Source organism: Gorilla gorilla, chromosome 12 (genome assembly GCF_029281585.2).
Source record: "Gorilla gorilla gorilla isolate KB3781 chromosome 12, NHGRI_mGorGor1-v2.1_pri, whole genome shotgun sequence".
In the NCBI taxonomy this organism is placed as follows: domain Eukaryota; kingdom Metazoa; phylum Chordata; class Mammalia; order Primates; family Hominidae; genus Gorilla; species Gorilla gorilla.
The window spans coordinates 26,910,915-27,055,093 of NC_073236.2; positions in this window are offsets into that span (position 1 = coordinate 26,910,915).

Here is a 144,179-nt window from a genome sequence, read left to right on the forward strand (position 1 = left end):
CAAAAGAAAGATTGAACTCTATTCGTTGAGAACACACATCACAAAGAAGTTTCTGAGAATGCTTCTGTCAAGATTTTATATGGACATATTCCCGTTTCCAACGAAATTATTAGAGATTTCCAAATATCCACTTACAGATTCTACAAAAGGAGTGTTTCCAAACTGCTCTATCAAAAGAGAAGTTGAACTCTGTTATTTGAGGACACACGTCAAAAAGTAGTTTCTGGGAATGTTTCTGTATAGATTTTATATGAAGATATTCCCGTTTCCAACGAAATCTTCACAGTTATCCAAATATCCACTTGCAGATTCTACAAAAAGAGGGTTTCCAAACTGCTCTATCAAAAGAAAGTTGAACTCTGTTAGTTGAGAACACACATCCCAAATAAGTTTCTGAGCATCCTTCTGTCTCGTTTTTATGGGAATATATTTCCGTTTTCACCGTAGGCCTGAATGCCCTCAAAATGTCCACTTCCAGTTACTACAAAAAGAGTGTCTCAAACCTGGTCTATGAAAGGGAATGTTCAGCTCTGTGACTTGAATGCAGATATCACAAAGTAGTTTCTGAGAGAGCTTCTGTCTAGATTTTAGAGGGGGATATTCCCGTTTCCAATGAAATCGTTAGAGCTATCCCATTATCCACTTACAGATCCTCCAAAAAGAGTGTTTCCAAACTGCTCTATGAAAAGAAAGCTTCAACTCTGTTAGTTGAGGACACACATCACAAAGAAGTTTCTGAGAATGCTTCTGTCTAGATTTTATATGAAGACATTCCCGTTTCCAAAGAAATCATTAGAGGATTCCAAATATCCACTTACAGATTCTACAAAAAGAGTGTTTCCAAACTGCGCTTTCAGAAGAACGGTTTAACTCTATTAGTTGAGGACACACATCACAAAGAAGTTTCCGAGAATGCTTCTGTCCAGATTTTATATGATGATATTCCCGTTTCCAACGAAATCTTCACAGTTATCCGAACATCCACTTGCAGATTCTACAAAAAGAGTGTTTCCAAACTGCTGTATCAAAAGAAAGGCTGAACTCCGATAGTTGATGACACTCGTCAGAAAGAAGTTTCTGAGAATACTTCTGTCTAGATTTTATATGATGGCATTTCGGTTTCCAACGAAATCGTTAGAGTTTTCCAAATATCCACTTACATATTCTACAAAAACAGTGTTTCCAAACTGCGCTTTCAAAAGAAAGGTTGAACTCTGTTAGGTGAGGACACACATCACAAAGGAGTTTCTGAGAATGCTTCTGTCTAGATTTTATATGAAGATATTCCCGTTTCCAAAGAAATCATTTGAGGTTTCCAAATATCCACCTGCAGATTCTACAAAAAGAGGGTTTCCAAACTGCGCTTTCAAAAGAAAGATTGAACTCTATTCGTTGAGAACACACATCACAAAGGAGTTTCTGAGAATGCTTCTGTCAAGATTTTATATGGACATATTCCCGTTTCCAACGAAATTATTAGAGATTTCCAAATATCCACTTACAGATTCTACAAAAGGAGTGTTTCCAAACTGCTCTATCAAAAGAGAAGTGGAACTCTGTTATTTGAGGACACACGTCAAAAAGTAGTTTCTGGGAATGTTTCTGTATAGATTTTATATGAAGATATTCCCGTTTCCAACGAAATCTTCACAGTTATCCAAATATCCACTTGCAGATTCTACAAAAAGAGGGTTTCCAAACTGCTCTATCAAAAGAAAGTTGAACTCTGTTAGTTGAGAACACACATCCCAAATAAGTTTCTGAGCATCCTTCTGTCTCGTTTTTATGGGAATATATTTCCGTTTTCACCGTAGGCCTGAATGCCCTCAAAATGTCCACTTCCAGTTACTACAAAAAGAGTGTCTCAAACCTGGTCTATGAAAGGGAATGTTCAGCTCTGTGACTTGAATGCAGATATCACAAAGTAGTTTCTGAGAGAGCTTCTGTCTAGATTTTAGAGGGGGATATTCCCGTTTCCAATGAAATCGTTAGAGCTATCCCATTATCCACTTACAGATCCTCCAAAAAGAGTGTTTCCAAACTGCTCTATGAAAAGAAAGCTTCAACTCTGTTAGTTGAGGACACACATCACAAAGAAGTTTCTGAGAATGCTTCTGTCTAGATTTTATATGAAGACATTCCCGTTTCCAAAGAAATCATTAGAGGATTCCAAATATCCACTTACAGATTCTACAAAAAGAGTGTTTCCAAACTGCGCTTTCAGAAGAACGGTTTAACTCTATTAGTTGAGGACACACATCACAAAGAAGTTTCCGAGAATGCTTCTGTCCAGATTTTATATGATGATATTCCCGTTTCCAACGAAATCTTCACAGTTATCCGAACATCCACTTGCAGATTCTACAAAAAGAGTGTTTCCAAACTGCTGTATCAAAAGAAAGGCTGAACTCCGATAGTTGATGACACTCGTCAGAAAGAAGTTTCTGAGAATACTTCTGTCTAGATTTTATATGATGGCATTTCGGTTTCCAACGAAATCGTTAGAGTTTTCCAAATATCCACTTACATATTCTACAAAAACAGTGTTTCCAAACTGCGCTTTCAAAAGAAAGGTTGAACTCTGTTAGGTGAGGACACACATCACAAAGAAGTTTCTGAGAATGCTTCTGTCTAGATTTTATATGAAGATATTCCCGTTTCCAAAGAAATCATTTGAGGTTTCCAAATATCCACCTGCAGATTCTACAAAAAGAGGGTTTCCAAACTGCGCTTTCAAAAGAAAGATTGAACTCTATTCGTTGAGAACACACATCACAAAGAAGTTTCTGAGAATGCTTCTGTCAAGATTTTATATGGACATATTCCCGTTTCCAACGAAATTATTAGAGATTTCCAAATATCCACTTACAGATTCTACAAAAGGAGTGTTTCCAAACTGCTCTATCAAAAGAGAAGTTGAACTCTGTTATTTGAGGACACACGTCAAAAAGTAGTTTCTGGGAATGTTTCTGTATAGATTTTATATGAAGATATTCCCGTTTCCAACGAAATCTTCACAGTTATACAAATATCCACTTGCAGATTCTACAAAAAGAGGGTTTCCAAACTGCTCTATCAAAAGAAAGTTGAACTCTGTTAGTTGAGAACACACATCCCAAATAAGTTTCTGAGAATCCTTCTGTCTCGTTTTTATGGGAATATATTTCCGTTTTCACCGTAGGCCTGAATGCCCTCAAAATGTCCACTTCCAGTTACTACAAAAAGAGTGTCTCAAACCTGGTCTATGAAAGGGAATGTTCAGCTCTGTGACTTGAATGCAGATATCACAAAGTAGTTTCTGAGAGAGCTTCTGTCTAGATTTTAGAGGGGGATATTCCCGTTTCCAATGAAATCGTTAGAGCTATCCCATTATCCACTTACAGATCCTCCAAAAAGAGTGTTTCCAAACTGCTCTATGAAAAGAAAGCTTCAACTCTGTTAGTTGAGGACACACATCACAAAGAAGTTTCTGAGAATGCTTCTGTCTAGATTTTATATGAAGACATTCCCGTTTCCAAAGAAATCATTAGAGGATTCCAAATATCCACTTACAGATTCTACAAAAAGAGTGTTTCCAAACTGCGCTTTCAGAAGAACGGTTTAACTCTATTAGTTGAGGACACACATCACAAAGAAGTTTCCGAGAATGCTTCTGTCCAGATTTTATATGATGATATTCCCGTTTCCAACGAAATCTTCACAGTTATCCGAACATCCACTTGCAGATTCTACAAAAAGAGTGTTTCCAAACTGCTGTATCAAAAGAAAGGCTGAACTCCGATAGTTGATGACACTCGTCAGAAAGAAGTTTCTGAGAATACTTCTGTCTAGATTTTATATGATGGCATTTCGGTTTCCAACGAAATCGTTAGAGTTTTCCAAATATCCACTTACATATTCTACAAAAACAGTGTTTCCAAACTGCGCTTTCAAAAGAAAGGTTGAACTCTGTTAGGTGAGGACACACATCACAAAGGAGTTTCTGAGAATGCTTCTGTCTAGATTTTATATGAAGATATTCCCGTTTCCAAAGAAATCATTTGAGGTTTCCAAATATCCACCTGCAGATTCTACAAAAAGAGGGTTTCCAAACTGCGCTTTCAAAAGAAAGATTGAACTCTATTCGTTGAGAACACACATCACAAAGAAGTTTCTGAGAATGCTTCTGTCAAGATTTTATATGGACATATTCCCGTTTCCAACGAAATTATTAGAGATTTCCAAATATCCACTTACAGATTCTACAAAAGGAGTGTTTCCAAACTGCTCTATCAAAAGAGAAGTTGAACTCTGTTATTTGAGGACACACGTCAAAAAGTAGTTTCTGGGAATGTTTCTGTATAGATTTTATATGAAGATATTCCCGTTTCCAACGAAATCTTCACAGTTATCCAAATATCCACTTGCAGATTCTACAAAAAGAGGGTTTCCAAACTGCTCTATCAAAAGAAAGTTGAACTCTGTTAGTTGAGAACACACATCCCAAATAAGTTTCTGAGAATCCTTCTGTCTCGTTTTTATGGGAATATATTTCCGTTTTCACCGTAGGCCTGAATGCCCTCAAAATGTCCACTTCCAGTTACTACAAAAAGAGTGTCTCAAACCTGGTCTATGAAAGGGAATGTTCAGCTCTGTGACTTGAATGCAGATATCACAAAGTAGTTTCTGAGAGAGCTTCTGTCTAGATTTTAGAGGGGGATATTCCCGTTTCCAATGAAATCGTTAGAGCTATCCCATTATCCACTTACAGATCCTCCAAAAAGAGTGTTTCCAAACTGCTCTATGAAAAGAAAGCTTCAACTCTGTTAGTTGAGGACACACATCACAAAGAAGTTTCTGAGAATGCTTCTGTCTAGATTTTATATGAAGACATTCCCGTTTCCAAAGAAATCATTAGAGGATTCCAAATATCCACTTACAGATTCTACAAAAAGAGTGTTTCCAAACTGCGCTTTCAGAAGAACGGTTTAACTCTATTAGTTGAGGACACACATCACAAAGAAGTTTCCGAGAATGCTTCTGTCCAGATTTTATATGATGATATTCCCGTTTCCAACGAAATCTTCACAGTTATCCGAACATCCACTTGCAGATTCTACAAAAAGAGTGTTTCCAAACCGCTGTATCAAAAGAAAGGCTGAACTCCGATAGTTGATGACACTCGTCAGAAAGAAGTTTCTGAGAATACTTCTGTCTAGATTTTATATGATGGCATTTCGGTTTCCAACGAAATCGTTAGAGTTTTCCAAATATCCACTTACATATTCTACAAAAACAGTGTTTCCAAACTGCGCTTTCAAAAGAAAGGTTGAACTCTGTTAGGTGAGGACACACATCACAAAGGAGTTTCTGAGAATGCTTCTGTCTAGATTTTATATGAAGATATTCCCGTTTCCAAAGAAATCATTTGAGGTTTCCAAATATCCACCTGCAGATTCTACAAAAAGAGGGTTTCCAAACTGCGCTTTCAAAAGAAAGATTGAACTCTATTCGTTGAGAACACACATCACAAAGAAGTTTCTGAGAATGCTTCTGTCAAGATTTTATATGGACATATTCCCGTTTCCAACGAAATTATTAGAGATTTCCAAATATCCACTTACAGATTCTACAAAAGGAGTGTTTCCAAACTGCTCTATCAAAAGAGAAGTTGAACTCTGTTATTTGAGGACACACGTCAAAAAGTAGTTTCTGGGAATGTTTCTGTATAGATTTTATATGAAGATATTCCCGTTTCCAACAAAATCTTCACAGTTATCCAAATATCCACTTGCAGATTCTACAAAAAGAGGGTTTCCAAACTGCTCTATCAAAAGAAAGTTGAACTCTGTTAGTTGAGAACACACATCCCAAATAAGTTTCTGAGAATCCTTCTGTCTCGTTTTTATGGGAATATATTTCCGTTTTCACCGTAGGCCTGAATGCCCTCAAAATGTCCACTTCCAGTTACTACAAAAAGAGTGTCTCAAACCTGGTCTATGAAAGGGAATGTTCAGCTCTGTGACTTGAATGCAGATATCACAAAGTAGTTTCTGAGAGAGCTTCTGTCTAGATTTTAGAGGGGGATATTCCCGTTTCCAATGAAATCGTTAGAGCTATCCCATTATCCACTTACAGATCCTCCAAAAAGAGTGTTTCCAAACTGCTCTATGAAAAGAAAGCTTCAACTCTGTTAGTTGAGGACACACATCACAAAGAAGTTTCTGAGAATGCTTCTGTCTAGATTTTATATGAAGACATTCCCGTTTCCAAAGAAATCATTAGAGGATTCCAAATATCCACTTACAGATTCTACAAAAAGAGTGTTTCCAAACTGCGCTTTCAGAAGAACGGTTTAACTCTATTAGTTGAGGACACACATCACAAAGAAGTTTCCGAGAATGCTTCTGTCCAGATTTTATATGATGATATTCCCGTTTCCAACGAAATCTTCACAGTTATCCGAACATCCACTTGCAGATTCTACAAAAAGAGTGTTTCCAAACTGCTGTATCAAAAGAAAGGCTGAACTCCCATAGTTGATGACACTCGTCAGAAAGAAGTTTCTGAGAATACTTCTGTCTAGATTTTATATGATGGCATTTCGGTTTCCAACGAAATCGTTAGAGTTTTCCAAATATCCACTTACATATTCTACAAAAACAGTGTTTCCAAACTGCGCTTTCAAAAGAAAGGTTGAACTCTGTTAGGTGAGGACACACATCACAAAGGAGTTTCTGAGAATGCTTCTGTCTAGATTTTATATGAAGATATTCCCGTTTCCAAAGAAATCATTTGAGGTTTCCAAATATCCACCTGCAGATTCTACAAAAAGAGGGTTTGCAAACTGCGCTTTCAAAAGAAAGATTGAACTCTATTCGTTGAGAACACACATCACAAAGAAGTTTCTGAGAATGCTTCTGTCAAGATTTTATATGGACATATTCCCGTTTCCAACGAAATTATTAGAGATTTCCAAATATCCACTTACAGATTCTACAAAAGGAGTGTTTCCAAACTGCTCTATCAAAAGAGAAGTTGAACTCTGTTATTTGAGGACACACGTCAAAAAGTAGTTTCTGGGAATGTTTCTGTATAGATTTTATATGAAGATATTCCCGTTTCCAACGAAATCTTCACAGTTATCCAAATATCCACTTGCAGATTCTACAAAAAGAGGGTTTCCAAACTGCTCTATCAAAAGAAAGTTGAACTCTGTTAGTTGAGAACACACATCCCAAATAAGTTTCTGAGAATCCTTCTGTCTCGTTTTTATGGGAATATATTTCCGTTTTCACCATAGGCCTGAATGCCCTCAAAATGTCCACTTCCAGTTACTACAAAAAGAGTGTCTCAAACCTGGTCTATGAAAGGGAATGTTCAGCTCTGTGACTTGAATGCAGATATCACAAAGTAGTTTCTGAGAGAGCTTCTGTCTAGATTTTAGAGGGGGATATTCCCGTTTCCAATGAAATCGTTAGAGCTATCCCATTATCCACTTACAGATCCTCCAAAAAGAGTGTTTCCAAACTGCTCTATGAAAAGAAAGCTTCAACTCTGTTAGTTGAGGACACACATCACAAAGAAGTTTCTGAGAATGCTTCTGTCTAGATTTTATATGAAGACATTCCCGTTTCCAAAGAAATCATTAGAGGATTCCAAATATCCACTTACAGATTCTACAAAAAGAGTGTTTCCAAACTGCGCTTTCAGAAGAACGGTTTAACTCTATTAGTTGAGGACACACATCACAAAGAAGTTTCCGAGAATGCTTCTGTCCAGATTTTATATGATGATATTCCCGTTTCCAACGAAATCTTCACAGTTATCCGAACATCCACTTGCAGATTCTACAAAAAGAGTGTTTCCAAACTGCTGTATCAAAAGAAAGGCTGAACTCCGATAGTTGATGACACTCGTCAGAAAGAAGTTTCTGAGAATACTTCTGTCTAGATTTTATATGATGGCATTTCGGTTTCCAACGAAATCGTTAGAGTTTTCCAAATATCCACTTACATATTCTACAAAAACAGTGTTTCCAAACTGCGCTTTCAAAAGAAAGGTTGAACTCTGTTAGGTGAGGACACACATCACAAAGGAGTTTCTGAGAATGCTTCTGTCTAGATTTTATATGAAGATATTCCCGTTTCCAAAGAAATCATTTGAGGTTTCCAAATATCCACCTGCAGATTCTACAAAAAGAGGGTTTCCAAACTTCGCTTTCAAAAGAAAGATTGAACTCTATTCGTTGAGAACACACATCACAAAGAAGTTTCTGAGAATGCTTCTGTCAAGATTTTATATGGACATATTCCCGTTTCCAACGAAATTATTAGAGATTTCCAAATATCCACTTACAGATTCTACAAAAGGAGTGTTTCCAAACTGCTCTATCAAAAGAGAAGTGGAACTCTGTTATTTGAGGACACACGTCAAAAAGTAGTTTCTGGGAATGTTTCTGTATAGATTTTATATGAAGATATTCCCGTTTCCAACGAAATCTTCACAGTTATCCAAATATCCACTTGCAGATTCTACAAAAAGAGGGTTTCCAAACTGCTCTATCAAAAGAAAGTTGAACTCTGTTAGTTGAGAACACACATCCCAAATAAGTTTCTGAGAATCCTTCTGTCTCGTTTTTATGGGAATATATTTCCGTTTTCACCGTAGGCCTGAATGCCCTCAAAATGTCCACTTCCAGTTACTACAAAAAGAGTGTCTCAAACCTGGTTTATGAAAGGGAATGTTCAGCTCTGTGACTTGAATGCAGATATCACAAAGTAGTTTCTGAGAGAGCTTCTGTCTAGATTTTAGAGGGGGATATTCCCGTTTCCAATGAAATCGTTAGAGCTATCCCATTATCCACTTACAGATCCTCCAAAAAGAGTGTTTCCAAACTGCTCTATGAAAAGAAAGCTTCAACTCTGTTAGTTGAGGACACACATCACAAAGAAGTTTCTGAGAATGCTTCTGTCTAGATTTTATATGAAGACATTCCCGTTTCCAAAGAAATCATTAGAGGATTCCAAATATCCACTTACAGATTCTACAAAAAGAGTGTTTCCAAACTGCGCTTTCAGAAGAACGGTTTAACTCTATTAGTTGAGGACACACATCACAAAGAAGTTTCCGAGAATGCTTCTGTCCTGATTTTATATGATGATATTCCCGTTTCCAACGAAATCTTCACAGTTATCCGAACATCCACTTGCAGATTCTACAAAAAGAGTGTTTCCAAACTGCTGTATCAAAAGAAAGGCTGAACTCCGATAGTTGATGACACTCGTCAGAAAGAAGTTTCTGAGAATACTTCTGTCTAGATTTTATATGATGGCATTTCGGTTTCCAACGAAATCGTTAGAGTTTTCCAAATATCCACTTACATATTCTACAAAAACAGTGTTTCCAAACTGCGCTTTCAAAAGAAAGGTTGAACTCTGTTAGGTGAGGACACACATCACAAAGGAGTTTCTGAGAATGCTTCTGTCTAGATTTTATATGAAGATATTCCCGTTTCCAAAGAAATCATTTGAGGTTTCCAAATATCCACCTGCAGATTCTACAAAAAGAGGGTTTCCAAACTGCGCTTTCAAAAGAAAGATTGAACTCTATTCGTTGAGAACACACATCACAAAGAAGTTTCTGAGAATGCTTCTGTCAAGATTTTATATGGACATATTCCCGTTTCCAACGAAATTATTAGAGATTTCCAAATATCCACTTACAGATTCTACAAAAGGAGTGTTTCCAAACTGCTCTATCAAAAGAGAAGTTGAACTCTGTTATTTGAGGACACACGTCAAAAAGTAGTTTCTGGGAATGTTTCTGTATAGATTTTATATGAAGATATTCCCGTTTCCAACGAAATCTTCACAGTTATACAAATATCCACTTGCAGATTCTACAAAAAGAGGGTTTCCAAACTGCTCTATCAAAAGAAAGTTGAACTCTGTTAGTTGAGAACACACATCCCAAATAAGTTTCTGAGAATCCTTCTGTCTCGTTTTTATGGGAATATATTTCCGTTTTCACCGTAGGCCTGAATGCCCTCAAAATGTCCACTTCCAGTTACTACAAAAAGAGTGTCTCAAACCTGGTCTATGAAAGGGAATGTTCAGCTCTGTGACTTGAATGCAGATATCACAAAGTAGTTTCTGAGAGAGCTTCTGTCTAGATTTTAGAGGGGGATATTCCCGTTTCCAATGAAATCGTTAGAGCTATCCCATTATCCACTTACAGATCCTCCAAAAAGAGTGTTTCCAAACTGCTCTATGAAAAGAAAGCTTCAACTCTGTTAGTTGAGGACACACATCACAAAGAAGTTTCTGAGAATGCTTCTGTCTAGATTTTATATGAAGACATTCCCGTTTCCAAAGAAATCATTAGAGGATTCCAAATATCCACTTACAGATTCTACAAAAAGAGTGTTTCCAAACTGCGCTTTCAGAAGAACGGTTTAACTCTATTAGTTGAGGACACACATCACAAAGAAGTTTCCGAGAATGCTTCTGTCCAGATTTTATATGATGATATTCCCGTTTCCAACGAAATCTTCACAGTTATCCGAACATCCACTTGCAGATTCTACAAAAAGAGTGTTTCCAAACTGCTGTATCAAAAGAAAGGCTGAACTCCGATAGTTGATGACACTCGTCAGAAAGAAGTTTCTGAGAATACTTCTGTCTAGATTTTATATGATGGCATTTCGGTTTCCAACGAAATCGTTAGAGTTTTCCAAATATCCACTTACATATTCTACAAAAACAGTGTTTCCAAACTGCGCTTTCAAAAGAAAGGTTGAACTCTGTTAGGTGAGGACACACATCACAAAGGAGTTTCTGAGAATGCTTCTGTCTAGATTTTATATGAAGATATTCCCGTTTCCAAAGAAATCATTTGAGGTTTCCAAATATCCACCTGCAGATTCTACAAAAAGAGGGTTTCCAAACTGCGCTTTCAAAAGAAAGATTGAACTCTATTCGTTGAGAACACACATCACAAAGAAGTTTCTGAGAATGCTTCTGTCAAGATTTTATATGGACATATTCCCGTTTCCAACGAAATTATTAGAGATTTCCAAATATCCACTTACAGATTCTACAAAAGGAGTGTTTCCAAACTGCTCTATCAAAAGAGAAGTTGAACTCTGTTATTTGAGGACACACGTCAAAAAGTAGTTTCTGGGAATGTTTCTGTATAGATTTTATATGAAGATATTCCCGTTTCCAACGAAATCTTCACAGTTATCCAAATATCCACTTGCAGATTCTACAAAAAGAGGGTTTCCAAACTGCTCTATCAAAAGAAAGTTGAACTCTGTTAGTTGAGAACACACATCCCAAATAAGTTTCTGAGAATCCTTCTGTCTCGTTTTTATGGGAATATATTTCCGTTTTCACCGTAGGCCTGAATGCCCTCAAAATGTCCACTTCCAGTTACTACAAAAAGAGTGTCTCAAACCTGGTCTATGAAAGGGAATGTTCAGCTCTGTGACTTGAATGCAGATATCACAAAGTAGTTTCTGAGAGAGCTTCTGTCTAGATTTTAGAGGGGGATATTCCCGTTTCCAATGAAATCGTTAGAGCTATCCCATTATCCACTTACAGATCCTCCAAAAAGAGTGTTTCCAAACTGCTCTATGAAAAGAAAGCTTCAACTCTGTTAGTTGAGGACACACATCACCAAGAAGTTTCTGAGAATGCTTCTGTCTAGATTTTATATGAAGACATTCCCGTTTCCAAAGAAATCATTAGAGGATTCCAAATATCCACTTACAGATTCTACAAAAAGAGTGTTTCCAAACTGCGCTTTCAGAAGAACGGTTTAACTCTATTAGTTGAGGACACACATCACAAAGAAGTTTCCGAGAATGCTTCTGTCCTGATTTTATATGATGATATTCCCGTTTCCAACGAAATCTTCACAGTTATCCGAACATCCACTTGCAGATTCTACAAAAAGAGTGTTTCCAAACTGCTGTATCAAAAGAAAGGCTGAACTCCGATAGTTGATGACACTCGTCAGAAAGAAGTTTCTGAGAATACTTCTGTCTAGATTTTATATGATGGCATTTCGGTTTCCAACGAAATCGTTAGAGTTTTCCAAATATCCACTTACATATTCTACAAAAACAGTGTTTCCAAACTGCGCTTTCAAAAGAAAGGTTGAACTCTGTTAGGTGAGGACACACATCACAAAGGAGTTTCTGAGAATGCTTCTGTCTAGATTTTATATGAAGATATTCCCGTTTCCAAAGAAATCATTTGAGGTTTCCAAATATCCACCTGCAGATTCTACAAAAAGAGGGTTTCCAAACTTCGCTTTCAAAAGAAAGATTGAACTCTATTCGTTGAGAACACACATCACAAAGAAGTTTCTGAGAATGCTTCTGTCAAGATTTTATATGGACATATTCCCGTTTCCAACGAAATTATTAGAGATTTCCAAATATCCACTTACAGATTCTACAAAAGGAGTGTTTCCAAACTGCTCTATCAAAAGAGAAGTTGAACTCTGTTATTTGAGGACACACGTCAAAAAGTAGTTTCTGGGAATGTTTCTGTATAGATTTTATATGAAGATATTCCCGTTTCCAACGAAATCTTCACAGTTATCCAAATATCCACTTGCAGATTCTACAAAAAGAGGGTTTCCAAACTGCTCTATCAAAAGAAAGTTGAACTCTGTTAGTTGAGAACACACATCCCAAATAAGTTTCTGAGAATCCTTCTGTCTCGTTTTTATGGGAATATATTTCCGTTTTCACCATAGGCCTGAATGCCCTCAAAATGTCCACTTCCAGTTACTACAAAAAGAGTGTCTCAAACCTGGTCTATGAAAGGGAATGTTCAGCTCTGTGACTTGAATGCAGATATCACAAAGTAGTTTCTGAGAGAGCTTCTGTCTAGATTTTAGAGGGGGATATTCCCGTTTCCAATGAAATCGTTAGAGCTATCCCATTATCCACTTACAGATCCTCCAAAAAGAGTGTTTCCAAACTGCTCTATGAAAAGAAAGCTTCAACTCTGTTAGTTGAGGACACACATCACAAAGAAGTTTCTGAGAATGCTTCTGTCTAGATTTTATATGAAGACATTCCCGTTTCCAAAGAAATCATTAGAGGATTCCAAATATCCACTTACAGATTCTACAAAAAGAGTGTTTCCAAACTGCGCTTTCAGAAGAACGGTTTAACACTATTAGTTGAGGACACACATCACAAAGAAGTTTCCGAGAATGCTTCTGTCCTGATTTTATATGATGATATTCCCGTTTCCAACGAAATCTTCACAGTTATCCGAACATCCACTTGCAGATTCTACAAAAAGAGTGTTTCCAAACTGCTGTATCAAAAGAAAGGCTGAACTCTGATAGTTGATGACACTCGTCAGAAAGAAGTTTCTGAGAATACTTCTGTCTAGATTTTATATGATGGCATTTCGGTTTCCAACGAAATCGTTAGAGTTTTCCAAATATCCACTTACATATTCTACAAAAACAGTGTTTCCAAACTGCGCTTTCAAAAGAAAGGTTGAACTCTGTTAGGTGAGGACACACATCACAAAGGAGTTTCTGAGAATGCTTCTGTCTAGATTTTATATGAAGATATTCCCGTTTCCAAAGAAATCATTTGAGGTTTCCAAATATCCACCTGCAGATTCTACAAAAAGAGGGTTTCCAAACTGCGCTTTCAAAAGAAAGATTGAACTCTATTCGTTGAGAACACACATCACAAAGAAGTTTCTGAGAATGCTTCTGTCAAGATTTTATATGGACATATTCCCGTTTCCAACGAAATTATTAGAGATTTCCAAATATCCACTTACAGATTCTACAAAAGGAGTGTTTCCAAACTGCTCTATCAAAAGAGAAGTTGAACTCTGTTATTTGAGGACACACGTCAAAAAGTAGTTTCTGGGAATGTTTCTGTATAGATTTTATATGAAGATATTCCCGTTTCCAACGAAATCTTCACAGTTATCCAAATATCCACTTGCAGATTCTACAAAAAGAGGGTTTCCAAACTGCTCTATCAAAAGAAAGTTGAACTCTGTTAGTTGAGAACACACATCCCAAATAAGTTTCTGAGAATCCTTCTGTCTCGTTTTCATGGGAATATATTTCCGTTTTCACCATAGGCCTGAATGCCCTCAAAATGTCCACTTCCTGTTACTACAAAAAGAGTGTCTCAAACCTGGTCTATGAAAGGGAATGTTCAGCTCTGTGACTTGAATGCAGATATCACAAAGTAGTTTCTGAGAGAGCTTCTGTCTAGATTTTAGAGGGGGATATTCCCGTTTCCAATGAAATCGTTAGAGCTATCCCATTATCCACTTACAGATCCTCCAAAAAGAGTGTTTCCAAACTGCTCTATGAAAAGGAAGCTTCAACTCTGTTAGTTGAGGACACACATCACAAAGAAGTTTCTGAGAATGCTTCTGTCTAGATTTTATATGAAGACATTCCCGTTTCCAAAGAAATCATTAGAGGATTCCAAATATCCACTTACAGATTCTACAAAAAGAGTGTTTCCAAACTGCGCTTTCAGAAGAACGGTTTAACTCTATTAGTTGAGGACACACATCACAAAGAAGTTTCCGAGAATGCTTCTGTCTAGATTTTATATGAAGATATTCCCGTTTCCAACGAAATCTTCACAGTTATCCGAACATCCACTTGCAGATTCTACAAAAAGAGTGTTTCCAAACTGCTGTATCGAAAGAAAGGCTGAACTCCGATAGTTGATGACACTCGTCAGAAAGAAGTTTCTGAGAATACTTCTGTCTGGATTTTATATGATGGCATTTCGGTTTCCAACGAAATCGTTAGAGTTTTCCAAATATCCACTTACATATTCTACAAAAACAGTGTTTCCAAACTGCGCTTTCAAAAGAAAGGTTGAACTCTGTTAGGTGAGGACACACATCACAAAGAAGTTTCTGAGAATGCTTCTGTCTAGATTTTATATGAGGATATTCCCGTTTCCAAAGAAATCATTTGAGGTTTCCAAATATCCACCTGCAGATTCTACAAAAAGGGGGTTTCCAAACTGCGCTTTCAAAAGAAAGATTGAACTCTATTCGTTGAGAACACACATCACAAAGAAGTTTCTGAGAATGCTTCTGTCAAGATTTTATATGGACATATTCCCGTTTCCAACGAAATTATTAGAGATTTCCAAATATCCACTTACAGATTCTACAAAAGGAGTGTTTCCAAACTGCTCTATCAAAAGAGAAGTGGAACTCTGTTATTTGAGGACACACGTCAAAAAGTAGTTTCTGGGAATGTTTCTGTATATATTTTATATGAAGATATTCCCGTTTCCAACGAAATCTTCACAGTTATCCAAATATCCACTTGCAGATTCTACAAAAAGAGGGTTTCCAAACTGCTCTATCAAAAGAAAGTTGAACTCTGTTAGTTGAGAACACACATCCCAAATAAGTTTCTGAGAATCCTTCTGTCTCGTTTCTATGGGAATATATTTCCGTTTTCACCATAGGCCTGAATGCCCTCAAAATGTCCACTTCCAGTTACTACAAAAAGAGTGTCTCAAACCTGGTCTATGAAAGGGAATGTTCAGCTCTGTGACTTGAATGCAGATATCACAAAGTAGTTTCTGAGAGAGCTTCTGTCTAGATTTTAGAGGGGGATATTCCCGTTTCCAATGAAATCGTTAGAGCTATCCCATTATCCACTTACAGATCCTCCAAAAAGAGTGTTTCCAAACTGCTCTATGAAAAGAAAGCTTCAACTCTGTTAGTTGAGGACACACATCACAAAGAAGTTTCTGAGAATGCTTCTGTCTAGATTTTATATGAAGACATTCCCGTTTCCAAAGAAATCATTAGAGGATTCCAAATATCCACTTACAGATTCTACAAAAAGAGTGTTTCCAAACTGCGCTTTCAGAAGAACGGTTTAACTCTATTAGTTTAGGACACACATCACAAAGAAGTTTCTGAGAATGCTTCTGTCTAGATTTTATATGATGATATTCCCGTTTCCAACGAAATCTTCACAGTTATCCGAACATCCACTTGCAGATTCTACAAAAAGAGTGTTTCCAAACTGCTGTATCAAAAGAAAGGCTGAACTCCGATAGTTGATGACACTCCTCAGAAAGAAGTTTCTGAGAATACTTCTGTCTGGATTTTATATGATGGCATTTCGGTTTCCAACGAAATCGTTAGAGTTTTCCAAATATCCACTTACATATTCTACAAAAACAGTGTTTCCAAACTGCGCTTTCAAAAGAAAGGTTGAACTCTGTTAGGTGAGGACACACATCACAAAGAAGTTTCTGAGAATGCTTCTGTCTAGATTTTATATGAAGATATTCCCGTTTCCAAAGAAATCATTTGAGGTTTCCAAATATCCACCTGCAGATTCTACAAAAAGAGGGTTTCCAAACTGCGCTTTCAAAAGAAAGATTGAACTCCATTCGTTGAGAACACACATCACAAAGAAGTTTCTGAGAATGCTTCTGTCAAGATTTTATATGGACATATTCCCGTTTCCAACGAAATTATTAGAGATTTCCAAATATCCACTTACAGATTCTACAAAAGGAGTGTTTCCAAACTGCTCTATCAAAAGAGAAGTGGAACTCTGTTATTTGAGGACACACGTCAAAAAGTAGTTTCTGGGAATGTTTCTGTATAGATTTTATATGAAGATATTCCCGTTTCCAACAAAATCTTCACAGTTATCCAAATATCCACTTGCAGATTCTACAAAAAGAGGGTTTCCAAACTGCTCTATCAAAAGAAAGTTGAACTCTGTTAGTTGAGAACACACATCCCAAATAAGTTTCTGAGAATCCTTCTGTCTCGTTTCTATGGGAATATATTTCCGTTTTCACCGTAGGCCTGAATGCCCTCAAAATGTCCACTTCCAGTTACTACAAAAAGAGTGTCTCAAACCTGGTCTATGAAAGGGAATGTTCAGCTCTGTGACTTGAATGCAGATATCACAAAGTAGTTTCTGAGAGAGCTTCTGTCTAGATTTTAGAGGGGGATATTCCCGTTTCCAATGAAATCGTTAGAGCTATCCCATTATCCACTTACAGATCCTCCAAAAAGAGTGTTTCCAAACTGCTCTATGAAAAGAAAGCTTCAACTCTGTTAGTTGAGGACACACATCACCAAGAAGTTTCTGAGAATGCTTCTGTCTAGATTTTATATGAAGACATTCCCGTTTCCAAAGAAATCATTAGAGGATTCCAAATATCCACTTACAGATTCTACAAAAAGAGTGTTTCCAAACTGCGCTTTCAGAAGAACGGTTTAACTCTATTAGTTGAGGACACACATCACAAAGAAGTTTCTGAGAATGCTTCTGTCCAGATTTTATATGATGATATTCCCGTTTCCAACGAAATCTTCACAGTTATCCGAACATCCACTTGCAGATTCTACAAAAAGAGTGTTTCCAAACTGCTGTATCAAAAGAAAGGCTGAACTCCAATAGTTGATGACACTCATCAGAAAGAAGTTTCTGAGAATACTTCTGTCTGGATTTTATATGATGGCATTTCGGTTTCCAACGAAATCGTTAGAGTTTTCCAAATATCCACTTACATATTCTACAAAAACAGTGTTTCCAAACTGCGCTTTCAAAAGAAAGGTTGAACTCTGTTAGGTGAGGACACACATCACAAAGAAGTTTCTGAGAATGCTTCTGTCTAGATTTTATATGAAGATATTCCCGTTTCCAAAGAAATCATTTGAGGTTTCCAAATATCCACCTGCAGATTCTACAAAAAGAGGGTTTCCAAACTGCGCTTTCAACAGAAAGATTGAACTCCATTCGTTGAGAACACACATCACAAAGAAGTTTCTGAGAATGCTTCTGTCAAGATTTTATATGGACATATTCCCGTTTCCAACGAAATTATTAGAGATTTCCAAATATCCACTTACAGATTCTACAAAAGGAGTGTTTCCAAACTGCTCTATCAAAAGAGAAGTGGAACTCTGTTATTTGAGGACACACGTCAAAAAGTAGTTTCTGGGAATGTTTCTGTATAGATTTTATATGAAGATATTCCCGTTTCCAACGAAATCTTCACAGTTATCCAAATATGCACTTGCAGATTCTACAAAAAGAGGGTTTCCAAACTGCTCTATCAAAAGAAAGTTGAACTCTGTTAGTTGAGAACACACATCCCAAATAAGTTTCTGAGAATCCTTCTGTCTCGTTTTTATGGGAATATATTTCCGTTTTCACCGTAGGCCTGAATGCCCTCAAAATGTCCACTTCCAGTTACTACAAAAAGAGTGTCTCAAACCTGGTCTATGAAAGGGAATGTTCAGCTCTGTGACTTGAATGCAGATATCACAAAGTAGTTTCTGAGAGAGCTTCTGTCTAGATTTTAGAGGGGGATATTCCCGTTTCCAATGAAATCGTTAGAGCTATCCCATTATCCACTTACAGATCCTCCAAAAAGAGTGTTTCCAAACTGCTCTATGAAAAGAAAGCTTCAACTCTGTTAGTTGAGGACACACATCACCAAGAAGTTTCTGAGAATGCTTCTGTCTAGATTTTATATGAAGACATTCCCGTTTCCAAAGAAATCATTAGAGGATTCCAAATATCCACTTACAGATTCTACAAAAAGAGTGTTTCCAAACTGCGCTTTCAGAAGAACGGTTTAACTCTATTAGTTGAGGACACACATCACAAAGAAGTTTCTGAGAATGCTTCTGTCTAGATTTTATATGATGATATTCCCGTTTCCAACGAAATCTTCACAGTTATCCGAACATCCACTTGCAGATTCTACAAAAAGAGTGTTTCCAAACTGCTGTATCAAAAGAAAGGCTGAACTCCGATAGTTGATGACACTCATCAGAAAGTAGTTTCTGAGAATACTTCTGTCTAGATTTTATATGATGGCATTTCGGTTTCCAACGAAATCGTTAGAGTTTTCCAAATATCCACTTACATATTCTGCAAAAACAGTGTTTCCAAACTGCGCTTTCAAAAGAAAGGTTGAACTCTGTTAGGTGAGGACACACATCACAAAGAAGTTTCTGAGAATGCTTCTGTCTAGATTTTATATGAAGATATTCCCGTTTCCAAAGAAATCATTTGAGGTTTCCAAATATCCACCTGCAGATTCTACAAAAAGAGGGTTTCCAAACTGCGCTTTCAAAAGAAAGATTGAACTCTATTCTTTGAGAACACACATCACAAAGAAGTTTCTGAGAATGCTTCTGTCAAGATTTTATATGGACATATTCCCGTTTCCAACGAAATTATTAGAGATTTCCAAATATCCACTTACAGATTCTACAAAAGGAGTGTTTCCAAACTGCTCTATCAAAAGAGAAGTGGAACTCTGTTATTTGAGGACACACGTCAAAAAGTAGTTTCTGGGAATGTTTCTGTATAGATTTTATATGAAGATATTCCCGTTTCCAACGAAATCTTCACAGTTATCCAAATATCCACTTGCAGATTCTACAAAAAGAGGGTTTCCAAACTGCTCTATCAAAAGAAAGTTGAACTCTGTTAGTTGAGAACACACATCCCAAATAAGTTTCTGAGAATCCTTCTGTCTCGTTTTTATGGGAATATATTTCCGTTTTCACCATAGGCCTGAATGCCCTCAAAATGTCCACTTCCAGTTACTACAAAAAGAGTGTCTCAAACCTGGTCTATGAAAGGGAATGTTCAGCTCTGTGACTTGAATGCAGATATCACAAAGTAGTTTCTGAGAGAGCTTCTGTCTAGATTTTAGAGGGGGATATTCCCGTTTCCAATGAAATCGTTAGAGCTATCCCATTATCCACTTACAGATCCTCCAAAAAGAGTGTTTCCAAACTGCTCTATGAAAAGAAAGCTTCAACTCTGTTAGTTGAGGACACACATCACCAAGAAGTTTCTGAGAATGCTTCTGTCTAGATTTTATATGAAGACATTCCCGTTTCCAAAGAAATCATTAGAGGATTCCAAATATCCACTTACAGATTCTACAAAAAGAGTGTTTCCAAACTGCGCTTTCAGAAGAACGGTTTAACTCTATTAGTTGAGGACACACATCACAAAGAAGTTTCCGAGAATGCTTCTGTCCAGATTTTATATGATGATATTCCCGTTTCCAACGAAATCTTCACAGTTATCCGAACATCCACTTGCAGATTCTACAAAAAGAGTGTTTCCAAACTGCTGTATCAAAAGAAAGGCTGAACTCCGATAGTTGATGACACTCGTCAGAAAGAAGTTTCTGAGAATACTTCTGTCTAGATTTTATATGATGGCATTTCGGTTTCCAACGAAATCGTTAGAGTTTTCCAAATATCCACTTACATATTCTACAAGAACAGTGTTTCCAAACTGCGCTTTCAAAAGAAAGGTTGAACTCTGTTAGGTGAGGACACACATCACAAAGAAGTTTCTGAGAATGCTTCTGTCTAGATTTTATATGAAGATATTCCCGTTTCCAAAGAAATCATTTGAGGTTTCCAAATATCCACCTGCAGATTCTACAAAAAGAGGGTTTCCAAACTGCGCTTTCAAAAGAAAGATTGAACTCTATTCGTTGAGAACACACATCACAAAGAAGTTTCTGAGAATGCTTCTGTCAAGATTTTATATGGACATATTCCCGTTTCCAACGAAATTATTAGAGATTTCCAAATATCCACTTACAGATTCTACAAAAGGAGTGTTTCCAAACTGCTCTATCAAAAGAGAAGTTGAACTCTGTTATTTGAGGACACACGTCAAAAAGTAGTTTCTGGGAATGTTTCTGTATAGATTTTATATGAAGATATTCCCGTTTCCAACGAAATCTTCACAGTTATCCAAATATCCACTTGCAGATTCTACAAAAAGAGGGTTTCCAAACTGCTCTATCAAAAGAAAGTTGAACTCTGTTAGTTGAGAACACACATCCCAAATAAGTTTCTGAGAATCCTTCTGTCTCGTTTTTATGGGAATATATTTCCGTTTTCACCGTAGGCCTGAATGCCCTCAAAATGTCCACTTCCAGTTACTACAAAAAGAGTGTCTCAAACCTGGTCTATGAAAGGGAATGTTCAGCTCTGTGACTTGAATGCAGATATCACAAAGTAGTTTCTGAGAGAGCTTCTGTCTAGATTTTAGAGGGGGATATTCCCGTTTCCAATGAAATCGTTAGATCTATCCCATTATCCACTTACAGATCCTCCAAAAAGAGTGTTTCCAAACTGCTCTATGAAAAGAAAGCTTCAACTCTGTTAGTTGAGGACACACATCACCAAGAAGTTTCTGAGAATGCTTCTGTCTAGATTTTATATGAAGACATTCCCGTTTCCAAAGAAATCATTAGAGGATTCCAAATATCCACTTACAGATTCTACAAAAAGAGTGTTTCCAAACTGCGCTTTCAGAAGAACGGTTTAACTCTATTAGTTGAGGACACACATCACAAAGAAGTTTCCGAGAATGCTTCTGTCCAGATTTCATATGATGATATTCCCGTTTTCAACGAAATCTTCACAGTTATCCGAACATCCACTTGCAGATTCTACAAAAAGAGTGTTTCCAAACTGCTGTATCAAAAGAAAGGCTGAACTCCGATAGTTGATGACACTCGTCAGAAAGAAGTTTCTGAGAATACTTCTGTCTAGATTTTATATGATGGCATTTCGGTTTCCAACGAAATCGTTAGAGTTTTCCAAATATCCACTTACATATTCTACAAGAACAGTGTTTCCAAACTGCGCTTTCAAAAGAAAGGTTGAACTCTGTTAGGTGAGGACACACATCACAAAGAAGTTTCTGAGAATGCTTCTGTCTAGATTTTATATGAAGATATTCCCGTTTCCAAAGAAATCATTTGAGGTTTCCAAATATCCACCTGCAGATTCTACAAAAAGAGGGTTTCCAAACTGCGCTTTCAAAAGAAAGATTGAACTCTATTCGTTGAGAACACACATCACAAAGAAGTTTCTGAGAATGCTTCTGTCAAGATTTTATATGGACATATTCCCGTTTCCAACGAAATTATTAGAGATTTCCAAATATCCACTTACAGATTCTACAAAAGGAGTGTTTCCAAACTGCTCTATCAAAAGAGAAGTTGAACTCTGTTATTTGAGGACACACGTCAAAAAGTAGTTTCTGGGAATGTTTCTGTATAGATTTTATATGAAGATATTCCCGTTTCCAACGAAATCTTCACAGTTATCCAAATATCCACTTGCAGATTCTACAAAAAGAGGGTTTCCAAACTGCTCTATCAAAAGAAAGTTGAACTCTGTTAGTTGAGAACACACATCCCAAATAAGTTTCTGAGAATCCTTCTGTCTCGTTTTTATGGGAATATATTTCCGTTTTCACCGTAGGCCTGAATGCCCTCAAAATGTCCACTTCCAGTTACTACAAAAAGAGTGTCTCAAACCTGGTCTATGAAAGGGAATGTTCAGCTCTGTGACTTGAATGCAGATATCACAAAGTAGTTTCTGAGAGAGCTTCTGTCTAGATTTTAGAGGGGGATATTCCCGTTTCCAATGAAATCGTTAGAGCTATCCCATTATCCACTTACAGATCCTCCAAAAAGAGTGTTTCCAAACTGCTCTATGAAAAGAAAACTTCAACTCTGTTAGCTGAGGACACACATCACAAAGAAGTTTCTGAGAATGCTTCTGTCTAGATTTTATATGATGATATTCCCGTTTCCAACGAAATCTTCACAGTTATCCGAACATCCACTTGCAGATTCTACAAAAAGAGTGTTTCCAAACTGCGCTTTCAGAAGAACGGTTTAACTCCATTAGTTGAGGACACACATCACAAAGAAGTTTCTGAGAATGCTTCTGTCTAGATTTTATATGATGATATTCCCGTTTCCAACGAAATCTTCACAGTTATCCGAACATCCACTTGCAGATCCTACAAAAAGAGTGTTTCCAAACTGCTGTATCAAAAGAAAGGCTGAACTCCGATAGTTGATGACACTCACCAGAAAGAAGTTTCTGAGAATACTTCTGTCTAGATTTTATATGATGGCATTTCGGTTTCCAACGAAATCGTTAGAGTTTTCCAAATATCCACTTACATATTCTACAAAAACAGTGTTTCCAAACTGCGCTTTCAAAAGAAAGGTTGAACTCTGTTAGGTGAGGACACACATCACAAAGAAGTTTCTGAGAATGCTTCTGTCTAGATTTTATATGAAGATATTCCCGTTTCCAAAGAAATCTTTTGAGGTTTCCAAATATCCACCTGCAGATTCTACAAAAAGAGGGTTTCCAAACTGCGCTTTCAAAAGAAAGATTGAACTCTATTCGTTGAGAACACACATCACAAAGAAGTTTCTGAGAATGCTTCTGTCAAGATTTTATATGGACATATTCCCGTTTCCAACGAAATTGTTAGAGATTTCCAAATATCCACTTACAGATTCTACAAAAGGAGTGTTTCCAAACTGCTCTATCAAAAGAGAAGTTGAACTCTGTTATTTGAGGACACACGTCAAAAAGTAGTTTCTGGGAATGTTTCTGTATAGATTTTATATGAAGATATTCCCGTTTCCAACGAAATCTTCACAGTTATCCAAATATCCACTTGCAGATTCTACAAAAAGAGGGTTTCCAAACTGCTCTATCACAAGAAAGTTGAACTCTGTTAGTTGAGAACACACATCCCAAATAAGTTTCTGAGAATCCTTCTGTCTCGTTTTTATGGGAATATATTTCCGTTTTCACCGTAGGCCTGAATGCCCTCAAAATGTCCACTTCCAGTTACTACAAAAAGAGTGTCTCAAACCTGGTCTATGAAAGGGAATGTTCAGCTCTGTGACTTGAATGCAGATATCACAAAGTAGTTTCTGAGAGAGCTTCTGTCTAGATTTTAGAGGGGGATATTCCCGTTTCCAATGAAATCGTTAGATCTATCCCATTATCCACTTACAGATCCTCCAAAAAGAGTGTTTCCAAACTGCTCTATGAAAAGAAAGCTTCAACTCTGTTAGTTGAGGACACACATCACCAAGAAGTTTCTGAGAATGCTTCTGTCTAGATTTTATATGAAGACATTCCCGTTTCCAAAGAAATCATTAGAGGATTCCAAATATCCACTTACAGATTCTACAAAAAGAGTGTTTCCAAACTGCGCTTTCAGAAGAACGGTTTAACTCTATTAGTTGAGGACACACATCACAAAGAAGTTTGCGAGAATGCTTCTGTCCAGATTTCATATGATGATATTCCCGTTTTCAACGAAATCTTCACAGTTATCCGAACATCCACTTGCAGATTCTACAAAAAGAGTGTTTCCAAACTGCTGTATCAAAAGAAAGGCTGAACTCCGATAGTTGATGACACTCGTCAGAAAGAAGTTTCTGAGAATACTTCTGTCTAGATTTTATATGATGGCATTTCGGTTTCCAACGAAATCGTTAGAGTTTTCCAAATATCCACTTACATATTCTACAAGAACAGTGTTTCCAAACTGCGCTTTCAAAAGAAAGGTTGAACTCTGTTAGGTGAGGACACACATCACAAAGAAGTTTCTGAGAATGCTTCTGTCTAGATTTTATATGAAGATATTCCCGTTTCCAAAGAAATCATTTGAGGTTTCCAAATATCCACCTGCAGATTCTACAAAAAGAGGGTTTCCAAACTGCGCTTTCAAAAGAAAGATTGAACTCTATTCGTTGAGAACACACATCACAAAGAAGTTTCTGAGAATGCTTCTGTCAAGATTTTATATGGACATATTCCCGTTTCCAACGAAATTATTAGAGATTTCCAAATATCCACTTACAGATTCTACAAAAGGAGTGTTTCCAAACTGCTCTATCAAAAGAGAAGTGGAACTCTGTTATTTGAGGACACACGTCAAAAAGTAGTTTCTGAGAATGTTTCTGTATAGATTTTATATGAAGATATTCCCGTTTCCAACGAAATCTTCACAGTTATCCAAATATCCACTTGCAGATTCTACAAAAAGAGGGTTTCCAAACTGCTGTATCAAAAGAAAGTTGAACTCTGTTAGTTGAGAACACACATCCCAAATAAGTTTCTGAGAATCCTTCTGTCTCGTTTTTATGGGAATATATTTCCGTTTTCACTGTAGGCCTGAATGCCCTGAAAATGTCCACTTCCAGTTACTACAAAAAGAGTGTCTCAAACCTGGTCTATGAAAGGGAATGTTCAGCTCTGTGACTTGAATGCAGATATCACAAAGTAGTTTCTGAGAGAGCTTCTGTCTAGATTTTAGAGGGGGATATTCCCGTTTCCAATGAAATCGTTAGAGCTATCCCATTATCCACTTACAGATCCTCCAAAAAGAGTGTTTCCAAACTGCTCTATGAAAAGAAAACTTCAACTCTGTTAGCTGAGGACACACATCACAAAGAAGTTTCTGAGAATGCTTCTGTCTAGATTTTATATGATGATATTCCCGTTTCCAACGAAATCTTCACAGTTATCCGAACATCCACTTGCAGATCCTACAAAAAGAGTGTTTCCAAACTGCTGTATCAAAAGAAAGGCTGAACTCCGATAGTAGATGACACTCACCAGAAAGAAGTTTCTGAGAATACTTCTGTCTAGATTTTATATGATGGCATTTCGGTTTCCAACGAAATCGTTAGAGTTTTCCAAATATCCACTTACATATTCTACAAAAACAGTGTTTCCAAACTGCGCTTTCAAAAGAAAGGTTGAACTCTGTTAGGTGAGGACACACATCACAAAGAAGTTTCTGAGAATGCTTCTGTCTAGATTTTATATGAAGATATTCCCGTTTCCGAAGAAATCTTTTGAGGTTTCCAAATATCCACCTGCAGATTCTACAAAAAGAGGGTTTCCAAACCGCGCTTTCAAAAGAAAGATTGAACTCTATTCGTTGAGGACACACATCACAAAGAAGTTTCTGAGAATGCTTCTGTCTAGATTTTATATGAAGACATTCCCGTTTCCAAAGAAATCATTAGAGGATTCCAAATATCCACTTACAGATTCTACAAAAAGAGTGTTTCCAAACTGCGCTTTCAGAAGAACGGTTTAACTCTATTAGTTGAGGACACACATCACAAAGAAGTTTCTGAAAATGCTTCTGTCTAGATTTTATATGATGATATTCCCGTTTCCAACGAAATCTTCACAGTTATCCGAACATCCACTTGCAGATTCTACAAAAAGAGTGTTTCCAAACTGCTGTATCAAAAGAAAGGCTGAACTCCGATAGTTGATGACACTCATCAGAAAGAAGTTTCTGAGAATACTTCTGTCTAGATTTTATATGATGGCATTTCGGTTTCCAACGAAATCGTTAGAGTTTTCCAAATATCCACTTACATATTCTACAAAAACAGTGTTTCCAAACTGCGCATTCAAAAGAAAGGTTGAACTCTGTTAGGTGAGGACACACATCACAAAGAAGTTTCTGAGAATGCTTCTGTCTAGATTTTATATGAAGATATTCCCGTTTCCAAAGAAATCATTTGAGGTTTCCAAATATCCACCTGCAGATTCTACAAAAAGAGGGTTTCCAAACTGCGCTTTCAAAAGAAAGATTGAACTCTATTCGTTGAGAACACACATCACAAAGAAGTTTCTGAGAATGCTTCTGTCAAGATTTTATATGGACATATTCCCGTTTCCAACGAAATTATTAGAGATTTCCAAATATCCACTTACAGATTCTACAAAAGGAGTGTTTCCAAACTGCTCTATCAAAAGAGAAGTTGAACTCTGTTATTTGAGGACACACGTCAAAAAGTAGTTTCTGGGAATGTTTCTGTATAGATTTTATATGAAGATATTCCCGTTTCCAACGAAATCTTCACAGTTATCCAAATATCCACTTGCAGATTCTACAAAAAGAGGGTTTCCAAACTGCTCTATCAAAAGAAAGTTGAACTCTGTTATTTGAGGACACACGTCAAAAAGTAGTTTCTGGGAATGTTTCTGTATAGATTTTATATGAAGATATTCCCGATTCCAACGAAATCTTCACAGTTATCCAAATATCCACTTGCAGATTCTACAAAAAGAGGGTTTCCAAACTGCTCTATCAAAAGAAAGTTGAACTCTGTTAGTTGAGAACACACATCCCAAATAAGTTTCTGAGAATCCTTCTGTCTCGTTTTTATGGGAATATATTTCCGTTTTCACCATAGGCCTGAATGCCCTCAAAATGTCCACTTCCAGTTACTACAAAAAGAGTGTCTCAAACCTGGTCTATGAAAGGGAATGTTCAGCTCTGTGACTTGAATGCAGATATCACAAAGTAGTTTCTGAGAGAGCTTCTGTCTAGATTTTAGAGGGGGATATTCCCGTTTCCAATGAAATCGTTTGAGCTATCCCATTATCCACTTACAGATCCTCCAAAAAGAGTGTTTCCAAACTGCTCTATGAAAAGAAAGCTTCAACTCCGTTAGTTGAGGACACACATCACAAAGAAGTTTCTGAGAATGCTTCTGTCTAGATTTTATATGAAGACATTCCCGTTTCCAAAGAAATCATTAGAGGATTCCAAATATCCACTTACAGATTCTACAAAAAGAGTGTTTCCAAACTGCGCTTTCAGAAGAACGGTTTAACTCTATTAGTTGAGGACACACATCACAAAGAAGTTTCTGAGAATGCTTCTGTCTAGATTTTATATGATGATATTCCCGTTTCCAACGAAATCTTCACAGTTATCCGAACATCCACTTGCAGATTCTACAAAAAGAGTGTTTCCAAACTGCTGTATCAAAAGAAAGGCTGAACTCCGATAGTTGATGACACTCATCAGAAAGAAGTTTCTGAGAATACGTCTGTCTAGATTTTATATGATGGCATTTCGGTTTCCAACGAAATCGTTAGAGTTTTCCAAATATCCACTTACATATTCTACAAAAACAGTGTTTCCAAACTGCGCTTTCAAAAGAAAGGTTGAACTCTTTTAGGTGAGGACACACATCACAAAGAAGTTTCTGAGAATGCTTCTGTCTAGATTTTATATGAAGATATTCCCGTTTCCAAAGAAATCATTTGAGGTTTTCAAATATCCTCCTGCAGATTCTACAAAAAGAGGGTTTCCAAACTGCTGTATCAAAAGAAAGGTTGAATTCTGTTAGCTGAGGACACTCATCACAAAGAAGTTTCTGATAATGCTTCTGTCTATATTTTATATGAAGATATTCCCGTTTCCAACGAAATCATTAGAGATTCCAAATATCCACTTGCAGATTCTACAAAAGGAGGGTTTGCAAACTGCTCTATCAAAAGAGAAGCTGAGCTCTGTTTGTTGAGGACACACATCGCAAAGAAGTTTCTGAGAATGCTTCTGTCTAGATTTTATATGAAGATATTCCCGTTTCCAATGAAATCATTAGAGATTTCCAAATATCCACTTACAGATTCCACAAAAGGAGTGTTTCCAAACTGCTCTATCAAAAGAGAAGTTGAACTCTGTTAGTTGAGGACACACATCACAAAGAAGTTTCTGAGAATGCTTCTGTCTAGATTTTATATGAAGACATTCCCGTTTCCAAAGAAATCATTAGAGGATTCCAAATATCCACTTACAGGTTCCACAAAAAGAGTGTTTCCAAACTGCGCTTTCAAAAGAACGGTTTAACTCTATTAGTTGAGGACACACATCACAAAGAAGTTTCTGAGAATGCTTCTGTCTACATTGTATATGAAGATATTACCGTTTCCAATGAAATCTTCACAGGTATCCAAACATCCACTTGCAGATTCTACAAAAAGGTTGTTTCCAAACTGCTGTAACAAAAGAAAGGTTGAACTCTGATAGTTGATGACACTCATCAGAAAGAAGTTTCTGAGAATACATCTGTCTAGAATTTATGTGAAGGTATTCCTGTTTCCAACGAAATCTTTAGTGGTTTCCAAATATCCACTTACAGATTCTACCAAAACAGTGTTTCCAAACTGCGCTTTCAAAAGAAAGGTTGAACTCTGTTAGTTGAGGACACACATCGCAAAGAAGTTTCTGAGAATGCTTCTGTCTAGATTTTATATGAAGATATTCCCGTTTCCAACGAAGTCTTCACAGTTATCCAAACATCCACTTGCAGATTCTACAAAAAGGTTGTTTCCAAACTGCTGTAACAAAAGAAATGTTGAACTCTGATAGTTGATGACACTCATCAGAAAGAAGTTTCTGAGAAAACTTCTGTCTAGATTTTATATGAAGGTATTCCGGTTTCCAACGAAATCTTTAGAAGTTTCCAAATATCCACTTACAGATTCTACCAAAACAGTGTTTCCAAACTGCGCTTTCAAAAGAAAGGTTGAACTCTGATAGTTGAGGACACACATCGCAAAGAAGTTTCTGAGAATGCTTCTGTCTAGATTTTATATGAAGATATTTCCGTTTCCAACGAAATCATTAGAGATTTCCAAATATCCACTTACAGGTTTACAAAAGGAGTGTTTCCAAACTGCTCTATGAAAAGAGAAGTTGAACTCTGTTAGTTGAGGACACACATCACAAAGAAGTTTCTGAGAATGCTTCTGTCTGGATTTTATATGACGATATTCCCCTTTCCAATGAAATCTTCACAGTTATCCAAATACCCACTTGCAGATTCTACCAAAACAGGGTTTCCAAACTGCTTTATCAAAAGAAATATTGTACTCAGTTAGTTGAAGACACACATCCCAAATAACTTTCTGAGAATCCTTCTGTCTCGCTTTTATGGGAATATATTTCCGTTTTCACCATAGGCCTGAATGCCCTCGAAATGTCCACTTCCAGATACTACAGAAAGAATGTTTCAAACCTGGTCTATGAAAGGGAATGTTCAGCTCTGTGACTTGAATGCAGATATCACAAAGTAGTTTCTGAGAGAGCTTCTGTCTAGATTTTAGAGGACGATATTCCCGTTTCCAATGAAATCGTTAGAGCTATCCCATTAACCACTTACAGATTCTCCAAAAAGAGTTTTTCCAAACTGCTCTATCAAAAGAAATCTTCAACTCTGTTAGTTGAGGACACACATCACAAAGTAGTTTCTGAGAATGCTTCTGTCTAGATTTTATATGAAGATATTCCCGTTTCCAACGAAATCATTAGGGATTTCCAAATATCCACTTACAGATTCTACAAAAGGAGTGTTTCCAAACTGCTCTATCAAAAGAGAAGTTGAACTCTGTTAGTTGAGGACACACATCACAAAGAAGTTTCTGAGAATGCTTCTGTGTAGATTTTATATGAAGACATTCCCGTTTCAAAAGAAATCATTAGAGGATTCCAAATATCCACTTACAGATTCTACAAAAAGAGTGTTTCCAAACTGCGCTTTCAAAAGAACGGTTTAACTCTATTAGTTGAGGACACACATCACAACGAAGTTTCTGAGAATGCTTCTGTCTAGATTGTATATGAAGATATTACCGTTTCCAATGAAATCTTCACAGGTATCGAAACATCCACTTGCAGATTCTACAAAAAGGTTGTTTCCAAACTGCTGTAACAAAAGAAAGGTTGAACTCTGATAGTTGATAACACTCATCAGAAAGAAGTTTCTGAGAGTACTTCTGTCTAGATTTTATATGAAGGTATTCCGGTTTCCAACGAAATCCTTAGAGGTTTCCAAATATCCACTTACAGATTCTACAAAAACAGTGTTTCCAAACTGCGCTTTCATAAGAAAGGTTGAACTCTGTTAGTTGAGGACACACATCGCAAAGAAGTTGCTGAGAATGCTTCTGTCTAGATTTTATATGAAGATATTCCCGTTTCCAACGAAATCATTAGAGATTTCCAAATATCCACTTACAGATTCTACAAAAGGAGTGTTTCCAAACTGTTCTCTGAAAAGAGAAGTTGAACTCTGTTAGTTGAGGTCACACATCACAAAGAAGTTTCTGAGAATGCTTCTCTCTTGATTTTATATGACGATATTCCCGTTTCCAACGAAATCTTCACAGTTATCCAAATATCCACTTGCAGATTCTACCAAAACAGGGTTTCCAAACTGCTTTATCAAAAGAAATGTTTTACTCTGTTAGTTGAAGACACACATCCCAAATAAGTTTCTGAGAGTCCTTCTGTCTCGCTTTTATGGGAATATATTTCCGTTTTCATCATAGGCCTTAAAGCCCTCGAAATGTCCACTTCCAAATACTACAGAAAGAGTGTTTCAAACCTGGTCTATGAAAGGGAATGTTCAGCTCTGTGACTTGAATGCAGATATCACAAAGTAGTTTCTGAGAGTGCTTCTGTCTAGATTTTAGAGGAGGATATTCCCGTTTCCAATGAAATCGTTAGAGATATCCCAATATCCACTTACAGATTCTCCAAAAAGAGTGTTTCCAAACTGCTCTATCAAAAGAAAGCTTCAACTCTGTTAGTTGAGGACACACCTCAGAAAGAAGTTTCTGAGAATGCTTCTATCTAGACTTTATACGAAGATATTCCCATTTACAACGGAATCATTAGAGGTTTCCAAATATCCTCTTACCGATTCTACAAAAGGAGTGTTTCCAACTGCGCTTTCAAAAGAAAGGTTGAACTCTGTCAGTTGAGGACACACATCAAAAAGAAGTTTCTGAGAATGCTTCCGTCCTGATTTTATGTGAAGATATTCCCGTTTCCAAGGAAATCTTCACAGGTATCCAAATATCCACTTGCAGATTCTACAAAAAGAGTGTTTCCAAACTGCTGTATCAAAGGAAATGTTGAACTCTCTTAGTTGAAGACACACATCACAAAGAAGTTTCTGAGAATGCTTCTGTCTAGATTTTATATGAAGACATTCCCGTTTCCAAAGAAATCATTAGAGGATTCCAAATATCCACTTACAGATTCTACAAAAAGAGTGTTTCCAAACTGCGCTTTCAAAAGAACGGTTTAACTCTATTAGTTGAGGACACACATCACAAAGAAGTTTCTGCGAATGCTTCTGTCTAGATTTTATGTGAAGATATTCCCGTTTCCAACGAAATCTTCACAGTTATCCAAACATCCACTTGCAGTTCCTACAAAAAGGGTGTTTCCAAACTGCTGTACCAAAAGAAAGGTTGAACTCTGATAGTTGATGACAGATATCACAAAGAAGTTTCTGAGAATGCTTCTGTCTAGATTTTATGAGAAAATATTCCCGTTTCCAACGAAATCTTCACAGGTGTCCAAATATCCTCTTGCAGATTCTACAAAAAGAGTGTTTCCAAACTGCTGTATCAAAAGAAAGGTTGAATTCTGTTAGCTGAGGACACTCATCACAAAGAAGTTTCCGAGAATGCTTCTGTCTAGATTTTATATGAAGATATTCCCGTTTCCAACGAAATCATTAGAGGTTTCCAAATATCCACCTGCAGATTCTACAAAAAGAGTGTTTGCAAACTGCGCTTTCAAAAGAAAGTTTGAACGTTATTAGTTGAGGACACACATCACAAAGAAGTTTTTGAGAATGCTTCTGTCTAGATTTTATATGAAGATATTCCCGTTTCCAACGAAATTATTAGAGAACTCCAAATATCCACTTACAGATTCTACAAAAGCAGTGTTTCCAAACTGCTCAATCAAAAGAGAAGTTGAACTCTGTTAGTTGAGGACACACGTCAAAAAGTAGTTTCTGTTAATGTTTCTTTACAGATTTTCTATGAAGATATTCCCGTTTCCAGCGAAATCTTCACAGTTATCCAAATATCCACTTGCAGATTCTACAAAAAGAGGGTTTCCAAACTGCTCTATCAAAAGAAAGGTTGAACTCTGTTAGTTGAGGACACACATCCCAAATAAGTTTCTGAGAATCCTTCTGTCTCGTTTTTATGGGAAGATTTTACCGTTTTCACCATAGGCCTGAATGCGCTCGAAATGTCACTTCCAGATACTACAGAAAGAGTGTTTCTAACCGGGTCTATGAAAGGGAATGCTCAGCTCTGTGACTTGAATGCAGATATCACAAAGTAGCTTCTGACAGTGCTTCTGTCTAGATTTTAGATGAATATATTCCCGTTTCCAATGAAATCGTTAGAGCTATCCAATTATCCAATTCCAGATTCTACAAAAAGAGTGTTTCCAAACTGCGCTTTCAAAAGAAAGGTTGAACTCTGTTAGTTGAGGACACACATCACAAAGAAGTTTCTGAGAATGCTTTTGTCTAGATTTTATAGGAAGATATTCCCGTTTCCAACGAAATCTTCACAGTTATCCAAATATCCACTTGCAGATTCTACAAAAAGAGTGTTTCCAAACTGCTGTATCAAAAGAATCGTTGAACTCTGTTAGCTGAGAACACTCATCACAAAGACGTTTGTTAGAATGCTTCTGTCTAGATTTTATATGACGATATTCCCTTTTCCAACAAAATCATTAGAGGTTTGCAATTATCCACTTACATATTCTACAAAAAGTGTGTTTCCAAACTTCGCTTTCTAAAGAAAGGTTGAACTCTTTTAGTTGAGGACACACATCACAAAGAAGTTTCTGAGAATGCTTCTGTCTAGATTTTATATGAAGATATTCCCGTTTCCAACGAAATCATTAGAGATTTCCAAATATCCACTTACAGATTCTACAAAAGGAGTGTTTCCAAACTGCTCAAACAAAAGAGAAGTTGAACTCTGTTAGTTGAGGACACACATCACAAAGAAGTTTCTGAGAATGCTTCTGTCTAGATTTTATATGAAGACATTCCCGTTTCCAAAGAATTCATTAGAGGATTCAAAAAATATCAACTTACAGATTCTACAAAATGGTGTTTCCAAACTGCGCTTTCAAAAGAACGGTTTAACTCTATTAGTTGAGGACGCACATCACAAAGAAGTTTCTGAGAATGCTTCTGTCTAGATTTTATATGAAGATATTCCCGTTTCCAACGAAATCTTCACAGTTATCCAAACATCCACTTGCAGATGCTACAAAAAGGTTGTTTCCAAACTGCTGTAACAAAAGAAAGGTTGAACTCTGATAGTTGATGACACTCATCAGAAAGAAGTTTCTGAGAATAGTTCTGTCTAGATTTTATATGAAGGTATTCCGGTTTCCAACGAAATCTTTAGAGGTTTGCAAATATCCACTTACAGATTATACAAAAACAGTGTTTCCAAACTGCGCTTCCAAAAGAAAGGTTGAACTCTGTTAGTTGAGGACACACATCGCAAAGAAGTTTCTGAGAATGCTTCTGTCTAGATTTTATATGAAGATATTCCCGTTTCCAACGAAATCATTAGAGATTTCCAAATATCCTCTTACAGATTCTACAAAAGGAGTGTTTCCAAACTGCTGTATGAAAGGAGAAGTTAAACTCTGTTAGTTGAGGACACACATCACAAAGAAGTTTCTGAGAATGCTTCTGTCTAGATTTTATGTGACGATATTGACCTTTCCAACGAAATCTTCACAGTTATCGAAATATCCACTTGCAGATTCTACCAAAACAGGGTTTCCAAACTGCTTTATCAAAAGAAATGTTGTACTCTGTTAGTTGAAGACACACACCCCAAATAAGTTTCTGAGAGTCTTTCTGTCTCGCTTTTATTGGAATATATTTCCGTTTTCACCATAGGCCTGAATGCCCTCGAAATGTCCACTTCCAGATACTACAGAAAGAGTGTTTCAAACCTGGTCTATTAAAGGGAATGTTCAGGTCTGTGACTTGAATGCAGATATCACAAAGTAGTTTCTGAGAGAGCTTCTGTCTAGATTTTAGAGGAGGATATTCCCGTTTCCTATGAAATCGTTAGAGCTATCCCATTATCCACTTACAGATTCTCCAAAAAGAGTGTTTCCAAACTGCTCTATCAAAAGAAAGCTTCAACTCTGTTAATTGAGGACACACATCACAAAGAAGTTTCTGAGAATGCTTCTGTCTAGACTTTATACGAAGATATTCCCATTTCCAACGGAATCATTAGAGGTTTCCAAATATCCTCTTGCAGATTCTACAAAAGGAGTGTTTCCAACTGCGCTTTCAAAAGAAAGGTTGAACTCTGTCAGTTGAGGACACACATCAAAAAGAAGTTTCTGAGAATGCTTCCATCTTGATTTTATGTGAAGATATTCCCGTTTCCAACGAAATCTCCACAGTTATCCAAATATCCACTTGCAGATTCTACAAAAAGAGTGTTTCCAAACTGCTGTATCAAAAGAAAGGTTGAACTCTGTTAGTTGAAGACACACATCAAAAAGGAGATTCTGAGAATGCTTCTGTCTAGATTTTATATGAAGACATTCCCTTTTCCAAAGAAATCATTAGAGGATTCCAAATATCCACTTACAGATTCTACAAAAAGAGTGTTTACAAACTGCGCTTTAAAAAGAACGGTTTAAATATATTAGTTGAGGACACACATCACAAAGAAGTTTCTGAGAATGCTTCTGTCTAGATTTTATATGAAGATATTCCCGTTTCCAACGAAATCTTCACAGTTATCCAAACATCCACTTGCAGATCCTACAAAAAGGGTGTTTCCAAACTGCTGTACCAAAAGAAAGGTTGAACTCTGATAGTTGATGACAGACATCGCAAAGAAGTTTCTGAGAATGCTTCTGTCTAGATTTTATGTGAAAATATTCCCGTTTGCAACGAAATCTTCACAGTTGTCCGAATATCCTCTTGCAGATTCTACAAAAAGAGTGTTTCCAAACTGCTGTATCAAAAGAAAAGTTGAATTCTGTTAGTTGAGGACACTCATCACAAAGAAGTTTCTGAGAATGCTTCTGTCTAGATTTTATATGGAGATATTCCCGTTTCCAACGAAATCATTAGATGTTTCCAAATATCCACCTGCAGATTCTACAAAAAGAGTGTTTCCAAACTGCGCTTTCAAAAGAAAGTTTGAACGCTATTAGTTGAGGACACACATCACAAAGAAGTTTCTGAGAATGCTTCTGTCTAGATTTTATATGAAGATATTCCCGTTTTCAACGAAATTATTAGAGAATTCCAAATATCCACTTACAGATTCTACAAAAGCAGTGTTTCCAACTGCTCAATCAAAAGAGAAGTTGAACTCTGTTAGTTGAGGACACACGTCAAAAAGTAGTTTCTGGGAATGTTTCTTTATAGATTTTCTGTGAAGATATTCCCGTTTCCAGCGAAATCTTCACAGTTATCCAAATATCCACTTGCAGATTCTACAAAAAGAGGGTTTCCAAACTGCTCTATCAAAAGAAAGGTTGAACTCTGTTAGTTGAGGACTCACATCCCAAATAAGTTTCTGAGAATCCTTCTGTCTCGTTTTTATGGGAAGATATTAGCGTTTTCACCATAGGCCTGAATGCGCTCGAAATGCCACTTCCAGATACTACAGAAAGAGTGTTTCTAACCTGGTCTATGAAAGGGAATGCTCAGCTCTGTGACTTGAATGCAGATATCACAAAGTAGCTTCTGACAGTGCTTCTGTCTAGATTTTAGATGAATATATTCCCGTTTCCAATGAAATCGTTAGAGCTATCCAATTATCCAATTCCAGATTCTACAAAAAGAGTGTTTCCAAACTGCGCTTTCAAAAGAAAGGTTGAACTCTGTTAGTTGAGGACACACATCACAAAGAAGTTTCTGAGAATGCTTCTGTCTAGATTTTATATGAAGATATTCCCGTTTCCAACGAAATCTTCACAGTTATCCAAATATCCACTTGCAGATTCTACAAAAAGAGTGGTTCCAAACTGCTGTATCTAAAGAATCGTTGAACTCTGTTAGCTGAGAACACTCATCACAAAGACGTTTCTTAGAATGCTTCTGTCTAGATTTTATATGGCGATATTCCCTTTTCCAACAAAATCATCACAGGTTTCCAAATATCCACTTACATATTCTACAAAAAGTGTGTTTCCAAACTTCGCTTTCTAAAGAAAGGTTGAACTCTTTTAGTTGAGGACACACATCACAAAGAAGTTTCTGAGAATGCTTCTGTCTAGATTTTATATGAAGATATTCCCGTTTCCAACGAAATCATTAGAGATTCCGAATATCCACTTCCAGATTCTACAAAAGGAGTGTTTCCAAACTGCTCTAACAAAAGAGAAGTTGAACTCTGTTAGTTGAGGACACACATCACAAAGAAGTTTCTGAGAATGCTTCTGTCTAGATTTTATATGAAGATATTCCCGTTTCCAACGAAATCATTAGAGATTTCCAAATATCCACTTACAGATTCTACAAAAGGAGTGTTTCCAAACTGCTCTATTAAAAGAGAAGTTGAACTCCGTTAGTTGAGGACACACATCGCAAAGAAGTTTCTGAGAATGCTTCTGTCTAGATTTTATATGAAGACATTCCCGTTTCCAAAGAATTCATTAGAGGATTCAAAAAATATCAACTTACAGATTCTACAAAATGGTGTTTCCAAACTGCGCTTTCAAAAGAACGATTTAACTCTATTAGTTGAGGACACACATCACAAAGAAGTTTCTGAGAATGCTTCTGTCTAGATTGTATATGAAGATATTTCCGTTTCCAATGAAATCTTCACAGTTATCCAAATATCCACTTGCAGATTCTACCAAAACAGGGTTTCCAAACTGCTTTATCAAGAGAAATGTTGTACTCTGTTAGTTGAAGACACACATCCCAAATAAGTTTCTGAGAATCCTTCTGTCTCGCTTTTATGGGAATATATTTCCGTTTTCACCATAGGCTTGAATGCCCTCGAAATGTCCACATCCAGATACTACAGAAAGAGTGTTTCAAACCTGGTCTATGAAAGGGAATGTTCAGCTCTGTGACTTGAATGCAGATATCACAAAGTAGTTTCTGAGAGAGCTTCTGTCTAGATTTTAGAGGAGGATATTCCCGTTTCCAATGAAATCGTTAGAGCTATCCCATTATCCACTTACAGATTCTCCAAAAAGAGTGGTTCCAAACTGCTCTATCAAAAGAAAGCTTCAACTCTGTTAGTTGAGGACACACATCACAAAGAAGATTCTGAGAATGCTTTTGTCTAGATTTTATATGAAGATATTCCCGTTTCCAAAGAAATCATTAGAGATTTCCAAATATCCACTTACAGATTCTACAAAAGGAGTGTTTCCAAACTGCTCTATCAAAAGAGAAGTTGAACTCTGTTAGTTGAGGACACACATCACAAAGAAGTTTCTGAGAATGCTTCTGTCTAGATTTTATATGAAGACATTCCCGTTTCCAAAGAAATCATTAGAGATTTCCAAATATCCACTTACAGGTTCTACAAAAGGAGTGTTTCCAAACTGCTCTATGAAAAGAGAAGTTGAACTCTGTTAGTTGAGGACACACATCACAAAGATGTTTCTGAGAATGCTTCTGTCTAGATTTTATATGATGATATTCCCCTTTCCAACGAAATCTTCACAGTTATCCACATATCCATTTGCAGATGCTACCAAAACAGGGTTTCCTAACTGCTTTATCAAAAGAAATGTTGTACTCTGTTAGTTGAAGACACACATCCCAAATAAGTTTCTGAGAATCCTTCTGTCTCGCTTTTATGGGAATATATTTCCGTTTTCACCATAGGCCTGAATGCCCTCGAAATGTCCACTTCCAGATACTACAGAAAGAGTGTTTCAAACCTGGTCTATGAAAGCGAATGTTCAGCTCTGTGACTTGAATGTAGATATCACAAAGTAGTTTCTGAGAGAGCTTCTGTCTAGATTTTAGAGGAGGATATTCCCGTTTCCAATGAAATCGTTAGAGCTATCCCATTATCCACTTACAGATTCTCCAAAAAGAGTGTTTCCAAACTGCTCTATCAAAAGAAAGCTTCAACTCTGTTAGTTGAGGACACACATCACAAAGAAGTTTCTGAGAATGCTTCTGTCTAGATTTTATATGAAGATATTCCCGTTTCCAATGAAATCATTAGAGATTTCCAAATATCCACTTACAGATTCTACAAAAGGAGTTTTTCCAAACTGCTCTATCAAAAGAGAAGATGAACTCTATTAGTTGAGGACACACATCACAAAGAAGTTTCTGAGAATACTTCTGTCTAGATTTTATATGAAGATATTCCCGTTTCCAATGAAATCTTCACAGTTATCCAAACATCTACTTGCAGATTCTACAAAAAGGGTGTTTCCAAACTGCTGTATCAAAAGAAAGGTTGAAGTCTGATAGTTGATGACACTCATCAGAAAGAAGTTTCTGAGAATACTTCTGTCTAGATTTTATATGAAGGAATTCCGGTTTCCAACGAAATCTTTAGAGGTTTCCAAATATCCACTTACAGATTCTACAAAAACAGTGTTTCCAAACTGCGCTTTCAAAAGAACGGTTTAACTCTATTAGTTGAGGACACACATCACAAAGAAGTTTCTGAGAATGCTTCTGTCTAGATTGTACATGAAGATATTCCCGTTTCCAACGAATTCTTCACAGTTATCCAAATATCCACTTGCAGATTCTACCAAAACAGGGTTTCCAAACTGCTTTATCAAAAGAAATGTTGCACTCTGTTAGTTGAAGACACGCATCCCAAATAAGTTTCTGAGGATCCTTCTGTCTCGCTTTTATGGGAATATATTTCCGTTTTCACCATAGGACTGAATGCCCTCGAAATGTCCACTTCCAGATACTACAGAAAGAGTGTTTCAAACCTGGTCTATGAAAGGGAATGTTCAGCTCTGTGACTTGAATGCAGATATCACAAAGCAGTTTCTGAGAGAGCTTCTGTCTAGATTTTAGAGGAGGATATTTCCGTTTCCAATGAAATCGTTAGAGCTATCCCATTATCCTCTTACAGATTCTCCAAAAAGAGTGTTTCCAAACTGCTCTATCAAAAGAAAGCTTCAACTCTGTTAGTTGAGGACACACATCACAAAGAAGTTTCTGAGAATGCTTCTGTCTAGATTTTACATGAAGATATACCCGTTTCCAACGAAATCATTAGAGATTTCCAAATATCCACTTACAGATTCTACAAAAGGAGTGTTTCCAAACTGCTCTATCAAAAGAGAAGATGAACTCTGTTTGTTGAGGACACACATCACAAAGAAGTCTCTGAGAATGCTTCTGTCTAGATTTTATATGAAGACATTCCCATTTCCAAAGAAATCATTAGAGGATTCCAAATATCCACTTACAGATTCTACAAAAAGAGTGTTTCCAAACTGTGCTTCCAAAAGAACGGTTTAACTCTATTAGTTGAGGACACACATCACAAAGAAGTTTCTGAGAATACTTCTGTCTAGATTTCATATGAAGATATTCCCGTTTCCAACGAAATCTTCACAGTTATCCAAATATCCACTTGCAGATTCTACAAAAAGGGTGTTTCCAAACTACTGTATCAGAAGAAAGGTTGAACTCTCATAGTTGATGACACTCATCAGAAAGAAGTTTCTGAGAATACTTCTGTCTAGATTTTATATGAAGTTATTCCGGTTTCCAACGAAATCTTTAGAGGTTTCCAAATATCCACTTACAGATTCTACAAAAACAGTGTTTCCAAAATGCGCTTTCAAACGAAATGGTGAACTCTGTTAGTTGAGGACACACATCACAAAGAAGTTTCTGAGAATGCTTCTGTCTAGATTTTATATGAAGATATTCCCGTTTCCAACGAAATCATTAGAGATTTCCAAATATCCACTTAAAGATTCTACAAAAGGAGTGTTTCCAAACTGCTCTATGAAAAGAGAAGTTGAACTCTGTTAGTTGAGGACACACATCACAAAGAAGATTCTGAATATGCTTCTCTCTAGATTTTATATGACGATATTCCCGTTTCCAACGAAATCTTCACAGTTATCCAAATATCCACTTGCAGATTCTACCAAAAAAGGGTTTCCAAACTGCTTTATCAAAAGAATTGTTTTACTCTGTTAGTTGAAGACACACATCCCAAATAAGTTTCTGAGAATCCTTCTGTCTCGCTTTTATGGGAATATATTTCCGTTTTCACCATAGGCCTGAATGGCCTCGAAATGTCCACTTCCAAATACTACAGAAAGAGTGTTTCAAACCTGGTCTATGAAAGGGAATATTCAGCTCTGTGACTTGAATGCAGATATCACAAAGTAGTTTCTGAGAGAGCTTCTGTCTAGATTTTAGAGTAGGATATTCCCTTTTCCAATGAAATCGTTAGAGATATCCCATTATCCACTTACAGATTCTCCAAAAAGAGTGTTTCCAAACTGCTCTATCAAAAGAAAGCTTCAACTCTGTTAGTTGAGGACACACATCACAAAGAAGTTTCTGAGAATGCTTCTGTCTAGACTTTATACGAAGATATTCCCATTTCCAACGGAATCATTAGAGGTTTCCAAATATCCCCTTACAGATTCTACAAAAGGAGTGTTTCCAACTGCGCTTTCAAAAGAAAGGTTGAACTCTGTCAGTTGAGGACGCACATCAAAAAGAAGTTTCTGAGAATGCTTCCGTCTATATTTTATATGAAGATATTCCCGTTTCCAATGAAATCTTCACAGTTTTCCAAATATCCACTTGCAGATTCTACAAAAAGAGTGTTTCCAAACTGCTGTATCAAAAGAAAGGTTGAACTCTGTTAGTTGAAGACACACATCAAAAAGAAGTTTCTGAGAATGCTTCTGTCTAGATTTTATATGAAAATATTCCCATTTCCAACGAAATCTTCACAGTTGCCCAAATATCCTGTTGCAGATTCTAGAAAAAGAGTGTTTCCAAACTGCTGTATCAAAAGAAAGGTTGAATTCTGTTAGCTGAGGACACTCATCACAAAGAAATTTCTGAGAATGCTTCTGTCTAGATTTTATATGAAGATATTCCCGTTTCCAACGAAATCATTAGAGATTCCAAATATCCACTTACAGATCCTACAAAAGGAGTGTTTCCAAACTGCTCTATCAAAAGAGAAGCTGAGCTCTGTTAGTTGAGGACACACATCACAAAGAAGTTACTGAGAATGCTTCTGTATAGATTTTATATGAAGATATTCCCGTTTCCAATGAAATCATTAGAGATTTCAAAATATCCACATACGGATTCTACAAAAGGAGTGTTTCCAAACTGCTCTATCAAAAGAGAAGTTGAACTCTGTTAGTTGAGGACACACATCACAAAGAAGTTTATGAGAATGCTTCTGTCTAGATTTTATACGAAGACATTCCCGTTTCGAAAGAAATCATTAGAGGATCCCAAATATCCACTTACAGATTCTACGAAAAGAGTTTTTCCAAACTGTGCTTCCAAAAGAACGGTTTACCTCTATTAGTTGAGGACACACATCACAAAGAAGATTCTGAGAATGCTTCTGTCTAGATTTTATATGAAGATATTCCCGTTTCCAACGAAATCTTCACAGTTATCCAAACATCCACCTGCAGGTTCTACAAAAAGGTTCTTTCTAAACTGCTGTATCAAAAGAAAGGTTGAACTCTGATAGTTTATGTCACTCATCAGAAAGAAGTTTCTGAGAATACTTCTGTCTAGATTTTATATGAAGGTATTCCGGTTTCCAAAGAAATCTTTAGATGTTTCCAAATATCCACTTACAGATTCTACAAAAACAGTGTTTCCAAACTGCGCTTTCAAAAGAAAGGTTGAACTCTGTTAGTTGAGGACACACATCACAAAGAAGTTTCTGAGAATGCTTCTCTCTAGATTTTATATGACGATATTCCCCTTTCCAACGAAATCTTCTCAGTTATACAAATATCCACTTGCAGATTCTACCAAAACAGGGTTTCCAAACTGCTTTATCAAAAGAAATGTTTTACTCTGTTAGCTGAAGACACACATCCTAAATAAGTTTCTGAGAATCCTTCTGCTCGCTTTTATGGGAATATATTTCCGTTTTCACCATAGGCCTGTATGCCCTCGAAATGTCCACTTCCAAATACTACAGAAAGAGAGTTTCAAACCTGTTTATGAAAGGGAATGTTCAGCTCTGTGACTTGAATGCTGATATCACAAAGTAGTTTCTGAGAGAGCTTCTGTCTAGATTTTAGAGGAGGATATTCACTTTTCCAATGAAATCGTTAGAGATATCCAATTATCCACTTACAGATTCTCCAAAAAGAGTGTTTCCAAACTGCTCTATCAAAAGAAAGCTTCAACTCTGTTAGTTGAGGACACACATCACAAAGAAGTTTCTGAGAATGCTTCTGTCTAGACTTTATACGAACATATTCCCATCTCCAACTGAATCATTAGAGGTTTCCAAATATCCTCTTACAGATTCTACAAAAAGAGTGTTTCCAAACTGCGCTTTCAAAAGAAAGGTTGAACTCTGTTAGTTGAAGATACACATCAAAAAGAAGTTTCTGTGAATGCTTCTGTCTAGATTTTATGTGAAAATATTCCCGTTTCCAACAAAATCTTCACAGTTGTCCAAATATCCTCTTGCAGATTCTACAAAAAGAGTGTTTCCAAACTGCTGTATCAAAAGAAAGTTTGAATTCTGTTAGCTGAGGACACTCATAACAAAGAAGATTCTGAGAATGCTTCTGTCTAGATTTTATATGAAGATATTCCCGTTTCCAGTGAAATCATTAGAGATTCCAAATATCCACTTACAGATTCTACAAAAGGAGTGTTTCCAAACTGCTCTATCAAAAGAGAAGCTGAGCTCTGTTAGTTGAGGACACACATCACAAAGAAGTTTCTGAGAATGCTTCTGTCTAGATTTTATACGAAGACATTCCCGTTTCCAAAGAAATCATTAGAGGACTCCAAATATCCACTTACAGATTCTACGAAAAGAGTGTTTCCAAACTGCGCTTTCAAAAGAAAGGTTGAACTCTGTTAGTTGAGGACACACATCACAAAGATGTTTCTGAGAATGCTTCTGTCTAGATTATAAAGGACGATATTCCCCTTTCCAACGAAATATTCACAGTTATCCAAATATCCACTTGCAGATTCTACCAAAACAGGGTTTCCAAACTGCTTTATCAAAAGAAATGTTTACATGTGCCATTCTGGTGCACTGCAACCACTAACTTGTCATCTAGCATTAGGTATATCTCCCAATGCTATCCCGCCCCCCTCCCCAAACCCCACAACATTCCCCAGAGTGTGATATTCCCCTTCCTGTGTCCATGTGATCTCATTGTTCAATTCCCACCTATGAGTGAGAATATGCAGTGTTTGGTTTTCTGTTCTTGCGATAGTTTACTGAGAATGATGGTTTCCAATTTCATCCATGTCCCTACAAAGGACATGAACTCATCATTTTTTATGGCTGCATAGCATTCCATGGTGTATATGAGCCACATTTTCTTAATCCAGTCTATTATTGTTGGACATTTGGGTTGGTTCCAAGTCTTTGCTATTGTGAATAATGCCGCAATAAACATACGTGTGCATGTGTCTTTATAGCAGCATGATTTATAGTCCTTTGGGTATATACCCAGTATTGGGATGGCTGGGTCAAATGGTATTTCTAGTTCTAGATCCCTGAGGAATCGCCACACTGACTTCCACAATGGTTGAACTAGTTTACAGTCCCACCAACAGTGTAAAAGTGTTCCTATTTCTCCACATCCTCTCCAGCACCTGTTGTTTCCTGACTTTTTAATGATTGCCATTCTAACTGGTGTGAGATGATATCTCATAGTGGTTTTGATTTGCATTTCTCTGATGCCCAGTGATGATGAGCATTTTGGCACATGTATACATATGTAACTAACCTGCACAATGTGCACATGTACCCTAAAACTTAAAGTATAATAAAAAAAAAAATGCAAAAAAAAAAAAAAAAAAAAAAAAAAGAAAAAAAAGAAATGTTGTACTCTGTTATTTGAAGACACACATCCCAAATAAGTTTCTGAGAATCCTTCTGTCTCGCTTTTATGGGAATATATTACCGTTTTCACCATAGGCCTGAATGCCCTCGAAATGTCCACTTCCAGATACTACAGAAAGAGTGTTTCAAACCTGGTTTATGAAAGGGAAAGTTCAGCACGGTGACTTGAATGCAGACATCACAAAGTAGTTTCTGAGAGAGCTTCTGTCTAGATTTTAGAGGAGTATATTCCCGTTTCCAATGAAATCGTAAGAGCTATCCCATTATCCACTTACACATTCTCCAAAACGAGTGTTTCCAACTGCGCTTTCAAAAGAAAGGTTGAACTCTGTTAGTTGAGGATACACATGACAAAGAAGGTTCTGAGAATGCTTCTGTCTAGATTCTATATAGAGATATCCACGTTTCCAATGAAATCTTAATCCATATATCCAATTGCAGATACTACAAAAAGAGTTTTTCCATACTGGTGTATCAAAAGAAAGGTTGAACTCTGTTAGTTGAGGACACACATCACAAAGAAGTTTCTGAGAATGCTTCTGTCTAGATTTTATATGAAGATATTCCCGTTTCCAACGAAATTATTAGAGAATTCCAAATATCCACTTACAGATTCTACAAAAGCAGTGTTTCCAAACTGCTCAATCAAAAGAGAAGTTGAACTCTGTTAGTTGAGGACACACGTCAAAAAGTAGTTTCTGGGAATGTTTCTGTATAGATTTTATATGAAGATATTCCCGTTTCCAACGAAATCTTCACAGTTATCCAAATATCCACTTGCAGATTCTACAAAAAGAGGGTTTCCAAACTGCTCTATCAAAAGAAAGGTGGAACTCTGTTAGTTGAGGACACACATCCCAAATAAGTTTCGGAGAATCCTTCTGTCTCGTTTTTATGGGAAGATATTACCGTTTTCACCACAGGCCTGAATACGCTCGAAATGCCCACATGCAGATACTACAGAAAGAGTGTTTCTAACCTGGTCTATGAAAGGGAATGCTCAGCTCTGTGACTTGAATGCAGATATCACAAAGTAGCTTCTGACAGTGCTTCTGTCTAGATTTTAGATGAAGATATTCCCGTTTCCAATGAAATCGTTAGAGCTATCAAATTATCCAATTCCTGATTCTACACAAAGAGTGTTTCCAAACTGCGCTTTCAAAAGAAAGGTTGAACTCTGTTAGTTGAGGACACACATAACAAAGAAGTTTCTGAGAATGCTTCTGTCTAGATTTTATATGAAGATATTCCCGTTTCCAACGAAATCCTCACAGTTATCAAAATATCCAATTGCAGATTCTACAAAAAGAGTGTTTCCAAACTGCTGTATCAAAAGAATCGTTGAACTCTGTTAGCTGAGAACACTCATCACAAAGACGTTTCTTAGAATGCTTCTGTCTAGATTTTATATGACGATATTCCCTTTTCCAACAAAATCATTAGAGGTTTCCAAATATCCACTTACATATTCTACAAAAAGAGTGTTTCCAAACTTCGCTTTCTAAAGAAAGGTTGAACTCTGTTAGTTGAGGACACACTTCACAAAGAAGTTTCTGAGAATGCTTCTGTCTAGATTTTATATGAAGATATTCCCGTTTCCAACAAAATCATTAGAGATAACGAATATTCACTTACAGATTCTACAAAAGGAGTGTTTCCAAACTGTTCTATCAAAAGAGAAGTTGAACTCTGTTAGTTGAGGACACACATCAGAAAGAAGTTTCTGAGAATGCTTCTGTCTAGATTTTATATGAAGATATTCCCATTTCCAACGAAATCATTAGAGATTTCCAGATATCCACTTACAGATTCTACAAATGAGTGTTTCCAAACTGCTCTATCAAAAGAGAAGTTGAACTCTGTTAGTTGAGGACACACATCACAAAGAAGTTTCTGAGAATGCTTCTGTCTAGATTTTATATGAAGACATTCCCGTTTCCATAGAAATCATTAGAGGATTCCAAATATCCACTTACAGATTCTACAAAAAGAATGTTTCCAAACTGCGCTTTCAAAAGAACGGTTTAACTCTATTAGTTGAGGACACACATCACAAAGAAGTTTCTGAGAATGCTTCTGTCTAGATTTTATATGAACATATTCCCGTTTCCAACGAAATCTTCACAGTTATCCCAACATCCACTTGCAGATTCTACAAAAAGAGTGTTTCCAAACTGCTGTATCAAAAGAAAGGCTGAACTCCGATAGTTGATGACACTCATCAGATTGAAGTTTTTGAGAATACTTCTGTCTAGATTTTATATGATGGCATTTCGGTTTCCAACGAAATCGTTAGAGTTTTCCAAATATCCACTTACACATTCTACAAAAACAGTGTTTCCAAACTGCGCTTTCAAAAGAAAGGTTGAACTCTGTTAGGTGAGGACACACATCACAAAGAAGTTTCTGAGAATGCTTCTGTCTAGATTTTATATGAAGATATTCCCGTTTCCAAAGAAATCATTTGAGGTTTCCAAATATCCACCTGCAGATTCTACAAAAAGAGGGTTTCCAAACTGCGCTTTCAAAAGAAAGATTGAACTCTATTCGTTGAGAACACACATCACAAAGAAGTTTCTGAGAATGCTTCTGTCAAGATTTTATATGAAGATATTCCCGTTTCCAACGAAATTATTAGAGATTTCCAAATATCCACTTACAGATTCTACAAAAGGAGTGTTTCCAAACTGCTCTATCAAAAGAGAAGTTGAACTCTGTTATTTGAGGACACACGTCAAAAAGTAGTTTCTGGGAATGTTTCTGTATAGATTTTAAATGAAGATATTCCCGTTTCCAATGAAATCTTCACAGTTATCCAAATATCCACTTGCAGATTCTACAAAAAGAGGGTTTCCAAACTGCTCTATCAAAGGAAAGTTGAACTCTGTTAGTTGAGGACACACATCCCAAATAAGTTTCTGAGAATCCTTCTGTCTCGTTTTTATGGGAATATATTTCCGTTTTCACCATAGGCCTGAATGCCCTCGAAATGTCCACTTCCAGTTACCACAAAAAGAGTGTTTCAAACCTGGTCTATGAAAGGGAATGTTCAGCTCTGTGACTTGAATGCAGATATCACAAAGTAGTTTCTGAGAGAGCTTCTGTCTAGATTTTAGATGGGGATATTCCCGTTTCCAATGAAATCGTTGGAGCTATCCCATTATCCACTTACAGATCCTCCAAAAAGAGTGTTTCCAAACTGCTCTATCAAAAGAAAGCTTCAACTCTGTTAGTTGAGGACACACATCACTAAGAAGTTTCTGAGAATGCTTCTGTCTAGATTTTATATGAAGATATTCCCGTTTCCAACGAAATAATTAGAGATTTCCAAATATCCACTTACAGATTCTACAAAAGGAGTGTTTCCAAACTGCTCTATCAAAAGAGAAGTTGAACTCTGTTAGTTGAGGACACACATCACAAAGAAGTTTCTGAGAATGCTTCTGTCCAGATTTTATATGAAGACATTCCCGTTTCCAAAGAAATCATTAGAGGATTCCAAATATCCACTTACAGATTCTACAAAAAGAGTGTTTCCAAACTGCGCTTTCAAAAGAACGGTTTAACTCTATTAGTTGAGGACACACATCACAAAGAAGTTTCTGAGAATACTTCTGTCTAGATTTTATATGAAGATATTCCCGTTTCCAACGAAATCTTCACAGTTATCCAAACATCCACTTGCAGATTCTACAAAAAGGGTGTTTCCAAACTGCTGTATCAAAAGAAAGGTTGAACTCTGATAGTTGATGACACTCATCAGAAAGGAGTTTCTGAGAATACTTCTGTCTAGATTTTATATGAAGGTATTCCGGTTTCCAACGAAATCTTCAGAGGTTTCCAAATATCCACTTACAGATTCTACAAAAACAGTGTTTCCAAACTGTGCTTTCAAAAGAAAGGTTGAACTCTGTTAGTTGAGGACACACATCGCAAAGAAGTTTCTGAGAATGCTTCTGTCTAGATTTTATATGAAGATATTCCCGTTTCCAACGAAATCATTAGAGATTTCCATATATCCACTTACAGATTCTACAAAAGGAATGTTTCCTAACTGCTTTATGAAAAGAGAAGTTGAACTCTGTTAGTAGAGGACACACATCACAAAGAAGTTTCTGAGAATGCTTCTGTCTAGATTTTATATGATGATATTCCCCTTTCCAACGAAATCTACAAAGTCATCCAAATATCCACTTGCAGATTCTACCAAAACAGGGTTTCCAAACTGCTTTATCAAAAGAAATGTTGTACTCTGTTAGTTGAAGACACACTTCCCAAATAAGTTTCTGAGAATCCTTCTGTCTCGCTTTTATGGGAATATATTTCCGTTTTCACCATAGGCCTGAATGCCCTCGAAATGTCCACTTCCAGATACTACAGAAAGAGTGTTTCAAACCTGGTCTATGAAACGGAATATTCAGCTCTGTGACTTGAATGCAGATATCACAAAGTAGATTCTGAGAGAGCTTCTTTCTAGATTTTAGAGGAGGATATTCCCGTTTCCAATGAAATCGTTAGAGCTATCCCATTATCCACTTACAGATTCTCCAAAAAGAGTGATTCCAAACTGCTCTTTCAAAAGAAAGCTTCAACTCTGTTAGTTGAGGACACACGTCACAAAGAAGTTTCTGGAAATGCTTCTGTCTAGATTGTATATGAAGATATTCCCGTTTCCAACGAAATCTTCACAGTTATCCAAACATCCACTTGCAGATTCTACAAAAAGAGTGTTTCCAAACTGCTGTATCAAAAGAAAGGTTGAATTCTGTTAGCTGAGGACACTCATCACAAAGAAGTTTCTGAGAATGCTTCTGTCTAGATTTTATATGAACATATTCCCGTTTCCAACGAAATCATTAGATATTCCAAATATCCACTTGCAGATTCTACAAAAGGAGGGTATCCAAACTCCTCTATCAAAAGAGAAGCTGAGCTCTGTTTGTTGAGGACACACATCGCAAAGAAGTTTCTGAGAATGCTTCTGTCTAGATTTTATATGAAGATATTCCCGTTTCCAATGAAATCATTAGAGATTTCCAAATATCCACTTACAGATTCTACAAAAGGAGTGTTTCCAAACTGCTCTATCAAAAGAGAAGTTGAACTCTATTAGTTGAGGACACACATCACAAAGAAGTTTCTGAGAATGCTTCTGTCTAGATTTTATATGAAGATATTCCCGTTTACAAAGAAATCATTTGAGGTTTCCAAATATCCACCTGCAGATTCTACTAAAAGAGGGTTTCCAAACTGCGCTTTCAATAGAAAGATTGAACTCTATTCGTTGAGAACACACATCACAAAGAAGTTTCTGAGAATGCTTCTGTCAAGATTTTATATGAAGATATTCCCGTTTCCAACGAAATTATTAGAGATTTCCAAATATCCACTTACAGATTCTACAAAAGGAGTGTTTCCAAACTGCTCTATCAAAAGAGAAGTTGAACTCTGTTATTTGAGGACACACGTCAAAAAGTAGTTTCTGGGAATGTTTCTGTATAGATTTTAAATGAAGATATTCCCGTTTCCAACGAAATCTTCACAGTTATCCAAATATCCACTTGCAGATTCTACAAAAAGAGGGTTTCCAAACTGCTCTATCAAAGGAAAGTTGAACTCTGTTAGTTGAGGACACACATCCCAAATGAGTTTCTGAGAATCCTTCTGTCTCGTTTTTATGGGAATATATTTCCGTTTTCACCGTAGGCCTGAATGCCCTCGAAATGTCCACTTCCAGTTACTACAAAAAGAGTGTTTCAAACCTGGACTATGAAAGGGAATTTTCAGCTCTGTGACTTGAATGCAGATATCACAAAGTAGTTTCTGAGAGAGTTTCTGTCTAGATTTTAGATGGGGATATTCCCGTTTCCAATGAAATCGTTGGAGCTATCCCATTATCCACTTACAGATCCTCCAAAAAGAGTGTTTCCAAACTGCTCTATCAAAAGAAAGCTTCAACTCTGTTAGTTGAGGACACACATCACTAAGAAGTTTCTGAGAATGCTTCTGTCTAGATTTTATATGAAGATATTCCCGTTTCCAACGAAATAATTAGAGATTTCCAAATATCCACTTACAGATTCTACCAAAGGAGTGTTTCCAAACTACTCTATCAAAAGAGAAGTTGAACTCTGTTAGTTGAGGACACACATCACAAAGAAGTTTCTGAGAATGCTTCTGTCCAGATTTTATATGAAGACATTCCCGTTTCCAAAGAAATCATTAGAGGATTCCAAATATCCACTTACAGATTCTAAAAAAAGGGTGTTTCCAAACTGCGCTTTCAAAAGAACGGTTTAACTCTATTAGTTGAGGACACACATCACAAAGAAGTTTCTGAGAATACTTCTGTCTAGATTTTATATGAAGATATTCCCGTTTCCAACGAAATCTTCACAGTTATCCAAACATCCACTTGCAGATTCTACAAAAAGGGTGTTTCCAAACTGCTGTATCAAAAGAAAGGTTGAACTCTGATAGTTGATGACACTCATCAGAAAGAAGTTTCTGAGAATACTTCTGTCTAGATTTTATATGAAGGTATTCCGGTTTCCAACGAAATCTTCAGAGGTTTCCAAATATCCACTTACAGATTCTACAAAAACAGTGTTTCCAAACTGTGCTTTCAAAAGAAAGGTTGAACTCTGTTAGTTGAGGACACACATCGCAAAGAAGTTTCTGAGAATGCTTCTGTCTAGATTTTATATGAAGATATTCCCGTTTCCAACGAAATCATTAGAGATTTCCATATATCCACTTACAGATTCTACAAAAGGAATGTTTCCTAACTGCTTTATGAAAAGAGAAGTTGAACTCTGTTAGTAGAGGACACACATCACAAAGAAGTTTCTGAGAATGCTTCTGTCTAGATTTTATATGACGATATTCCCCTTTCCAACGAAATCTACAAAGTCATCCAAATATCCACTTGCAGATTCTACCAAAACAGGGTTTCCAAACTGCTTTATCAAAAGAAATGTTGTACTCAGTTAGTTGAAGACACACTTCCCAAATAAGTTTCTGAGAATCCTTCTGTCTCGCTTTTATGGGAATATATTTCCGTTTTCACCATAGGCCTGAATGCCCTCGAAATGTCCACTTCCAGATACTACAGAAAGAGTGTTTCAAACCTGGTCTATGAAACGGAATGTTCAGCTCTGTGACTTGAATGCAGATATCACAAAGTAGATTCTGAGAGAGCTTCTTTCTAGATTTTAGAGGAGGATATTCCCGTTTCCAATGAAATCGTTAGAGCTATCCAATTATCCACTTACAGATTCTCCAAAAAGAGTGATTCCAAACTGCTCTTTCGAAAGAAAGCTTCAACTCTGTTAGTTGAGGACACACATCACAAAGAAGTTTCTGGGAATGCTTCTGTCTAGATTGTATATGAAGATATTCCCGTTTCCAACGAAATCTTCACAGTTATCCAAACATCCACTTGCAGATTCTACAAAAAGAGTGTTTCCAAACTGCTGTATCAAAAGAAAGGTTGAATTCTGTTAGCTGAGGACACTCATCACAAAGAAGTTTCTGAGAATGCTTCTGTCTAGATTTTATATGAACATATTCCCGTTTCCAACGAAATCATTAGATATTCCAAATATCCACTTGCAGATTCTACAAAACAGGGTTTCCAAACTCCTCTATCAAAAGAGAAGCTGAGCTCTGTTTGTTGAGGACACACATCGCAAAGAAGTTTTTGAGAATGCTTCTGTCTAGATTTTATATGAAGATATTCCCGTTTCCAATGAAATCATTAGAGATTTCCAAATATCCACTTACAGATTCTACAAAAGGAGTGTTTCCAAACTGCTCTATGAAAAGAGAAGTTGAACTCTATTAGTTGAGGACACACATCACAAAGAAGTTTCTGAGAATGCTTCTGTCTAGATTTTATATGAAGACATTCCCGTTTCGAGAGAAATCATTAGAGGATTCAAAAAATATCCACTTACAGATTCTACAAAATGGTGTTTCCAAACTGCGCTTTCAAAAGAACGGTTTAACAGTACTAGTTGAGGACACACATTACAAAGAAGTTTCTGAGAATGCTTCTGTCTAGATTTTATATGAAGATATTCCCGTTTCCAACGAAATCTTCACAGTTATCCAAACATCCACCTGCAGATTCTACAAAAAGGTTCTTTCTAAACTGCTGTATCAAAAGAAAGGTTGAACTCTGATAGTTTATGTCACTCATCAGAAAGAAGTTTCTGAGAATACTTTTGTCTAGATTTTATATGAAGGTATTCCGGTTTCCAACGAAATCTTTAGAGGTTTCCAAATATCCACTTACAGATTCTACAAAAACAGTGTTTCCAAACTGCGCTTTCAAAAGAAAGGTTGAACTCTGTTAGTTGAGGACACACATTCGCAAAGATGTTTCTGAGAATGCTTCTGTCTAGATTTTATATGAAGATATTCCCGTTTCCAACGAAATCATTAGAGATTTCCGAATATCCACTTACAGATTCTACAAAAGGAGTGTTTCCAAACTGCTCTATGAAAAGAGAAGTTGAACTCTGTTAGTTGAGGACACACATCACAAAGAAGTTTCTGAGAATGCTTCTCTCTAGATTTTATATGACGATATTCCCCTTTCCAACGAAATCTTCCTAGTTATACAAATATCCACTTGCAGATTCTACCAAAACAGGGTTTCCAAACTGCTTTATCAAAAGAAATGTTTTACTCTGTTAGCTGAAGACACACATCCTAAATAAGTTTCTGAGAATCCTTCTGCTCGCTTTTATGGGAATATATTTCCGTTTTCACCATAGGCCTGTATGCCCTCGAAATGTCCACTTCCAAATACTACAGAAAGAGTGTTTCAAACCTGTCTATGAAAGGGAATGTTCAGCTCTGTGACTTGAATGCTGATATCACAAAGTAGTTTCTGAGAGAGCTTCTGTCTAGATTTTAGAGGAGGATATTCCCTTTTCCAATGAAATCGTTAGAGATATCCAATTATCCACTTACAGATTCTCCAAAAAGAGTGTTTCCAAACTGCTCTATCAAAAGAAAGCTTCAACTCTGTTAGTTGAGGACACACATCACAAAGAAGTTTCTGAGAATGATTCTGTCTAGACTTTATACGAACATATTCCCATCTCCAACTGAATCATTAGAGGTTTCCAAATATCCTCTTACAGATTCTACAAAAAGAGTGTTTCCAAACTGCGCTTTCAAAAGAAAGGTTGAACTCTGTTAGTTGAAGATACACATCAAAAAGAAGTTTCTGTGAATGCTTCTGTCTAGATTTTATGTGAAAATATTCCCGTTTCCAACAAAATCTTCACAGTTGTCCAAATATCCTCTTGCAGATTCTACAAAAAGAGTGTTTCCAAACTGCTGTATCAAAAGAAAGTTTGAATACTGTTAGCTGAGGACACTCATAACAAAGAAGATTCTGAGAATGCTTCTGTATAGATTTTATATGAAGATATTCCCGTTTCCAGCGAAATCATTAGAGATTCCAAATATCCACTTACAGATTCTACAAAAGGAGTGTTTCCAAACTGCTCTATCAAAAGAGAAGCTGAGCTCTGTTAGTTGAGGACACACATCACAAAGAAGTTTCTGAGAATGCTTCTGTCTAGATTTTATACGAAGACATTCCCGTTTCCAAAGAAATCATTAGAGGACTCCAAATATCCACTTACAGATTCTACGAAAAGAGTGTTTCCAAACTGCGCTTTCAAAAGAAAGGTTGAACTCTGTTAGTTGAGGACACACATCGCAAAGAAGTTTCTGAGAATGCTTCTGTCTAGATTTTATATGAAGATATTCCCGTTTCCAACGAAATCATTAGAGATTTCCAAATATCCACTTACAGATTCTACAAAAGGAGTGTTTCCAAACTGCTCAATGAAAAGAGAAGTTGAACTCTGTTAGTTGAGGACACACATCACAAATAAGTTTCTGAGAATGCTTCTGTCTAGATTATATAGGACGATATTCCCCTTTCCAACGAAATATTCACAGTTATCCAAATATCCACTTGCAGATTCTACCAAAACAGGGTTTCCAAACTGCTTTATCAAAAGAAATGTTGTAGTCTGTTATTTGAAGACACACATCCCAAATAAGTTTCTGAGAATCCTTCTGTCTCGCTTTTATGGGAATATATTACCGTTTTCACCATAGGCCTGAATGCCCTCGAAATGTCCACTTCCAGATACTACAGAAAGAGTGTTTCAAACCTGGTTTATGAAAGGGAAAGTTCAGCACGGTGACTTGAATGCAGATATCACAAAGTAGTTTCTGAGAGAGCTTCTGTCTAGATGTTAGAGGAGTATATTCCCGTTTCCAATGAAATCGTTAGAGCTATCCCATTATCCACTTACACATTCTCCAAAACGAGTGTTTCCAACTGCGCTTTCAAAAGAAAGGTTGAACTCTGTTAGTTGAGGATACACATGACAAAGAAGGTTCTGAGAATGCTTCTGTCTAGATTCTATATAGAGATATCCACGTTTCCAATGAAATCTTAATCCATATATCCAATTGCAGATACTACAAAAAGAGTTTTTCCATACTGGTGTATCAAAAGAAAGGTTGAACTCTGTTAGTTGAGGACACACATCACAAAGAAGTTTCTGAGAATGCTTCTGTCTAGATTTTATATGAAGATATTCCCGTTTCCAACGAAATTATTAGAGAATTCCAAATATCCACTTACAGATTCTACAAAAGCAGTGTTTCCAAACTGCTCAATCAAAAGAGAAGTTGAACTCTGTTAGTTGAGGACACACGTCAAAAAGTAGTTTCTGGGAATGTTTCTGTATAGATTTTATATGAAGATATTCCCGTTTCCAACGAAATCTTCACAGTTATCCAAATATCCACTTGCAGATTCTACAAAAAGAGGGTTTCCAAACTGCTCTATCAAAAGAAAGGTGGAACTCTGTTAGTTGAGGACACACATCCCAAATAAGTTTCGGAGAATCCTTCTGTCTCGTTTTTATGGGAAGATATTACCGTTTTCACCACAGGCCTGAATGCGCTCGAAATGCCCACTTGCAGATACTACAGAAAGAGTGTTTCTAACCTGGTCTATGAAAGGGAATGCTCAGCTCTGTGACTTGAATGCAGATATCACAAAGTAGCTTCTGACAGTGCTTCTGTCTAGATTTTAGATGAAGATATTCCCGTTTCCAATGAAATCGTTAGAGCTATCCAATTATCCAATTCCTGATTCTACACAAAGAGTGTTTCCAAACTGCCGTATCAAAAGAATCGTTGAACTCTGTTAGCTGAGAACACTCATCACAAAGACGTTTCTTAGAATGCTTCTGTCAAAATTTTATATGACGATATTCCCTTTTCCAACAAAATCATTAGAGGTTTCCAAATATCCACTTACATATTCTACAAAAAGAGTGTTTCCAAACTTCGCTTTCTAAAGAAAGGTTGAACTCTGTTAGTTGAGGACACACTTCACAAAGAAGTTTCTGAGAATGCTTCTGTCTAGATTTTATATGAAGATATTCCCGTTTCCAACAAAATCATTAGAGATAACGAATATCCACTTACAGATTCTACAAAAGGAGTGTTTCCAAACTGCTCTATCAAAAGAGAAGTTGAACTCTGTTAGTTGAGGACACACATCACAAAGAAGTTTCTGAGAATGCTTCTGTCTAGATTTTATATGAAGATATTCCCGTTTCCAATGAAATCATTAGAGATTTCCAAATATCCACTTACAGATTCTACAAAAGGAGTGTTTCCAAACTGCTCTATCAAAAGAGAAGTTGAACTCTGTTAGTTGAGGACACACATCACAAAGAAGTTTCTGAGAATGCTTCTGTCTAGATTTTATATGAAGACATTCCCGTTTCCATAGAAATCATTAGAGGATTCCAAATATCCACTTACAGATTCTACAAAAAGAGTGTTTCCAAACTGCGCTTTCAAAAGAACGGTTTAACTCTATTAGTTGAGGACACACATCACAAAGAAGTTTCTGAGAATGCTTCTGTCTAGATTTTATATGATGATATTCCCGTTTCCAACGAAATCTTCACAGTTATCCGAACATCCACTTGCAGATTCTACAAAAAGAGTGTTTCCAAACTGCTGTATCAAAAGAAAGGCTGAACTCCGATAGTTGATGACACTCATCAGAAAGAAGTTTCTGAGAATACTTCTGTCTAGATTTTATATGATGGTATTTCGGTTCCCAACGAAATCGTTAGAGTTTTCCAAATATCCACTTACATATTCTACAAAAACAGTGTTTCCAAACTGCGCTTTCAAAAGAAAGGTTGAACTCTGTTAGGTGAGGACACACATCACAAAGAAGTTTCTGAGAATGCTTCTGTCTAGATTTTATATGAAGATATTCCCGTTTCCAAAGAAATCATTTGAGGTTTCCAAATATCCACCTGCAGATTCTACAAAAAGAGGGTTTCCAAACTGCGCTTTCAAAAGAAAGATTGAACTCTATTCGTTGAGAACACACATCACAAAGAAGTTTCTGAGAATGCTTCTGTCAAGATTTTATATGAAGATATTCCCGTTTCCAACGATATTATTAGAGATTTCCAAATATCCACTTACAGATTCTACAAAAGGAGTGTTTCCAAACTGCTCTATCAAAAGAGAAGTTGAACTCTGTTATTTGAGGACACACGTCAAAAAGTAGTTTCTGGGAATGTTTCTGTATAGATTTTAAATGAAGATATTCCCGTTTCCAACGAAATCTTCACAGTTATCCAAATATCCACTTGCAGATTCTACAAAAAGAGGGTTTCCAAACTGCTCTATCAAAGGAAAGTTGAACTCTGTTAGTTGAGGACACACATCCCAAATAAGTTTCTGAGAATCCTTCTGTCTCGTTTTTATGGGAATATATTTCCGTTTTCACCATAGGCCTGAATGCCCTCGAAATGTCCACTTCCAGTTACTACAAAAAGAGTGTTTCAAACCTGGTCTATGAAAGGGAATGTTCAGCTCTGTGACTTGAATGCAGATATCACAAAGTAGATTCTGAGAGTGCTTCTGTCTAGATTTTAGATGAGGATATTCCCGTTTCCAATGAAATCGTTGGAGCTATCCCATTATCCACTTACAGATCCTCCAAAAAGAGTGTTTCCAAACTGCTCTATCAAAAGAAAGCTTCAACTCTGTTAGTTGAGGACACACATCACTAAGAAGTTTCTGAGAATGCTTCTGTCTAGATTTTATATGAAGATATTCCCGTTTCCAACGAAATCATTAGAGATTTCCAAATATCCACTTACAGATTCTACAAAAGGAGTGTTTCCAAACTGCTCTATCAAAAGAGAAGTTGAACTCTGTTAGTTGAGGACACACATCACAAAGAAGTTTCTGAGAATGCTTCTGTCCAGATTTTATATGAAGACATTCCCGTTTCCAAAGAAATCATTAGAGGATTCCAAATATCCACTTACAGATTCTACAAAAAGAGTGTTTCCAAACTGCGCTTTCAAAAGAACGGTTTAACTCTATTAGTTGAGGACACACATCACAAAGAAGTTTCTGAGAATACTTCTGTCTAGATTTTATATGAAGATATTCCCGTTTCCAATGAAATCATTAGAGATTTCCAAATATCCACTTACAGATTCTACAAAAGGAATGTTTCCTAACTGCTTTATGAAAAGAGAAGTTGAACTCTGTTAGTAGAGGACACACATCACAAAGAAGTTTCTGAGAATGCTTCTGTCTAGATTTTATATGACGATATTCCCCTTTCCAACGAAATCTACAAAGTCATCCAAATATCCACTTGCAGATTCTACCAAAACAGGGTTTCCAAACTGCTCTATCAAAAGAAATGTTGTACTCTGTTAGTTGATGACACACTTCCCAAATAAGTTTCTGAGAATCCTTCTGTCTCGCTTTTATGGGAATATATTTCCGTTTTCACCATAGGCCTGAATGCCCTCGAAATATCCACTTCCAGATACTACAGAAAGAGTGTTTCAAACCTGGTCTATGAAACGGAATGTTCAGCTCTGTGACTTGAATGCAGATATCACAAAGTAGATTCTGAGAGAGCTTCTTTCTAGATTTTATAGGAGGATATTCCCGTTTCCAATGAAATCGTTAGAGCTATCCAATTATCCACTTACAGATTCTCCAAAAAGAGTGATTCCAAACTGCTCTTTCAAAAGAAAGCTTCAACTCTGTTAGTTGAGGACACACATCACAAAGAAGATTCTGGGAATGCTTCTGTCTAGATTGTATATGAAGATATTCCCGTTTCCAATGAAATCTTCACAGTTATCCAAACATCCACTTGCAGATTCTACAAAAAGAGTGTTTCCAAACTGCTGTATCAAAAGAAAGGTTGAATTCTGTTAGCTGAGGACACTCATCATAAAGAAGTTTCTGAGAATGCTTCTGTCTAGATTTTATATGAACATATTCCCGTTTCCAACGAAATCATTAGATATTCCAAATATCCACTTGCAGATTCTACAAAAGGAGGGTTTCCAAACTCCTCTATCAAAAGAGAAGCTGAGCTCTGTTTGTTGAGGACACACATCGCAAAGAAGTTTCTGAGAATGCTTCTGTCTAGATTTTATATGAAGATATTCCCGTTTCCAATGAAATCATTAGAGATTTCCAAATATCCACTTACAGATTCTACAAAAGGAGTGTTTCCAAACTGCTCTATCAAAAGAGAAGTTGAACTCTATTAGTTGAGGACACACATCACAAAGAAGTTTCTGAGAATGCTTCTGTCTAGATTTTATATGAAGACATTCCCGTTTCCAAAGAAATCATTAGAGGATTCAAAAAATATCCACTTACAGATTCTACAAAATGGTGTTTCCAAACTGCGCTTTCAAAAGAACGGTTTAACAGTATTAGTTGAGGACACACATTACAAAGAAGTTTCTGAGAATGCTTCTGTCTAGATTTTATATGAAGATATTCCCGTTTCCAACAAAATCTTCAAAATTATCCAAACATCCACTTGCAGATTCTACAAAAAGGTTGTTTCCAAACTGCTGTAACAAAAGAAAGGTTGAACTCTGATAGTTGATGACACTCATCAGAAAGAAATTTCTGAGAATACTTCTGTCTAGATTTTAAATGAAGGTATTCCGGTTTCCAACGAAATCTTTAGAGGTTTCCAAATATCCACTTACAGATTCTACCAAAACAGTGTTTCCAAAAAGCGCTTTCAAAGGAAAGGTTGAACTCTGTTAGTTGAGGACACACATCGCAAAGAAGCTTCTGAGAATGCTTCTGTCTAGATTTTATATGAAGATATTCCCGTTTCCAACGAAATCTTTAGAGATTTCCAAATATCCACTTACAGGTTCTACAAAAGGAGTGTTTCCAAACTGCTCTATGAAAAGAGAAATTGAACTCTGTTAGTTGAGGACACACATCACAAAGAAGTTTCTGAGAATGCTTCTGTCTAGATTTTATATGACGATATTCCCCTTTCCAACGAAATCTTCAAAAATTATCAAAATATCCACTTGCAGATTCTACCAAAACAGGGTTTCCAAACTGCTTTATCAAAAGAAATGTTGTACTCCGTTAGTTGAAGACACACATCCCAAATAACTTTCTGAGAATCCTTCTGTCTCGCTTTTATGGGAATATATTTCCGTTTTCACCATAGGCCTGAATGCCCTCGAAATGTCCACTTCCAGATACTACAGAAAGAGTGTTTCAAACCTGGTCTATGAAAGGGAATGTTCAGCTCTGTGACTTGAATGCAGATATCACAAAGTAGTTTCTGAGAGAGCTTCTGTCTAGATTTTAGAGGAGGATATTCCCGTTTCCAATGAAATCGTTAGAGCTATCTCATTATCCACTTACAGATTCTCCAAAAAGAGTGTTTCCAAAGTGCTCTATCAAAAGAAATCTTCAACTCTGTTAGTTGAGGACACACATCACAAAGAAGTTTCTGAGAATGCTTCTGTCTAGATTTTATATGAAGATAATCCAGTTTCCAACGAAATCATTAGAGATTTCCAAATATCCACTTAAAGATTCTACAAAAGGAGTGTTTCCAAACTGCTTTATCAAAAGAGAAGTTGAACTCTATTATTTGAGGACACACATCACAAAGAAGTTTCTGAGAATGCTTCTGTCTAGATTTTATATGAAGACATTCCCGTTTCCAAAGAAATCATTAGAGGATTCCAAATATCCACTTACAGATTCTACAAAAAGAGTGTTTCCACACTGCGCTTTCAAAAGAACGGTTTAACTATATTAGTTGAGGACACACATCACAAAGAAGTTTCTGAGAATGCTTCTGTCTAGATTTTATATGAAGATATTCCCGTTTCTTACGAAATCTTCACAGTTATCCAAACATCCACTTAGAGATTCTACAAAAAGGGTGTTTCCAAAGAGCTGTACCAAAAGAAAGGTTGAACTCTGATAGTTGATGTCACACATCAGAAAGAAGTTTCTGAGAATGCTTCTGTCTAGATTTTATGTGAAAATATTCCGGTTTCCAACGAAATCTTCAGAGTTGTCCAAATATCCTCCTGCAGATTCTACAAAAAGAGTGTTTCCAAACTGCTGTATCAAAAGAAAGGTTGAATTCTGTTAGCTGAGGACACTCATCACAAAGAAGTTTCTGAGAATGCTTCTGTCTAGATTTTATATGAAGATATTCCCGTTTCCAACGAAATCTTCACAGTTATCCAAACATCCACTTGCAGATTCTACAAAAAGGTTGTTTCCAAACTGCTGTAACAAAAGAAAGGTTGAACTCTGATAGTTGATGACACTCATCAGAAAGAAGTTTCTGAGAATACTTCTGTCTAGATTTTATATGAAGGTATTCCGGTTTCCAACGAAATCTATAGAGGTTTGCAAATATCCACTTACAGATTCTACAAAAACAGTGTTTCCAAACTGCGCTTTCAAAAGGAAGGTTGAACTCTGTTAGTTGAGGACACACATCGCAAAGAAGTTTCTGAGAATGCTTCTGTCTAGATTTTGTATGAAGATATTCCCGTTTCCAACAAAATCAATAGAGCTTTCCAAATACCCACCTACAGATTCTACAAAAGGAGTGTTTCCAAACTGCTGTATCAAAAGAATCGTTGAACTCTGTTAGCTGAGAACACTCATCACAAAGACGTTTCTTAGAATGCTTCTGTCTAGATTTTATATGACGATATTCCCTTTTCCAACAAAATCATTAGAGGTTTCCAAATATCCACTTACATATTCTACAAAAAGAGTGTTTCCAAACTTCGCTTTCTAAAGAAAGGTTGAACTCTGTTAGTTGAGGACACACATCACAAAGAAGTTTCTGAGAATGCTTCTGTCTAGATTTTATATGAAGATATTCCCGTTTCCAACGAAATCATTAGAGATAACGAATATCCACTTACAGATTCTACAAAAGGAGTGTTTCCAAACTGCTCAATCAAAAGAGAAGTTGAACTCTGTTAGTTGAGGACACACATCACAAAGAAGTTTCTGAGAATGCTTCTGTCTAGATTTTATATGAAGATATTCCCGTTTCCAACGAAATCATTAGAGATTTCCAAATATCCACTTACAGATTCTACAAAAGGAGTGTTTCCAAACTGCTCTATCAAAAGAGAAGTTGAACTCTGTTAGTTGAGGACACACATCACAAAGAAGTTTCTGAGAATGCTTCTGTCTAGATTTTATATGAAGACATTCCCGTTTCCAAAGAAATCATTAGAGGATTCCAAATATCCACTTACAGATTCTACAAAAAGAGTGTTTCCAAACTGCGCTTTCAAAAGAACGGTTTAACTCTATTAGTTGAGGACACACATCACAAAGAAGTTTCTGAGAATGCTTCTGTCTAGATTTTATATGATGATATTCCCGTTTCCAATCAAATCTTCACAGTTATCAGAACATCCTCTTGCAGATTCTACAAAAAGAGTGTTTTCAAACTGCTGTATCAAAAGAAAGGCTGAACTCCGATAGTTGATGACACTCATCAGAAAGATGTTTCTGAGAATACTTCTGTCTAGATTTTATATGATGGCATTTCGGTTTCCAACGAAATCGTTAGAGTTTTCCAAATATCTACTTGCATATTCTACAAAAACAGTGTTTCCAAACAGCGCTTTCAAAAGAAAGGTTGAACTCTGTTAGGTGAGGACACACATCACAAAGAAGTTTCTGAGAATGCTTCTGTCTAGATTTTATATGAAGATATTCCCGTTTCCAAAGAAATCATTTGAGGTTTCCAAATATCCACCTGCAGATTCTACAAAAAGAGGGTTTCCAAACTGCGCTTTCAAAAGAAAGATTGAACACTATTAGTTGAGAACACACATCACAAAGAAGTTTCTGAGAATGCTTCTGTCCAGATTTTATATGAAGATATTCCCGTTTCCAACGAAATTATTAGAGATTTCCAAATATCCACTTACAGATTCTACAAAACGAGTGTTTCCAAACTGCTCTATCAAAAGAGAAGTTGAACTCTGTCATTTGAGGACACACGTCAAAAAGTAGTTTCTGGGAATGTTTCTGTATAGATTTTATATGAAGATATTCCCGTTTCCAACGAAATCTTCACAGTTATCCAAATATCCACTTGCAGATTCTACAAAAAGAGGGTTTCCAAACTGCTCTATCAAAAGAAAGTTGAACTCTGTTAGTTGAGAACACACATCCCAAATAAGTTTCTGAGAATCCTTCTGTCTCGTTTTAATGGGAATATATTTCCGTTTTCACCATAGGCCTGAATGCCCTCGAAATGTCCACTTCCAGTTACTACAAAAAGAGTGTTTCAAACCTGGTCTATGAAAGGGAATGTTCAGCTCTGTGACTTGAATGCAGATATCACAAAGTAGTTTCTGAGAGAGCTTCTGTCTAGATTTTAGAGGAGGATATTCCCGTTTCCAATGAAATCGTTAGAGCTATCCCATTATCCACTTACAGATCCTCCAAAAAGAGTGTTTCCAAACTGCTCTATCAAAAGAAAGCTTCAACTCTGTAAGTTGAGGACACACATCACTAAGAAGTTTCTGAGAATGCTTCTGTCTAGATTTTATATGAAGATATTCCCGTTTCCAACGAAATCATTAGAGATTTCCAAATATCCACTTACAGATTCTACAAAAGGAGTGTTTCCAAACTACTCTATCAAAAGAGAAGTTGAACTCTGTTAGTTGAGGACACACATCACAAAGAAGTTTCTGAGAATGCTTCTGTCCAGATTTTATATGAAGACATTCCCGTTTCCAAAGAAATCATTAGAGGATTCCAAATATCCACTTACAGATTCTACAAAATGGTGTTTCCAAACTGCGCTTTCAAAAGAACGGTTTAACACTATTAGTGGAGGACACACATTACAAAGAAGTTTCTGAGAATGCTTCTGTCTAGATTTTATATGAAGATATTCCCGTTTCCAACAAAATCTTCACAATTATCCAAACATCCACTTGCAGATTCTACAAAAAGGTTGTTTCCAAACTGTTGTAACAAAAGAAAGGTTGAACTCTGATAGTTGATGACAGTCATCAGAAAGAAGTTTCTGAGAATACTTCTGTCTAGATTTTAAATGAAGGTATTCCGGTTTCCAACGAAATCTTTAGAGGTTTCCAAATATCCACTTACAGATTCTACCAAAACAGTGTTTCCAAACAGCGCTTTCAAAGGAAAGGTTGAACTCTGTTAGTTGAGGACACACATCGCAAGGAAGTTTCTGAGAATGCTTCTGTCTAGATTTTATATGAAGATATTCCCGTTTCCAACGAAATCTTTAGAGATTTCCAAATATCCACTTACAGGTTCTACAAAAGGAGTGTTTCCAAACTGCTCTATGAAAAGAGAAGTTGAACTCTGTTAGTTGAGGACACACATCACAAAGAAGTTTCTGAGAATGCTTCTGTCTAGATTTTATATGACGATATTCCCCTTTCCAACGAAATCTTCAAAGTTATCCAAATATCCACTTGCAGATTCTACCAAAACAGGGTTTCCAAACTGCTTTATCAAAAGAAATGTTGTACTCCGTTAGTTGAAGACAAACATCCCAAATAACTTTCTGAGAATCCTTCTGTCTCGCTTTTATGGGAATATATTTCCGTTTTCACCATAGGCCTGAATGCGCTCGAAATGTCCACTTCCAGATACTACAGAAAGAGTGTTTCAAACCTGGTCTATGAAAGGGAATGTTCAGCTCTGTGACTTGAATGCAGATATCACAAAGTAGTTTCTGAGAGAGCTTCTGTCTAGATTTTAGAGGAGGATATTCCCGTTTCCAATGAAATCGTTAGAGCTATCCCATTATCCACTTACAGATTCTCCAAAAAGAGTGTTTCCAAAATGCTCTATCAAAAGAAATCTTCAACTCTGTTAGTTGAGGACACACATCACAAAGAAGTTTCTGAGAATGCTTCTGTCTAGATTTTATATGAAGATATTCCCGTTTCCAACGAAATCATTAGAGATTTCCAAATATCCACTTACAGATTCTATAAAAGGAGTTTTTCCAAACCGCTCTATCAAAAGAGAAGTTGAACTCTGTTAGTTGAGGACACACATCACAAAGAAGTTTCTGAGAATTCTTCTGTCTAGATTTTATATGAAGACATCCCGTTTCAAAAGAAATCATTAGAGGATTCCAAATATCCACTTACAGATTCTACAAAAAGAGTGTTTCCAAACTGCGCTTTCAAAAGAACGGTTTAACTATATTAGTTGAGGACACACATCACAAAGAAGTTTCTGAGAATGCTTCTGTCTAGATTTTATATGAAGATATTCCCGTTTCCAACGAAATCTTCACAGTTATCCAAACATCCACTTCCAGATTCTACAAAAAGGGTGTTTCCAAAGTGCTGTACGAAAAGAAAGGTTGAACTCTGATAGTTGATGACACACATCAGAAAGAAGTTTCTGAGAATGCTTCTGTGTAGATTTTATGTGAAAATATTCCGGTTTCCAATGAAATCTTCAGAGTTGTCCAAATATCCTCCTGCAGATTCTACAAAAAGAGTGTTTCCAAACTGCTGTATCAAAAGAAAGGTTGAATTCTGTTAGCTGAGGACACTCATCACAAAGAAGTTTCTGAGAATGCTTCTGTCTAGATTTTGTATGAAGATATACCCGTTTCCAACGAAATCATTAGAGATAACGAATATCCACTTACAGATTCTACAAAAGGAGTGTTTCCAAACTGCTCTATCAAAAGAGAAGTTGAACTCTGTTAGTTGAGGACACACATCACAAAGAAGTTTCTGAGAATGCTTCTGTCTATATTTTATATGAAGATATTCCCTTTTCCAACGAAATCATTAGAGATTTCCAAATTTCCTCTTACAGATTCTACAAAAGGAGTGTTTCCAAACTGCTCTATCAAAAGAGAAGTTGAACTCTGTTAGTTGAGGACACACATCACAAAGAAGTTTCTGAGAATGCTTCTGTCTAGATTTTATATGAAGATATTCCCGTTTCCTAAGAAATCATTAGAGGATTCAAAAAATTTCCACTTACAGATTCTACAAAATGGTGTTTCCAAACTGCGCTTTCAAAAGAACGGTTTAACTCTATTAGTTGAGGACACACATCACAAAGAAGTTTCTGAGAATGCTTCTGTCTAGATTTTATATGAAGATATTCCCGTTCCCAACGAAATCATTAGAGATTTCCAAATATCCACTTACAGATTCTACAAAAGGAGTGTTTCCAAACTGCTCTATGAAAAGAGAAGTTGAACTCTGTTAGTAGAGGACACACATCACAAAGAAGTTTCTGAGAATGCTTCTGTCTAGATTTTATATGAAGATATTCCCCTTTGCAACGAAATCTTCAAAGTTATCCAAATATCCACTTGCAGATTCTACCAAAACAGGGTTTCCAAACTGCTTTATCAAAAGAAATATTGTACTCTGTTAGTTGAAGACACACATCCCAAATAAGTTTCTGAGAATCCTTCTGTCTCGCTTTTATGGGAATATATTTCCGTTTTCACCATAGGCCTGAATGCCTTCGAAATGTCCACTTCCAGATACTACAGAAAGAGTGTTTCAAACCTGGTCTATGAAAGGGAATGTTCAGCTCTGTGACTTGAATGCCTATATCAGAAAGTAGTTTCTGAGAGAGCTTCTGTCTAGATTTTAGAGGAGGATATTCCCTTTTCCAATGCAATCATTAGAGCTATCCCATTATCCACTTACAGATTCTCCAAAAAGAGTGTTTCCAAACTGCTCTATCAAAAGAAAGCTTCAACTCTGTTAGTTGAGGACACACATCACAAAGAAGTTTCTGAGAATGCTTCTGTCTAGATTTTATATGAAGATATTCCCTTTTCCGACGGAATCATTCGAGGTTTCCAAATATCCTCTTGCAGATTCTACAAAAGGAGTGTTTCCAACTGCGCTTTCAAAAGAAAGGTTGAACTCTGTCAGTTGAGGACACACATCAAAAAGAAGTTTCTGAGAATGCTTCCATCTTGATTTTATGTGAAGATATTCCCGTTTCCAACGAAATCTCCACAGTTATCCAAATATCCACTTGCAGATTCTACAAAAAGAGTGTTTCCAAACTGCTGTATCAAAAGAAAAGATGAACTCTGTTAGTTGAAGACACACATCAAAAAGAAGTTTCTGAGAATGCTTCTGTCTAGATTTTATATGAAGACATTCCCGTTTCCAAAGAAATCATTAGAGGATTCCAAATATCCACTTACAGATTCTACAAAAAGAGTGTTTCCAAACTGCGCTTTCAAAAGAACGGTTTAACTATATTAGTTGAGGACACACATCACAAAGAAGATTCTGAGAATGCTTCTGTCTAGATTTTATGTGAAGATATTCCCGTTTCCAACGAAATCTTCACAGTTATCCAAACATCCACTTGCAGATCCTACAAAAAGAGTGTTTCCAAACTGCTGTATCAAAAGAAAGGTTGAACTCTGTTAGTTGAAGACACACATCAAAAAGAAGTTTCTGAGAATGCTTCTGTCTAGATTTTATATGAAGACATTCCGGTTTCCAAAGAAATCATTAGAGGATTCCAAATATCCACTTACAGATTCTACAAAAAGAGTGTTTCCAAAGTGCGCTTTCAAAAGAACGGTTTAACTATATTAGTTGAGGACACACATCACAAAGAAGTTTCTGAGAATGCTTCTGTCTAGATTTTATATGAAGATATTCCCGTTTCCAACGAAATCTTCACAGTTATCCAAACATCCACTTGCAGATCCTACAAAAAGGGTGTTTCCAAACTGCTGTACCAAAAGAAAGGTTGAACTCTGATAGTTGATGACAGACATCACAAAGAAGTTTCTGAGAATGCTTCTGTCTAGATTTTATGTGAAAATATTCCGGTTTCCAACGAAGTCTTCACAGTTGTCCAAATATCCTCTTGCAGATTCTACAAAAAGAGTGTTTCCAAACTGCTGTATGAAAAGAAAGGTTGAATTCTGTTAGCTGAGGACACTCATCACAAAGAAGTTTCTGAGAATGCTTCTGTCTAGATTTTATATGGAGATATTCCCGTTTCCAACGAAATCATTAGATGTTTCCAAATATCCACCTGCAGATTCTACAAAAAGAGTGTTTCCAAACTGCGCTTTCAAAAGAAAGTTTGAACGCTATTAGTTGAGGACACACATCACAAAGAAGTTTCTGAGAATGCTTCTGTCTAGATTTTATATGAAGATATTCCCGTTTCCAACGAAATTATTAGAGAATTCCAAATATCCACTTACAGATTCTACAAAAGCAGTGTTTCCAAGCTGCTCAATCAAAAGAGAAGTTGAACTCTGTTAGTTGAGGACACACGTCAAAAAGTAGTTTCTGGGAATGTTTCTTTATAGATTTTCTGTGAAGATATTCCCGTTTCCAGCAAAATCTTCACAGTTATCCAAATATCCACTTGCAGATTCTACAAAAAGAGGGTTTCCAAACTGCTCTATCAAAAGAAAGGTTGAACTCTGTTAGTTGAGGACACACATCCCAAATAAGTTTCTGAGAATCCTTCTGTCTCGTTTTTATGGGAAGATATTAGCGTTTTCACCATAGGCCTGAATGCGCTCAAATGCCACTTCCAGATACTACAGAAAGAGTGTTTCCAACCTGGTCTATGAAAGGGAATGCTCAGCTCTGTGACTTCAATGCAGATATCACAAAGTAGTTTCTGACAGTGCTTCTGTCTAGATTTTAGATGAATATATTCCCGTTTCCAATGAAATCGTTAGAGCTATCCAATTATCCAATTCCAGATTCTACAAAAAGAGTGTTTCCAAACTGCGCTTTCAAAAGAAAGGTTGAACTCTGTTAGTTGAGGACACACATCACAAAGAAGTTTCTGAGAATGCTTCTGTCTAGATTTTATATGAAGATATTCCCGTTTCCAACGAAATCTTCACAGTTATCCAAATATCCACTTGCAGATTCTACAAAAAGAGTGGTTCCAAACTGCTGTATCAAAAGAATCGTTGAACTCTGTTAGCTGAGAACACTCATCACAAAGACGTTTCTTAGAATGCTTCTGTCTAGATTTTATATGACGATATTCCCTTTTCCAACAAAATCATCACAGGTTTCCAAATATCCACTTACATATTCTACAAAAAGTGTGTTTCCAAACTTCGCTTTCTAAAGAAAGGTTGAACTCTTTTAGTTGAGGACACACATCACAAAGAAGTTTCTGAGAATGCTTTTGTCTAGATTTTATATGAAGATATTCCCGTTTCCAACGAAATCATTAGAGATTCCGAATATCCACTTCCAGATTCTACAAAAGGAGTGTTTCCAAACTGCTCTAACAAAAGAGAAGTTGAACTCTGTTAGTTGAGGACACACATCACCAAGAAGTTTCTGAGAATGCTTCTGTCTAGATTTTATATGAAGATATTCCCGTTTCCAATGAAATCATTAGAGATTTCCAAATATCCACTTACAGATTCTACAAAAGGAGTGTTTCCAAACTGCTCTATCAAAAGAGAAGTTGAACTCCGTTAGTTGAGGACACACATCACAAAGAAGTGTCTGAGAATGCTTCTGTCTAGATTTTATATGAAGACATTCCCGTTTCCAAAGAAATCATTAGAGGATTCCAAATATCCACTTACAGATTCTACAAAAAGAGTGTTTCGAAACTGCGCTTTCAAAAGAACGGTTTAACTCTATTAGCTGAGGACACACATCACAAAGAAGTTTCTGAGAATGCTTCTGTCTAGATTTTATATGATGATATTCCCGCTTCCAACGAAATCTTCACAGTTATCCGAATATCCACTTGCAGATTCTACAAAAAGAGTGTTTCCAAACTGCTGTATCAAAAGAAAGGCTGAACTCTGATAGTTGATGACACTCATCAGAAAGAAGTTTCTGAGAATACTTCTGTCTAGATTTTATATGATGGCATTTCAGTTTCCAACGAAATCGTTAGAGTTTTCCAAATATCCACTTACATATTCTACAAAAACAGTGTTTCCAAACTGCGCTTTCAAAAGAAAGGTTGAACTCTGTTAGGCGAGGACACACATCACAAAGAAGTTTCTGAGAATGCTTCTGTCTAGATTTTATATGAAGATATTCCCGTTTCCAACGAAATCATTTGCGATTCCGAATATCCACTTACAGATTCTACAAAAGGAGTGTTTCCAAACTGCTCTATCAAAAGAGAAGTTGAACTCTGTTAGTTGAGGACACACATCACAAAGAAGTTTCTGAGAATGCTTCTGTCTAGATTTTATGTGAAAATATTCCCGTTTCCAAAGAAATCTTCACAGTTGTCCAAATATCCTCTTGCAGATTCTACAAAAAGAGTGTTTCCAAACTGCTGTATCAAAAGAAAGGCTGAACTCTGATAGTTGATGACACTCATCAGAAAGAAGTTTCTGAGAATACTTCTGTCTAGATTTTATATGATGGCATTTCAGTTTCCAACGAAATCATTAGAGGTTTCCAAATATCCACCTGCAGATTCTACAAAAAGAGGGTTTCCAAGCTGCGCTTTCAAAAGTAAGATTGAACTCTAATAGTTGAGGACACACATCACAAAGAAGTTTCAGACAATGCTTCTGTCAAGATTTTATATGAAGATATTCCCGTTTCCATCGAAATTATTAGAGATTTCCAAATATCCACTTACAGATTCTACAAAAGGAGTGTTTCCAAACTGCTCTATCAAAAGAGAAGTTGAACTCTGTTATTTGAGGACACACGTCAAAAAGTAGTTTCTGGGAATGTTTCTGTATAGATTTTATATGAAGATATTCCCGTTTCCAACGAAATCTTCACAGTTATCCAAATATCCACTTGCAGATTCTACCAAAACAGGGTTTCCAAACTGCTTTATCGAAAGAAATGTTGTACTCTGTTAGTTGAAGACACACATCCCAAATAAGTTTCTGAGAATCCTTTTGTCTCGCTTTTATGGGAATATATTTCCGTTTTCTCCATAGGCCTGAATGCCCTCGAAATGTCCACTTCCAGATACTACAGAAAGAGTGTTTCAAACGTGGTCTATTAAAGGGAATGTTCAGCTCTGTGACTTGAACGCAGATATCACAATGTAGTTTCTGAGAGAGCTTCTGTCTAGATTTTAGAGGAGGATATTCCCGTTTCCAATGAAATCGTTAGAGCTATCCCATTATCCACTTACAGATTCTCCAAAAAGAGTGTTTCCAAACTGCTCTATCAAAAGAAAGCTTCAACTCTGTTAGTTGAGGACACACATCACAAAGAAGTTTCTGAGAATGCTTCTGTCTAGATTTTATATGAAGATATTCCCTTTTCCGACGGAATCATTCGAGGTTTCCAAATATCCTCTTGCAGATTCTACAAAAGGAGTGTTTCCAACTGCGCTTTCAAAAGAAAGGTTGAACTCTGTCAGTTGAGGACACACATCACAAAGAAGTTTCTGAGAATGCTTCCATCTTGATTTTATGTGAAGATATTCCCGTTTCCAACGAAATCTCCACAGTTATCCAAATATCCACTTGCAGATTCTACAAAAAGAGTGTTTCCAAACTGCTGTATCAAAAGAAAAGATGAACTCTGTTAGTTGAAGACACACATCAAAAAGAAGTTTCTGAGAATGCTTCTGTCTAGATTTTATATGAAGACATTCCCGTTTCCAAAGAAATCATTAGAGGATTCCAAATATCCACTTACAGATTCTACAAAAAGAGTGTTTCCAAACTGCGCTTTCAAAAGAACAGTTTAACTATATTAGTTGAGGACACACATCACAAAGAAGATTCTGAGAATGCTTCTGTCTAGATTTTATGTGAAGATATTCCCGTTTCCAACGAAATCTTCACAGTTATCCAAACATCCACTTGCAGATCCTACAAAAAGACTGTTTCCAAACTGCTGTATCAAAAGAAAGGTTGAACTCTGTTAGTTGAAGACACACATCAAAAAGAAGTTTCTGAGAATGCTTCTGTCTAGATTTTATATGAAGACATTCCGGTTTCCAAAGAAATCATTAGAGGATTCCAAATATCCACTTACAGATTCTACAAAAAGAGTGTTTCCAAAGTGCGCTTTCAAAAGAACGGTTTAACTATATTAGTTGAGGACACACATCACAAAGAAGTTTCTGAGAATGCTTCTGTCTAGATTTTATATGAAGATATTCCCGTTTCCAACGAAATCTTCACAGTTATCCAAACATCCACTTGCAGATCCTACAAAAAGGGTGTTTCCAAACTGCTGTACCAAAAGAAAGGTTGAACTCTGATAGTTGATGACAGACATCACAAAGAAGTTTCTGAGAATGCTTCTGTCTAGATTTTATGTGAAAATATTCCGGTTTCCAACGAAGTCTTCACAGTTGTCCAAATATCCTCTTGCAGATTCTACAAAAAGAGTGTTTCCAAACTGCTGTATGAAAAGAAAGGTTGAATTCTGTTAGCTGAGGACACTCATCACAAAGAAGTTTCTGAGAATGCTTCTGTCTAGATTTTATATGGAGATATTCCCGTTTCCAACGAAATCATTAGATGTTTCCAAATATCCACCTGCAGATTCTACAAAAAGAGTGTTTCCAAACTGCGCTTTCAAAAGAAAGTTTGAACGCTATTAGTTGAGGACACACATCACAAAGAAGTTTCTGAGAATGCTTCTGTCTAGATTTTATATGAAGATATTCCCGTTTCCAACGAAATTATTAGAGAATTCCAAATATCCACTTACAGATTCTACAAAAGCAGTGTTTCCAAGCTGCTCAATCAAAAGAGAAGTTGAACTCTGTTAGTTGAGGACACACGTCAAAAAGTAGTTTCTGGGAATGTTTCTTTATAGATTTTCTGTGAAGATATTCCCGTTTCCAGCAAAATCTTCACAGTTATCCAAATATCCACTTGCAGATTCTACAAAAAGAGGGTTTCCAAACTGCTCTATCAAAAGAAAGGTTGAACTCTGTTAGTTGAGGACACACATCCCAAATAAGTTTCTGAGAATCCTTCTGTCTCGTTTTTATGGGAAGATATTAGCGTTTTCACCATAGGCCTGAATGCGCTCAAATGCCACTTCCAGATACTACAGAAAGAGTGTTTCCAACCTGGTCTATGAAAGGGAATGCTCAGCTCTGTGACTTCAATGCAGATATCACAAAGTAGTTTCTGACAGTGCTTCTGTCTAGATTTTAGATGAATATATTCCCGTTTCCAATGAAATCGTTAGAGCTATCCAATTATCCAATTCCAGATTCTACAAAAAGAGTGTTTCCAAACTGCGCTTTCAAAAGAAAGGTTGAACTCTGTTAGTTGAGGACACACATCACAAAGAAGTTTCTGAGAATGCTTCTGTCTAGATTTTATATGAAGATATTCCCGTTTCCAACGAAATCTTCACAGTTATCCAAATATCCACTTGCAGATTCTACAAAAAGAGTGGTTCCAAACTGCTGTATCAAAAGAATCGTTGAACTCTGTTAGCTGAGAACACTCATCACAAAGACGTTTCTTAGAATGCTTCTGTCTAGATTTTATATGACGATATTCCCTTTTCCAACAAAATCATCACTGGTTTCCAAATATCCACTTACATATTCTACAAAAAGTGTGTTTCCAAACTTCGCTTTCTAAAGAAAGGTTGAACTCTTTTAGTTGAGGACACACATCACAAAGAAGTTTCTGAGAATGCTTTTGTCTAGATTTTATATGAAGATATTCCCGTTTCCAACGAAATCATTAGAGATTCCGAATATCCACTTCCAGATTCTACAAAAGGAGTGTTTCCAAACTGCTCTAACAAAAGAGAAGTTGAACTCTGTTAGTTGAGGACACACATCACCAAGAAGTTTCTGAGAATGCTTCTGTCTAGATTTTATATGAAGATATTCCCGTTTCCAATGAAATCATTAGAGATTTCCAAATATCCACTTACAGATTCTACAAAAGGAGTGTTTCCAAACTGCTCTATCAAAAGAGAAGTTGAACTCCGTTAGTTGAGGACACACATCACAAAGAAGTGTCTGAGAATGCTTCTGTCTAGATTTTATATGATGATATTCCCGCTTCCAACGAAATCTTCACAGTTATCTGAACATCCACTTGCAGATTCTACAAAAAGAGTGTTTCCAAACTGCTGTATCAAAAGAAAGGCTGAACTCTGATAGTTGATGACACTCATCAGAAAGAAGTTTCTGAGAATACTTCTGTCTAGATTTTATATGATGGCATTTCAGTTTCCAACGAAATCGTTAGAGTTTTCCAAATATCCACTTACATATTCTACAAAAACAGTGTTTCCAAACTGCGCTTTCAAAAGAAAGGTTGAACTCTGTTAGGCGAGGACACACATCACAAAGAAGTTTCTGAGAATGCTTCTGTCTAGATTTTATATGAAGATATTCCCGTTTCCAACGAAATCATTTGCGATTCCGAATATCCACTTACAGATTCTACAAAAGGAGTGTTTCCAAACTGCTCTATCAAAAGAGAAGTTGAACTCTGTTAGTTGAGGACACACATCACAAAGAAGTTTCTGAGAATGCTTCTGTCTAGATTTTATGTGAAAATATTCCCGTTTCCAACGAAATCTCCACAGTTATCCAAATATCCACTTGCAGATTCTACAAAAAGAGTGTTTCCAAACTGCTGTATCAAAAGAAAAGATGAACTCTGTTAGTTGAAGACACACATCAAAAAGAAGTTTCTGAGAATGCTTCTGTCTAGATTTTATATGAAGACATTCCCGTTTCCAAAGAAATCATTAGAGGATTCCAAATATCCACTTACAGATTCTACAAAAAGAGTGTTTCCAAACTGCGCTTTCAAAAGAACGGTTTAACTATATTAGTTGAGGACACACATCACAAAGAAGATTCTGAGAATGCTTCTGTCTAGATTTTATGTGAAGATATTCCCGTTTCCAACGAAATCTTCACAGTTATCCAAACATCCACTTGCAGATCCTACAAAAAGAGTGTTTCCAAACTGCTGTATCAAAAGAAAGGTTGAACTCTGTTAGTTGAAGACACACATCAAAAAGAAGTTTCTGAGAATGCTTCTGTCTAGATTTTATATGAAGACATTCCGGTTTCCAAAGAAATCATTAGAGGATTCCAAATATCCACTTACAGATTCTACAAAAAGAGTGTTTCCAAAGTGCGCTTTCAAAAGAACGGTTTAACTATATTAGTTGAGGACACACATCACAAAGAAGTTTCTGAGAATGCTTCTGTCTAGATTTTATATGAAGATATTCCCGTTTCCAACGAAATCTTCACAGTTATCCAAACATCCACTTGCAGATCCTACAAAAAGGGTGTTTCCAAACTGCTGTACCAAAAGAAAGGTTGAACTCTGATAGTTGATGACAGACATCACAAAGAAGTTTCTGAGAATGCTTCTGTCTAGATTTTATGTGAAAATATTCCGGTTTCCAACGAAGTCTTCACAGTTGTCCAAATATCCTCTTGCAGATTCTACAAAAAGAGTGTTTCCAAACTGCTGTATGAAAAGAAAGGTTGAATTCTGTTAGCTGAGGACACTCATCACAAAGAAGTTTCTGAGAATGCTTCTGTCTAGATTTTATATGGAGATATTCCCGTTTCCAACGAAATCATTAGATGTTTCCAAATATCCACCTGCAGATTCTACAAAAAGAGTGTTTCCAAACTGCGCTTTCAAAAGAAAGTTTGAACGCTATTAGTTGAGGACACACATCACAAAGAAGTTTCTGAGAATGCTTCTGTCTAGATTTTATATGAAGATATTCCCGTTTCCAACGAAATTATTAGAGAATTCCAAATATCCACTTACAGATTCTACAAAAGCAGTGTTTCCAAGCTGCTCAATCAAAAGAGAAGTTGAACTCTGTTAGTTGAGGACACACGTCAAAAAGTAGTTTCTGGGAATGTTTCTTTATAGATTTTCTGTGAAGATATTCCCGTTTCCAGCAAAATCTTCACAGTTATCCAAATATCCACTTGCAGATTCTACAAAAAGAGGGTTTCCAAACTGCTCTATCAAAAGAAAGGTTGAACTCTGTTAGTTGAGGACACACATCCCAAATAAGTTTCTGAGAATCCTTCTGTCTCGTTTTTATGGGAAGATATTAGCGTTTTCACCATAGGCCTGAATGCGCTCAAATGCCACTTCCAGATACTACAGAAAGAGTGTTTCCAACCTGGTCTATGAAAGGGAATGCTCAGCTCTGTGACTTCAATGCAGATATCACAAAGTAGTTTCTGACAGTGCTTCTGTCTAGATTTTAGATGAATATATTCCCGTTTCCAATGAAATCGTTAGAGCTATCCAATTATCCAATTCCAGATTCTACAAAAAGAGTGTTTCCAAACTGCGCTTTCAAAAGAAAGGTTGAACTCTGTTAGTTGAGGACACACATCACAAAGAAGTTTCTGAGAATGCTTCTGTCTAGATTTTATATGAAGATATTCCCGTTTCCAACGAAATCTTCACAGTTATCCAAATATCCACTTGCAGATTCTACAAAAAGAGTGGTTCCAAACTGCTGTATCAAAAGAATCGTTGAACTCTGTTAGCTGAGAACACTCATCACAAAGACGTTTCTTAGAATGCTTCTGTCTAGATTTTATATGACGATATTCCCTTTTCCAACAAAATCATCACTGGTTTCCAAATATCCACTTACATATTCTACAAAAAGTGTGTTTCCAAACTTCGCTTTCTAAAGAAAGGTTGAACTCTTTTAGTTGAGGACACACATCACAAAGAAGTTTCTGAGAATGCTTTTGTCTAGATTTTATATGAAGATATTCCCGTTTCCAACGAAATCATTAGAGATTCCGAATATCCACTTCCAGATTCTACAAAAGGAGTGTTTCCAAACTGCTCTAACAAAAGAGAAGTTGAACTCTGTTAGTTGAGGACACACATCACCAAGAAGTTTCTGAGAATGCTTCTGTCTAGATTTTATATGAAGATATTCCCGTTTCCAATGAAATCATTAGAGATTTCCAAATATCCACTTACAGATTCTACAAAAGGAGTGTTTCCAAACTGCTCTATCAAAAGAGAAGTTGAACTCCGTTAGTTGAGGACACACATCACAAAGAAGTGTCTGAGAATGCTTCTGTCTAGATTTTATATGAAGACATTCCCGTTTCCAAAGAAATCATTAGAGGATTCCAAATATCCACTTACAGATTCTACAAAAAGAGTGTTTCGAAACTGCGCTTTCAAAAGAACGGTTTAACTCTATTAGCTGAGGACACACATCACAAAGAAGTTTCTGAGAATGCTTCTGTCTAGATTTTATATGATGATATTCCCGCTTCCAACGAAATCTTCACAGTTATCCGAACATCCACTTGCAGATTCTACAAAAAGAGTGTTTCCAAACTGCTGTATCAAAAGAAAGGCTGAACTCTGATAGTTGATGACACTCATCAGAAAGAAGTTTCTGAGAATACTTCTGTCTAGATTTTATATGATGGCATTTCAGTTTCCAACGAAATCGTTAGAGTTTTCCAAATATCCACTTACATATTCTACAAAAACAGTGTTTCCAAACTGCGCTTTCAAAAGAAAGGTTGAACTCTGTTAGGCGAGGACACACATCACAAAGAAGTTTCTGAGAATGCTTCTGTCTAGATTTTATATGAAGATATTCCCGTTTCCAACGAAATCATTTGCGATTCCGAATATCCACTTACAGATTCTACAAAAGGAGTGTTTCCAAACTGCTCTATCAAAAGAGAAGTTGAACTCTGTTAGTTGAGGACACACATCACAAAGAAGTTTCTGAGAATGCTTCTGTCTAGATTTTATGTGAAAATATTCCCGTTTCCAAAGAAATCTTCACAGTTGTCCAAATATCCTCTTGCAGATTCTACAAAAAGAGTGTTTCCAAACTGCTGTATCAAAAGAAAGGCTGAACTCTGATAGTTGATGACACTCATCAGAAAGAAGTTTCTGAGAATACTTCTGTCTAGATTTTATATGATGGCATTTCAGTTTCCAACGAAATCATTAGAGGTTTCCAAATATCCACCTGCAGATTCTACAAAAAGAGGGTTTCCAAGCTGCGCTTTCAAAAGTAAGATTGAACTCTAATAGTTGAGGACACACATCACAAAGAAGTTTCAGACAATGCTTCTGTCAAGATTTTATATGAAGATATTCCCGTTTCCATCGAAATTATTAGAGATTTCCAAATATCCACTTACAGATTCTACAAAAGGAGTGTTTCCAAACTGCTCTATCAAAAGAGAAGTTGAACTCTGTTATTTGAGGACACACGTCAAAAAGTAGTTTCTGGGAATGTTTCTGTATAGATTTTATATGAAGATATTCCCGTTTCCAACGAAATCTTCACAGTTATCCAAATATCCACTTGCAGATTCTACCAAAACAGGGTTTCCAAACTGCTTTATCGAAAGAAATGTTGTACTCTGTTAGTTGAAGACACACATCCCAAATAAGTTTCTGAGAATCCTTTTGTCTCGCTTTTATGGGAATATATTTCCGTTTTCTCCATAGGCCTGAATGCCCTCGAAATGTCCACTTCCAGATACTACAGAAAGAGTGTTTCAAACGTGGTCTATTAAAGGGAATGTTCAGCTCTGTGACTTGAACGCAGATATCACAATGTAGTTTCTGAGAGAGCTTCTGTCTAGATTTTAGAGGAGGATATTCCCGTTTCCAATGAAATCGTTAGAGCTATCCCATTATCCACTTACAGATTCTCCAAAAAGAGTGTTTCCAAACTGCTCTATCAAAAGAAAGCTTCAACTCTGTTAGTTGAGGACACACATCACAAAGAAGTTTCTGAGAATGCTTCTGTCTAGATTTTATATGAAGATATTCCCTTTTCCGACGGAATCATTCGAGGTTTCCAAATATCCTCTTGCAGATTCTACAAAAGGAGTGTTTCCAACTGCGCTTTCAAAAGAAAGGTTGAACTCTGTCAGTTGAGGACACACATCACAAAGAAGTTTCTGAGAATGCTTCCATCTTGATTTTATGTGAAGATATTCCCGTTTCCAACGAAATCTCCACAGTTATCCAAATATCCACTTGCAGATTCTACAAAAAGAGTGTTTCCAAACTGCTGTATCAAAAGAAAAGATGAACTCTGTTAGTTGAAGACACACATCAAAAAGAAGTTTCTGAGAATGCTTCTGTCTAGATTTTATATGAAGACATTCCCGTTTCCAAAGAAATCATTAGAGGATTCCAAATATCCACTTACAGATTCTACAAAAAGAGTGTTTCCAAACTGCGCTTTCAAAAGAACGGTTTAACTATATTAGTTGAGGACACACATCACAAAGAAGATTCTGAGAATGCTTCTGTCTAGATTTTATGTGAAGATATTCCCGTTTCCAACGAAATCTTCACAGTTATCCAAACATCCACTTGCAGATCCTACAAAAAGAGTGTTTCCAAACTGCTGTATCAAAAGAAAGGTTGAACTCTGTTAGTTGAAGACACACATCAAAAAGAAGTTTCTGAGAATGCTTCTGTCTAGATTTTATATGAAGACATTCCGGTTTCCAAAGAAATCATTAGAGGATTCCAAATATCCACTTACAGATTCTACAAAAAGAGTGTTTCCAAAGTGCGCTTTCAAAAGAACGGTTTAACTATATTAGTTGAGGACACACATCACAAAGAAGTTTCTGAGAATGCTTCTGTCTAGATTTTATATGAAGATATTCCCGTTTCCAACGAAATCTTCACAGTTATCCAAACATCCACTTGCAGATCCTACAAAAAGGGTGTTTCCAAACTGCTGTACCAAAAGAAAGGTTGAACTCTGATAGTTGATGACAGACATCACAAAGAAGTTTCTGAGAATGCTTCTGTCTAGATTTTATGTGAAAATATTCCGGTTTCCAACGAAGTCTTCACAGTTGTCCAAATATCCTCTTGCAGATTCTACAAAAAGAGTGTTTCCAAACTGCTGTATGAAAAGAAAGGTTGAATTCTGTTAGCTGAGGACACTCATCACAAAGAAGTTTCTGAGAATGCTTCTGTCTAGATTTTATATGGAGATATTCCCGTTTCCAACGAAATCATTAGATGTTTCCAAATATCCACCTGCAGATTCTACAAAAAGAGTGTTTCCAAACTGCGCTTTCAAAAGAAAGTTTGAACGCTATTAGTTGAGGACACACATCACAAAGAAGTTTCTGAGAATGCTTCTGTCTAGATTTTATATGAAGATATTCCCGTTTCCAACGAAATTATTAGAGAATTCCAAATATCCACTTACAGATTCTACAAAAGCAGTGTTTCCAAGCTGCTCAATCAAAAGAGAAGTTGAACTCTGTTAGTTGAGGACACACGTCAAAAAGTAGTTTCTGGGAATGTTTCTTTATAGATTTTCTGTGAAGATATTCCCGTTTCCAGCAAAATCTTCACAGTTATCCAAATATCCACTTGCAGATTCTACAAAAAGAGGGTTTCCAAACTGCTCTATCAAAAGAAAGGTTGAACTCTGTTAGTTGAGGACACACATCCCAAATAAGTTTCTGAGAATCCTTCTGTCTCGTTTTTATGGGAAGATATTAGCGTTTTCACCATAGGCCTGAATGCGCTCAAATGCCACTTCCAGATACTACAGAAAGAGTGTTTCCAACCTGGTCTATGAAAGGGAATGCTCAGCTCTGTGACTTCAATGCAGATATCACAAAGTAGTTTCTGACAGTGCTTCTGTCTAGATTTTAGATGAATATATTCCCGTTTCCAATGAAATCGTTAGAGCTATCCAATTATCCAATTCCAGATTCTACAAAAAGAGTGTTTCCAAACTGCGCTTTCAAAAGAAAGGTTGAACTCTGTTAGTTGAGGACACACATCACAAAGAAGTTTCTGAGAATGCTTCTGTCTAGATTTTATATGAAGATATTCCCGTTTCCAACGAAATCTTCACAGTTATCCAAATATCCACTTGCAGATTCTACAAAAAGAGTGGTTCCAAACTGCTGTATCAAAAGAATCGTTGAACTCTGTTAGCTGAGAACACTCATCACAAAGACGTTTCTTAGAATGCTTCTGTCTAGATTTTATATGACGATATTCCCTTTTCCAACAAAATCATCACTGGTTTCCAAATATCCACTTACATATTCTACAAAAAGTGTGTTTCCAAACTTCGCTTTCTAAAGAAAGGTTGAACTCTTTTAGTTGAGGACACACATCACAAAGAAGTTTCTGAGAATGCTTTTGTCTAGATTTTATATGAAGATATTCCCGTTTCCAACGAAATCATTAGAGATTCCGAATATCCACTTCCAGATTCTACAAAAGGAGTGTTTCCAAACTGCTCTAACAAAAGAGAAGTTGAACTCTGTTAGTTGAGGACACACATCACCAAGAAGATTCTGAGAATGCTTCTGTCTAGATTTTATATGAAGATATTCCCGTTTCCAATGAAATCATTAGAGATTTCCAAATATCCACTTACAGATTCTACAAAAGGAGTGTTTCCAAACTGCTCTATCAAAAGAGAAGTTGAACTCCGTTAGTTGAGGACACACATCACAAAGAAGTGTCTGAGAATGCTTCTGTCTAGATTTTATATGAAGACATTCCCGTTTCCAAAGAAATCATTAGAGGATTCCAAATATCCACTTACAGATTCTACAAAAAGAGTGTTTCGAAACTGCGCTTTCAAAAGAACGGTTTAACTCTATTAGCTGAGGACACACATCACAAAGAAGTTTCTGAGAATGCTTCTGTCTAGATTTTATATGATGATATTCCCGCTTCCAACGAAATCTTCACAGTTATCCGAACATCCACTTGCAGATTCTACAAAAAGAGTGTTTCCAAACTGCTGTATCAAAAGAAAGGCTGAACTCTGATAGTTGATGACACTCATCAGAAAGAAGTTTCTGAGAATACTTCTGTCTAGATTTTATATGATGGCATTTCAGTTTCCAACGAAATCGTTAGAGTTTTCCAAATATCCACTTACATATTCTACAAAAACAGTGTTTCCAAACTGCGCTTTCAAAAGAAAGGTTGAACTCTGTTAGGCGAGGACACACATCACAAAGAAGTTTCTGAGAATGCTTCTGTCTAGATTTTATATGAAGATATTCCCGTTTCCAACGAAATCATTTGCGATTCCGAATATCCACTTACAGATTCTACAAAAGGAGTGTTTCCAAACTGCTCTATCAAAAGAGAAGTTGAACTCTGTTAGTTGAGGACACACATCACAAAGAAGTTTCTGAGAATGCTTCTGTCTAGATTTTATGTGAAAATATTCCCGTTTCCAAAGAAATCTTCACAGTTGTCCAAATATCCTCTTGCAGATTCTACAAAAAGAGTGTTTCCAAACTGCTGTATCAAAAGAAAGGCTGAACTCTGATAGTTGATGACACTCATCAGAAAGAAGTTTCTGAGAATACTTCTGTCTAGATTTTATATGATGGCATTTCAGTTTCCAACGAAATCATTAGAGGTTTCCAAATATCCACCTGCAGATTCTACAAAAAGAGGGTTTCCAAGCTGCGCTTTCAAAAGTAAGATTGAACTCTAATAGTTGAGGACACACATCACAAAGAAGTTTCAGACAATGCTTCTGTCAAGATTTTATATGAAGATATTCCCGTTTCCATCGAAATTATTAGAGATTTCCAAATATCCACTTACAGATTCTACAAAAGGAGTGTTTCCAAACTGCTCTATCAAAAGAGAAGTTGAACTCTGTTATTTGAGGACACACGTCAAAAAGTAGTTTCTGGGAATGTTTCTGTATAGATTTTATATGAAGATATTCCCGTTTCCAACGAAATCTTCACAGTTATCCAAATATCCACTTGCAGATTCTACCAAAACAGGGTTTCCAAACTGCTTTATCGAAAGAAATGTTGTACTCTGTTAGTTGAAGACACACATCCCAAATAAGTTTCTGAGAATCCTTTTGTCTCGCTTTTATGGGAATATATTTCCGTTTTCTCCATAGGCCTGAAAGCCCTCGAAATGTCCACTTCCAGATACTACAGAAAGAGTGTTTCAAACGTGGTCTATTAAAGGGAATGTTCAGCTCTGTGACTTGAACGCAGATATCACAATGTAGTTTCTGAGAGAGCTTCTGTCTAGATTTTAGAGGAGGATATTCCCGTTTCCAATGAAATCGTTAGAGCTATCCCATTATCCACTTACAGATTCTCCAAAAAGAGTCTTTCCAAACTGCTCTATCAAAAGAAAGCTTCAACTCTGTTACTTGAGGACACACATCACAAAGTAGTTTCTGAGAATGCTTCTGTCTAGACTTTATACGAAGATATTCTCATTTCCAACGGAATCATTAGAGGTTTCCAAATATCCTCTTGCAGATTCTACAAAAGGAGTGTTTCCAACTGCGCTTTCAAAAGAAAGGTTGAACTCTGTCAGTTGAGGACACACATCACAAAGAAGTTTCTGAGAATGCTTCTGTCTAGATTTTATATGAAGATATTCCCGTTTCCAACGAAATCTTCACAGTTATCCAAATATCCACTTGCAGATTCTACAAAAAGAGTGGTTCCAAACTGCTGTATCAAAAGAATCGTTGAACTCTGTTAGCTGAGAACACTCATCACAAAGACGTTTCTTAGAATGCTTCTGCCTAGATTTTATATGACGATATTCCCTTTTCCAACAAAATCATTAGAGGTTTCCAAATATCCACTTACATATTCTACAAAAAGTGTGTTTCCAAACTTCGCTTTCTGAAGAAAGTTTGAACTCTTTTAATTGAGGACACACATCACAAAGAAGTTTCTGAGAATGCTTCTGTCTAGATTTTATATGAAGACATACCAGTTTCCGATGAAATCATTAGAGGATTCCAAATATCCACTTACAGATTCTACAAAAAGAGTGTTTCAAAACTGCGCTTTCAAAAGAACGGTTTAACTCTATTAGTTGAGGACACACATCACAAAGAAGTTTCTGAGAATGCTTCTGTCTAGATTTTATATGATGATATTCCTTTTCCAACGAAATCTTGACAGTTATCCGAACATCCACTTGCAGATTCTCAAAAAGAGTGTTTCCAAACTTCTGTATCAAAAGAAAGGCTGAACTCCGATAGTTCATGACACTCATCAGAAAGAAGTTTCTGAGAATACTTCTGTCTAGATTTTATATGAAGGCATTTCGGTTTCCAACGAAATCGTTAGAGGTTTCCAAATATCCACTTACATATTCTACAAAAACAGTGTTTCCAAACTGCGCTTTCAAAAGAAAGGTTGAACTCTGTTAGTTGAGGACACACATCACAAAGAAGTTTCTGAGAATGCCTCTCTCTAGATTTTATATGAAGATATTCCCGTTTCCAAAGAAATCATTTGAGGTTTCCAAATATCCACCTGCAGATTCTACAAAAAGAGTGTTTCCAAACTGCGCTTTCAAAAGAAAGTTTGAACTCTATTAGTTGAGAACACACATCACAAAGAAGTTTCTGAGAATGCTTCTGTCTAGATTTTATATGAAGATATTCCCTTTTCCAACGAAATCTTCACCGTTATCCAAATATCCACTTGCAGATTCTACAAAAAGAGTGTTTCCAAACTGCTGTATCAAAAGAATCGTTGAACTCTGTTAGCTGAGAACACTCATCACAAAGACGTTTCTTAGAATGCTTCTGTCTAGATTTTATATGACGATATTCCCTTTTCCAACCAAATCATTAGAGGTTTCCAAATATCCACTTACATATTCTACAAAAAGTGTGTTTCCAAACTGCGCTTTCTAAAGAAAGGTTGAACTCTGTTAGTTGAGGACACACATGACAAAGAAGTTTCTGAGAATGCTTCTGTCTAGATGTTATATGAAGATATTCCCGTTTCCAACGAAATCATTAGAGATTCCGAATATTCACTTACAGATTCTATAAAAGGAGTGTTTCCAAACTGCTATATCAAAAGAGAAGTTGAACTCTGTTAGTTGAGGACACACATCACAAAGAAGTTTCTGAGAATGCTTCTGTCTAGATTTTATATGAAGATATTCCCGTTTCCAACGAAATCATTACAGATTTCCAAATATCCACTTACAGATTCCACAAAAAGAGTGTTTCCAAACTGCTCTATCAAAAGAGAAGTTGAACTCTGTTAGTTGAGGACACACATCACAAAAAAGTTTCTGAGAATGCTTCTGTCTAGATTTTATATGAAGACATACCCGTTTCCGATGAAATCATTAGAGGATTCCAAATATGCACATACAGATTCTACAAAAAGAGTGTTTCCAAACTGCGCTTTCAAAAGAACGGTTTAACTCTATTAGTTGGGGACACACATCACAAAGAAGTTTCTGAGAATGCTTCTGTCTAGATTTTATATGATGATATTCCCGTTTCCAACGAAATCTTCACAGTTATCCAAACATCCACTTGCAGATTCTACAAAAAGAGTGTTTCCAAACTTCTGTATCAAAAGAAAGGCTGAACTCCGATAGTTCATGACACTCATCAGAAAGAAGTTTCTGAGAATACTTCTGTCTAGATTTTATATGAAGGCATTTCAGTTTCCAACGAAATCGTTAGAGGTTTCCAAATATCCACTTACATATTCTACAAAAACAGTGTTTCCAAACTGCGCTTTCAAAAGAAAGGTTGAACTCTGTTAGGTGAGGACACACATCACAAAGAAGTTTCTGAGAATGCTTCTGTCTAGACTTTATACGAAGATATTCCCATTTCCAACGGAATCATTAGAGGTTTGCAAATATCCTCTTGCAGATTCTACAAGAGGTTTGTTTCCAACTGCACTTTCAAAAGAAAGGTTGAACTCTGTCAGTTGAGGACACACATCAAAAAGAAGTTTCTGAGAATGCTTCCGTCTTGATTTTATGTGAAGATATTCCCGTTTCCAACGAAATCTTCACAGTAATCCAAATATCCACTAGCAGATTCTACAAAAAGAGTGTTTCCAAACTGCTGTATCAAAAGAAAGGTTGAACTCTGTTAGTTGAAGACACACATCAAAAAGAAGTTTCTGAGAATGCTTCTGTCTAGATTTTATGTGAAAATATTCCCGTTTCCAATGAAATCTTCACAGTTGTCCAAATTTCCTCTTGCAGATTCTACAAAAAGAGTGTTTTCAAACTGCTGTATCAAAAGAAAGGTTGAATTCTGTTAGCTGAGGACACTCATCACAAAGAAGTTTCTGAGAATGCTTCTGTCTAGATTTTATATGAAGATATTCCCGTTTCCAACGAAATTATTAGAGGTTTCCAAATATCCACCTGCAGATTCTACAAAAAGAGTATTTCCAAACTGCGCTTTCAAAAGAAAGATTGAACTCTATTAGTTGAGAACACACATCAGAAAGAAGTTTCTGAGAATACTTCTGTCTAGATTTTATATGAAGATATTCCCTTTTCCAACGAAATCTTCACCGTTATCCAAATATCCACTTGCAGATTCTACAAAAAGAGTGTTTCCAAACTGCTGTATCAAAAGAATCGTTGAACTATGTTAGCTGAGAATACTCATCACAAAGACGTTTCTTAGAATGCTTCTGTCTAGATTTTATATTACGATATTCCCTTTTCCAACAAAATCATTAGAGGTTTCCAAATATCCACTTACAGATTCTACAAAAACAGTGATTCCAAACTGCGCTTTCTAAAGTAAGGTTGAACTCTGTTATTTGAGGACACACATCGCAAAGAAGTTTCTGAGAATGCTTCTGTCTAGATTTTATATGACGATATTGCCCTTTCCAACGAAATCTTCACAGTTATCCAAATATCCACTTGCAGATTCTACCAAAACGGGGTTTCCAAGCTGCTTTATAAAAAGAAATGTTGTACTCTGTTAGTTGAAGACACACATCCCAAATAAGTTTCTGAGAATCCTTCTGTCTCGCTTTTATGGGAATATATTTCCGTTTTCACCATAGGCCTGAATGCCCTCGAAATCTCCACTTCCAGATACTACAGAAAGAGTGTTTCAAACCTGGTCTATAAAAGGGAATGTTCAGCTCTGTGACTTGAATGCAATTATCACTAAGAAGTTTCTGAGAGAGCTTCTGTCTTGATTTTAGAGGAGGATATTCCAGTTTCCAATGAAATCGTTAGAGCTATCCCATTATCCACTTACAGATTCTCCAAAAAGAGTGTTTCCAAAGTGCTCTATCAAAAGAAAGCTTCAACTCTGTTAGTTGAGTTCACACATCACAAAGATGTTTCTGAGAATGCTTCTGTCTAGATTTTATATGAAGATATTCCCGTTTCCAACGAAATCTTCACAATTATCCAAACATCCACTTGCAGACTCTACAAACAGGGTGTTTCCAAACTGCTGTATCAAAAGAAAGGTTGAACTCTGATTGTTGATGACTCTCATCAGAAAGAAGTTTCTGAGAATACTTCTGTCTAGATTTTATATGAAGGTATTCCGGTTTCCAACGAAATCTTTAGAGGTTTCCAAATATCCACTTACAGATTCTACAAAAACAGTGATTCCAAACTGCGCTTTCTAAAGAAAGGTTGAACTCTGTTATTTGAGGACACACATCGCAAAGAAGTTTCTGAGAATGCTTCTGTCTAGATTTTATATGAAGATATTCCCGTTTCCAACGAAATCATTAGAGGTTTCCAAATATCCACCAGTAGATTCTACAAAAAGAGTGTTTCCAAACTGCGCTTTCCAAAGAAATGTTGAACTCTATTATTTGAGGACACACATCACAAAGAAGTTTCTGAGAATTCTTCTGTCTAGATTTTATATGAAGATATTCCCGTTTCCAACAAAATCTTCACAGTTATCCAAATATCCACTTGCAGATTCTACAAAAAGAGGGTTTCCAAACTGCTCTATCAAAAGAAAGGATGAACTCTGTTAGTTGAGGACACACATCCCAAATAAGTTTCTGAGAATCCTTCTGTCTCGTTTTTATGGGAAGATATTACCGTTTTCACCATAGGCCTGAAAGCGCTCGAAATGCCCACTTCCAGATACTACAGAAAGAGTGTTTCTAACCTGGTCTATGAAAGGGAATGCTCAGCTCTGTGACTTGAATGCAGATATCACAAAGTAGCTTCTGACAGTGCTTCTGTCTAGATTTTAGATGAAGATATTCCCGTTTCCAAAGAAATCGATAGAGCTATCCAATTATCCAATTCCAGATTCTACAGAAAGAGTGTTTCCAAACTGCGCTTTCCAAAGAAAGATTGAACTCTGTTAGTTGAGGACACACATCACAAAGAAGTTTCTGAGAATGCTTCTGTCTAGATTTTATATGATGATATTCCCGTTTCCAACGAAATCATTAGAGATTTCCAAATATCCACTTACAGATTCTACAAAAGGAGTGTTTCCAAACTGCTCTATGAAAAGAGAAGTTGAACTCTGTTAGTTGAGGACACACATCACAAAGATGTTTCTGAGAATGTTTCTGTCTAGATTTTATATGACGATATTCCCGTTTCCAACGAAATCTTCACAGTTATCCAAATATCCACTTGCAGATTCTACCAAAACAGGGTTTCCAAACTGCTTTATCAAAAGAAATGTTGTACTCTGTTATTTGAAGACACACATCCCAAATAAGTTTCTGAGAATCCTTCTGTCTCGCTTTTATGGGAATATATTTCCGTTTTCACCATAGGCCTGAATGCCCTCGAAATGTCCACTTCCAAATACTACAGAAAGAGTGTTTCAAACCTGGTCTATGAAAGGGAATGTTCAGCTCTCTGACTTGAATGCAGATATCACAAAGTAGTTTCTGAGAGAGCTTCTGTCTAGATTTTAGAGGAGGATATTCCGGTTTCCAATGAAATCGTTAGAGATATCCCATTATCCACTTACAGATTCTCCAAAAAGAGTGATTCCAAACTGCTCTATCAAAAGAAAGCTTCAACTCTGTTAGTTGAGGACACACATCACAAAGAAGTTTCTGAGAATGCTTCTGTCTAGATTTTATATGAAGATATTCCCGTTTCCAACGAAATCATTAGAGATTTCCAAATATCCACTTACAGATTCTACAAAAGCAGTGTTTCCAAACTGCTCAATCAAAAGAGAAGTTGAACTCTGTTAGTTGAGGACACACGTCAAAAAGTAGTTTCTGGGAATGTTTCTGTATAGATTTTATAAGAAGATATTCCCGTTTCCAACGAAATCTTCACAGTTATCCAAATATCCACTTGCAGATTCTACCAAAACAGGGTTTCCAAACTGCTTTATCAAAAGAAATGTTTTACTCTGTTAGTTGAAGACACACATCCCAAATAAGTTTCTGAGAATCCTTCTGTCTCGCTTTTATGGGAATATATTTCCGTTTTCACCATAGGCCTGAATGCCCTCGAAATGTCCACTTCCAGATACTACAGAAAGAGTGTTTCAAACCTGGTCTATGAAAGGGAATGTTCAGCTCTGTGACTTGAATGCAGATATCACAAAGTAGTTTCTGAGAGTGCTTCTGTCTAGATTTTAGAGGAGGATATTCCCGTTTCCAATGAAATCGTTAGAGATATCCCATTATCCACTTACAGATTCTCCAAAAAGAGTGTTTCCAAACTGCTCTATCAAAAGAAAGCTTCAACTCTGTTAGTTGAGGACACACATCACAAAGAAGTTTCTGAGAATGCTTCTGACTAGATTTTATGTGAAGATATTCCCGTTTCCAACGAAATCTTCACAGTTATCCAAATATCCACTTGCAGATTCTACCAAAACAGGGTTTCCAAACTGCTTTATCAAAAGAAATGTTGTACTCTGTTAGTTGAAGACACACATCCCAAATAACTTTCTGAGAATCCTTTGTCTCGCTTTTATGGGAATATATTTCCGTTTTCACCATAGGCCTGAATGTGCTCGAAATGTCCACTTCCAGATACTACAGAAAGAGTGTTTCAAACCTGGTCTATGAAAGGGAATGTTCAGCTCTGTGACTTGAATGCAGATATCACAAAGTAGTTTCTGAGAGTCCTTCTGTCTAGATTTTAGAGGAGGATATTCCCGTTTCCAATGAAATCGTTAGAGCTATCCCATTATCCACTTACAGATTCTCCAAAAAGAGTGTTTCCAAACTGCTCTATCAAAAGAAAGCTTCAACTCTGTTAGTTGAGGACACACATCACAAAGAGGTTTCTGATAATGCTTCTGTCTAGATTTTATATGAAGATATTCCCGTTTCCAAAGAAATCGTTAGAGCTACCCAAATATCCACTTACAGATTCTACAAAAAGGGTATTTCCAAACTGCTCTATCAAAAGAAAGGCTGAACTCTGTTAGTTGAGGATGCACATGACAAAGAAGGTTCTGAGAATGCTTCTGTCTAGATTTTATATAAAGATATCAACGTTTCCAATGAAATCTTAATCCATATATCCAATTGCAGATACTACAAAAAGAGTTGTTCCATACTGGTGTATCAAAAGAAAGCTTGAACTCTGTTAGTTGAGTACACACATCACAAAGAAGTTTCTGGAAATTCTTTTGTTCAGATTTTATATGAAGATATTCCCGTTTCCAACGAAATGTTCACAGTTATCCAAATATACATTTGCAGATTCAACAAAAAGCGTGTTTCCAAACTGCTGTATCAAAAGAAAGGTTGAACTCTGTTAGTTGAGGACACACATCACAAAGAAGTTTCTGAGAATGCTTCTGTCTAGATTTTATATGAAGATATTCCCGTTTCCAACGAAATCATTAGAGGTTTCCAAATATCCACTTGCAGATTCTACAAAAAGAGTGTTTCCAAACTGCGCTTTCCAAAGAAAGGTTGAACTCTATCAGTTGATGACACACATCACAAAGAAGTTTCTGAGAATGCTTCTGTCTAGATTTTATATGAAGATATTCCCGTTTCCAAAGAAATCATTTGAGGTTTCCAAATATCCACCTGCAGATCCTACAAAAAGAGGGTTTCCAAACTGCGCTTTCAAAAGAAAGATTGAACTCTATTCGTTGAGAACACACATCACAAAGAAGTTTCTGAGAATGCTTCTGTCAAGATTTTATATGGACATATTCCCGTTTCCAACGAAATTATTAGAGATTTCCAAATATCCACTTACAGATTCTACAAAAGCAGTGTTTCCAAACTGCTCAATCAAAAGAGAAGTTGAACTCTGTTAGTTGAGGACACACGTCAAAAAGTAGTTTCTGGGAATGTTTCTGTATAGATTTTATATGAAGATATTCCCGTTTCCAACGAAATCTTCACAGTTATCCAAATATCCACTTGCAGATTCTACAAAAAGAGGGTTTCCAAACTGCTCCATCAAAAGAAAGTTTGAACTCTGTTAGTTGAGGACACACATCCCAAATAAGTTTCTGAGAATCCTTCTGTCTCGTTTCTAGGGGAAGATATTACCGTTTTCACCATAGGCCTGAATGCGCTCGAAACGCCCACTTCCAGATACTACAGAAAGAGTGTTTCTAACCTGGTCTATGAAAGGGAATGCTCAGCTCTGTGACTTGAAAGCAGATATCACAAAGTAGCTTCTGACAGTGCTTCTGTCTAGATTTTAGATGAACATATTCCCGTTTCCAATGAAATCGTTAGAGCTATCCAATTATCCAATTCCAGATTCTACAAAAAGAGTGTTTCCAAACTGCGCTTTCAAAAGAAAGGTTGAACTCTGTTAGTTGAGGACACACATCACAAAGAAGTTTCTGAGAATGCTTCTGTCTAGATTTTATATGAAGACATTCCCGTTTCCAAAGAAATCATTAGAGGATTCCAAATATCCACTTACAGATTCTAAGAAAAGTGTGTTTCCAAACTGCGCTTTCAAAAGAACGGTTTAACTCTATTAGTTGAGGACACACATCACAAAGAAGTTTTTGAGAATGCTTCTGTCTAGATTTTATATGACGATATTCACCTTTCCAACGAAATCTTCACAGTTATCCAAATATCCACTTGCAGATTCTACCAAAACAGGGTTTCCAAACTGCTTTATCAAAAGAAATGTTGTACTCTGTTAGTTGAAGACACACATCCCAAATAAGTTTCTGGGAATCCTTCTGTCTCGCTTTTATGGGAATATATTTCCGTTTTCACCATAGGCCTGAATGCGCTCGAAATGTCCACTTCCAGATACTACAGAAAGAGTGTTTCAAACCTGGTCTATGAAAGGGAATGTTCAGCTCTGTGACTTGAATGCAGATATCACAAAGTAGTTTCTGAGAGAGCTTCTGTCTAGATTTTAGAGGAGGATATTCCCGTTTCCAATGAAATCGTTAGAGCTATCCCATTATCCACTTACAGATTCTCCAAAAAGAGTGTTTCCAAACTGCTCTATCAAAAGAAAGCTTCAACTCTGTTAGTTGAGGACGCACATTCCAAAGAAGTTTCTGAGAATGCTTCTGTTTAGATTTTATATGAAGATATTCCCGTTTCCAACGAAATAATTAGAGGATTCCAAATATCCACTTACAGATTCTACAAAAGGAGTGTTTCCAAACTGCTCTCTCAAAAGAGAAGTTGAACTCTGTTAGTTGAGGACACACATCACAAAGAAGTTTCTGAGAATGCTTCTGTCTAGATTTTATATGAAGACATTCCCGTTTCCAAAGAAATCATTAGAGGATTCCAAATATCCACTTACAGATTTTACAAAAAGAGTGTTTCCAAACTGCGCTTTCAAAAGAACGGTTTAACTCTATTAGTTGAGGACACACATCACAAAGAAGTTTCTGAGAATACTTCTGTCTAGATTTTATATGAAGATATTCCCGTTTCCAACGAAATCTTCACAGTTATCCAAACATCCACTTGCAGATTCTACAAAAAGGGTGTTTCCAAACTGCTGTATCAAAAGAAAGGTTGAACTCTGATAGTTGAAGACACACATCACAAAGAAGTTTCTGAGAATGCTTCTGTCTTGATTTTATGTGAAAATATTCCCGTTTCCAACGAAATCTTCACAGTTTTCCAAATATCCTCTTGCAGATTCTACAAAAAGAGTGTTTCCAAACTGCTCTATCAAAAGAAAGGTTGAATTCTGTTAGCTGAGGACACTCTTCACAAAGAAGTTTCTGAGAATGCTTCTGTCTAGATTTTATATGAAGATATTCCCTTTTCCAACGAAATCATTAGAGATTCCAAATATCCACTTACAGATTCTACAAAAGGAGTGTTTCCAAACTGCTCTATCAAAAGAGAAGCTGATCTCTGTTAGTTGAGGACACACATCACAAAGAAGTTTCTGAGAATGCTTCTGTCTAGATTTTATATGAAGATATTCCCGTTTCCAATGAAATCATTAGAGATTTCCAAATATCCACTAACAGATTCTACAAAAGGAGTGTTTTCAAACTGCTCTATCAAAAGAGAAGTTGAACTCTGTTAATTGAGGACACACATCCCAAATAAGTTTCTGAGAATCCTTCTGTCTCGCTTTTATGGGAATATATTTCCGTTTTCACCATAGGCCTGAATGCCCTCGAAATGTCCACTTCCAGATACTACAGAAAGAGTGTTTCAAACCTGGTCTATGAAAAGGAATGTTCAGCTCTGTGACTTGAATGAAGATATCACTAAGTAGTTTCTGAGAGAGCTTCTGTCTAGATTTTAGAGGAGGATATTCCCGTTTCCAATGAAATCGTTAGAGCTATCCCATTATCCACTTACAGATTGATCAAAATGTGTGTTTCCAAACTGCTCTATCAAAAGAAAGCTTCAACTCTGTTAGTTGAGGACACACTTCACAAAGAAGTTTCTGAGAATGCTTCTGTCTAGATTTTATATGAAGATATTCCCGTTTCCAACGAAATCATCAGAGATTTCCAAATATCCACTTACAGATTTTACAAAAGGAGTGTTTGCAAACTGCTCTAACAAAAGAGAAGTTGAACTCTGTTAGTTGAGGACACACATGACAAAGAAGTTTCTGAGAATGCTTCTGTCTAGATTTTATATGAAGACATTCCCTTTTCCAAAGAAATCATTAGAGGATTCCAAATATCCACTTACAGATCCTACAAAAAGAGTGTTTCCAAACTGCGCTTTCAAAAGAACGGTTTAACTCTATTAGTTGAGGGCACACATCACAAAGAAGTTTCTGAGAATACTTCTGTCTAGATTTTATATGAAGATATTCCCGTTTCCAACGAAATCTTCACAGTTTTCCAAATATCCTCTTGCAGATTCTACAAAAAGTGTGTTTCCAAACTGCTGTATCAAAAGAAATGTTGAATTCTGTTAGCTGAGGACACTCATCACAAAGAAGTTTCTGAGAATGCTTCTGTCTAGATTTTATATGAAGATATTCCCGTTTCCAACGAAATCATTAGAGATTCCAAATATCCACTTACAGATCCTACAAAAGGAGTGTTTCCAAACTGCTCTATCAAAAGTGAAGTTGAACTCTGTTAGTTGAGGACACACATCACAAAGAAGTTTCTGAGAATGCTTCTGTCTAGATTTTATATGAAGACATTCCCGTTTCCAAAGAAATCATTAGAGGATTCCAAATATCCACTTACAGATTCTAAGAAAAGTGTGTTTCCAAACTGCGCTTTCAAAAGAACGGTTTAACTCTATTAGTTGAGGACACACATCACAAAGAAGTTTTTGAGAATGCTTCTGTCTAGATTTTATATGACGATATTCACCTTTCCAACGAAATCTTCACAGTTATCCAAATATCCACTTGCAGATTCTACCAAAACAGGGTTTCCAAACTGCTTTATCAAAAGAAATGTTGTACTCTGTTAGTTGAAGACACACATCCCAAATAAGTTTCTGAGAATCCTTCTGTCTCGCTTTTATGGGAATATATTTCCGTTTTCACCATAGGCCTGAATGCGCTCGAAATGTCCACTTCCAGATACTACAGAAAGAGTGTTTCAAACCTGGTCTATGAAAGGGAATGTTCAGCTCTGTGACTTGAATGCAGATATCACAAAGTAGTTTCTGAGAGAGCTTCTGTCTACATTTTAGAGGAGGATATTCCCGTTTCCAATGAAATCGTTAGAGCTATCCCATTATCCACTTACAGATTCTCCAAAAAGAGTGTTTCCAAACTGCTCTATCAAAAGAAAGCTTCAACTCTGTTAGTTGAGGACGCACATTCCAAAGAAGTTTCTGAGAATGCTTCTGTCTAGATTTTATATGAAGATATTCCCGTTTCCAACGAAATAATTAGAGGATTCCAAATATCCACTTACAGATTCTACAAAAGGAGTGTTTCCAAACTGCTCTCTCAAAAGAGAAGTTGAACTCTGTTAGTTGAGGACACACATCACAAAGAAGTTTCTGAGAATGCTTCTGTCTAGATTTTATATGAAGACATTCCCGTTTCCAAAGAAATCATTAGAGGATTCCAAATATCCACTTACAGATTTTACAAAAAGAGTGTTTCCAAACTGCGCTTTCAAAAGAACGGTTTAACTCTATTAGTTGAGGACACACATCACAAAGAAGTTTCTGAGAATACTTCTGTCTAGATTTTATATGAAGATATTCCCGTTTCCAACGAAATCTTCACAGTTATCCAAACATCCACTTGCAGATTCTACAAAAAGTGTGTTTCCAAACTGCTGTATCAAAAGAAATGTTGAACTCTGATAGTTGAAGACACACATCACAAAGAAGTTTCTGAGAATGCTTCTGTCCTGATTTTATGTGAAAATATTCCCGTTTCCAACGAAATCTTCACAGTTTTCCAAATATCCTCTTGCAGATTCTACAAAAAGAGTGTTTCCAAACTGCTCTATCAAAAGAAAGGTTGAATTCTGTTAGCTGAGGACACTCTTCACAAAGAAGTTTCTGAGAATGCTTCTGTCTAGATTTTATATGAAGATATTCCCGTTTCCAACGAAATCATTAGAGATTCCAAATATCCACTTACAGATTCTACAAAAGGAGTGTTTCCAAACTGCTCTATCAAAAGAGAAGCTGATCTCTGTTAGTTGAGGACACACATCACAAAGAAGTTTCTGAGAATGCTTCTGTCTAGATTTTATATGAAGATATTCCTGTTTCCAATGAAATCATTAGAGATTTCCAAATATCCACTAACAGATTCTACAAAAGGAGTGTTTTCAAACTGCTCTATCAAAAGAGAAGTTGAACTCTGTTAATTGAGGACACACATCCCAAATAAGTTGCTGAGAATCCTTCTGTCTCGCTTTTATGGGAATATATTTCCGTTTTCACCAAAGGCCTGAATGCCCTCGAAATGTCCACTTCCAGATACTACAGAAAGAGTGTTTCAAACCTGGTCTATGAAAGGGAATGTTCAGCTCTGTGACTTGAATGAAGATATCACTAAGTAGTTTCTGAGAGAGCTTCTGTCTAGATTTTAGAGGAGGATATTCCCGTTTCCAATGAAATCGTTAGAGCTATCCCATTATCCACTTACAGATTGATCAAAAAGTGTGTTTCCAAACTGCTCTATCAAAAGAAAGCTTCAACTCTGTTAGTTGAGGACACACTTCACAAAGAAGTTTCTGAGAATGCTTCTGTCTAGATTTTATATGAAGATATTCCCGTTTCCAACGAAATCATCAGAGATTTCCAAATATCCACTTACAGATTTTACAAAAGGAGTGTTTGCAAACTGCTCTAACAAAAGAGAAGTTGAACTCTGTTAGTTGAGGACACACATGACAAAGAAGTTTCTGAGAATGCTTCTGTCTAGATTTTATATGAAGACATTCCCTTTTCCAAAGAAATCATTAGAGGATTCCAAATATCCACTTACAGATCCTACAAAAAGTGTGTTTCCAAACTGCGCTTTCAAAAGAACGGTTTAACTCTATTAGTTGAGGGCACACATCACAAAGAAGTTTCTGAGAATACTTCTGTCTAGATTTTATATGAAGATATTCCCGTTTCCAAAGAAATCTTCACAGTTTTCCAAATATCCTCTTGCAGATTCTACAAAAAGTGTGTTTCCAAACTGCTGTATCAAAAGAAATGTTGAATTCTGTTAGCTGAGGACACTCATCACAAAGAAGTTTCTGAGAATGCTTCTGTCTAGATTTTATATGAAGATATTCCCGTTTCCAACGAAATCATTAGAGATTCCAAATATCCACTTACAGATCCTACAAAAGGAGTGTTTCCAAACTGCTCTATCAAAAGTGAAGTTGAACTCTGTTAGTTGAGGACACACATCACAAAGAAGTTTCTGAGAATGCTTCTGTCTAGATTTTATATGAAGACATTCCCGTTTCCAAAGAAATCATTAGAGGATTCCAAATATCCACTTACAGATTCTACGAAAAGTGTGTTTCCAAACTGCGCTTTCAAAAGAACGGTTTAACTCTATTAGTTGAGGACACACATCACAAAGAAGTTTTTGAGAATGCTTCTGTCTAGATTTTATATGACGATATTCACCTTTCCAACGAAATCTTCACAGTTATCCAAATATCCACTTCCAGATTCTACCAAAACAGGGTTTCCAAACTGCTTTATCAAAAGAAATGTTGTACTCTGTTAGTTGAAGACACACATCCCAAATAAGTTTCTGAGAATCCTTCTGTCTCGCTTTTATGGGAATATATTTCCGTTTTCAACATAGACCTGAATGCGCTCGAAATGTCCACTTCCAGATACTACAGAAAGAGTGTTTCAAACCTGGTCTATGAAAGGGAATGTTCAGCTCTGTGACTTGAATGCAGATATCACAAAGTAGTTTCTGAGAGAGCTTCTGTCTAGATTTTAGAGGAGGATATTCCCGTTTCCAATGAAATCGTTAGAGCTATCCCATTATCCACTTACAGATTCTCCAAAAAGAGTGTTTCCAAACTGCTCTATCAAAAGAAAGCTTCAACTCTGTTAGTTGAGGACGCACATTCCAAAGAAGTTTCTGAGAATGCTTCTGTCTAGATTTTATATGAAGATATTCCCGTTTCCAACGAAATAATTAGAGGATTCCAAATATCCACTTACAGATTCTACAAAAGGAGTGTTTCCAAACTGCTCTCTCAAAAGAGAAGTTGAACTCTGTTAGTTGAGGACACACATCACAAAGAAGTTTCTGAGAATGCTTCTGTCTAGATTTTATATGAAGACATTCCCGTTTCCAAAGAAATCATTAGAGGATTCCAAATATCCACTTACAGATTTTACAAAAAGAGTGTTTCCAAACTGCGCTTTCAAAAGAACGGTTTAACTCTATTAGTTGAGGAAACACATCACAAAGAAGTTTCTGAGAATACTTCTGTCTAGATTTTATATGAAGATATTCCCGTTTCCAACGAAAACTTCACAGTTATCCAAACATCCACTTGCAGATTCTACAAAAAGGGTGTTTCCAAACTGCTGTACCAAAAGAAAGGTTGAACTCTGATAGTTGATGACACTCATCAGAAAGAAGTTTCTGAGAATACTTCTGTCTAGATTTTATATGAAGGTATTCCGGTTTCCAACGAAATCTTTAGAGGTTTCCAAATATCCACTTACAGATTCTACAAAAACAGTGATTCCAAACTGCGCTTTCAAAAGAAAGGTTGAACTCTGTTAGTTGTGGACACACATCACAAAGAAGTTTCTGAGAATGCTTCTGTCTAGATTTTATATGAAGATATTCCCGTTTCCACGAAATCATTAGAGATTTCCAAATATCCACTTACAGATTCTACAAAAGGAGTGTTTCCAAACTGCTCTATGAAAAGAGAAGTTGAACTCTGTTAGTTGAGGACACACATCACAAAGAAGTTTCTGAGAATGCTTCTGTCTAGATTTTATATGCCGATATTCCCGTTTCCAAGGAAATCTTCACAATTATCCAAATATCCAATTGCAGATTCTACCAAAACAGGGTTTCCAAACTGCTTTAGCAAAAGAAATGTTTTACTCTCTTAGTTGAAGACACACATCCCAAATAAGTTTCTGAGAATCCTTCTGTCTCGCTTTTATGGGAATATATTTCCGTTTTCACCATAGGCCTGAATGCCCTCGAAATGTCCACTTCCAAATATTACTGAAAGAGTGTTTCTAACCTGGTCTATGAAAGGGAATGTTCAGCTCTGTGACTTGAATGCAGATATCACAAAGTAGTTTCTGAGAGAGCTTCTGTCTAGATTTTAGAGGAGGATATTCCCGTTTCCAATGAAATTGTTTGAGATATCCCATTATCCACTTACAGATTCCCCATAAAGAGTGTTTCCAAACTGCTCTATCAAAAGAAAGCTTCAACTCTGTTAGTTGAGGACACACATCACAAAGAAGTTTCTGAGAATGCTTCTGTCTAGATTTTATATGAAGATATTCCCGTTTACAAAGAAATCTTCACAGTTATCCAAATATCCACTTGCAGATTCTACCAAAAGAGGGTTTAGAAACTGCTTTATCAAAAGAAATGTTGTACTCTGTTAGTTGAAGACACACATCCCTAATAAGTTTCTGAGAATCCTTTGTCTCGCTTTTATTGGAATATATTTCCGTTTTCACCATATGCCTGAATGCGCTCGAAACGTCCACTTCCAGATACTACAGAAAGAGTGTTTCAAACCTGGTCTATGAAAGGGAATGTTCAGCTCTGTGACTTGAATGCAGATATCACAAAGTAGTTTCGGAGAGTGCTTCTGTCTAGATTTTAGAGGAGGATATTCCCGTTTCAATGAAATCGTTAGAGCTATCCCATTATCCACTTACAGATTCTCCAAAAAGATTGTTTCCAAACTGCTCTATCAAAAGAAAGCTTCAACTCTGTTAGTTGAGGACACACATCACAAAGAAGTTTCTGATAATGCTTCTGTCTAGATTTTATATGAAGACATTCCCGTTTCCAAAGAAATCTTTAGAGGATTCCAAATATCCACTTACAGATTCTACGAAAAGAGTGTTTCCAAACTGCGCTTTCAAAAGAACGGTTTAACTCTATTAGTTGAGGACACACATCACAAAGAAGTTTCTGAGAATGCCTCTGTCTAGATTTTATATGAAGATATTCCCGTTTCCAACGAAATCTTCACAGTTATCCAAACATCCACTTGCAGATTCTACAAAAAGGGTGTTTCCAAACTGCTGTATCAAAACAAAGGTTGAACTCTGATAGTTGATGACACTCATCAGAAAGAAGTTTCTGAGAATACTTCTGTCTAGATTTTATATGAAGGTATTCCGGTTTCCAACGAAATCTTCAGAGGTTTCCAAATATCCACTTACAGATTCTATAAAAACAGTGTTTCCAAGCTGCGCTTTCAAAAGTAAGGTTGAACTCTGTTAGTTGAGAACACACATCGCAAAGAAGTTTCTGAGAATGCTTCTGTCTAGATTTTATATGAAGATATTCCCGTTTCCAACGAAATCATTAGAGATTTCCAAATATCCACTTACAGATTCTACAAAAGGAGTGTTTCCAAACTGCTCTATGAAAAGAGAAGTTGAACTCTGTTAGTTGAGGACACACATCACAAAGAAGTTTCTGAGAATGCTTCTGTCTAGATTTTATATGACGATATTCCCCTTTCCAGCGAAATCTCCACAGTTATCCAAATATCCACTTGCAGATTCTACCAAAACAGGGTTTCCAAACTGCTTTATCAGAAGAATTGTTTTACTCTGTTAGTTGCAGACACACATCCCAAATAAGTTTCTGAGAATCCTTCTGTCTCGCTTTTATGGGAATATATTTCCGTTATCACCATAGGCCTGAATGCCCTCGAAATGTCTAATTCCAAATACTACAGAAAGAGTGTTTCAAACCTGGTCTATGAAAGGGAATGTTCAGCTCTGTGAGTTGAATGCAGATATCACAAAGGAGTTTCTGAGAGAGCTTCTGTCTAGATTTTAGAGGAGGATATTCCCGTTTCCAATGAAATCGATAGAGATATCCCATTATCCACTTACAGATTCTCAAAAAAGAGTGTTTCCAAACTTCTCTATCAAAATGAAGCTTCAACTCTGTTAGTTGAGGACACACATCACAAAGCGGTTTCTGATAATGCTTCTGTCTAGATTTTATATGAAGATATTCCCGTTTCCAAAGAAATCGTTAGAGCTACCCAAATATCCACTTACAGATTCTACAAAAAGTGTGTTTCCAAACTGCTCTATCAAAAGAAAGGCTGAACTCTGTTAGTTCAGGATACACATGACAAAGAAGGTTCTGAGAATGCTTCTGTATAGACTTTATATAAAGATATCAACGTGTCCAAAGAAATCTTAATCCATATATCCAATTGCAGATACTACAAAAAAGAGTTTTTCCATAATGTTGTATCAAAAGAAAGCTTGAACTCTGTTAGTTGAGCACACACATCACAAAGAAGTTTCTGGAAATTCTTCTGTACAGATTTTATATGAAGATATTCCCGATTCCAACGAAATGTTCACAGTTATCCTAATATACATTTGCAGATTCAACAAAAAGCGTGTTTCCAAACTGCTGTATCAAAAGAAAGGTTGAACTCTGTTAGTTGAGGACACACATCACAAAGAAGTTTCTGAGAATGCTTCTGTCTAGATTTTATATGAAGATATTCCCGTTTCCAACGAAATCATCAGAGATTTCCAAATATCCACTTACAGATTTTACAAAAGGAGTGTTTGCAAACTGCTCTAACAAAAGAGAAGTTGAACTCTGTTAGTTGAGGACACACATGACAAAGAAGTTTCTGAGAATGCTTCTGTCTAGATTTTATATGAAGACATTCCCTTTTCCAAAGAAATCATTAGAGGATTCCAAATATCCACTTACAGATCCTACAAAAAGAGTGTTTCCAAACTGCGCTTTCAAAAGAACGGTTTAACTCTATTAGTGGAGGGCACACATCACAAAGAAGTTTCTGAGAATACTTCTGTCTAGATTTTATATGAACATATTCCCGTTTCCAACGAAATCTTCACAGTTTTCCAAATATCCTCTTGCAGATTCTACAAAAAGTGTGTTTCCAAACTGCTGTATCAAAAGAAATGTTGAATTCTGTTAGCTGAGGACACTCATCACAAAGAAGTTTCTGAGAATGCTTCTGTCTAGATTTTATATGAAGATATTCCCGTTTCCAACGAAATCATTAGAGATTCCAAATATCCACTTACAGATCCTACAAAAGGAGTGTTTCCAAACTGCTCTATCAAAAGTGAAGTTGAACTCTGTTAGTTGAGGACACACATCACAAAGAAGTTTCTGAGAATGCTTCTGTCTAGATTTTATATGAAGACATTCCCGTTTCCAAAGAAATCATTAGAGGATTCCAAATATCCACTTACAGATTCTACGAAAAGTGTGTTTCCAAACTGCGCTTTCAAAAGAACGGTTTAACTCTATTAGTTGAGGACACACATCACAAAGAAGTTTCTGAGAATGCTTCTGTCTAGATTTTATATGAAGATATTCCCGTTTCCAACGAAATCATCAGAGATTTCCAAATATCCACTTACAGATTTTACAAAAGGAGTGTTTGCAAACTGCTCTAACAAAAGAGAAGTTGAACTCTGTTAGTTGAGGACACACATGACAAAGAAGTTTCTGAGAATGCTTCTGTCTAGATTTTATATGAAGACATTCCCTTTTCCAAAGAAATCATTAGAGGATTCCAAATATCCACTTACAGATCCTACAAAAAGAGTGTTTCCAAACTGCGCTTTCAAAAGAACGGTTTAACTCTATTAGTGGAGGGCACACATCACAAAGAAGTTTCTGAGAATACTTCTGTCTAGATTTTATATGAACATATTCCCGTTTCCAACGAAATCTTCACAGTTTTCCAAATATCCTCTTGCAGATTCTACAAAAAGTGTGTTTCCAAACTGCTGTATCAAAAGAAATGTTGAATTCTGTTAGCTGAGGACACTCATCACAAAGAAGTTTCTGAGAATGCTTCTGTCTAGATTTTATATGAAGATATTCCCGTTTCCAACGAAATCATTAGAGATTCCAAATATCCACTTACAGATCCTACAAAAGGAGTGTTTCCAAACTGCTCTATCAAAAGTGAAGTTGAACTCTGTTAGTTGAGGACACACATCACAAAGAAGTTTCTGAGAATGCTTCTGTCTAGATTTTATATGAAGACATTCCCGTTTCCAAAGAAATCATTAGAGGATTCCAAATATCCACTTACAGATTCTACGAAAAGTGTGTTTCCAAAATGCTCTTTCAAAAGAACGGTTTAACTCTATTAGTTGAGGACACACATCACAAAGAAGTTTCTGAGAATGCTTCTGTCTAGATTTTATATGACGATATTCACCTTTCCAACGAAATCTTCACAGTTATCCAAATATCCACTTGCAGATTCTACCAAAACAGGGTTTCCAAACTGCTGTATCAAAAGAAATGTTGTACTCTGTTAGTTGAAGACACACATCCCAAATAAGTTTCTGAGAATCCTTCTGTCTCGCTTTTATGGGAATATATTTCCGTTTTCACCATAGGCCTGAATGCGCTCAAAATGTCCACTTCCAGATACTACAGAAAGAGTGTTTCAAACCTGGTCTACGAAAGGGAATGTTCAGCTCTGTGACTTGAATGCAGATATCACAAAGTAGTTTCTGAGAGAGCTTCTGTCTAGATTTTAGAGGAGGATATTCCCGTTTCCAATGAAATCGTTAGAGCTATCCCATTATCCACTTACAGATTCTCCAAAAAGAGTGTTTCCAAACTGCTCTATCAAAAGAAAGCTTCAACTCTGTTAGTTGAGGACGCACATTCCAAAGAACTTTCTGAGAATGCTTCTGTCTAGATTTTATATGAAGATATTCCCGTTTCCAACGAAATAATTAGAGGATTCCAAATATCCACTTACAGATTCTACAAAAGGAGAGTTTCCAAACTGCTCTCTCAAAAGAGAAGTTGAACTCTGTTAGTTGAGGACACACATCACAAAGAAGTTTCTGAGAATGCTTCTGTATAGATTTTATATGAAGACATTCCCGTTTCCAAAGAAATCATTAGAGGATTCCAAATATCCACTTACAGATTTTACAAAAAGAGTGTTTCCAAACTGCGCTTTCAAAAGAACGGTTTAACTCTATTAGTTGAGGACACACATCTCAAAGAAGTTTCTGAGAATACTTCTGTCTAGATTTTATATGAAGATATTCCCGTTTCCAACGAAATCTTCACAGTTATCCAAACATCCACTTGCAGATTCTACAAAAAGGGTGTTTCCAAACTGCTGTATCAAAAGAAAGGTTGAACTCTGATAGTTGATGACACTCATCAGTAAGAAGTTTCTGAGAATACTTCTGTCTAGATTTTATATGAAGGTATTCCGGTTTCCAACGAAATCTTTAGAGTTTTCCAAATATCCACTTACAGATTCTACAAAAACAGTGATTCCAAACTGCGCTTTCAAAAGAAAGGTTGAACTCTGTTAGTTGTGGACACACATCACAAAGAAGTTTCTGAGAATGCTTCTGTCTAGATTTTATATGAAGATATTCCCGTTTCCACGACATCATTAGAGATTTCCAAATATCCACTTACAGATTCTACAAAAGGAGTGTTTCCAAACTGCTCTATGAAAAGAGAAGTTGAACTCTGTTAGTTGAGGACACACATCACAAAGAACTTTCTGAGAATGCTTCTGTCTAGATTTTATATGCCGATATTCCCGTTTCCAAGGAAATCTTCACAGTTATCCAAATATCCACTTGCAGATTCTACCAAAACAGGGTTTCCAAACTGCTTTATCAAAAGAAATGTTTTACTCTCTTAGTTGAAGACACACATCCCAAATAAGTTTCTGAGAATCCTTCTGTCTCGCTTTTATGGGAATATATTTCCGTTTTCACCATAGGCCTGAATTCCCTCGAAATGTCCACTTCCAAATATTACTGAAAGAGTGTTTCAAACCTGGTCTATGAAAGGGAATGTTCAGCTCTGTGACTTGAATGCAGATTTCCCAAAGTAGTTTCTGAGAGAGCTTCTGTCTAGATTTTAGTGGAGGATATTCCCGTTTCCAATGAAATTGTTTGAGATATCCCATTATCCACTTACAGATTCCCAATAAAGAGTGTTTCCAAACTGCTCTATCAAAAGAAAGCTTCAACTCTGTTAGTTGAGGACACACATCACAAAGAAGTTTCTGAGAATGCTTCTGTCTAGATTTTATATGAAGATATTCCCGTTTACAAAGAAATCTTCACAGTTATCCAAATATCCACTTGCAGATTCTACCAAAAGAGGGTTTAGAAACTGCTTTATCAAAAGAAATGTTGTACTCTGTTAGTTGAAGACACACATCCCTAATAAGTTTCTGAGAATCCTTTGTCTCGCTTTTATTGGAATATATTTCCGTTTTCACCATAGGCCTGAATGCGCTCGAAACGTCCACTTCCAGATACTACAGAAAGAGTGTTTCAAACCTGGTCTATGAAAGGGAATGTTCAGCTCTGTGACTTGAATGCAGATATCACAAAGTAGTTTCGGAGAGTGCTTCTGTCTAGATTTTAGAGGAGGATATTCCCGTTTCCATGAAATCGTTAGAGCTATCCCATTATCCACTTACAGATTCTCCAAAAAGATTGTTTCCAAACTGCTCTATCAAAAGAAAGCTTCAACTCTGTTAGTTGAGGACACACATCACAAAGAAGTTTCTGATAATGCTTCTGTCTAGATTTTATATGAAGACATTCCCGTTTCCAAAGAAATCATTAGAGGATTCCAAATATCCACTTATAGATTCTACGAAAAGAGTGTTTCCAAACTGCGCTTTCAAAAGAACGGTTTAACTCTATTAGTTGAGGACACACATCACAAAGAAGTTTCTGAGAATGCTTCTGTCTAGATTTTATATGAAGATATTCCCGTTTCCAACGAAATCTTCACAGTTATCCAAACATCCACTTGCAGATTCTACAAAAAGTGTGTTTCCAAACTGCTGTATCAAAACAAAGGTTGAACTCTGATAGTTGATGACACTCATCAGAAAGAAGTTTCTGAGAATACTTCTGTCTAGATTTTATATGAAGGTATTCCGGTTTAGAACGAAATCTTCAGAGGTTTCCAAATATCCACTTACAGATTCCATAAAAACAGTGTTTCCAAGCTGCGCTTTCAAAAGTAAGGTTGAACTCTGTTAGTTGAGGACACACATCGCAAAGAAGTTTCTGAGAATGCTTCTGTCTAGATTTTATATGACGATATTCCCCTTTCCAACGAAATCTTCAAAGTTATCCAAATATCCACTTGCAGATTCTACCAAAACAGGGTTTCCAAACGGCTTTATCAAAAGAAATGTTGTACTCTGTTAGTTGAAGACACACATCCCATATAAGTTTCTGAGAATGCTTCTGTCTCGCTTTTATGGGAATATATTTCCGTTTTCACCATAGGCCTGAATGCCCTCGAAATGTCCACTTCCAGATACTACAGAAAGAGTGTTTCAAACCTGGTCTATGAAAGGGAATGTTCAGCTCTGTGACTTGAATGCAGATATCACTAAATAGTTTCTGAGAGAGCTTCTATCTAGATTTTAGAGGAGGATATTCCCGTTTCCAATGAAATCGTTAGAGCTATCCCATTATCCACTTACAGATTCTCCAAAAAGTGTGTTTCCAAACTGCTCTATCAAAAGAAAGCTTCAACTCTGTTAGTTGAGGACATACATCACAAAGAAGTTTCTGAGAATGCTTCTGTCTAGATTTTATATGAAGATATTCCCGTTTCCTAAGTAACCATTAGAGATTTCCAAATATCCACTTACAGATTCTCCAAAAGGATTGTTTCCAAACTGCTCTATCAAAAGAGAAGTTGTACTCTGTTAGTTGAGGTCACACATCACAAAGAAGTTTCTGAGAATGCTTCTGTCTAGATTTTATATGAAGACATTCCCGTTTTCAAAGAAACCATTAGAGGATTCCAAATATCCACTTACAGATTCTACAAAAAGAGTGTTTCCAAACTGCTGTATCAAAAGAACGGTTTAACTCTATTAGTTGAGTACACACATCACAAAGAAGTTTCTGAGAATACTTCTGTCTAGATTTTATATGAAGATATTCCCGTTTCCAACGAAATCTTCACAGTTATCCAAACATCCACTTGCAGATTCTACAAAAAGTGTGTTTCCAAACTGCTGTATCAAAAGAAAGGTTGAACTCTGATAGTTGATGACACTCATCAGAAAGAAGTTTCTGAGAATACTTCTGTCTAGATTTTATATGAAGGTATTCCGCTTTCCAACGAAATCTTTAGAGGTTTCCAATTATCCACTTACAGATTCTACAAAAACAGTGTTTCCAAACTGCGCTTTCAAAAGAAAGGTTGAACTCTGTTAGTTGAGGACACACATCACAAAGAAGTTTCTGAGAATGCTTCTGTCAAGATTTTATATGAAGATATTCCCGTTTCCAACGAAATCATTAGAGATTTCCAAATATCCACTTACAGATTCTACAAAAGAAGTGTTTCCAAACTGCTCTATGAAAAGAGAAGTTGAACTCTGTTAGTTGAGGACACACATCACAAAGAAGTTTCTGAGAATGCTTCTGTCTAGATTTTATATGACGATATTCCCCTTTCCAGCGAAATCTCCACAGTTATCCAAATATCCACTTGCAGATTCTACCAAAACAGGGTTTCCAAACTGCTTTATCAGAAGAATTGTTTTACTCTGTTAGTTGCAGACACACATCCCAAATAAGTTTCTGAGAATCCTTCTGTCTCGCTTTTATGGGAATATATTTCCGTTTTCACCATAGGCCTGAATGCCCTCGAAATGTCTAATTCCAAATACTACAGAAAGAGTGTTTCAAACCTGGTCTATGAAAGGGAATGTTCAGCTCTGTGAGTTGAATGCAGATATCACAAAGGAGTTTCTGAGAGAGCTTCTGTCTAGATTTTAGAGGAGGATATTCCCGTTTCCAATGAAATCGATAGAGATATCCCATTATCCACTTACAGATTCTCAAAAAAGAGTGTTTCCAAACTTGTCTATCAAAATAAAGCTTCAACTCTGTTAGTTGAGGACACACATCACAAAGCGGTTTCTGATAATGCTTCTGTCTAGATTTTATATGAAGATATTCCCGTTTCCAAAGAAATCATTAGAGCTACCCAAATATCCACTTACAGATTCTACAAAAAGTGTGTTTCCAAACTGCTCTATCAAAAGAAAGGCTGAACTCTGTTAGTTGAGGATACACATGACAAAGAAGGTTCTGAGAATGCTTCTGTATAGATTTTATATAAAGATATCAACGTTTCCAAAGAAATCTTAATCCATATATCCAATTGCAGATACTACAAAAAAGAGTTTTTCCATAATGGTGTATCAAAAGAAAGCTTGAACTCTGTTAGTTGAGTACACACATCACAAAGAAGTTTCTGGAAATTCTTCTGTCCAGATTTTATATGAAGATATTCCCGTTTCCAACGAAATGTTCACAGTTATCCTAATATACATTTGCAGATTCAACAAAAAGCGTGTTTCCAAACTGCTGTATCAAAAGAAAGGTTGAACTCTGTTAGTTGAGGACACACATCACAAAGAAGTTTCTGAGAATGCTTCTGTCTAGATTTTATATGAAGATATTCCCGTTTCCAACCAAATCATTAGACGTTTCCAAATATCCACCTGCAGATTCTACAAAAAGAGTGTTTCCAAACTGCGCTTTCAAAAGAAAGGTTCAACGCTATTAGTTGAGGACACACATCACAAAGAAGTTTCTAAGAATGCTTCTGTCTAGATTTTATATGAAGATATTCCCGTTTCCAACGAAATTATTAGAGATTACCAAATATCCACTTACAGATTCTACAAAAGCAGTGTTTCCAAACTGCTCTATGAAAAGAGAAGTTGAACTCTGTTAGTTGAGGACACACGTCAAAAAGTAGATTCTGGGAATGTTTCTGTATAGATTTTATATGAAGATATTCCCGTTTCCAACGAAATCTTCACAGTTATCCAAATATCCACTTGCAGATTCTTCAAAAAGAGGGTTTCCAAACTGCTCTATCAAAAGAAAGGTTGAACTCTGTTAGTTGAGGACACACATCCCAAATAAGTTTCTGAGAATCCTTCTGTCTCGTTTTTATGGGAAGATATTACCGTTTTCACCATAGGCCTGAATGCGCTCGAAATGCCCACTTCCAGATACTACAGAAAGAGTGTTTCTAACCTTGTCTATGAAAGGGAATGCTCAGCTCTGTGACTTGAATGCAGATATCACAAAGTAGCATCTGACAGTGCTTCTGTCTAGATTTTAGATGAAGATATTCCCGTTTCCAATGAAATCGTTAGAGCTATCAAATTATCCAATTCCAGATTCTACAAAAAGAGTGTTTCCAAACTGCCCTTTCAAAAGAAAGGTTGAACTCTGTTAGTTGAGGACACACATCACAAAGAAGTTTCTGAGAATGCTTCTGTCTAGATTTTATATGAAGATATTCCCGTTTCCAACGAAATCTTCTCAGTTATCCAAATATCCACTTGCAGATTCTACAAAAAGAGCGTTTCCAAACTGCTGTATCAAAAGAATCGTTGAACTCTGTTAGCTGAGAACACTCATTACAAAGGCGTTTCTTAGAATGCTTCTGTCTAGATTTTATATGACGATATTCCCTTTTCCAACAAAATCATTAGAGGTTTCCAAATATCCACTTACATATTCTACAAAAAGAGTGTTTCCAAACTGCGCTTTCTAAAGAAAGGTTGAACTCTGTTAGTTGAGGTCACACATCACAAAGAAGTTTCTGAGAATGCTTCTGTCTAGATTTTATATGAAGATATTCCCGTTTCCAAAGAAATCATAAGAGATTCCGATTATCCACTTACAGATTCTACAAAAGGAGTGTTTCCAAACTGCTCTATCAAAAGAGAAGTTGAACTCTGTTAGTTGAGGACACACAACACAAAGAAGTTTCTGAGAATGCTTCTGTCTAGATTTTATATGAAGATATTGCCGTTTCCAACGAAATCATTAGAGATTCCGAATATCCACTTACAGATTCTACAAAAGGAGTGTTTCCAAACTGCTCTATCAAAAGAGAAGTTGAACTCTGTTAGTTGAGGACACACATCACAAAGAAGTTTATGAGAATGCTTCTGTCTAGATTTTATATGAAGACATACCTGTTTCCAAAGAAATCATTAGAGGATTCCAAATTTCCACTTACAGATTCTACAAAAAGAGTGTTTCCAAACTGCGCTTTCAAAAGAACGGTTTAACTCTATTAGTTGAGGACACACATCACAAAGAAGTTTCTGAGAATACTTCTGTCTAGATTTTATATGAAGATATTCCCGTTTCCAACGAAATCTTCACAGTTATCCAAACATCCACTAGCAGATTCTACAAAAAGGGTGTTTCCAAACTGCTGTATCAAAAGAAAGGTTGAACTCTGATAGTTGATGACACTCATCAGAAAGAAGTTTCGAGAATACTTCTGTCTAGATTTTATATGAAGGTATTCCAGTTTCCAAAGAAATCCTTAGAGGTTTCCAAATATCCACTTACAGATTCTACAAAAACAGTGTTTCCAAACTCCGCTTTCATAAGAAAGGTTGAATTCTGTTAGTTGAGGACACACATCGCAAAGAAGTTTCTGAGAATGCTTCTGTCTAGATTTTATATGAAGATATTCCCGTTTCCAACGAAATCATTAGAGATTTCCAAATATCCACTTACAGATTCTACAAAAGGAGTGTTTCCAAACTGCTCTATGAAAAGAGAAGTTGAACTCTGTTAGTTGAGGACACACATCACAAAGAAGTTTCTGAGAATGCTTCTCTCTAGATTTTATATGACGATATTCCCCTTTCCAACGAAATCTTCACAGTTATCCAAATATCCACTTGCAGATTCTACCAAAGCAGGGTTTCCAAACTGCTTTATCAAGAGAAATGTTGTACTCTGTTAGTTGAAGAAACACATCCCAAATAAGTTTCTGAGAATCCTTCTGTCTCTCTTTTATGGGAATATATTTCTGTTTTCACCATAGGCCTGAATGCCCTCGAAATGTCCACTTCCAGATACTACAGAAAGAGTGTTTCAAACCTGGTCTATGAAAGGGAATGTTCAGCTCTGTGACTTGAATGCAGATATCACTAAGTAGTTTCTGAGAGAGCTTCTGTCTAGATTTCAGAGGAGGATATTCCCGTTTCCAATGAAATCGTTAGAGCTATCCCATTATCCACTTACAGATTCTACAAACAGAGTGTTTCCAAACTGCTCTATCCAAAGAAAGCTTCAACTCTGTTAGTTGAGGACACACATCACAAAGAAGTTTCTGATAATGCTTCTGTCTAGATTTTATATGAAGATATTCCCGTTTCCAATGAAATCATTAGAGATTTCCAAATATCCACTTAAAGATTCTTCAAAAGGAGTGTTTCCAAACTGCTCTATCAAAAGAGAAGTTAAACTCTGTTAGTTGAGGACACTCATCACAAAGAAGTTTCTGAGAATGCTTCTGTCTAGATTTTGTATGAAGACATTCCCGTTTCCAAAGAAATCATTAGAGGATTCCAAATATCCACTTACAGATTCTTCAAAAAGAGTGTTTGCAAACTGCGCTTTCAAAAGAACGGTTTAACTCTATTAGTTGAGGACACACATCACAAAGAAGTTTCTGAGAATACTTCTGTCTAGATTTTATATGAAGATATTCCCGTTTCCAACGAAATCTTCACAGTTATCCAAACATCCACTTGCAGATTCTACAAAAAGGGTGTTTCCAAACTGCTGTATCAAAAGAAAGGTTGAACTCTGATAGTTGATGACACTCATCAGAAAGAAGTTTCTGAGAATACTTCTGTCTAGATTTTATATGAAGGTATTCCGGTTTCCAATGAAATCTTTAGAGGTTTCCAAATATCCACTTACAGATTCTACAAAAACAGTGTTTCCAAACTGCGCTTTCAAAAGAAAGGTTGAACTCTGTTAGTTGAGGACACACATCACAAAGAAGTTTCTGAGAATGCTTCTGTCTAGATTTTGTATGAAGACATTCCCGTTTCTAAAGAAATCATTAGAGGATTCCAAATATCCACTAACAGATTCTTCAAAAAGAGTGTTTCCAAACTGCGCTTTCAAAAGAACGGTTTAACTCTATTAGTTGAGGACACACATCACAAAGAAGTTTCTGAGAATACTTCTGTCTAGATTTTATATGAAGATATTCCCGTTTCCTACGAAATCTTCACAGTTATCCAAACATCCACTTGCAGATTCTACAAAAAGGGTGTTTCCAAACTGCTGTATCAAAAGAAAGGTTGAACTCTGATAGTTGATGACACTCATCAGAAAGAAGTTTCTGAGAATACTTCTGTCTAGATTTTATATGAAGGTATTCCGGTTTCCAATGAAATCTTTAGAGGTTTCCAAATATCCACTTACAGATTCTACAAAAGGAATGTTTCCAAACTGCTCTATGAAAAGAGAAGTTGAACTCTGTTTGTTGAGGACACACATCACAAAGAAGTTTCTGAGAATGCTTCTGTCTAGATTTTATATGAAGATATTCCCGTTTCCAACGAAATCATTAGAGGTTTCCAAATTTCCACCTGCAGATTCTACAAAAAGAGTGTTTCCAAACTGCGCTTTCAAAAGAAAGGTTGAACGCTATTAGTTGAGGAAACACATCACAAAGAAGTTTCTGAGAATGCTTCTGTCTAGATTTTATATGAAGATATTCCCGTTTCCAACGAAATTATTAGAGATTTCCAAATATCCACTTACAGATTCTACAAAAGCAGTGTTTCCAAACTGCTCAATCCAAAGAGAAGTTGAACTCTGTTAGTTGAGGACACACGTCAAAAAGTAGTTTCTGGGAATGTTTCTGTATAGATTTTATATGAAGATATTCCCGTTTCCAACGTAATCTTCACAGTTATCCAAATATCCACTTGCAGATTCTACAAAAAGAGGGTTTCCAAACTGCTCTATCAAAAGAAAAGTTGAACTCTGTTAGTTGAGGACACACATCCCAAATAAGTTTCTGAGAATTCTTCTGTCTCGTTTTTATGGGAAGATATTACCGTTTTCACCATAGGCCTGAATGCGCTTGAAATGCCCACTTCCAGATACTACAGGAAGAGTGTTTCTAACCTGGTCTATGAAAGGGAATGCTCAGCTCTGTGACTTGAATGCAGATATCACAAAGTAGCTTCTGACAGTGCTTCTGTCTAGATTTTAGATGAAGATATTCCCGTTTCGAATGAAATCGTTAGAGATATCCAATTATCCAATTCCAGATTCTACAAACAGAGTGTTTCCAAACTGCGCTTTCAAAAGAAAGGTTGAACTCTGTTAGTTGAGGACACACATCACAAAGAAGTTTCTGAGAAAGCTTTTGTCTAGATTTTATATGAAGATATTCCCGTTTCCAACGAAATCTTCACAGTTATCCAAATATCCACTTGCAGATTCTACAAAAAGAGTGTTTCCAAACTGTGCTTTCAAAAGAAAGGTTGAACTCTGTTAGTTGAGGACACACATCACAAACAAGTTTCTGAGAATGCTTCGTCTAGATTTTATATGAAGATATTCTCGTTTCCAACGAAATCATTAGAGATCCCGAATATCCACTTACAGATTCTACAAAAGGAGTGTTTCCAAACTGCTCTATCAAAAGAGAAGCTGAGCTCTGTTAGTTGAGGACACACATCACAAAGAAGTTTCTGAGAATGCTTCTGTCTAGATTTTATATGAAGACATTCCCGTTTCCAAAGAAATCATTAGAGGATTCCAAATATCCACTTACAGATTCTACAAAAAGAGTGTTTACAAACTGCGCTTTCAAAAGAACGGTTTAACTCTATTAGTTGAGGACACACATCACAAAGAAGTTTCTGAGAATACTTCTGTCTAGATTGTATATGAAGATATTCCCGTTTCCAACGAAATTTTCACAGTTATCCAAACATCCACTTGCAGATTCTACAAAAAGTGTGTTTTCAAAATGCTGTATCAAAAGAAAGGTTGAACTCTGATAGTTGATGACACTCATCAGAAAGAAGTTTCTGAGAATATTTCTGTCTAGATTTTATATGAAGGTATTCCGGTTTCCAACAAAATCTTTAGAGGTTTCCAAATATCCACTTACAGATTCTACAAAAACAGTGTTTCCAAACTGCGCTTTCAAAAGAATGGTTGAACTCTTTTAGTTGAGGACACACATCACAAAGAAGTTTCTGAGAATGCTTCTGTCTAGATTTTATATGAAGATATTCCCGTTTCCAATGAAATCATTAGAGATTTCCAAATACCCACTTACAGATTCTACAAAAGGAGTGTTTCCAAACTGCTCTATGAAAAGAGAAGTTGAACTCTGTTATTTGAGGACACACATCACAAAGAAGTTTCTCAGAATGCTTCTCTCTAGATTTTATATGCCGATATTCCCGTTTCCAACGAAATCTTCACAGTTATCCAAATATCCACTTGCAGACTCTACCAAAACAGGGTTTCCAAACTGCTTTATCAAAAGAAATGTTTTACTCTGTGAGTTGAAGACACACATCCCAAATAAGTTTTGGAGAATCTTTCTGTCTCCCTTTTAAGGGAATATATTTCCGTTTTCACCATAGGCCTGAATGCGCTCGAAATGTCCACTTCCAAATACTACAGAAAGAGTGTTTCAAACCTGGTCTATGAAAGGGAAAGTTCAGCTCTGTGACTTGAATGCAGATATCACAAAGTAGATTCTGAGAGAGCTTCTGTCTAGATTTTAGAGGAGGATATTCCCGTTTCCAATGAAATCGATAGAGATATCCCATTATCCACTTACAGATTCTCCAAAAGGGTGTTTCCAAACTGCTCTATCGAAACAAAGCTTCAACTCTGTTAGTTGAGGACACACATCACATAGAAGTTTCTGAGAATGCTTCTGTCTAGACTTTATACGAAGATATTCCCATTTCCAAAGGAATCATTAGAGGTTTCCAAATATCCTCTTACAGATTCTACCAAAGGGGTGTTTGCAACTGCGCTTTCAAAAGAAAGGTTGAACTCTGTCAGTTGAGGACACACATCAAAAAGAAGTTTCTGAGAATGCTTCCATCTTGATTTTATGTGAAGATATTGCCGTTTCCAATGAAATCTTCACATTTATCCAAATATCCACTTGCAGATTCTCCAAAAAGAGTGTTTCCAAACTGCTCTATCAAAAGAAAGCTTCAACTCTGTTAGTTGAGGACACACATCACAAAGAAGTTTCTGAGAATGCTTCTGTCTAGATTTTATGTGAAGATATTCCCGTTTCCAAAGAAATCATTAGAGATTTCCAAATATCCACTTACAGATTCTACAAAAGGAGTTTTTCCAAACTGCTCTATCAAAAGAGAAGTTGAACTCTGTTAGTTGAGGACACACATCACAAAGTAGTTTCTGAGAATGCTTCTGTCTAGATTTTATATGATGACATTCCCGTTTCCAAAGAAATCATTAGAGGATTCCAAATATCCACTTACAGATTCTACAAAAAGAGTGTTTCCAAACTGCGCTTTCAAAAGAACAGTTTAACTCTGTTAGTTGAGGACACACATCACAAAGAAGTTTCTGAGAATGCTTCTGTCTAGATTTATATGAAGACATTCCCGTTTCCAATGAAATCTTCACAGTTATCCAAACATCCACTTGCAGATTCTACAAAAAGGGTGTTTCCAAACTGCTGTATCAAAAGAAAGGTTGAACTCTGATAGTTGATGACACTCATCAGAAAGAAATTTCTGAGAATACTTCTGTCTAGATTTTATATGAAGGTATTCCGGTTTCCAACGAAATCTTTAGAGGTTTCCAAATATCCACTTACAGATTCTACAAAAACAGTGTTTCCAAACTGCGCTTTCAAAAGAAAGGTTGAACTCTGTTAGTTGAGGACACACATCACAAAGAAGTTTCTGAGAATGCTTCTGTCTAGATTTTATATGAAGATATTCCCGTTTCCAACGAAATCATTAGAGATTTCCAAATATCCACTTACAGATTCTACAAAAGGAGTGTTTCCAAACTTCTCTATGAAAAGAGAAGTTGAACTCTGTTAGTTGAGGACACACATCACAAAGAAGTTTCTGAGAATGCTTCTGTCTAGATTTTATATGAAGATATTCCCGTTTCCAACGAAATCTTCACAGTTATCCAAATATCCACATGCAGATTCTACCAAAACAGGGTTTCCAAACTGCTTTATGAAAAGAAATGTTGTACTCTGTTAGTTGAAGACACACATCCCAAATAAGTTTCTGAGAATCCTTCTGTCTCGCTTTTATGGGAATATATTTCCGTTTTCACCATAGGCCTGAATGCCCTCGAAATGTCTACTTCCAGATACTACAGAAAGAGTGTTTCAAACCTGGTCTATGAAAGGGAATGTTCAGCTCTGTGACTTGAATGCAGATATCACTAAGTAGTTTCTGAGAGAGCTTCTGTCTAGATTTTAGAGGAGGATATTCCCGGTTCCAATGAAATCATTAGAGATATCCCATTATCCACTTACAGATTCTCCAAAAAGAGTGTTTCCAAACTGCTGTATCAAAAGAAAGCTTCAACTCTGTTAGTTGAGGACACACATTACAAAGAAGGTTCTGAGAATGCTTCTGTCTAGGTTTTATATGACAGTTTTGAAACACTCTTTCTGTAGAATCTGTAAGTGGATACTGGGATAGCTGTAACAATTTCATTGGAAACGGGAATATATTCACATAAAATCTAGACAGAAGCATTCTCAGAAACTTCTTTGTGAGGTGTGTCCTCAACTAACAGAATTCAAACTTTCTTTTGACAGAGCAGTTTGGAAACTCTCTTTTGGTTCTTACTGTAAGTGGATATAGGAAGAGCTCTATCGATTTCGATGGAAACGGGATTATCTTCATATAAAATCAACACAGAAGCATTCTCAGATACTTCTTTGGATGTGTCTCCTCATATAACAGAATTGAAGCTTTGTTTTGATGCAGCAGTTTGGAAACACTCTTTTTGTAATATCTGCAAGTGGATATTCGGATAAATGTGAAGATTTCCTTGGAGACGGGAATAATTTCATACAAAATCAAGACTGAAGCATTCTCAGAACCTTCTTTGTGATGTGTGTCCTCAACTAACAGAGTTCAACTTTTCTTTTGATACACCAGTTTGGAAACACTTTTTTTGTAGAATCTGCAAGTGGATATTTTGATAACTCTGAAAATTTCCTTGGAAACGGGAATATCTTCATGTAAAATCGAGACGGAAGCATTCTAAGAAACTACTTTGTGATGTTTGTCCTCAACTAACAGAATTCAACCTTTCCTTTATTAGAGCATTTTGGAAACACTCTTTTAGTAGATTCTGTAAGTTGATAATTGCATACCTCTAACGATTTCTTTGGAATTGAGAATATCTTCATATTAAATCTAGACTGAAGCATTCTCAGAAACTTCTTTGTGATGTGTGTCGTCAACTAACACAGTTCAACATTTCTTTTGATAGAGCAGTTTGGAAACACTCTTTTTGTAGAAACTGCAAGTGGATATTTGGATAACTCTGAAAATTTCGTTGGAAACGGGAATATCTTCATATCAAATCTGGACTGAAGCATTCTCAGAAATTCTTTGTGACGTGTGTCCTCAACTAATGCACTTCAACATTGCTTTTCATGCAGCAGTTTGGAAACACCTTTCTGTAGAATCTGTAACTGGATATTTGGAAACCTCTAATGATTTCGTTGGAAACGGGAATATCTTCATATAAAATCTAGACAGAAGCATTCTCAGAAACTTCTTTGTGATTAGTGTCCTCAACTAACAGAGTTCAACCTTTCTGTTGATACAGCAGTTTGGAAACACTCTCTTTGCAGAATCTTCAGGTGGATATTTGGAGAACTGTGAAGATTTCTTTGGAAACGGGATTATCTTCATATAAAATCCAGGCAGAAGCATTCTCAGAAACTTCTTTGTGCTGTGTGTCCTCAACTAACAGAGCTCTACCTTGCTTGTGATAGAGCAGTTTGGAAACACTCTTTTTGAAGAATCTGTAAGTGGATATTTGGATAGCTCTAACCATTTCGTTGGAAACGGGAATATCTTCATCTAAAATCTAGACAAAACCACTGTCAGAAACTACTTTTTGATATCTGCATTCAAGTCACAGAGCTGAACATTCCCTTTCATAGACCAGGTTAGAAACACACTTTCTGTATTATCTGGAAGTGGACATTTCGAGCGCATTCAGGCCTACGGTGGAAACGGAAATATCTTCCCATAAAAACGAGACAGAAGAATTCTCAGGAACTTTTTTGGGATGTGTGTCCTCAACTAACAGAGTACAACCTTTTTTTTGATAGAGCAGTTTGGAAACCCTCTTTTTGTAGAATCTGCAAGCGGATATTTGCATAACTGTGAAGATTTCGTTGGAAACGGGAATATCTTCATAAAAAATCTAGACAGAAGCATTCTCAGAAACTTCTTGTGATGTGTGTCCTCAACTAACAGAGTTCAACTTCTCTTTTGATAGAGCAGTTCGGAAACACTCCTTTTGTAGAATCTGTAAGTGGATATTTGGAAATCTCTAATGATTTCGTTGGAAACGGGAATATCTTCATATAAAATCTAGACAGAAGTATTCTCAGAAACTTCTTTGTGATGTGTGTCCTCAACTAACAGATTTCAACGTTTCTTTTGATACAGCAGTTTGGAAACAATCTTTTTGAAGAATCTCCAAGTGGATATTTGCATAACTGTGAAGATTTCTTTGGAAACGGGAATATCTTCATATAAAATCTAGACAGAAGCATTCCCAGAAGCTTCTTTGTGATGTGTGTCCTCAACTAACAGAGTTCAAACTTGCTTTTGATAGAGCAGTTTCAAAACACTCCTTTTGTAGAATCTGCAAGTGGATATTTGTATAACGGTTTAGATTTCATTGGAAATGGGAGTATTTTCATATAAAATCTAGACAGAAGCATTCTCAGAAACTTCTTGTGATCTGTATCCTCAGCTAACAGAGTTCAACTTCTCTTTTGATAGAGCAGTTTGGAAACACTCCTTTTGTAGCATCTGTAAGTGGATATTTGGAAACCTCTAATGATTTCGTTGGAAACGGGAATATCTTCATATAAAACCTGGACTGAAGCATTCTCAGAAACTTCTTTGTGATGTGTGTCCTCAACTAATAGAGTTCAACCTTTCTTTTGAAAGCGCAGTTTGGAAACACTCTTTTTGTAGAATCTGTAAGTGGATATTTGGAAACCTCTAATGATTTCGTTGGAAACGGGAAAATCTTCATCTTAAATCTAGACAGAAGCACTCTCAGAAACTACTTTGTGATATCTGCATTCAAGTCACAGAGCTGAACACTCCCTTTCATAGACCAGGTTAGAAACACTCTTTCTGTAGTACCTGGAAGTGGACATTTTGAGCGCTTCCAGGCCTATGGTGAAACCGGAAATATGTTCCCATAAAAACGGGACTGAACGATTCTGAGAAACTTATTTGGCATGTGTGTCCTCAACTAAGAGAGTTGAACTTTTCTTTTGAATCAACAGTTTGGAAACACTCTTTTTGTAGAATCTGTAAGTGGATAATTGGAAACATCTAATGATTTCGTTGGAAACGCGAATATCTTCACATAAAATCTAGACAGAAGCATTCTCAGAAACTTCTTTGTGATGTGTGTCCTCAACTAACAGAGTTTAACCTTTCTTTGGATACAGCAGTTTGGAAACACTCTTTTTTTAGAATCTGCAAGTTGATATTTGGATAACTGTGAAGATTTAATTGGAAACGGGAATATCTTCATATAAAATCTAGACAGAAGCATTCTCAGAAACATCGATGTGATGTGTGTCCTCAACTAACAGAGTTCCACTTCTCTTTTCATAGAGCAGTTTGGAAACACTCCTTTTGTAGAAGCTGTAAGAGTATATTTGGAAATCTCTAATGATTTCCTTGGAAACGGGAATATCTTCATGTAAAATCTAGACAGAAGCATTCCCAGAAACTTCTTTGTGATGTGTGTTCTCAACTAACAGAGTTCAACCTTGCTTTTGATAGAGCAGTTTGGAAACACTCTTTTTGAAGATTCTGTAAGTGGATATTTGGATAGCTCTAACGATTTGTTTGGAAACGGGAATATCTTCATGTAAAATCTTGACAGAACCACTGTCAGAAACTACTTTGTGATATCTGCATTCAAGTCACAGAGCTGAACATTCCCTTTCATAGACCAGGATAGAAACACACTTTCTGTATTATCTGGAAAGGGAAATTTTGAGCGCATTGAGGACTATGGTGAGAACGAAAATATGTTCCCATTAAAACGAGACAGAAGGATTCTCAGGAGCTTATTTGGGATGTGTGTCCTCAACTAACAGAGTACAACCTTTCTTTTGATAGAGCAGTTTGGAAACCCTCTTTTTGTATAATCTGCAAGTGGATATTTGGATAGCTGTGAAGATTTCGTTGGAAACGGTTATATCTTCATATAAAATCTACACAGTAGCATTCTATGAGTCTTCTTTGTGATGTGTGACCTCAACTAAAAATTCAACATTTCTATTGATAGAGCAGCTTGAAAAAACTCTTTTTGCAGAATCTGTAGGTGGATATTTGGAAAGCTCTAACGATTTCATTGGAAACGGGTATATCTTCATCTAAAATCTAGAAAGAAGCACTGTCAGAAACTACTTTGTGATATCTGCATTCACGTCACAGAGCTCTACATTCCCTTTCATGGACCTGGTTAGAAAAACTCGTTCTGTAGTATCAGGAAGTGGACATTTCGAGTGCATTCAGGGCTATGGTGATAAGGGAAATATCTTCCCATAAAAACGAGAGAGAAGGATTCTCAGAAAGTTATTTGGTATGTGTGTCCTCAACTAACAGACTTGAACTTTTCTTTTGATAGAGCAGTATGGAAACACTCTTTTTGTAGGATGTGCAAGTGGATATTTGTATAACTGTGAAGATTTCGTTGGAAACGGGAATATGTTCATATAAAATCTAGACCGAAGCATTCTCAGAAACTTCTTTTTGATGTGTGTCCTCAACTAACAGAGTTCAACCTTTCTTATGATAGAGCAGTTTGTAAACATTCTTTTTGTAGAATCTGCAAGTGGATATTTGGATAACTATGAAGATTTCGTTGGAAACGGGTATATCTTCATGTGAAATCTAGACAGAAGCATTCTCAGAAACTTCTTTGTGATGCGTGTTCTCAAGTAACAGAGTTCAACCTTTCTTTTGATGCAGCAGTTTGGAAACACCCTTTTTGTAGAATCTGTAAGTGAATATTTGGAAACCTCTAATGATTTCATTGGAAACGGGGATATCTTCATATAAAATGTAGACAGAAGCATTCTCAGAAACTTCTTTGTGATGAGTGCCATCAACTAACAGAGTTCAACCTTTCTTTTGATACAGCAGTTTGGAAACACTCTTTTTGTAGAATCTGCAAGTGGATATTTGGATAACTGTGAAGATTTCGTTGGAAACGGGAATATCTTCATGTAAAACCTAGACAGAAGCATTCTCAGAATCTTCTTTGTGATGTGTGTCCTCAACTAAAAGAGTTCAACCTTGCTTTTATAGAGCAGTTTGGAAAAACTCTTTTTGAAGAATCTGTAAGTGGATATTTGGATAGCTGTAACGATTTCGTTGGAAACGGGAAGATCTTCATCTAAAATCTAGACAGAAGCACTGTCAGAAACTACCTTGTGATATCTGCATTCAAGTCACAGAGCTGAACATACCCTTTCATAGACCAGGTTAGAAACACTCTTTCTGAAGTATCTGGAAGTGGACATTTAGAGCGCATTCGGGCCAATGGTGAAAACGGAAATATCTTCCCATAAAAACGAGAGAGAAGGATTCTTAGAAACTTATTTGGGATGTGTGTCCTCAACTAACAGAGTTGTACTTTTCTTTTGAAAGAACAGTTTGGAAACACTCTTTTTGTAGAATCTGTAAGTGGATATTTGGAAACCTCTAATGATTTCATAGGAAACGGGAATATTTTCATATAAAATCTAGACAGAATCATTCTGAGAAACTTCTTTATGATGTGTGTCCTCAACGAACAGAGTTCAACCTTTCTTTTGATGCAGCAGTTTGGAAACACCCTTTTTGTAGAATCTGTAAGTGGATATTTGGATAACTGTGAAGATTTCGTTGGAATCGGGAATATCTTCATATATAATCTAGACAGAAGCATTCTCAGAAACTTCTTTGTGATGTGTGTCCTCAACTAGGAGAGTTCAACCTTTCTTTTGATACAGCAGATTGGAAGCAGTCTTTTTGTATAATCTGCTAGTGGATATTTGGATAACTGTGAAGATTTCGTTGATAACGGGAATATCTTCATATTAAATCTAGACAGAAGCATTCTCAGAAACTTCTTTGAGATGAGGGTCCTCAACTAACAGAGTTCAAACTTTCTTTTGATACAGCAGTTTGGAAACCCTGTTTTTGTGGAATCTGCAGGTGGATATTTGGATAAGTGTGAAGATTCCGTTGGAAACGGGAATATCTTCATATAAAATCTAGACAGAAGCATTCTCAGAAACTACTTTGTGATGTATGTCCTCAACTAACAGACTTTACACTTTCTTTTTATAGAGCAGTTTGCAAACACTCTTTTTGTGGAATCTGATAGTGGATACTTGGATAAATAACGATTTTCCTGGATTCGGGAATGTCTTCATATAACGTCTAGACAGAAGCATTCTCAGAAACTTCTTTGTAATGTGTGTCCTCAACTAACAGAGTTCAACCTTTCTCTTGATACAGCAGTTTGGAAACAATGTTTTCGTAGAATCTGCAATTGGTTATTTAGATAACTGTGAAGATTTCGCAGGAAACGGGTATATCTTCATATAAAATCTAGACAGAAGCATTCTCAGAAACTTCTTTGTGATGAGTGTCCTCAACTAAACGAGTTCAACCTTTCTTTTGATACAGCAGTTTGGAAACACTCTTTTTGTACAATCTGCAAGAGGATATTTGGATAACTGTGAAGATTTCGTTGGGAACAGGAATATTTTCATATAAAACCTAGACAAGAAGCATTCTCAGAAACTTCTTTGTGATGTGTGTCCTCAACTAAGAGAGTTCAACCTTGCTTTTGATAGAGCAGTTTGGAAACAGTCTTTTTGAAGAATCTGTAAGTGGATATTTGGATAGCTCTAACGATTTCGTTGGAAACGGGAATATCTTCATCTAAAATCTAGACAGAATCACTATCAGAAACTACTTTGTGATATCTGCATTCAAGTCACAGAGCTGAACATTCTCTTTCATAGACCAGGTTAGAAACACTCTTTCTGTGGTATCTGGAAATGGACATTTAGAGCGCATTCGGGCCTATGGTGAAAACGGAAATATCTTCCCATAAAAACGAGACACAAGGATTCTCAGAAACTTATATGGGATGTGTGTCCTCACCTTACAGAGGTGAACTTTTCTTTTGAAAGAACAGTTTGGAAACACTCTTTTTGTAGAATCTGTAAGTGGATATTTGGAAACCTCTAATGATTTCATTGGAAACGGGAATATCTTCATATAAAATCTAGACAGAAGCATTCTCAGAAACTTCTTTGTGATGTGTGTCCTCAACTAGGAGAGTTCAACCTTTCTTTTGATACAGCAGATTGGAAGCAGTCTTTTTGTATAATCTGCTAGTGGATATTTGGATAACTGTGAAGATTTCTTTGATAACGGGAATATCTTCATATTAAATCTAGACAGAAGCATTCTCAGAAACTTCTTTGAGATGGGGGTCCTCAACTAACGGAGTTCAAACTTTCTTTTGATACAGCAGTTTGGAAACCCTCTTTTTGTGGAATCTGCAGGTGGATATTTGGATAAGTGTGAAGATTCCGTTGGAAACGGGAATATGTTCCCGTAAAATCCACACAGAATCATTCTCAGAAACTTCTTTGTGATGTGTGTCCTCAACTGAGTTCAACCTTCCTTTGAAAACGCAGTTTGGAAACACTCTTTTTGTAGAATCTGTATGTGGATAATTGGAAACCTCTAACGATTTCGTTGGAAACGGGAATATCTTCATATGAAATCTAGACAGAAGCATTCTCAGAAACTTCTTTGTGATGTATGTCCTCAACTAACAGACTTTACACTTTCTTTTGATAGAGCAGTTTGCAAACACTCTTTTTGTGGAATCTGAAAGTGGATACTTGGATAACTAACGATTTTGCTGGAAACGGGAATATCTTCACATAAAGTCTAGACAGAAGCATTCTCAGAAACTTCTTTGTAATGTGTGTCCTCAACTAACAGAGTTCAACCTTTCTCTTGATAGAGCAGTTTGGAAACAATGTTTTTGTAGAATCTGCAATTGGATATTTAGATAACTGTGAAGATTTTGCAGGAAACGGGTATATCTTCATATAAAATCTAGACAGAAGCATTCTCAGAAACTTCTTTGTGACGTGTGTCCTCAACTAAAAAAGCTCAACATTTCTTTTGGTAGAGCAGCTTGAAAAAACTCTTTTTGTAGAATCTGTAATTGGATATTTGGAAAGCTCTAACGATTTCATTGGAAACGGGAATATCTTCATCTAAAGTCTAGACAGAAGCACTGTCAGAAACTACTTTGTGGTATCTGCATTCACGTCACAGAGGTGAACATTCCCTTTCATGGACCTGGATAGAAACACTTTTTCTGTAGTATCTGGAAGCGAACATATCGAGCGCATTCAGGGCTATGGTGAAAACGGAAATATCTTCACATAAAAACGAGACAGAAGGATTCTCAGAAACTTATTTGGGACGTGTGTCCACAACTAACAGAGTTGAACTTTTCTTTTGAAACAACAGATGGGAAACACTCTTTTTGTAGAATCAGTAAGTGGATATTTGGAAACCTCTAATGATTTCGTTGGAAACGGGAAAATCTTCATATAAAATCTAGACAGAAGCATTCTCAGAAACTTCTTAGTGATGAGTGTCCTCAACTAACCGAGTTCAACCTTTCTTTTGATACAGCAGCTTGGAATCACTGTTTTTGTAGAATCTGTAAGTCGATATTTGGATAACTGTGAAGGTTTCTTTGGGAAAGGGAGTATCTTCATATAAAATCTAGACAGAAGCATTCTCAAAAACTTCTTTGTGATGTGTGCCCTCAACTAACAGAGTTCAACCTTTCTTTTCAAAGCGCAGTTGGGAAACACTCTTTTCGTAGAATCTGTAAGTGGATATTTGGAAACCTCTAATGGTTTCGCTGGAAACGGGAATATCTTCATATAAAATCTAGACAGAAGCATTCTCAGAAACTTCTTTCTGATGACTGTCCTCAACTAAACGAGTTCAACCTTTCTTTTGAAACAGCAGTTTGGAAACACTCTTTTTGTAGAATGTGCAAGTGGATATTTGGATAACTGTGAAGATTTCGTTGGGAACGGGAATATCTTCATATAAAATCTAGGCAGAAGCATTCCCAGAAACTTCTTTGTGATGTGTGTCCTTAACTAACAGAGTTCAACCTTTCTTTTCAAAGCGCAGTTGGGAAACACTCTTTTTGTAGAATCTGTAAGTGGATATTTGGAAACCTCTAATGATTTCATTGGAAACGTGAATATCTTCATATAAAATCTAGACAGAAGCATTCTCAGAAACTTCTTTGTGATGAGTGTCCTCAACTAAACGAGTTCAACCTTTCTTTTGATACAGCAGTTTGGAAACACTCTTTTTGTACAATCTGCAAGAGGATATTTGGATAACTGTGAAGATTTCGTTGGGAACAGGAATATTTTCATATAAAATCTAGACAAGAAGCATTCTCAGAAACTTCTTTGTGATGTGTGTCCTCAACTAAGAGAGTTCAACCTTGCTTTTGATAGAGCAGTTTGGAAACAGTCTTTTTGAAGTATCTGTAAGTGGATATTTGGATAGCTCTAACGATTTCGTTGGAAACGGGAATATCTTCATCTAAAATCTAGACAGAAGCACTATCAGAAACTACTTTGTGATATCTGCATTCCAGTCACAGAGCTGAACATTCTCTTTCATAGACCAGGTTAGAAACACTCTTTCTGTGGTATCTGGAAATGGACATTTAGAGCGCATTCGGGCCTATGGTGAAAACGGAAATATCTTCCCATAAAAACGAGACACAAGGATTCTCAGAAACTTATATGGGATGTGTGTCCTCACCTTACAGAGATGAACTTTTCTTTTGAAAGAACAGTTTGGAAACACTCTTTTTGTAGAATCTGTAAGTGGATATTTGGAAACCTCTAATGATTTCATTGGAAAAGGGAATATCTTCATATAAAATCTAGACAGAAGCATTCTCAGAAACTTCTTTGTGATGTGTGTCCTCAACTAGGAGAGTTCAACCTTTCTTTTGATACAGCAGATTGGAAGCAGTCTTTTTGTATAATCTGCTAGTGGATATTTGGATAACTGTGAAGATTTCTTTGATAACGGGAATATCTTCATATTAAATCTAGACAGAAGCATTCTCAGAAACTTCTTTGAGATGGGGGTCCTCAACTAACGGAGTTCAAACTTTCTTTTGATACAGCAGTTTGGAAACCCTCTTTTTGTGGAATCTGCAGGTGGATATTTGGATAAGTGTGAAGATTCCGTTGGAAACGGGAATATGTTCCCGTAAAATCCACACAGAATCATTCTCAGAAACTTCTTTGTGATGTGTGTCCTCAACTGAGTTCAACCTTCCTTTGAAAACGCAGTTTGGAAACACTCTTTTTGTAGAATCTGTATGTGGATAATTGGAAACCTCTAACGATTTCGTTGGAAACGGGAATATCTTCATATAAAATCTAGACAGAAGCATTCTCAGAAACTTCTTTGTGATGTATGTCCTCAACTAACAGACTTTACACTTTCTTTTGATAGAGCAGTTTGCAAACACTCTTTTTGTGGAATCTGAAAGTGGATACTTGGATAACTAACGATTTTGCTGGAAACGGGAATATCTTCACATAAAGTCCAGAGAGAAGGATTCTCAGAAACTTCTTTGTAATGTGTGTCCTCAACTAACAGAGTTCAACCTTTCTCTTGATAGAGCAGTTTGGAAACAATGTTTTTGTAGAATCTGCAATTGGATATTTAGATAACTGTGAAGATTTCGCAGGAAACGGGTATATCTTCATATAAAATCTAGACAGAAGCATTCTCAGAAACTTCTTTGTGACGTGTGTCCTCAACTAAAAAAGCTCAACATTTCTTTTGGTAGAGCAGCTTGAAAAAACTCTTTTTGTAGAATCTGTAATTGGATATTTGGAAAGCTCTAACGATTTCACTGGAAACAGGAATATCTTCATCTAAAGTCTAGACAGAAGCACTGTCAGAAACTACTTTGTGATATCTGCATTCACGTCACAGAGGTGAACATTCCCTTTCATGGACCTGGATAGAAACACTTTTTCTGTAGTATCTGGAAGCGAACATATCGAGCGCATTCAGGGCTATGGTGAAAACGGAAATATCTTCGCATAAAAACGAGACAGAAGGATTCTCAGAAACTTATTTGGGATGTGTGTCCACAACTAACAGAGTTGAACTTTTCTTTTGAAACAACAGATGGGAAACACTCTTTTTGTAGAATCAGTAAGTGGATATTTGGAAACCTCTAATGATTTCGTTGGAAAAGGGAAAATCTTCATATAAAATCTAGACAGAAGCATTCTCAGAAACTTCTTAGTGATGAGTGTCCTCAACTAACCGAGTTCAACCTTTCTTTTGATACAGCAGCTTGGAATCACTGTTTTTGTAGAATCTGTAAGTCGATATTTGGATAACTGTGAAGGTTTTTTTGGGAAAGGGAGTATCTTCATATAAAATCTAGACAGAAGCATTCTCAAAAACTTCTTTGTGATGTGTGCCCTCAACTAACAGAGTTCAACCTTTCTTTTCAAAGCGCAGTTGGGAAACACTCTTTTCGTAGAATCTGTAAGTGGATATTTGGAAACCTCTAATGGTTTCGCTGGAAACGGGAATATCTTCATATAAAATCTAGACAGAAGCATTCTCAGAAACTTCTTTGTGATGAGTGTCCTCAACTAAACGAGTTCAACCTTTCTTTTGATACAGCAGTTTGGAAACACTCTTTTTGTACAATCTGCAAGAGGATATTTGGATAACTGTGAAGATTTCGTTGGGAACAGGAATATTTTCATATAAAATCTAGACAAGAAGCATTCTCAGAAACTTCTTTGTGATGTGTGTCCTCAACTAAGAGAGTTCAACCTTGCTTTTGATAGAGCAGTTTGGAAACAGTCTTTTTGAAGAATCTGTAAGTGGATATTTGGATAGCTCTAACGATTTCGTTGGAAACGGGAATATCTTCATCTAAAATCTAGACAGAAGCACTATCAGAAACTACTTTGTGATATCTGCATTCAAGTCACAGAGCTGAACATTCTCTTTCATAGACCAGGTTAGAAACACTCTTTCTGTGGTATCTGGAAATGGACATTTAGAGCGCATTCGGGCCTATGGTGAAAACGGAAATATCTTCCCATAAAAACGAGACACAAGGATTCTCAGAAACTTATATGGGATGTGTGTCCTCACCTTACAGAGAAGAACTTTTCTTTTGAAAGAACAGTTTGGAAACACTCTTTTTGTAGAATCTGTAAGTGGATATTTGGAAACCTCTAATGATTTCATTGGAAACGGGAATATCTTCATATAAAATCTAGACAGAAGCATTCTCAGAAACTTCTTTGTGATGTGTGTCCTCAACTAGGAGAGTTCAACCTTTCTTTTGATACAGCAGATTGGAAGCAGTCTTTTTGTACAATCTGCTAGTGGATATTTGGATAACTGTGAAGATTTCTTTGATAACGGGAATATCTTCATATTAAATCTAGACAGAAGCATTCTCAGAAACTTCTTTGAGATGGGGGTCCTCAACTAACGGAGTTCAAACTTTCTTTTGATACAGCAGTTTGGAAACCCTCTTTTTGTGGAATCTGCAGGTGGATATTTGGATAAGTGTGAAGATTCTGTTGGAAACGGGAATATGTTCCCGTAAAATCCACACAGAATCATTCTCAGAATCTTCTTTGTGATGTGTGTCCTCAACTGAGTTCAACCTTCCTTTGAAAACGCAGTTTGGAAACTCACTTTTTGTAGAGTCTGCATGTGGATATTTGGATAACTGTGAAGATTTCGTTGGAAACGGGAATATCTTCATATAAAATCTAGACAGAAGCATTCTCAGAAACTTCTTTGTGATGTATGTCCTCAACTAACAGACTTTACACTTTCTTTTGATAGAGCAGTTTGCAAACACTCTTTTTGTGGAATCTGAAAGTGGATACTTGGATAACTAACGATTTTGCTGGAAACGGGAATATCTTCACATAAAGTCTAGACAGAAGGATTCTCAGAAACTTCTTTGTAATGTGTGTCCTCAACTAACAGAGCTCAACCTTTCTCTTGATAGAGCAGTTTGGAAACAATGTTTTTGTAGAATCTGCAATTGGATATTTAGATAACTGTGAAGATTTCGCAGGAAACGGGTATATCTTCATATAAAATCTAGACAGAAGCATTCTCAGAAACTGCTTTGTGATGTGTGTCCTCAACTAAAAAAGCTCAACATTTCTTTTGGTAGAGCAGCTTGAAAAAACTCTTTTTGTAGAATCTGTAATTGGATATTTGGAAAGCTCTAACGATTTCATTGGAAACGGGAATATCTTCATCTAAAGTCTAGACAGAAGCACTGTCAGAAACTACTTTGTGATATCTGCATTCACGTCACAGAGGTGAACATTCCCTTTCATGGACCTGGATAGAAACACTTTTTCTGTAGTATCTGGAAGCGAACATATCGAGCGCATTCAGGGCTATGGTGGAAACGGAAATATCTTCGCATAAAAACGAGACAGAAGGATTCTCAGAAACTTATTTGGGATGTGTGTCCACAACTAACAGAGTTGAACTTTTCTTTTGAAACAACAGATGGGAAACACTCTTTTTGTAGAATCAGTAAGTGGATATTTGGAAACCTCTAATGATTTCGTTGGAAACGGGAAAATCTTCATATAAAATCTAGACAGAAGCATTCTCAGAAACTTCTTAGTGATGAGTGTCCTCAACTAACCGAGTTCAACCTTTCTTTTGATACAGCAGCTTGGAATCACTGTTTTTGTAGAATCTGTAAGTCGATATTTGGATAACTGTGAAGGTTTCTTTGGGAAAGGGAGTATCTTCATATAAAATCTAGACAGAAGCATTCTCAAAAACTTCTTTGTGATGTGTGCCCTCAACTAACAGAGTTCAACCTTTCTTTTCAAAGCGCAGTTGGGAAACACTCTTTTCGTAGAATCTGTAAGTGGATATTTGGAAACCTCTAATGGTTTCGCTGGAAACGGGAATATCTTCATATAAAATCTAGACAGAAGCATTCTGAGAAACTTCTTTCTGATGACTGTCCTCAACTAAACGAGTTCAACCTTTCTTTTGAAACAGCAGTTTGGAAACACTCTTTTTGTAGAATGTGCAAGTGGATATTTGGATAACTGTGAAGATTTCGTTGGGAACGGGAATATCTTCATATAAAATCTAGGCAGAAGCATTCCCAGAAACTTCTTTGTGATGTGTGTCCTTAACTAACAGAGTTCAACCTTTCTTTTCAAAGCGCAGTTGGGAAACACTCTTTTTGTAGAATCTGTAAGTGGATATTTGGAAACCTCTAATGATTTCATTGGAAACGGGAATATCTTCATATAAAATCTAGACAGAAGCATTCTCAGAAACTTTCTGATGAGTATCATCAACTAAAAAAGTTCAACCTTTCATTTGCTATAGAAGTTAGGAAACACTCTTTTTGTAGAATCTGCAAGTGGATATTTGTGTAACTGTGAAGATTTCCTTGGAAACGGGAATATCTTCATATAAAATCTAGACAGAAATATTCTCAGAAACTTCTTTGTGATGAGTGTCCTCAACTTACGGTGTTCAACCTTTCTTTTGATACAGCAGTTTGGATACACACTTTTTGTAGAATCTGCATATGGATATTTGGATAAATGTGAAGATTTCGTTGGAAACGGGAATGTCTTCATATAAAATCTAGAGAGAAGCATTCTCAGAAACTTCTTTGTGATGCATGTCCTCACCTAACAGACTTCACACTTTCTTTTGATAGAGCAGTTTGCAAACACTCTTTTTGTGGAATCTGAAAGTGGATACTGGGATAACTCTAACGATTTCCTTGGAAACGGGAATATCTTCATATAAAGTCTAGACAGAAGCATTCTCAGAAACTTCTTTGTGATGTGTGTCCTCAACTAACAGAGTTGAACCTTTCTCTTGATAGAGCAGTTTGGAAACACACTTTTTGAAGAATCTGTAAGTGGATATTTGGATAGCTCTAACGATATCATTGGAAACGGGAATATCTTCATCTAAAATCTAGACAGAAGCACTGTCAGAAACTACTTTGTGATATCTGACTCAAGACACGGGGCTGAAATTTCCCCTTCATAGACCAGGTTAGAAACACTGTTTCTGTAGTATCTGGAAGTGGACATTTCGAGCGCATTCAGGCCTATCGTGGAAACGGAAATATCCTCCCATAAAAACGAGACAGAAGGATTCTCAGAAACTTATTTGGGATGTGTGTCCTCAACTAACTGAGTTGAACTTTTCTTTTGAAACAACAGTTGGGAAATACTCTTTTTGTAGAATCTGTAAGTGGATATTTGGAAACCTCTAATGATTTCGTTGGAAACGGGAAAATCTTCATATGAAATCTAGACAGAAGCATTCTCAGAAACTTCTTAGTGATCAGTGTCCTCAACTAACCGAGTTTAACCTTTCTTTTGTTACAGCAGTTTGGAATCACTCTTTTTATAGAATCTGCAAGTCGATATTTGGATAACTGTGAAGAATTCGTTGGGAACGGGAATATCTTCATATAAAATCTAGACAGAAGCATTCTCAAAAACTTCTTTGTGATGTGTGTCCTCAACTAAAAGAGTTCAACCTTTCTTTTGAAAGCGCAGTTGGGAAACACTCTTTTTGTAGAATGTGTAAGTTGATATTTGGAAACCTCTAATGGTTTCGCTGGAAGCGGGAATATCTTCATATAAAATCTAGACAGAAGCATTCTGAGAAACTTCTTTCTGATGAGTGTCCTCAACTAAACGAGTTCAACCTTTCTTTTGATACAGCAGTTTGGAAACACTCTTTTTGTAGAATCTGCAAGTGGATATTTGGATATCTTTGAAGATTTCGTTGGAAACGGGAATATCTTCAAATAAAATCTAGGCAGAAGCATTCTCAGAAACTTCTTTGAGATGAGTGTCCTCAACTAACAGAGTTAAACCTTTCCTTTGATACAGCAGTTTGGAAACCGTCTTTTTGTAGAATCTGCAAGTGGATAGTTTGATAACTGTGAAGATTTCGTTGAAAAAGGGAATACCTTCATGTAAAATCTAGACAGAAGCATTCTCAGAAACTTCTTTGTGACGTGTATCCTCAACTAACAGAGTTCAACCTTTCTTTTGATGCAGCAGTTTGGAAACACCCTTTCTGTAGTATCTGTAAGTGGATATTTGGAAACCTCTAATGATTTCTTTGGAAACGGGAATAACTTCATATAAAATCTAGACAGAAACATTCTCAGAAACTTTCTGATGAGTAACATCAACTAAAAGAGTTCAACATTTCTTTTGCTATAGAAGTTTGGAAACACTCTTTTTGTAGAATCTGCAAGTGGATATTTGGATAACTGAAGATTTCGTTGGAAACGGGAATATCTTCATATAAAATCTAGACAGAAGCATTCTCAGAAACTTCTTTGGGATGAGTGTCCTCAACTTACGGTGTTCAACCTTTCTTTTGATACAGCAGTTTGGAAACACTCTTTTTGTAGAATCTGCATATGGATATTTGGATAAATGTGAAGATTTCGTAGGAAACGGGAATATCTTCATATAAAATCTACACAGAAGCATTCTCAGAAACTTCTTTGTGATGTATGTCCTCAACTAACAGACTTCACACTTTCTTTCGATACATCAGTTTGCAAACACTCTTTTTGTGGAATCTGAAAGTGGATACTGGGATAACTCTAACGATTTCGTTGGAAACGGGAATATCTTCATATAAAGTCTAGACAGAAGCATTCTCAGAAACTTCTTTGTGATGTGTGTCCTCAACTAACAGAGTTCAACTTCTCTTTTGAGAGAGTAGTTTGGAAACACCCTTTTTGTAGAATCTGTAAGTGGATATTTGGAACCCTCTAATGATTTCCTTGGAAACGGGAATATCTTCATATAAAATCTAGACAGAAGCATTCTCAGAAACTTCTATGCGATGTGTGTCCTCAGCTAACAGAGTTCAACCTTGCTTTTGATAGAGCATTTTGGAAAAACTCTTTTTGAAGAATCTGTAAGTGGATATTTGGATAGCTGTAACGATTTCATTGGAAACGGGAATATCTTCATCTAAAATCAAGACAGAAGCACTGTCAGAAACTACTTTGTGATATCTGCATTCAAGTCACAAAGCTCAACATACCCTTTCATAGACCAGGTTAGAAACACTCTTTCTGTAGTATCTGGAAGTGGACAATTAGAGTGCTTTCGGGCCTTTGGTGAAAGCGAAATATCTTCCCATAAAAACCAGACAGAAGGTTTCTCAGAAACTTATTTGGGATGTGTGCCCTCTATTAACAGAGTTGATCTTTTCTTTTGAAAGAACAGTTTGGAAACACTCTTTTTGTAGAATCTGTAAGTGGATATTTGGAAACCTCTAATGATTTCATTGGAAACGGGAATATCTTCATATAAAATCTAGACAGAAGCATTCTCAGAAACTTCTTTGTGATGTGTGTCCTCAACTAACAGAGTTCAACCTTTCTTTTGATGCAGCAGTTTGGAAACACCCTTTCTGTTGAATCTGTAAGTGGATATTTGGAAACCTCTAATGATTCCGTTGGAAATGGGAATACCTTCGTATAAAGTCTAGACAGAAGCATTCTCAGAAACTTCTTTGTGATGTGTGTCCTCAACTAACAGATTTCAACCTTTCTCTTGATAGAGCAGTTTGGAAACACACTTTTTGTAGAATATGCAAGTGGATATTTGGATAACTGTGAAGATTTCTTTGGAAACTGGAATATCTTCATGTAAAATATAGACAGAAGCATTCTCAGAAACTTCTTTGTGATGAGTGTCCTCAACTTACTGTGTTCAACCTTTCTTTTGATACAGCAGCTTGGAAACACTCTGTGTAGAATCTGCATATGGATATTTGGATAAATGTGAAGGTTTCATTGGAAACGGGAATATCTTCATATAAAATTTAGACAGAAGCATTCTCAGAAACTTCTTTGTGATGTATGTCCTCAACTAACAGACTTCACACTTTCTTTTGATAGAGCAGTTTGCAACAACTCTTTTTGTGGAATCTGAAAGTGAATACTGGGATAACTTTAAAGATTTCGTTGGAAACGGGAATATCTTCATATAAAGTCTAGATAGAAGCATTCTCAGAAACTTCTTTGTGATGTGTGTCCTCAACTAACAGAGTTCAACCTTGCTTTTCATAGAGCAGTTTGGAAACAGTCTTTTTCAAGAATCTGTAAGTGGATATTTGGATAGCTCTAACGATTTCATTGGAAACGAGAATATCTTCATCTAAAATCTAGACAGAAGCACTGTCAGAAACGACTTTGTGTTATCTGCATTCAAGTCACAGAGCTGAACATTCCCTTTCATAGATCTGGTTAGAAACACTCTTTCTGTAGTATCTGGAATTGGACATATAGAGTGCATTCAGGCCTATGCTGAAAACGGAAATATCTTCCCATAAAAACGAGACAGAAGGATTCTCAGAAACTTATTTGGGATGAGTTTCCTCAACTTACAGAATACAACCATTCTTTTGATAGAGCAGTTTGGAAACCCTCTTTTTGTAGAATCTGAATGGGGATATTTGGATAACTGTGAAGATTTCGTTGGAAACGGGAATATCTTCATATAAAATCTAGACAGAAGCATTCTCAGAAACTTCTTTGTGATGTGTGTCCTCAACTAACAGTGTTCAACCTTGCTTTTGATAGAGCAGTTTGGAAAAACTCTTTTTGAAGAATTCTCCAGTGGATATTTGGATAGCTCTAATGATTTCGTTGGAAACGGGAATATCTTCATCTAAAATCTAGACAGAAGCACTGTCAGAAACTACTTTGTGATGTCTGCACTCAAGACACAGAGCTGAAATTTCCGTTTCATAGACCAGGTTAGAAACACTCTTTCTGTAGTATCTGGAAGTGGACATTTCGAGCGCATTCAGGCCTATGGTGGACACGGAAATATCCTCCCATAAAAACGAGACAGAAGGATTCTCAGAAACTTATTTGGGATGTGTGTCCTCAACTAACAGAGTTGAGCTTTTCTTTTGAAACAACAGTTGGGAAACACTCTTTTTGTAGAATCTGTGAGTGGATATTTGGAAACCTCTAATGATTTCGCTGGAAACGAGAAAATCTTCATATAAAATCTAGACAGAAGCATTCTCAGAAACTTCTTAGTGATGAGTGTCCTCAACTAACCGAGTTCAACCTTTCTTTTGATACAGCAGTTTGGAATCACTCTTTTTGTAGAATCTGCAAGTCGATATTTGCCTAACTGTGTAGATTTCGTTGGGAACGGGAATATCTTCAAATATAATCTAGACAGAAGCATTCTCAAAAACTTCTTTGTGATGTGTGTCCTCAACTAACAGAGTTCAACCTTTCTTTTGAAAGCGCAGTTGGGAAACACTCATTTTGCAGAATCTGTAAGTGGATATTTGGAAACCTCTATTGGTTTCGCTGGAAACGGGAATATCTTCATATAAAATCTAGACGGAAGCATTCTGAGAAACTTCTTTGTGATGTGTGTCCTCAACTAACAGAGTTCAACCTTGCTTTTGATAGAGCAGTTTGGAAACACTCTTTTTGAAGAATCTACAAGTGGATATTTGGATAGCTCTAAAGATTTCGTTGGAAACGGAAATATCTTCATCTAAAATCTAGACAGAAGCACTGTCAGAAACTACTTTGTGATATCTGCATTCAAGTCACAGAGCTGAACATTCCCTTTCATAGACCAGGTTAGAAACACTCTTTCTGTAGTATCTGGGAGTGGACATTTCGAGCACATTCAGGCCTATGTTGGAAACGGAAATATCTTCCCATAAAAACGAGACAGAATGATTCTGAGAAACTTATTTGGGATGTGTGTCCTCAACTATCAGAGTACAGTCTTTCTTTTGATAGAGCAGTTTGGAAACCCCCTTTTTGTAGAATCTGCAAGTGGATATTTGGATAACTGTGTAGATTTCGTTGGAAACGGGAATATTTTCATGTAAAATCTAGACAGAAGCATTCTCAGAAACTTCTTTGAGATGTGTGTACTCAACTAGCAGAGTTCAACCTTTCTCTTGATACAGCAGTTTGGAAGCAGTCTTTTTCTAGTATACGCAAGTGGATATTGGGATAACTGTGAAGATTTCATTGGAAACGGGAATATCTTCATATAAAATCTAGACAGAAGCATTCTCAGAAACTTCTTTGTGATGAGTGTCCTCAACTAACAGAGTTCAACCTTTCTCTTGATACAGCAGTTTGGAAACCCTCTTTTTGTAGAATCTACAAGTGGAAATTTGGATAACTCCGAAGATTTCGTTGGAAACGGGAATATCTTCATATAATATCTAGACAGAAGCATTCTCAGAAACTTCTTTGTGATGTGTGTCCTCAACTAACAGAGTTCAACCTAGCTTCTGATAGAGCAGCTTGGAAACACTGTTTTTGAAATATCTGTAAGTGGATATTTGGATAGCTCTAACGATATCGTTGGAAACGGGAATATCTTCATTTAAAATCTAGACAGAAGCACTGTCAGAAACTGCTTTGTGATATCTGCATTCAAATCACAGAGCTGAACATTCCCTTTTGTAGATGAGTTTAGAAACACTCTTTCTGTAGTATCTGGAAATGGACATTTCGATCGCATTCCGGCCAATGGTGAAAACAGAAATATCTTTCCATAAAAACGAGACAGAAGGATTCTCAGAAACTTATTTTGGATGTGTTTCCTCAACTGACAGAGTACAACCTTTCTTTTGATAAAGCAGTTTGGAAACACACTTCTTGTAGAACCTGAGAGTGGATATTTGGATAACTGTGAAGATTTCGTAGGAAAAGGGAATATCTTCATATAAAATCTAGATAAAAGCATTCTCAGAAACTTCTTTGTGATGTGTGTCCTCAACTTACAGAGTTGAACCTTGCTTCTGATAGACTACTTTGGAAAGAGTCTTTATGTAGGATCTGATAGTGGATAGTTGGATAACTGCGAAGATTTCGTTGGAAACGGGTATATCTTCACTTGAAATCTAGACAGAAGAATTCTCAGAAACTTCTTTGTGATGAGTGTCCTCAACTAACAGAGTTCAACCATTCTTTTGATAGAGCAGTTTGGAAACACTCTTTTTGAAGAATCTGTAAGTGGATATTTGGATAGCTCTAACGATTTCGTTGGAAACGGGAATATCTTCATCTAAAATCTAGACAGAAGCACAATCAGAAACTACTTTGTGATATTTGCATTCAAGTCACAGAGCTGATCATTCCCTATCATAGACCATGTTAGAAACACTCTTTCTGTAGTATCTGGAAGTGGACATTTTGAGCGCATTCAGGCCTATGCTGAAAACGGAAATATCTTCCGATAAAAACGAGACAGAAGGATTCTCAGAAACTTATTTGGGATGTGTGTCCTCAACTAACCGAGTACAACCTTTCTTTTGATAGAGCAGTTTGGAAACCCTCTTTTTCTAGAATCTGCAAGTGGATATATGGATAACTCTGAAGATTTCCTTGGAAACGGGAATATCTTCATATAAAATCTAGACAGAAGCATTCTCAGAAACTTCTTTGTGATGTGTGTCCTCAACTAACAGAGTTCGACTTCTCTTTTCATAGAGCAGTTTGGAAACACTTCTTTTGTAGAATCTGTAAGTGGATATTTGGAAATCTCTAATGATTTCGTTGGAAACGGGAATATCTTCATTTAAAATCTAGACAGAAGCATTCACAGAAACTTATTTGATATGTGTGTACTCATCTAGGAAGGTTCAACATTTTTCTCAATACAGCAATTTGGAAGCAGTCTTTTTCTAGAATCTGCAAGTGGATGTTTGGATAACTGTGAAGATTTCATTGGAAACGGGAATATCTTCATATAAAATCTAGACAGAGGCATTCTAAGAATCTTCTTTGTGATGAGTGTCCTCAACTAACAGAGTACAACCTTTCTTTTGATACAGCAGTTTGGAAACACTCTTTTTGTAGAATCTGCAAGTGGATATTTGGATAACTGTGAAGATTTCTTTAGAAAAGGGAATATCTTCGTATAAAATCTAGCCAGAAGCATTATCAGAAACTTGTTTGTGATGTGTGTCCTCAACTTACAGAGTTCAACCTTGCTTTTGAGAGAGCAGTTTGGAAACACCCTTTTTGAAGAATCTGTACGTGGATATTTTGATAGCTCTAACGATTTCTTTGGAAACGGGAATATCTTCATCTAAAATGTAGACAGAACCACTGTCAGAAACTACTTTGTGATATCTGCATTCAAGTCACAGAGCTGAACATTCCCTTTCATAGACCAGGGTAGAAACACTCTTTCTGTAGTATCTGGAAGAGGACATTTCGAGCGCATTCATGCCTATGGTGGAAACGGAAATATCTTCTCATAAAAACGAGACAGAAGGATTCTCAGGAACTTATTTGGGATGTGTGTCCTCAACTAACAGAGTGCAACCTTTCTTTTGATAGAGCAGTTTGGAAACCCTCTTTTTGTAGAATCTGCAAGTGGATATTTGGATAACTGTGAAGATTTCGTTGGAAACGGGAATATCTTCATATAAAATCTAGACAGAAGCATTCTCAGAAACTTCTTTGTGATGTGTGTTCTCAACTGACAGAGTTCAACCTTGCTTTTGATAGAGCAGTTTGGAAAAACTCTTTATGAAGAATCTGTAAGTGGATATTTGGATAGCTCAAACGATTTCGTTGGAAACGGGAATATCTTCATCTAAAATCTAGACAGAAGCACTGTCAGAAACTACTTTGTGATATCTGCATTAAAGTCACAGAGCTGAACACTCCCTTTCATAGACCAGGTCAGAAACACTCTTTCTGTAGTATCTGGAAGTGGACATTTCGAGCGCATTCAGGCCTATGGTGAAAACGGAAATATGTACCCATAAAAACGAGACAGAAGATTTCTGAGAATCTTATTTGGGATGTGTGTCCTCAAGTAACAGAGTTGAACATTTCTTTTGAAACAACAGTTTTGAAACACTCTTTTTGTAGAATCTGTATGTGGATAATTGGAAACCTCTAACGATTTCGTTGGAAACGGGAATATCTTCATATAAAATCTAGACAGAAGCATTCTCAGAAACATCTTTGTGATGAGTGTCCTCAACTAACCGAGTTTAACCTTTCTTTTGATACAGCAGTTTGGAAACACTTTTTGAAGAATCTGCAACTGGATATTTGCATAACTGTGAAGATTTCATTAGAAACGGGAATATCTTCACATAAAATCTAGACAGAAGCATTCTCAGAAACTTCTTTGTGATGAGTGTCCTCAACTAACAGAGTTCAACCTTTCTTTTGATACAGCAGTTTGAAAACACTCTTTTTATACAATCTGCAAGTGGATATTTGGATAAGTGTGAAGATTTCGTTGGTACGGGAATATCTTCATAGAAAATCTAGACAGAAGCATTCTCAGAAACTTCTCTGTGATGTGTGTCCTCAACTAACAGAGTTCAACCTTGCTTTTGATAGACCAGTTTGGAAACAGTCTTTTTGTAGAATCTGCAAGTGGATATTTGGATAACTGTGAAGATTTCGTTGGAAACGGGAATAATTTCACATAAAATCTAGAGAGAAGCATTCTCAGAAACTTCTTTGTGATGAGTGTCCTCAGCTACCAGAGTTCAACATTTCTTTTGACACAGCAGTTTGGAAACACTCTTTTTCTAGAATCTGCAAGTGGATATTTGGATAAATGTGAAGATTTGGTTCAAAACGGGAATATCTTCACATAAAATCTAGACAGAAGCATTCTCAGAAACTTCTTTGTGATGAGCGTCCTCAACTAACGGAGTTCAACATTTCTTTTGACACAGCAGTTTGGAAACACTCTTTTTGTAGAATCTGCAAGTGGATATTTGGATAAATGTGAAGATTTGGTTCAAAACGGTAATATCTTCACATAAAATCTAGACAGAAGCATTCTCAGAAACTTCTTTGTGATGAGCGTCCTCAACTAACAGAGTTCAACGTTTCTTTTGACACAGCAGTTTGGAAACACTCTTTTTGTAGAATCTGCAAGTGGATATTTGGATAAATGGTAAGATTTCGTTCGAAACGGGAATATCTTTACATCAAATCTAGACAGAAGCATTCTCAGAAACTTCTTTGTGATGTGTGCCCTCAACTAATAGAGTTCAACTTTTCTTTTGAAAGCACAGTTTGGAAACACTCTTTTTGTAGGATCTGTAAGTGGATATTTGGAAACCTCTAATGATTTCGTTGGAAACGGGAATATCTTCATATAAAATCTAGACAGAAGCATTCTCAGAAACTTCTTAGTGATGAGTGTCATCAACAAACAGAGTTCAACCTTTCTTTCGATACAGCAGTTTGTAAACACTCTTTTTGTAGAATCTGCAAGTGGGTATTTGGATATCTGTGAAGATTTCTTTAGAAACGGGAATATCTTCGTATAAAATCTAGCCAGAAGCATTATCAGAAACTTGTTTGTGATGTGTGTCCTCAACTAACAGAGTTCAACCTTGCTTTTGAGAGAGCAGTTTGGAAACACCCTTTTAGAAGAATCTGTACGTGGATATTTTGAGAGCTCTAACGATTTCTTTGGAAACGGGAGTATCTTCATCTAAAATGTAGACAGAACCACTGTCAGAAACTACTTTGTGATATCTGCATTCAAGTCACAGAGCTGAACATTCCCTTTCATAGAACAGGTTAGAAACACACTTTCTGTATTATCTGGAAGTGGACATTTCGAGCGCATTCAGGCCTATGGTGGAAACGGAAATATCTTCCCATGAAAACGAGACAGAAGGATTCTCAGGAACTTATTTGGGATGTGTGTCCTCAACTAACAGAGTACAACCTTTCTTTTGATACAGTAGTTTGGAAACACTCTTTTTGTAGAATCTGCAAATGGATATTTGGATAAGTGTGAAGATTTCGTTGGAAACGGGAATATCTTCATGTAAAATCTAGACAGAAGCATTCTCAGAAACTTCTTTTTGATGTGTGTTCTCAACTAACAGAGTTCAACCTTGCTTTTGATAGAGCAGATTGGAAACACACTTTTTGAAGAATCTGTAAGTGGATATTTGGATAGCTCTAACGATTTCATTGGAAACGGGAATATCTTCATCTAAAATCTAGACAGAAGCACTGTCAGAAACTACTTTGTGATATCTGCATTCAAGTCACAGAGCTTAACATTCCCTTTCATAGACCAGGTTTGAAACACTCTTTCTGTAGTATCTGAAAGTGGACGTTTGGAGCGCATTCAGGCCTATGGTGAAAACGGAAATATCTTCCCATAAAAACGAGACAGAAGGATTCTCAGAAGCTTATTTGGGATGTGTGTACTCAACTAACAGAGTTCAACCTTTCTCTTGATGGAGCAGTTTGGAAACATTCTTTTTGTAAAATCTACAAGTGGATATATGGATAACTGTGAAGATTGCATTGGAAACGGGAATATCTTCACATAAAATCTAGACAGAAGCATTCTCAGAAACTTCTTTGTGATGAGTGTCCTCAACTAACAGTTTTCAACCTATCTTTTGATACAGCAGTTTGGAAACACTCTTTTTGTAGAATCTGCAGGTGAATATTTGGATAACTGTGAAGATTTCGTTGGAAACGGGAATATCTTCATGTAAAATCTAGACAGAAGCATTCTCAGAAACTTCTTTGTGATGTGTGTTCTCAACTAACAGAGTTCAACCTTGCTTTTGATAGAGCAGATTGGAAACACACTTTTTGAAGAATCTGTAAGTGGATGTTTGGATAGCTCTAACGATTTCATTGGAAACGGGAATATCTTCATCTAAAATCTAGACAGAAGCACTGTCAGAAACTACTTTGTGATATCTGCATTCAAGTCACAGAGCTGAACATTCCCTTTCATAGACCAGTTTTGAAACACTCTTTCTGTAGTATCTGAAAGTGGACGTTTGGAGCGCATTCAGGCCTATGGTGAAAACGGAAATATCTTCCCATAAAAACGAGACAGAAGGATTCTCAGAAGCTTATTTGGGATGTGTGTACTCAACTAACAGAGTTCAACCTTTCTCTTGATGGAGCAGTTTGGAAACATTCTTTTTGTAAAATCTACAAGTGGATATATGGATAACTGTGAAGATTGCATTGGAAACGGGAATATCTTCACATAAAATCTAGACAGAAGCATTCTCAGAAACTTCTTTGTGATGAGTGTCCTCAACTAACAGTTTTCAACCTATCTTTTGATACAGCAGTTTGGAAACACTCTTTTTGTAGAATCTGCATGTGAATATTTGGATAACTGTGAAGATTTCGTTGGAAACGGGAATATCTTCATATAAAATCTAGCCAGAAGAATTCTGAGAAACTTCTTTGTGATGTATGTCCTCAACTAACAGACTTCACGCTTTCTTTTGATAGAGCAGTTTGCAAACACTCTTTTTGTGGAATCTATAAGTGGATATTTGGGAAACTCTGACCATTTCGTCGGAAACGGGAATATCTTCACATAAACTCTAGACAGAAGCATTCTCAGAAACTTCTTTGTGATCAGTGTCCTCAACAAGCAGAGTTCAACCTCTCTTTTGATACAGAAGTTTGGGAACATTCTTTTCGTAGAATCCACAAGTGGATATTTGGATAACTGAACATTTCGTTTGAAACGGGTATATCTTCATGTAAAATCTAGACAGAAGCATTCTCAGAAACTTCTTTGTGATGTGTGTCCTCAACCTACAGAGTTCAACCTATCCTTTGATAGAGCAGTTTGGAATCACCCATTTTGAAGAATCTGTAAGTGGATATTTGGATAGCTCTAACGATTTCGTTGGAAACGGGAATATCTTCATCTAAAATCCAGACAGAAGCAATGTCAGAAACTACTTTGTGATATCTGCATTCAAGACATGGAGCTGAACATTCCCTTCCATAGACGAGGTTTGAAACCCTCTTTCTGTAGTATGGGGAAGTGGACAATTCTAGCGCATTCAGGCCTATGTTAAAAAAGGAATTATCTTCCCATAAAAACGAGACAGAAGGATTCTCAGAAACTTCTTTGTGATGTGTATCCTCAACTAACAGAGTTCACACTTTCTTTTGATAGAGCAGTTTGGAAACGCTCTTTTGGTAGAATCTGTAAGTGGATATTTGGAAACCTCTAATGATTTAGTTGGAAACAGGAATATCTTCATATAAAATCTAGACAGAAGGATTCTCAGAAACTTCTTTCTGATGACTGTCATCAACTAACGGAGTTCAAACTTTGTTTTTATATAGAAGTTTGGAAACACTCTTATTGTAGAATCTGCAAGTGGATATTTGGATAACTTTGAAGATTTCGTTGGAAACGGGAATATCTTCATATAAAATCTAGACAGAAGCATTCTCAGAAACTTGTTTGTGATGTGTGTCCTCAACTAACGGAGTTCAACCTTGCTTTTGATAGAGCAGTTTGGAAACACTCTTTTTGAAGAATCTGTAAGTGGATATTTGGATACCTCTAAGGATTTCGTTGGAAACGGGAGTATCCTCATCTGAAATCTAGACAGAACCACTGTCAGAAACTAATTTGTGATATCTGCACTCAAGTCACAGAGCTGAACATTCCCTTTCATAGACTAGGTTTGAAACACACTTTCTGTATTATCTCTAAGTGGACATTTCGAGCGCATTCAGGCCTATGGTGGAAACGGAAATATCTTCTCATAAAAACGAGACAGAAGGATTCTCAGGAACTTAATTGGGATGTGTGTCCTCAACTAACAGAGTACAACCTTTCTTTTGATAGAGCAGTTTGGAAACCCTCTTCTTGAAGAATCTGCAAGTGGATATTTGGATAACTGTGAAGATTTCGTTGGAAACGGGAATATCTTCATATAAAATCTAGACAGAAGCATTCTCAGAAACTTCTTTGTGATGTGTGTCCTCAACTAACAGAGTTCAACTTCTCTTTTGATAGAGCAGTTTGGAAACACTCCTTTTGTAGAATCTGTAAGTGGATATTTGGATAGCTCTAACGATTTCTTTGGAGACGGGAATATCTTCATCTAAAATCCAGACAGAAGCACTGTCAGAAACTACTTTGTGATATCTGCATTCAAG